A 144,179-nucleotide genomic window follows, 5' to 3' on the forward strand; every position below is an offset into this window, starting at 1 on the left:
GCTACACGTAGTTAGACTGTGTTTGTGTATGGATAGCTACACGTAGTTAGACTGTGTTTGTGTATGGATAGCTAGCGCGTGTAGTTAGACGGTGTTTGTGTATGGATAGCTACGCGTAGTTAGACGGTGTTTGTGTATGGATAGCTGGAGTTAGCGGTGTTTGTGTATGGATACACGTAGTTAGACGGTGTTTGTGTATGGATAGCTACGCGTAGTTAGACGGTGTTTGTGTATGGATAGCTACGCGTAGTTAGACGGTGTTTGTGTATGGATAGCTACGCGTAGTTAGACGGTGTTTGTGTATGGATAGCTACGCGTGTAGTTAGCGGTGTTTGTGTATGGATAGCTACGCGTAGTTAGACTGTGTTTGTGTATGGATAGCTACGCGTAGTTAGACTGTGTTTGTGTATGGATAGCTACGCGTAGTTGTGTTTGTGTATGGATAGCTACGCGTAGTTAGACGGTGTTTGTGTATGGATAGCTACACGTAGTTAGGCGGTGTTTGTGTATGGATAGCTACGTAGTTAGACGGTGTTTGTGTATGGATAGCTACACGTAGTTAGACTGTGTTTGTGTATGGATAGCTACGCGTAGTTAGCTGTGTTTGTGTATGGATAGCTACGCGGTGTTTGTGTATGGATAGTTAGACGGTGTTTGTGTATGGATAGCTACGCGTAGTTAGACGGTGTTTGTGTATGGATAGCTACGCGTAGTTAGACTGTGTTTGTGTATGGATAGCTACGCGTAGTTAGACTGTGTTTGTGTATGGATAGCTACGCGTAGTTAGACGGTGTTTGTGTATGGATAGCTACGCGTAGTTAGACGGTGTTTGTGTATGGATAGCTACGCGTAGTTAGACTGTGTTTGTGGTTCCATAGTATATCTTTGAAACAACATTAATTCAACAATTAATGCTTCCAACATACAGATTTTTTTCAGCACCAACGTGTTGACTGTATGACAAAGGTTGTTTGTTTGGGGGGGGGGGCTTTCTTGCACGTCACTACTGTATCTTTAAACAATCTGAATTGTGTGTTTTTTAAGACTTATTACTTACTATGCATACGAAATGTCACTCTGTGGTGCAGCGCTCCACCCTGTCATTGGTCTGTCATGTATATACTGTGTTGTTGGATGGTACAGTATCTAAATGAGGTCTCTGTATACAGTAGCTGACCGCTTGGTATGGCAGTACCTGTTTGGGCATCTCACTGTTCAGGAATAATATGATGGAATATTAAAATGAAGGAGAAGATACGAACTATGACCTCAGTCCAGATCAGAAGCGGCGGTTAGAGCGCTTGGGCCTGTAACCGAAAAGGTTGCTAGTTTGAATCCCTGAGCCAACGAGGGAAGAAAATGAAATGACAACTTATTTTATCACTCCACATGAAAGTGCTCCCCTCCCCTTCATTATATCATAGAAGAGGTTGGGTTTGACTACAGGGCTGAATTAAATGCAACCCACGAAATTCTGTATTATATTTGTATTTATACATATATTTCGTCTTCGTTTTTTGTTTCAGTCTTTGCCCAATCTTATTGAAAGGGCAAAGGATTACCTTCACTGTCCATAGCACACAATGTACTGTAGCATGATGCCATCCATTGTCGTGAGAGCTTTGGTGCCTCTACCCAAATGCATGCCAACATACTATAAAAATACCATTGAATTGTCATAGCATAACAGAGCTTCTCACAAAACAAGAGCTCATAATGATTGAATCTGTTGTATCCAGTTCATTATTTGAGTAAATTACAGTTAACTTTCTGAAATGTCACCCGTCTCTGTCACATTATTTCTGGTTGCTTTGCTGTCGGGTATTGTTGAAGCACTTGGTCACACGTTTTCAGGCCATCATAGCTCATGGCCATACTGTATGAACATCAATTTATGTTACACAAGATGACCACCAGAGGGCGTCCTATGCCATTTCATGATACAATATGGACTCTGCATATTCACCGCCTCGGGTCAAAAATAAATGTCTCTAGCTGAATAATGCGTCTAGGCCTAATAGGTGAATATATTATAAGAGTTGTATAAATAAACTCGTTGAATGTCTTATGGGGAATTAGTTTAGCATGTGGAATAGGGATGTTATTCAATCAATCAAGAATGGTTCAGTTATTGCCGGGAGGTCATCTAGACTTGCTTTGCAGAACACAGAAGTGAAAAGGTTATGAAAACAAACGGTTCTTTGGAATACGAAAGTTTCCCATTGCGGCAGCTGTCTGTGGGGTGGGGGATGGGGGTCATTGGTCTCACTTTTTACCGAGTGACCGGTTGGTTGAAGGGCAGTGTGTCATGTAATTGCAGGGAGGCAACAGATAAGGCATACATGTAATCTGATTTCATCAACCTGCGTGGGTTCAGTTTCTGCACAACAACCGAACCCGACGGTGACTGATTGGGATTGAGGCATTGTTTCCTCTGTTTGCGAGACACTCGCACGAACGCGCTAAAGGTGTTGCGGAGCTGGCGCAACCTCTATGGGGAAATATTTATTTTCATCTACGACGCAGCCAGGGAAGTTCATTGAAGAAAACGCTCAACTATACAACAGTTTGCCGCAGTAAGTAGTAGTAAGGTGTCTACACCTTCGAATGATAGGTGAAGTTTAGAATGAAATCATATCCCAATCAAATTAGAAATGTTACGTAATATATCAGCTGTTTATTGCATCATTGACACATTTATTAAGCCTACCATCCTAAAATACTAGACATTTTTATGGCAGGTAATGCGTAGTTTCCTCGTCTGTAACGTAAAGATACCCGTAACGTGATCATGCACGAATAAGCGCTGAAACATGCAACAGGTGCTCTCTTATAGGTCCCTATGTCATCCAGATTACACAAGCAGCCTACTGAAAGTGCAATAATAGTTTTATCACCAATAGTGGAATGTTTCATGTGTATCTTGTGGTGTGACAGTGACACTTGTTTGCATGTTTAATCACCTTTAGTTGTGTTGTCTCCTGTCTGTGGCTTTGTGTTCATAATGTTTGTGGTCTGGTCTCTCTCAGCTGCTGGACAAAGGCACTAACTTCTGCTGGTCTTGCTTGTGTTTACACACACTGTGGGACTGACTGTGCATCCCTCCTATCACAAGATGCATATGAATAGCTTACTGAATCGATGGAGTAAGTAGTACACTCTTTTAGTCCATCCATATGCTTGCAACAGTTTACTAACTTACTTTCTTTTCTTCCGTTGCCCTCAATTCCTCCAGATTCCTGCCCTTGAAAGAAAAGAATTGGAGAAAAGCTCTTGTTGAAAGTGATTGCGTTGCTTAAATCCTGTATCTGTGCACCCCAGAGTAGAACAATGTTATGTTATCCATCAGCACGGCAGGTGCTGCACATTTTTCAAGGGCTTAGAGGACTGAAGTAGGGCCTAGTGATGTCAACTAAACTTAGATTGTGCCAAGCCAGTCACAGTGATAAAGTAGATCGAAACTCGTGTTCTAATCAGTTAATTTTCTTGAGCTGAAAGAAATAGGTTGTACAGTAATAAATATCCTGTATTTACGGTAATAACTGGATAATAACATGATTGGTCAATTATTCCACCTTGACTGACTGCTGAAAGAAATAGGTTGTACAGTAATACATATCATGTATTTACGGTAATAACTGGATAATAACATGATTGGTCAATTATTCCACCTTGACTGACTGCTGATTTTGCAATTCCAACTTGAATCACCTTGGAGTTCTGCAGTTACAATGCAGTAATCTCCCTCAATTTTTCTTTGTTTTGTTATTTATTGTTGGGGGAGATACAGGTACATTATCCATTTCAAATGATACATTTATAAAACCTGTAAGCTTCCCCTCAAAAAAAGGAAAAATAATCTCTAAATTCTCATCTCTAATTGATTGAGAGATTCAATAAACTATACTCAGTAAGTAACATACTGTGAATGAATTTTGTAACTTTTCCCCAGAAGCATTTAACTGCAGGTACTCACTCCCACATCATATGGAGGAATGTGCTTACCTGATTTAGGGGACACAGTGAACAGGTGGGAGTCAAACGTTTCCTTGGTGTTAAATACAGTCTGTGAACAAACTTAAGTTAATATTTCGGATTACGGGATGCCAAGGTCATATATTTCCATATTCTGTTCCAGTTAACAGGGTTGTTCAGATTCTATTACATCTGTGGACCATACTTTTTTAACGGCTAGCTCAGAATAAGAGCTTTCCAAAAGTAGTCTTACTGTGCCTTTGGGAAGTATTCAGATCCTTCATAGAAATGGTGCCAGGTTTCCTCCAGACATGACGCTTGGCATTCAGGCCAAAGAGTTTCATCAGACCAGAGAATCTTGTTTCTCATGGTCTGAGAATCTTTAGGTGCTTTTTGGCAAACTCCAAGCGGGCTGTCATGTGCTTTTTACTGAGGAGTGGTTTCCGTCTGGTCACTTTACCATAAAGGCCTGATTGGTAGAGTGCTGCAGAGATGGTTGTCCTTCATGATGGTTGTCCCATCTCCACAGAGGAACTCTAGAGCTCTGTCAAAGCGATTGTCAGGTTCTTAGTCACCTCCTTGACCAAGAACCTTCTCCCCCGATTACTCAGATTGGCAGGGTGGCCAGCTCTAGGAAGAGTTTTAGTGGTTCCAAACTTCTTCCATTTAAGAATGATTGAGGCCACTGTGTTTTTGGGGACCTTCAATGCTGCAGAATGTTTTTGGTATCCTTCCCCAGATCTGTGCCGTGACACAATCCTGTCTCTGAGCTCTACGGATAATTCCTTCGACCTCATAGCTTGATTTTTGCTCTGACATGCACTGTCAACTGTGGGACATAATATAGACATCTGTGTGCCTTTCCAAATCATGTCCCATCAATTGAATTTAACATGGGTGGACTCCAATGAAGTTGTAGAAACATCTCAATGGAAACAGGATGCACCTGAGCTCAATTTCGAGTCTCATTGCAAAGGGTCTGAATACTTATGTAAATAAGGTATTTCTGGGTTTTAATACATTTTCAAACATTTCAAAAATCCTGTTTTCACTTTGTCATTATGAGGTATTGTGTGTAGATTAGGGTTGCTATCCCCAATTCAATGGAATTGCAACCCTCTGCATGCACAGTGTATTCTTCCATCCCATGGACAGCTGATTCTCAAGATCTTGCACACTAATGAGATGCTATTGAGCCCACACTACTAGACTGTCTGAGCCAAGGACAACATGCTTTCTGGTAAGTTTTGATTACAATACTGGGTGGGGTGAATATATTTTATATGACATACATGATTTTTGTTAACTAGTAAATAGTAGCCTAGGGCAAAGTGTGTTTAAATCATTTCTAACTTGTTAACTGTCCCTGCTAGTTAGTTTTTGCTACCATGTGGGTTTTAGCTTGCTTGAGCCTGCTAACTGAGGAGTGTTAATTCACCTGTTTCCATGTTTCATTTTAAAACATTTATCTTACAAAGGACTTGTTTAATCTAACTGCTTAACTATTTATCTGTACATGGAATTGTATTGGGTTTTTTAAACTCATTTTCCACCTAATCTTTACAGGAAAATGCCACGGGCACTATCTGATGTGTGGAGACATTTCACTGCAGCTAATGTAGAAGGAAAATCTGTGGAGAATGCGAAGAATTCTCCACATATGTGAAGAATGCAACAAAGATGCAGAATCATCTGGCCAAGTGCATAAAGTTCCCTCAGCGCTCACAACAAGCAACCTCTGACAAAAGTACTTCTACTTCTATTCAAGGTGAAAATGGTGAATCAGACACCATATCGATAGCAACAGCTCATGGTCCTCCTGGAATCAGAAGTTTTTTTGACTCAATGGAGGAACGTAGTCAGAGAAATGCTGATGAATGTCTTGCTCGAGCTGTGTATACAACTGGTTCACCTGTGATGCTCACAGGTAATGTGTATTTGGAGAGATTTCTGAATGTTCTTCACCCAGCATACACCCCTCCAACCAGACATGCTTTATCTACTAATTTGCTGGATGCAGAGTTCAAGTGAAGGTCAAGAAAATCATAGCGAAAGCAGACTGTATTGCAATCATCTCTGATGGGTGGTCGAATGTTCGTGGGCCAGGAATAATTAACTACATCATCTCCACCCCTCAACCAGCATTCTACAAGAGCACAGACACAAGGAACAACAGACACACCGGTCTCTACATTGCAGATGAGCTGAAGGCAGTCTATAAAGGACATTGGACCACAGAAGGTATTTGCACTGGTGACAGAAAATGCTGCGAACATGAAGGCTGCTTGGTCTAAAGTGGAGGAGTCCTGCCCTCACATCACACCCACTGGCTGTGCTGTTCATGCATTGAATCTTCTCCTCAAGGACATCATGGCACTGAAAACGATGGATACACTCTACAAGAGAGCCAAGGAAGTTGTTAGGTATGTGAAGGGTCATCAAGTTATAACAGCAATCTACCTCACCAAGCAAAGTGAGAAGAATAAGAGCACCACATTGAAGCTGCCCAGCAACACCTGTTGGGGTGGTGTTGTCATCATGTTTGACAGTGTCCTGGAGGTGAATGAGTCTCTCCAAGAAATGGCCATATCACAGTCTGCCGATATGGACAGCCCCATCAAGAGGATCCTCCTAGGTTATGTATTTTGGGAGAGAGTGGTAAGCAGCCAGAAACTCCTGAAACCTATAGCAGCAGCCATTGTACGGATTGAGGGAGACAATACCATCCTGTCTGATGTTCAGACTCTGCTTGCAGATATAAGAGAAGAAATCCGTACTGCCCTGCCCACTTCACTGTTGCTCCAAGCAAAGGGAACTGCAGTTATGAAATACATCAAAAAGCGTGAAGACTTCTGCCTGAAGCCAGTACACGCCACAGCTTACATGTTGGACCACAAGTACGCTGGCAAGAGCATCCTGTCTGGTGCAGAGATCAACAAGGCCCATGGTGTCATCACTACCGTGTCTCTCCACATTGGCCTGGATGAGGGCAAGGTTCTTGGCAGTCTGGCGAAGTACACTTCCCAGCAAGGGCTTTGGGATGGAGATGCAATATGGCAGTCGTGCCAACATATCTAATCAGCCACCTGATGGAAGGGACTATGTGGATCTGAGGCCCTTTCCCCTGTTGCCTCCATCATCCTCCAAATCCCACCAACATCAGCCGCCTCAGAGAGCAACTGGTCCTTGTTTGGGAACACACACACCAAAGCACGCAACAGACTGACCAATATAAGGGTTGAAATATTGATGGCCGTCCGGACAAATTTAAGCCTTTTTGAGCCTGATGACGAGCCATCCTCAACAATGTTGGAAAGTGACAGTGAAGATGAGGCCTCAGAGTCTGATGTTCAAGAGGTGGACATTGACGAGGTCCAGGGAGAAGACATGGAAGCTTGAGAGGAAGACAACCAAAGCTTTCGTTTCTGGACTATCATTTTACACATGTTGAAACTGTTTTTGGGAGATGCGATGGATCATTGGGGATCATTCAATATTCTCTTTCTTTTGTTCAGTGAAATGGTCCCATGTGAAGAGTCAACTCATTTAATTAAAAAATATATATATTGGAAGGATTTAGTAATTTGAAATTATGTCTACTTGTGATGAGGTAAAATGTTTGTTTCTGTCTGCATATGATATGGTAAATATATCCAAAGAAAAATATCTACATTTAAATGGTATTCATATTAATTAGCATATATTTCTGTTTATTCCCATATATTCCCGTTAATTCCCACGGAAAGTGTCCACCTATGCTGTGCACAGAACAGAGCAAACTGGCCCTAACCAGAATATAAAGAGTGGGAGGCCCCGGTGCACAACTGTGCAAGAGGACAAGTACATTAGAATGTCTAGTTTGAGAAACAGACGCCTCACAAGTACTCAACTGGCAGATTCATTAAATAGTACCCGCATAACACCAGTCTCAACGTCAGCAGTGAAGAGGAGACTCCAGGAGACTGGCCTTCTAGGCAGAGGTGCAATGAAAAATCCATATCTCAGACTGGCCAATAAAAAGAAAAGATTAAGATGGGCAAAAGAACAGACACTAGACAGAGGAACTCTGCATAGAAGGCCAGCATCCTGGAGTCACCTCTTCATTGTTGATGTTGAGACTGGACAGTGGAACTCTGCCTAGAAGGCCAGCATCCTGGAGTCACCTCTTCATTGTTGATGTTGAGACTGGACAGTGGAACTCTGCATAGAAGGCCAGCATCCTGGAGTCACCTCTTCATTGTTGATGTTGAGACTGGACAGTGGAACTCTGCATAGAAGGCCAGCATCCTGGAGTCACCTCTTCATTGTTGATGTTGAGACTGGACAGTGGAACTCTGCATAGAAGGCCAGCATCCTGGAGTCACCTCTTCATTGTTGATGTTGAGACTGGACAGTGGAACTCTGCCTAGAAGGCCAGCATCCTGGAGTCACCTCTTCATTGTTGATGTTGAGACTGGACAGTGGAACTCTGCCTAGAAGGCCAGCATCCTGGAGTCACCTCTTCATTGTTGATGTTGAGACTGGACAGTGGAACTCTGCCTAGAAGGCCAGCATCCTGGAGTCACCTCTTCATTGTTGATGTTGAGACTGGACAGTGGAACTCTGCCTAGAAGGCCAGCATCCTGGAGTCACCTCTTCATTGTTGATGTTGAGACTGGACAGTGGAACTCTGCCTAGAAGGCCAGCATCCTGGAGTCACCTCTTCATTGTTGATGTTGAGACTGGACAGTGGAACTCTGCCTAGAAGGCCAGCATCCTGGAGTCACCTCTTCATTGTTGATGTTGAGACTGGACAGTGGAACTCTGCCTAGAAGGCCAGCATCCTGGAGTCACCTCTTCATTGTTGATGTTGAGACTGGACAGTGGAACTCTGCCTAGAAGGCCAGCATCCTGGAGTCACCTCTTCATTGTTGATGTTGAGACTGGACAGTGGAACTCTGCCTAGAAGGCCAGCATCCTGGAGTCACCTCTTCATTGTTGATGTTGAGACTGGACAGTGGAACTCTGCCTAGAAGGCCAGCATCCTGGAGTCACCTCTTCATTGTTGATGTTGAGACTGGACAGTGGAACTCTGCCTAGAAGGCCAGCATCCTGGAGTCACCTCTTCATTGTTGATGTTGAGACTGGACAGTGGAACTCTGCCTAGAAGGCCAGCATCCTGGAGTCACCTCTTCATTGTTGATGTTGAGACTGGACAGTGGAACTCTGCCTAGAAGGCCAGCATCCTGGAGTCACCTCTTCATTGTTGATGTTGAGACTGGACAGAGGAACTCTGCATAGAAGGCCAGCATCCTGGAGTCACCTCTTCATTGTTGATGAGTCACTTCATTGTTGATGTTGAGACTGGACAGTGGAACTCTGCCTAGAAGGCCAGCATCCTGGAGTCACCTCTTCATTGTTGATGTTGAGACTGGACAGAGGAACTCTGCATAGAAGGCCAGCATCCTGGAGTCACCTCTTCATTGTTGATGTTGAGACTGGACAGTGGAACTCTGCCTAGAAGGCCAGCATCCTGGAGTCACCTCTTCATTGTTGATGTTGAGACTGGACAGAGGAACTCTGCCTAGAAGGCCAGCATCCTGGAGTCACCTCTTCATTGTTGATGTTGAGACTGGACAGTGGAACTCTGCCTAGAAGGCCAGCATCCTGGAGTCACCTCTTCATTGTTGATGTTGAGACTGGACAGTGGAACTCTGCCTAGAAGGCCAGCATCCTGGAGTCACCTCTTCATTGTTGATGTTGAGACTGGACAGTGGAACTCTGCCTAGAAGGCCAGCATCCTGGAGTCACCTCTTCATTGTTGATGTTGAGACTGGACAGTGGAACTCTGCCTAGAAGGCCAGCATCCTGGAGTCACCTCTTCATTGTTGATGTTGAGACTGGACAGTGGAACTCTGCCTAGAAGGCCAGCATCCTGGAGTCACCTCTTCATTGTTGATGTTGAGACTGGACAGTGGAACTCTGCCTAGAAGGCCAGCATCCTGGAGTCACCTCTTCATTGTTGATGTTGAGACTGGACAGTGGAACTCTGCCTAGAAGGCCAGCATCCTGGAGTCACCGCTTCATTGTTGATGTTGAGACTGGACAGTGGAACTCTGCCTAGAAGGCCAGCATCCTGGAGTCACCTCTTCATTGTTGATGTTGAGACTGGACAGTGGAACTCTGCCTAGAAGGCCAGCATCCTGGAGTCACCTCTTCATTGTTGATGTTGAGACTGGACAGAGGAACTCTGCCTAGAAGGCCAGCATCCTGGAGTCACCTCTTCATTGTTGATGTTGAGACTGGACAGTGGAACTCTGCCTAGAAGGCCAGCATCCTGGAGTCACCTCTTCATTGTTGATGTTGAGACTGGACAGAGGAACTCTGCCTAGAAGGCCAGCATCCTGGAGTCACCTCTTCATTGTTGATGTTGAGACTGGACAGTGGAACTCTGCCTAGAAGGCCAGCATCCTGGAGTCACCTCTTCATTGTTGATGTTGAGACTGGACAGTGGAACTCTGCCTAGAAGGCCAGCATCCTGGAGTCACCTCTTCATTGTTGATGTTGAGACTGGACAGTGGAACTCTGCCTAGAAGGCCAGCATCCTGGAGTCACCTCTTCATTGTTGATGTTGAGACTGGACAGTGGAACTCTGCCTAGAAGGCCAGCATCCTGGAGTCACCTCTTCATTGTTGATGTTGAGACTGGACAGTGGAACTCTGCCTAGAAGGCCAGCATCCTGGAGTCACCTCTTCATTGTTGATGTTGAGACTGGACAGAGGAACTCTGCATAGAAGGCCAGCATCCTGGAGTCACCTCTTCATTGTTGATGTTGAGACTGGACAGTGGAACTCTGCCTAGAAGGCCAGCATCCTGGAGTCACCTCTTCATTGTTGATGTTGAGACTGGACAGAGGAACTCTGCCTAGAAGGCCAGCATCCTGGAGTCACCTCTTCATTGTTGATGTTGAGACTGGACAGTGGAACTCTGCCTAGAAGGCCAGCATCCTGGAGTCACCTCTTCATTGTTGATGTTGAGACTGGACAGTGGAACTCTGCCTAGAAGGCCAGCATCCTGGAGTCACCTCTTCATTGTTGATGTTGAGACTGGACAGTGGAACTCTGCCTAGAAGGCCAGCATCCTGGAGTCACCTCTTCATTGTTGATGTTGAGACTGGACAGTGGAACTCTGCCTAGAAGGCCAGCATCCTGGAGTCACCTCTTCATTGTTGATGTTGAGACTGGACAGTGGAACTCTGCCTAGAAGGCCAGCATCCTGGAGTCACCTCTTCATTGTTGATGTTGAGACTGGACAGTGGAACTCTGCCTAGAAGGCCAGCATCCTGGAGTCACCGCTTCATTGTTGATGTTGAGACTGGACAGTGGAACTCTGCCTAGAAGGCCAGCATCCTGGAGTCACCTCTTCATTGTTGATGTTGAGACTGGACAGAGGAACTCTGCATAGAAGGCCAGCATCCTGGAGTCACCTCTTCATTGTTGATGTTGAGACTGGACAGTGGAACTCTGCCTAGAAGGCCAGCATCCTGGAGTCACCTCTTCATTGTTGATGTTGAGACTGGACAGAGGAACTCTGCCTAGAAGGCCAGCATCCTGGAGTCACCTCTTCATTGTTGATGTTGAGACTGGACAGTGGAACTCTGCCTAGAAGGCCAGCATCCTGGAGTCACCTCTTCATTGTTGATGTTGAGACTGGACAGTGGAACTCTGCCTAGAAGGCCAGCATCCTGGAGTCACCTCTTCATTGTTGATGTTGAGACTGGACAGTGGAACTCTGCCTAGAAGGCCAGCATCCTGGAGTCACCTCTTCATTGTTGATGTTGAGACTGGACAGTGGAACTCTGCCTAGAAGGCCAGCATCCTGGAGTCACCTCTTCATTGTTGATGTTGAGACTGGACAGTGGAACTCTGCCTAGAAGGCCAGCATCCTGGAGTCACCTCTTCATTGTTGATGTTGAGACTGGACAGTGGAACTCTGCCTAGAAGGCCAGCATCCTGGAGTCACCTCTTCATTGTTGATGTTGAGACTGGACAGTGGAACTCTGCCTAGAAGGCCAGCATCCTGGAGTCACCTCTTCATTGTTGATGTTGAGACTGGACAGTGGAACTCTGCCTAGAAGGCCAGCATCCTGGAGTCACCTCTTCATTGTTGATGTTGAGACTGGACAGTGGAACTCTGCCTAGAAGGCCAGCATCCTGGAGTCACCTCTTCATTGTTGATGTTGAGACTGGACAGTGGAACTCTGCCTAGAAGGCCAGCATCCTGGAGTCACCTCTTCATTGTTGATGTTGAGACTGGACAGTGGAACTCTGCCTAGAAGGCCAGCATCCTGGAGTCACCTCTTCATTGTTGATGTTGAGACTGGACAGTGGAACTCTGCCTAGAAGGCCAGCATCCTGGAGTCACCTCTTCATTGTTGATGTTGAGACTGGACAGTGGAACTCTGCCTAGAAGGCCAGCATCCTGGAGTCACCCCTTCATTGTTGATGTTGAGACTGGACAGTGGAACTCTGCATAGAAGGCCAGCATCCTGGAGTCACCTCTTCATTGTTGATGTTGAGACTGGACAGAGGAACTCTGCCTAGAAGGCCAGCATCCTGGAGTCACCTCTTCATTGTTGATGTTGAGACTGGACAGTGGAACTCTGCCTAGAAGGCCAGCATCCTGGAGTCACCTCTTCATTGTTGATGTTGAGACTGGACAGAGGAACTCTGCCTAGAAGGCCAGCATCCTGGAGTCACCTCTTCATTGTTGATGTTGAGGTGTTTTGCGGGTAGTGTTTAAATCACGCTGTGGATTTTATCCCAAAAGCCAGAACAGGGAGATAAAGGGAAGCAATGAAGTACAGAAATTCAGCCGTGGCAATATATTCATTTTGACAAAAGATATTTGTCTGGTTAGAGCAACTGAGATATTAGTGAATCAAATGAGGCCAAATTGAATTGAGTGTTTCTGGCAATGGTTTTATCTAAGGAAGGAAATATCTATTCCCTAATATTTAAAATGGGCATCTATTGGGATTCCATAAGTAGAGATTCCATAGGGCAGATTTGGTTAGATTTTTTTATAACTTGAGCAAAAGTGAGATGGGATCACCTTGCTTGATACTTATAGTTATTCTGAATGGAACAAAGCATGTATTGCCTTCTTATTGCTATGGCTGAGGGGTTGGTATATAGTATTTTAATCATATGAATACAATTGGAGCCAAGTCCCATATGTTCCAAAACCGACCAAAGATACGACCATTCTAGTCTATCAAAAGCTTTTTCTGCGTCGAGAGAGAGGACTGCCCAAAGGAGCTTTGATTTCTGATGAAGCATGTAAGATATGTAATACATGATGGAGGATATCTGAGGATAATAGTATTTTTTTAACACATCTTCTTTAGTCCAGATGTACCAATCTGTGTTTGTCAAAGATAGGGGGCATCCGTACCTTCTTATTGTTTTTTATAACAGCCAAATTAGTGCTCTATTTACGTCCCAAATGAACCGTTGGGAACGGCTGAGTTAATGATTTCAACCTAATTGTTTCCAAAATGTTAAATAGACCTCAGGAGGAATACCATCACAAGCAGGTCATTTGCCTTTATTCATGCTATCCAATATGCCCTTTTGATTTCACGGAGACGTGGGCTTCCAGCAAGCCGGCTTCCTCAGTTGAGAGAAGAGGAGTTCTTATATCTTTTTTTTTGTAAACTGCTTTGTTGGATTACTTGTTAGATATTACTGCACGGTCGGAACTAGAAGCACAAGCATTTCGCTACACTCGCATTAACATCTGCTAACCATGTGTATGTGACAAATAAAATTTAATTTAATTTGATCTGGCTTGGTGTGGATTTACAATCAGAGGTGTACAATTCTTTATTAAAATTGGGGAGAATCTTTGGTTAATACATTTTGGTTCTGATAGTAATTCACCTGATTTCAAATTCAATAGTTGCAATATTGACTAATTGATCAATACTGCGTAGCTTGTTGGTCAGTAGACGACTGGGTCGATTACCATGGAAGTAATGGTTGAGTCTAACTCGATGGATGGCAGATTCTGCTCTCTGTCTTATCAATAGATTTAGTTCTCTCGTGACTTTGAAAAGAGTAGTAGCTACCTGGAAGTAATGGTTGAGTCTAACTCGATGGATGGCAGATTCTGCTCTCTGTCTTATCAATAGATTTAGTTCTCTCGTGACTTTGAAAAGAGTAGTAGCTACCTGGAAGTAATGGTTGAGTCTAACTCGATGGATGGCAGATTCTGTTCTCTGTCTTATCAATAGATTTAGTTCTCTCGTGACTTTGAAAAGAGTAGTAGCTACCTGGAAGTAATGGTTGAGTCTAACTCGATGGATGGCAGATTCTGCTCTCTGTCTTATCAATAGATTTAGTTCTCTCGTGACTTTGAAAAGAGTAGTAGCTACCTGGAAGTAATGGTTGAGTCTAACTCGATGGATGGCAGATTCTGCTCTCTGTCTTATCAATAGATTTAGTTCTCTCGTGACTTTGAAAAGAGTAGTAGCTACCTGGAAGTAATGGTTGAGTCTAACTCGATGGATGGCAGATTCTGCTCTCTGTCTTATCAATAGATTTAGTTCTCTCGTGACTTTGAAAAGAATAGTAGCTACCTGGAAGTAATGGTTGAGTCTAACTCGATGGATGGCAGATTCTGCTCTCTGTCTTATCAATAGATTTAGTTCTCTCGTGACTTTGAAAAGAGTAGTAGCTACCTGGAAGTAATGGTTGAGTCTAACTCGATGGATGGCAGATTCTGCTCTCTGTCTTATCAATAGATTTAGTTCTCTCGTGACTTTGAAAAGAGTAGTAGCTACCTGGAAGTAATGGTTGAGTCTAACTCGATGGATGGCAGATTCTGCCAAGTGTTTGTTGAGAGAACACTCTTTTCCGATTATGATTATGATTATGATTATTATTATTATTATTATTATTATTATTATTATTATTATTATTATTATTGTTATTATTATTATTATTATTATCATTATTATTATTATTATTATTATTATTATTATTGTTATTATTATTGTTATTATTATTATTATTATTATTATTATTATTATTGTTATTATTATTTGTATTATTATTATTATTATTATTATTGTTATTATTGTTATTATTATTATTATTATTATTATTATTAATATTATTATTATTATTATTATTATTATTATCATTATTATTATTATTATTATTATTATTATTATTGTTATTATTATTATTATTGTTATTATTATTATTATTATTATTATTATTATTATCATTATTATCTTCTTTTAATTGTGATTTTATTCATGGCTTCCCAAAAAAATCTGAGGATCAACGACAGAATTTTTGTTAATAATTTTGAATTCATTCAATTCAGTTCAAATTGTCCACAGAGAGTAGGATCTCTTGTTGTAAGGAAAAGCATCATCTTGTGGCTCTTTTAGGAGATTCTGAAATGTGTATCTGGCAGTAATAATCATTATGATCAGATAGGCTCGTACTGTATGTCAAATGTCTATTTTCTTGATTAAAGGAAATAGAAGAGTAGATAATAGCACGACATCGATTTGCTTTGCGGTTATGAGCTCGCTAGGCATCAATGGAATCAGAGAATTGGAGAGTCTTGGTTGCCTGTGGCGTGTGGTTGGTCTTATTAGAGAGAGCAGGGTAAGAACAGGAACTGTGGCGTGTGGTTGGTCTTATTAGAGAGAGCAGGGCAAGAACAGGAACTGTGGCGTGTGGTTGGTCTTATTAGAGAGAGCAGGGCAAGAACAGGAACTGTGGCGTGTGGTTGGTCTTATTAGAGAGAGCAGGGCAAGAACAGGAACTGTGGCGTGTGGTTGGTCTTATTAGAGAGAGCAGGGCAAGAACAGGAACTGTGGCGTGTGGTTGGTCTTATTAGAGAGAGCAGGGCAAGAACAGGAACTGTGCTACTGCCCCCCTGAACGAGGACAGAGGACAAGTCATAAATCGGTTATTAATATCAGACAACAGAACAAGCATTGTGGGCCTTCAGTACAGGAGGTTCTGTAAAAGGGGGGTACAGTTGATTCAGTGCTTGATATGCAGGTAAGACAGAAAATTAACTTTACATTATTATAATTCACATACTGTATTTTTGTATTGATATTTACACTAACTGGATGCACATCTAATATACCTGAAGATTTAGTTAAATATCAGCACTAACTGGATGCACATCCAGTATACCAGAAGATTTTGTTAAATATCAGCACTAACTGGATGCACATCCAGTATACCTGAAGATTTAGTTAAATATCAGCACACTTGGTAGAAATATTGTATGGATAAATGATTTGCATCAGCCTTTGTAAGAGGAATGCAAGGAAGCCCACGGTGCATTAGACAAAGACAATATGACTGTCATGCTAGTCCGTGGTAATTTGTCTCTGAGCCTGAGGAACAGCCCAGTCTCTTATGGCGTTTTAATGACAAGATCAGATCTCTTACCCAGTATCCTTTCTGCAGGTACAAAGCATTCATCAGATCTAGAAGTCATTCTCGCTCACTTAGAGAAGGAATGAGAAATGCTCTTAAGACTGTTCTCTCCCTCTAGGAGCGATGTCCGTTTTGTCTGTGCTTTCTGTTTGTACCGTCCTTGATCAGATCTCTTACCCAGTATCCTTTCTGCAGGTACAAAGCATTCATCAGATCTAGAAGTCATTCTCGCTCACTTAGAGAAGGAATGAGAAATGCTCTTAAGACTGTTCTCTCCCGCTAGGAGCGATGTCCGTTTTGTCTTTCTGTTTCTACCGTCCTTGATCAGATCTCTTACCCAGTATCCTTTCTGCAGGTACAAAGCATTCATCAGATCTAGAAGTCATTCTCGCTCACTTAGAGAAGGAATGAGAAATGCTCTTAAGACTGTTCTCTCCCTCTAGGAGCGATGTCCGTTTTGTCTTTCTGTTTGTCCTTGGTTATATTGATATTATTGCTCTGTGGTGTTTCACTCCTGGGACATTTTTTTTTGCGGTTGCAGTCGATTGTTCAGTTGGAGCAAAGTAGCTGAATGAATATGCGTAGGTCATCTGTGGGGGTTTGTCCATGGACAAGGGAGTCGAATCATTAGGGGCTTAGCCACACTAGTTAGCCTTTCCCTGTGTGCCACAACGCTGGCACGCAATAGCTGGCTGAACCACGTGGTGACCAGCTTTGGAAAAAATATATATTACTTTTTACCCCTTTTTTTTCTCCCCAATTTCGTGATATCCAATTGGTAGTTAGTCTTGTCTCATAGCTGCAACTCCCGTAGGGACTCGGGAGAGGCCAAAGTTGAGAGCCATGCATCCTCCGAAACACGACCCGGCCAAGCCGCACTGCTCGCTTAACCTGGGAGCCATCCGCACCAATGTGTCGGAGGAAACACCGTACAGCTGGCGACCGTAGTCAGCTTGCAGGCGCCCGGCCTGCCACAAGGAGTCGCTAGAGAGATGGGTCAAGGACATCCCGGGCAGGCCAAACCCTCCCCCAACGACGCTGGGCCAATTGTGCCCCGCCTGGGTCTCCCAGTCGCGGCCGGCTAAGACCAAGCCTGGGATTGAACCAGAGTCTGTGTAAGTCGCTCTGGATAAGAGCGTCTGCTAAATGACTTAAATGTAAATGTAAATGTAGTGACGCCTCTAGCACTGCGATGCTGTGCCTTCTCACAGCCTGGATTGTTTTAGATGACAGACAGGTAGATCCCTCCCCCGTCCTAAGTGAGATCCCTCCTACAGCCTGACACACAGGTAGATCCCTCCCCCGTCCTAAGTGAGATCCCTCCTACAGCCTGACACACAGGTAGATCCCTCCCCCGTCCTAAGTGAGATCCCTCCTACAGCCTGACAGACAGGTAGATCCCTCCCCTGTCCTAAGTGAGATCCCTCCTACAGCCTGACACACAGGTAGATCCCTCCCCCGTCCTAAGTGAGATCCCTCCTACATCCTGACAGACAGGTAGATCCCTCCCCCGTCCTAAGTGAGATCCCTCCTACATCCTGACAGACAGGTAGATCCCTCCCCCGTCCTAAGTAAGATCCCTCCTACATCCTGACAGACAGGTAGACCCCTCCCCCGTCCTAAGTAAGATCCCTCCTACATCCTGACAGACAGGTAGATCCCTCCCCCGTCCTAAGTAAGATCCCTCCTACATCCTGACAGACAGGTAGACCCCTCCCCCGTCCTAAGTGAGATCCCTCCTACAGCCTGACAGGCAGGTAGACCCCTCCCCCGTCCTAAGTGAGATCCCTCCTACAGCCTGACACACAGGTAGATCCCTCCTACAGCCTGACAGGCAGGTAGACCCCTCCCCCGTCCTAAGTGAGATCCCTCCTACAGCCTGACAGACAGGTAGACCCCTCCCCCGTCCTAAGTGAGACCCCTCCTACAGCCCCGTTTTCTCTCCTGGTTAATCCTTCATAAAAAGTAACATGACTAGGCGCACTTTTACTTGAAACGTATCTACTTAAAAAGCCTGCCTACACAATTGAACTGAAAACAACCTGAATCCCACACGAAGCTGCTGCGTTATACACAGTTCTGGTCAGGGAAAAAGTTCATCCTCAATAAACTGTTTTCATGGGTATTGTTTGTTTAGTTGGTGTAGAACCCAGTAATATCCTATCCATTGCATTGTATAGTAGGTGCCCTCCGCTGCTTCTAGCCAGTCTCCGGTAGCTGTCCTGGGCAGGGTTGTGGAGCCAGTCTCCGGTAGCTGTCCTGGGCAGGGTTGTGGAGCCAGTCTCCGGTAGCTGTCCTGGGCAGGGTTGTGGAGCCAGTCTCCGGTAGCTGTCCTGGGCAGGGTTGTCGAGCCAGTCTCCTGTAGCTGTCCTGGGCAGGGTTGTGGAGCCAGTCTCCGGTAGCTGTCCTGGGCAGGGTTGTGGAGCCAGTCTCCGGTAGCTGGTCTGGGCAGGGTTGTGGAGCCAGTCTCCGGTAGCTGTCCTGGGCAGGGTTGTGGAGCCAGTCTCCGGTAGCTGTCCTGGGCAGGGTTGTGGAGCCAGTCTCCGGTAGCTGTCCTGGGCAGGGTTGTGGAGCCAGTCTCCGGTAGCTGTCCTGGGCAGGGTTGTGGAGCCAGTCTCCGGTAGCTGTCCTGGGCAGGGTTGTGGAGCCAGTCTCCGGTAGCTGTCCTGGGCAGGGTTGTGGAGCCAGTCTCCGGTAGCTGTCCTGGGCAGGGTTGTGGAATGTGGCAGAGCTGTGAGGATTAGCTGAGCCTTTGAACATCAGGTGGTTCTGTACTCAGGCACCTGGCCTGGTAGCCTGGTACTGAACCATTCTCACCCATTCCATCTATTCATTCCCTTCAAGAAATGCTGGGCCTAGATTGTAATTTGTCTTTGGTTGGTCAAGTGTTTGTCAGAAAACGGATCCAGTAATAGTGCTATCAGGCTTCAGTTACTGACGTCTGATTGATACTCCCTAAGTCTGACTCTTCCCACCACCGGCACTTGACGAGATAATGTGACCTGGAGAATGACAATGGAGCAAAATGTGTACAGTACATGGGATTAAAGGAATACAATCTGTGGATATACAGTTGAAGTCGGAAGTTTACATACACCTTAGCCAAATGCATTTAAACTCAGTTTTTCACAATTCCTGACATTTAATCCTAGTAAGAAAATCCCTGTTTTAGGTCAGTTAGGATAACCACTTTATTTTAAGAATGTGAAATGTCAGAATAATAGTAGAGAGAATGATTTATTTCAGCTTTTATTTTTATATCACATTCCCAGTGGATCAGAAGATTATATACACTCAATTCGTATTTGGTAGCATTGCTTTAAATTGTTTAACTTGGATCAAACGTTTTGGGTAGCCTTCCACAAGCATCCCACAATAAGTTGGGTGAATTTTGGCCCATTCCTCCTGAGCTGGTGTAACCGAGTCAGGTTTGTAGGCCTCCTTGCTCGCACAAGCTTTTTCAGTTCTGCCCACACATTTTATAGGATTGAGGTAAGGGCTTTGTGATGGCCACTCCTGTCACGACTTCCACCGAAGTTGGCTCCCCTGCCTGTTCGGGCGGTGCTCGGCGGTCGTCGTCACTGGCCTACTAGCCGCCACCCATCCCTTTTTCGTTGTCTGTTTGTTTTGTCTTATAAGGGTCTATTTATTGTCTATTTGTGTGGGCTTCCTTATTTAAAGTAGGTTTACCCGCCCTTGTTTTGTGCGGGATTAATTTTGTGTTACGTGTGTGCGTTAGTTAGGTGTGTTTGTGTTCTGGTACCCTGTGTTTTTGGGTGGTCCATATATTTCTGCACCCTGTGTTGTGGGCTTGTTTGTTTGTGCATTATTAAAGTGCACCTTTCCCTGTGGAACTCTCTGCGCCTGATTCCATTCCTCACACACCTAGTTCCCTGTGACAACTCCAACACCTTGACTTTGTTGTCCTTAAGCCATTTTGACACAATTTTGGAAGTATGCTTGAGGTCATTGTCCATTTAGAAGACCCATTTGCGACCAAGCTTTAACTTCTGATGTCTTGAGATGTTGCTTCAATATATCCACATCATTTCCCCACCTCATGATGCCATCTATTTTGTGAAGTGCACCAGTCCCTCCTGCAGCAAAGCACCCCCACAACATGATGCTGCCACCCCCGTGCTTCACGGTGGGGATGGTGTTCTTCGGCTCGCAAGCCTCCCCCTTTTTCCTCCAAACATAACAATGGTAAATTATGGCAAAACAGTTCTATTTTTGTTTCATCAGACCAGAGGACAGTTTTCCAAAAAGTACAATCTTGGTCCCCATGTGCAGTTGCAAACCGTAGTCTGGCTTTCTTACGGCGGTTTTGGAGCAGTGGCTTCTTCCTTGCTGAGCGGCCTTTCAGGTTATGTCAATATAGGACTCGTTTTACTGTGGATATAGATACTTTTGTACCTGTTTACTCCAGCATCTTCACAAGGTCCTTTGCTGTTGTTCTGGGAATGATTTGCACTTTTCGCACCAAAGTACGTTCATCTCTAGGAAACAGAACGCGTCTCCTTCCTGAGCGGTAGGACGGCTGCGTGGTCCCATGGTGTTTATACTTGCGAAACTATTGTTTGTACAGATGAACGTGGTACCTTCAGGCATTTGGAAATTGCTCCCAAGGATGAACAAGACTTGTGGATGTCTAAAATTTTTTGGTTTAGGCTGATTTATTTTGATTTTTCCCATGATGTCAAGCACTGAGTTTGAAGGTAGGCCTTCAAATTCATCCACAGGTACACCTCCAATTGACTCAAATGATGTCTATCAGAAGCTTTTAAAGCCATTTCCCAAGCTGTTTAAAGGCACGTCATTTAGCCTATCAGAAGCTTCTAAAGCCATGACATCATTTTCTGGAATTTTCCAAGCTGTTTAAAGGCACGGTCAACTCAGTGCATGTAAACTTCTGACCCACTGGAATTGTGATACAGTGAATTATAAGTGAAATAATCTGTAAACAATTGTTGGAAAAATGACTTGTGTCATGTATAAAGTAGATGTCCTAACCGACTTGCCAAAACTATAGTTTGTTAACAAGTAATGTGTGGTTGAAAAACCTAAGTGTATTTAAACTTCTGACTTCCACTGTAGGAATGTCTCATGACGAATATAATGATCACGACATTAGGAGCATAGAGCACCCTGCCCAATACGCTTAGCCATTCAGCATGAAGATATCTACAGTCCCCTGAATAACTTCCTGATGGAGTCCGTGTTTTGTATGTTTGACATGATGAACCTTCAACTCTGCCTGGGTGACCTTACATAGTCTTTGTTTATCACACACGTACACACACACACACTCCCCAAACATGCTCACAGGCTGACCTTATGGAAGCAGCAGGTTGTGACCCCAGGAGCTAAACCCTCTAGGGTGACAGGAAGTAACCTGAGAGAGTTGTGTCACAGGGGCCAGAGAGGGAGGGAGCAGAGAGTCGTGTCACAGGGGCCGGGGCCAGAAAGTGAGGGAGCAGAGAGCCAGCAGCAGCTCTAGAGTTCCACTAGACTGAATTATTTACCCAGCACAGCAAAGCCCAACCCGATGCTTCTTTCCATCAACACAATTCCAAACCCTGCCAGCTCTCCATGCAGCCTCATGACACAGGAGCATAAATGAATTATTATCCGCGCGTGGGAGTCCTATTTGGAAAAGCTCTATTCCTTCAATTTTCAACCTGATCTCATTTGTTGCATCGCATATAAGGATCTTAGACTAACTGTATTGCATACGAGAGTGATATCAACTTGCAAATTGCGTATTAAATAACTAATTGAGTCTGAGCCTGTGCTGCTGGCCAGTGTAAGGTTGTTGTTGTTGATCAGGTTTATTTGTATATATTGTTATGCTCATCACATCACCCACACAAGGCCTTGTTCTTTTTGACTCCCCCGTCTCTGGCCCTCTCTGGCCCTCTCATGAAATCAGGGCTGAGTGGCTCTGTGATTGTTTAGTGGTGGGTGGCCATCCACATGTCCAACAACGCTTAACCCAGCATGCATCTGTGGTTGCCTCTCCCATCTATCACTCACTGTCTTTCCATACTTATACAGGGTACATACCGTACTCCCATTAGCGCAACCACATTCTCTTTTTTCAGTAGCTCGTATACTCAGACATGTCGTACTCACACATTCATTTCTCCTGGGGAATTACACAGGCAAGTAAATGCTCCAGAGGACCACTCAGTGCAAACCCCTGCAAGAGTCCGAATAAACCCTCACACAGGGGTGCAACTTTGGTTTTAGAAGTGTGGGGGACATATATAAATAGTGTGCAAAGCTGTCATCAAGGCAAATGGTGGCTACTTTAAAGAATCTCAAATCTCAAATATATTTTGTTTACTACATGATACATGTGTTATTTCATAGTTTTGATGTCTTCACTATTATTCTACAATGTAGAAAATAGTTTAAAAAATGAAGAAAAACCTTTGAATGAGTGGGTGTGTCCAAACCTTTGAATGAGTGGGTGTGTCCAAACCTTTGAATGAGTGGGTGTGTCCAAACCTTTGAATGAGTGGGTGTGTCCAAACCTTTGAATGAGTGGGTGTCTCCAAACCTTTGAATGAGTGGGTGTGTCCAAACCTTTGAATGAGTGGGTGTCTCCAAACCTTTGAATGAGTGGGTGTGTCCAAACCTTTGAATGAGTAGGTGTGTCCAAACCTTTGAATGAGTGGGTGTGTCCAAACCTTTGAATGAGTGGGTGTGTCCAAACCTTTGAATGAGTGGGTGTGTCCAAACCTTTGAATGAGTGGGTGTGTCCAAACCTTTGACCGGTACTGTATATTTATCTTTATCCAGTGGGATAAACACTCCAAACAGCCCGACCGCTCGGAGACGTCCGCATGGTCTTAAAGCTGCCTCTTTTTGTATCACATTCCAAAGATAAAACTGGAGGGGGAATCAGAATTACATGCCCCCCCCCCCTGTTCGGGCAGACAGTTTAGCCCATACAAACGCAGCTAGTTCTCATGAATCTACACATGCACTCACACGTACATGAGCACACAGACATGCGCATACACACACACACACACACACACACACACACACACGAGGAAGGCCTTTCTGCCCACTCTCCTGCACGCTTTGAGAGTTTTAGTGGGAGAGAATGTGAGGAGGACAGTTTCAGTCCTATAAGAGAATAAATGTGCTACGGTAAGGGACCAGCCAAGCAGGTTTCTCTGTGTCATGTACAATAGGTCACAGGTCATGGAAGCAGAAAGTTCATATTTCACCAGATAACTGCCTGTTTGTGTTGATATGATACTGTACTACACTGTACTGTACACCATTGGTTGTTAGAAAGCAGTATATTACAAAGCGAAAGATGGTTGCGGAAAGGAAACATTAGCCTATCAATATTAGCCTAGATATTGACTGTGTGCAGTGAAATATGCACGATGCCATAGTGCTGAAAGGCTGATGCTGGAATGAAGGAAATAAACGGGGCAGATATGAGCAGAAGCTCATCGTTTCACAAATCTGACAAGAGATAACAGGAGGGGGGGGGGGGGGGGGGCTGGTAAGCAGATTGTGCGAGAGGATGTATCAGAATGCCCGGGGTTGCAGAGAGAGCGAGGGGGTGGACTGATGGACTCATTGGACTGATGGCTGTGCAGAGTGGAGTGTGGCTGCTAGGACTGAGTCGGGATTGAGCCTGTAAAAGGATGGTTAAAAAGAAAGAAAGCCATTACTGGCAGGCCCCCGTAGATGGCTAAGGATTGAGCCGTGATGGCTTTTTAATGTTGGGGTGACGAGCTCTCATCCACACTGACGTGTTCATTTGTTGTTGATTAAATAATATCCGTCTTGTACACAATGGGCCTGCGGCACACACACACACACACACACACACACACACACACACACACACACACACACACACACACACACACACACACACACACACACACACACACACACACACGTGCACAGACTCTTTGTGCTCTCGCTTTCCCAATCTCTCTCTCTCATCCATTCAACAAGTCATGACTAGTTTCTCAAGACAAATATTTTCTTGTTTTTAAGGTCCTTCATCGAAAGTCAACAAAGAACAATCAACAAGGACAGTCAACAAGTGATTGGTTTGCTAGGAACCACAGATATGTTACTTTTAATAATCCACTTTATTTGCATGTTAGAGGTTCGTGATGCAGGTTGTGTAAGGTGTTTTGACCCGGTTTGGGAAAGACCTCTCCAAACCCCTATCCATCCCAACACATATAGCAACCTTCAGAAAGCATTCACACCCTCTCACTGTTTCCACATTTCGTTGTGTTACAGCCTGACTTTAACATACATTACATTTAGAATGTGTCACTGGCCTACACATAATACCCCATAATGTCAAAATGGAATTATGTTTTTAGAAACTTTTACAAATGAATTAAAAGCGGAAATGTCTTGAGTCAATAAGTATTCAACCCCTTTGTTATGGGAAGCCTAAATAAGTTCAGGAGTAAACATTTGCTTAAAACACATCACATAATAAGTTTCATGGACTCACTCTGTGTGCACTAAGTGTTTATCAGGCTTTTTGAATGACTACCTCATCTCTGTACCCCACACATACAATTATCTGTAAGGTCCCTCAGTCAAGCAGTGGATTTCACACACAGATTCAACCACAAAGACCAGGTCGGTTATCCAATGCCTCGCAAAGAAGGGCACCTATTGGTAGATGGGTAAATACACTGAGGAGCCAGGCCCAACCAATCAGAATGAGTTTATCCCCACAAAAGGGCTTTATTACAAACATAAATACTATTCAGTTTATGGTAGAGCAATTAACATTCAATTCTCTAGCAATACCTCTAGTGGACATTCCTGCAGTCAGCATGCCAATTGCACGCTCCCTCAATGGCATTGGCATTGTGTTGGTGACAAAACTGCACATTTTAGAGTGGCCTTTTATTGCCCCCCCCCCAGCACAAGGTGCACCTGTGTAGTGATCATGCTGTTTAATCAGCTTCTTGATACGCCACACCTGTCAGGCGGATGGATTATCTTGATAAAGAATAAAATGCTCATTAACAGGGATGTCAACAAATTTCTGAACAAAATCTGACGAGAGAGATAATATGTTTGTGCGTAAGGAACATTTTTTGGGGTCTTTTATTTAGACTCATGAAACATGGGACCAGCACTTTACATGTTGCGTTTATATTTGTGCTTGTTAGATCAAGGTCATTTCATAGTAATCATCAGAAGTATGTATACGTTGAAACTTCTACTTAGAAATTCTACTTTTTCACCCTGAACTGCATTCAATATGCAGTATATTGGGTGGCTGAAATTATGTTGAACGTTATATTTGATTAGACAATACATTGATAATGTTGAAACGACATTGATTGAACCAGAGTGTGCCCAGAGGGCCATGACTGTGTGATTGTGGATTATGACATTCCTTGGAGTACTGAACTCTTGGCCTGACTTTGTTTGCAAGACTCTCTGATCTTTCAGTTGAAGTCCCTGTCTCAGAGGCCTTGTCTTGCCAGTGGCCTGTGTTTACACATAGCAGGAAGGTGTAATACAGGGGCCTGTATGTGACCTGCACCTTAATTGGAGAGGACGGGCTCGTGGTAATGGCTGGTGCGCTTTTAGTGGAAGGGTATCAGACGCATGGTTTCTATGTGTTTGATGCCGTTCCATTTACTCCGCTCCGGCCATTATTAAGAGCCGTCCTCCCCTCAGCAGCCTCAACTGGTGACCTGTGTGTAGCCTGGTAGTTGGTCAGAGTTCACTGGCTTTCTCAGGGCACACGGCCAAGGTTGCCTAACTGGAAATTTGCCGTAGCGTCTTTCCCGCAAAGATACCATCGTCATTCCACTTTCTTACCCAACCGTGACATTCCAACTGGGGCTCGACAGATATCTGTCTTTTTTTAAGTTGTCAGATATGTTGGAAAAGAGTGGGAATGGAGCAAAAATAAGCCCTCTCAAGGCCCTCGGGAAGAAAATAGAAAGCGTGTTCTGTTTTTGCTGCGGATAAAGAGGGACCTTTGGATGAAGGGAGAAATCTGTCACTTCACTTTAGGGAACTTGGCAGTCTGGGAAGTCATGTTTAACTCGGTCTGTCACATCAAGGCTGAACTATCTCCCTCAAGGCTGATTTCCCCACCCAATCCACTCCATGTAAAAGTGACAACATCAGATGTTGCCAGAAACCGAAAAGAGATAACTGCAGCCATATTGTGGCCACTTGTCACTTGTGATTGAAGACTTTTCATTAAAGACGTTCCTGCAAATGGGAAACGTTTAGAACACTTTTTACAAGCTAAACTGACCCTAGAGGATTTGTAAACACTTAAGAATCTAGTTTCTCATGGCTTCTTCCTGGTTCATGGTTGCCTTGGCCTGCCTTGGCCTAGATGGTGACATTGCCATAACAAACAATGTTCTACCCATAAAACTAATTTGATTACATCTATGTCACCATGTGTACTTTCCCACTACAGTATTGTCACGCCTACCTTATCTGATCATCGAGATGAAAATATTTAGCATAACCATTTTCAACACTGCACCATTGCAGAAGCTATGAGAAAGCTTGTCTGATTGTATCTGTGTGAACAAGCCTCTCTCAGTGAGGAGACAACAAGCAGGAGGTTGTTTGGCCTTGAGCAGGTGTCACATACAGTAACCCAAGGTTTTAACCTTGTGTTTTCTGTCTTGGAGCTGAATGCACCAATGACATATGCTGTTGTGATGGTGTCATAGACCTCTACTGACGTATCTGTTTGTAGTTTTAGGTTACACACCGCAAAAGCAAAGAATAATCAATCTAAACCGCGAGTGTGCATCTCCAACTGGGTGTGAAACCTGACACAGTTAGGTCAGCCAATAGCAGATTACCTTGACAAATGACCTCTGAAACTAGATTTCTCACAGAAGTACCATATTGGCTTATACTCGACAGTTAGACTACAAGTTGTATCAGTCTTGAAGATACAAGTCAAATCACTGGTGTTCTTAGATGGAAATTGCAAAGTTATTTGGAATTAATTCTAATGCATTCAAAATATATTTTCTGTGCAAATGATGTTCTCGTCTCAGAATGTGTTTCAGCTCACCAAACAGTTCTCCTCTGAATCTGCTTAATTTGCATTTTACTGAGTATATTTATCTTTCAAAGCGCTCCCACTTAAAGATGAAATCTATTTTCTTAATCAGAAGCTTTTTTCTCTCATGTTTACTAGTTTCGAGTGTTTGCCTCCAAGATGTCTAAATTGGGTTGATGGAGAGCGCAGAGACATTTCTAGTGCCTCTGATGGCTTTAACACTGGGCTATGGATAGTGAGTGAGACTAAGTGTCTGACCCTGTGGCCCCGTGCCTCACCAGACGAGCTGCCTAGGATGAGGTGTGAGGTGGAGGTGACCCCTGAACCCAGCAGCCCCGGAGAGGCAGCAGACACCTACTGCCAGGTGGACCGATGGCAAAAGCTACGCACCGCCGTCCGCAAGCTGGAATTCTGGGAAGACTTCAGTGCCGAGCTGATTGGGAGTGGCTTCTTCTCCAAGGTGTACAAGGTACGAACCTGTTCATTTTGGAAATGGCTGGGGGGAAAAAATGTATGTGTGTGCGCGGAAGATAGAGCAAAACAGAATTGAACTTCCACACACCCTCTAATTAAAGTCTATGATTTAATTACCATGTTTGTTTCAGTTACAATTACCTCATTAAATCAGCATATTTCAAAAGTGGCATCAAGCTTTATATGGCACACATCCAGATAAGTGTACTACAACATATTTAACAGAGTACATACTGTACATACAATACAGTCCCACACAAAGAGCAACCTACATTTAGTCTACTCCCAACTCCAGTGTCAAAACTGACAACATTATGCCTTGGCTGATCCCTTAAACACCCCCTCAGAGCATCAGACACAATAATCAGCCCAAGTAATTACACTGCAAACATGTTCTTCTCTGCATTCATATTCCCACGAGACAAAGGAACACAGTTTAAGTTCCCTTAATACCTGTCTCGGTGTAAGGTACGGTCTGTAGAGTCAAGTGAACAACGTTTACATGATCATGACTGAACACTGGCAGGGTCTTCAACAGTCCTAGTCCTTTTCCTTGGAGGCCATGTCAGGTCACAATTGTAGCAGGGCCACCGTGGCTTTCCTGCTATTGTTAGCGTGTTTGTCTTGAGCTGGAACTCCCAGATGCTCAGATAAGGATCAGAGATAATGGCGCCGGAGGAGATGGTTGAGCGTGTTTTCTTTATCGTGTCGTTTGTAACTTATTTTGTACATAATGTTTCTGGTCTCTTATGACCGAAAATAGGCTTTTGGATATCAGAACAGTGAGTACTCACCTCATACTGGACATAGATTTTTGTCTTTAACGAGTCGGACACAAGGGATTTACTTCAGACACAGGACAAGGCCCAGATCCCCATCATTCTCATGAAGAAGAGACGGAGAAATTGGGGTCGTAGGTCGGGGTGCCTTGTAAGAATCAGACAGCGAGTGGGTAACCCGTCTCTACCATCAGTCCCATTAGCCAACATGCAATCATTGCATAATAATCTGGATGAGCTCCGATCAAGACTATCCAACGGGACATTAAAAACTGTACTACTACTGTATCTTACATTTCATGAGTCGTGGCTGAATGACGACATGGATAACATACAGCTGGCTGGGTGCATCGGCATGATAGAACAGTGGGGTGGTGGTCTGTGTCTATTTGTCAATAACAGCTGTAGCACAAAATGTCATTTAGTCTCTAGGTTTTGCTCGCCTGAGGTAGAGTTTCTCATGATAAACTGTAGACCACACTGTATACCAAGAGAGTTCATCTATATTTTGTCATAGCTGTCTAGTTACCACGACAAACTGTTTCTGGCACGAAGACCGCACTCAACAAGCTGTATAAGGCCATAAGAAGGGAAAAATGCTCATCCAGAGGCGGCACTCCTAGTGGCCGGGGACTTTAATGCAGGGAAACTTACATTTTTACCAGCATGTTAAATGTGCAAACCAAGGGACAAAAAACTCTCGACCACCTTTACTCCACACACAGAGATGCGGACAAAGCTCTCCCTCACCCTCCATTTGGTAAATCTGACCATAACTCTATCCTCCCGATTCCTGCTTACAAGCTAAAACTGAAGCAGGAAGTACCAGTGACTCTCTCAATACGGAAGTGGTCAGATGATGCAGATGCTAAGCTACAGGACTGTTTTGCTAGGACAGACTGGAATATGTTCAGGGATTCTTTCAATGGCATTAAGGAGTACACCACATCAGTCACTGGCTTCATCAATAAGTCCATTGATGATGGACTGTATGTCGTCCATACAGTACCCCAACCAGAAGTCATGGATTACAGGCAACATCCTCACTGAGCTAAAGGGTAGAGTTGATGCTTTCAAGGAGCAGGACTCTAACCCGGACGCGTATAATAAATCCCGCTATGCCCTCCGACGAACCATCAAACAAGCAAAGCGTCAATACAGGACTAAGATTGAATCCTTCTACACCAGCTCCGACACTCGTCGGATGTGGCAGGGCAAACTATTACGGACTACAAAGGGAAGCACAGCCATGAATTTCCCAGTGACACGAGCCTACCAGACGAGCTAAATGACTTCTATGTGCGCTTCAAGGCAATCAACACTGAAGCATGCATGAGAACACCAGCTGTTCGGGACGACTGTGTGATCACGCTCTCCGTAGCCAATGTGAGAAGACCTGTAAACAGGTCAACATTCAGACTGATTACCAGGATGTGTACTCTGAGCATGCGCTGACCAACTGGCAAGTGGCATCACTGACATTTTCAACCTGTCCTTGACCGAGTCTGTAATACCAACATGTTTCAAGCAGACCACCATAGGCCCTGTGCCCAAGAACACCAAGGTAACATGCCTAAATGACTACCGACCCGTAGCACTCACGTCTATAGACATGAAGTGCTTTCAAAGACTGGTCATTGCTCACATCAACACCATTATCCCAGAAACCCTAGACCCACTCCAATTTGCATACCGCCCAAACAGATCCACAGATGATGTAATCTCTGTTGCACTCCACACTGCCCTTTCCCATCTGGACAAAAGGAACACCTATGTGGGAATGCTATTCATTGACTACAGCTCAGCATTCAACACCATAGTGCCCTCAAAGCTCATCACTAAGCTAAGGATCCTGGGACTAAACACCTCCCTCGGCAACTGGATCCTGGACTTCCTGATGGGCCGCCCCATGTGGTAAGGTTAGGTAACAACACATCTGCCACGCCGATCCCCAACACAGGGGCCCCTCAGGGGTGTGTGCTCAGTCCACTCCTGTCCACACCTCTATACCAGACGGTGTCAGAGGAACTCCCTAAAAATTGCCAAAGACTCCAGCCACCCTAGTCATCGACTATTCTCTCTGCTATCGCACAGCAACCGGTACCGGAGCGCCATGTCTAGGTCCAAAAGGCTTCTTAATCTAAGGATCTGCTCCTTTTTTTTCAATTTTACCTAAAATGACATAGCCAAATCTAACTGCCTGTAGCTCAGGCCCTGAAGCCAGGGTTTTCATGTTCTTGGCACCAAATGAATGTAGTAGAATATAACACAATAGATCTGGTAAAAGATCATACGAAGAAAAAAACAACCGTTCTTTTGTATTTTTTTTGCAGTCTTTGAAATGCAAGAGAAAGGCCATAATGTATTATTCCAGCCCAGGTGCAAATTAGATTTAGGCCACTAGATGGCAGCAGTGTATGTGCAAAGTTTTTGACTGATCCAATGAACCATTGCAAGACTGCCCAAATTGCCTAATTTGTTTATTAATAACTTTTCATGTTCAAAATTGTGCACTCTCCTCAAACAATAGCATGGTATTATTTCACTGTAATAGCTACTGTAAATTGGACAGTACAGTTAGATTAACAAGAATTTAAGCTTTCTGCCCATATCAGATACTCGAAGAAGTTAACAGCTTCTACCCCCAAGCCATAAGGCTCATGAACAGCTAACCAAATGGCTTCCTGGACCACCCCCCTTCAATGTTTACTATGCTGCTACTCTCTGTTATCTATGCATAGTCACTTTATCTCTACTTACATGTACATATTACCTCAATTACCTCAACTAACCTGTGCCCCCGCACATTGACTCTGTACCGGTGCCCCCGCACATTGACTCTGTACCGGTGCCCCCGCACATTGACTCTGTACCGGTGCCCCCGCACATTGACTCTGTACCGGTGCCCCCGCACATTGACTCTGTACCGGTACCCCCGCACATTGACTCTGTACCGGTGCCCCCGCACATTGACTCTGTACCGGTACCCCCGCACATTGACTCTGTACCGGTACCCCCGCACATTGACTCTGTACCGGTGCCCCCGCACATTGACTCTGTACCGGTGTCCCCGCACATTGACTCTGTACCGGTACCCCCGCACATTGACTCTGTACCGGTACCCCGCACATTGACTCTGTACCGGTGCCCCGCACATTGACTCTGTACCGGTGCCCCGCACATTGACTCTGTACCGGTGCCCCCGCACATTGACTCTGTACCGGTGCCCCCGCACATTGACTCTGTACCGGTGCCCCGCACATTGACTCTGTACCGGTGCCCCGCACATTGACTCTGTACCGGTACCCCCGCACATTGACTCTGTACCGGTACCCCGCACATTGACTCTGTACCGGTACCCCGCACATTGACTCTGTACCGGTGCCCCCGCACATTGACTCTGTACCGGTGCCCCGCACATTGACTCTGTACCGGTACCCCCGCACATTGACTCTGTACCGGTGCCCCCGCACATTGACTCTGTACCGGTGCCCCGCACATTGACTCTGTACCGGTGCCCCCGCACATTGACTCTGTACCGGTGCCCCGCACATTGACTCTGTACCGGTGCCCCCGCACATTGACTCTGTACCGGTGCCCCGCACATTGACTCTGTACGGTGCCCCGCACATTGACTCTGTACCGGTACCCCGCACATTGACTCTGTACCGGTGCCCCGCACATTGACTCTGTACCGGTGCCCCGCACATTGACTCTGTACCGGTGCCCCGCACATTGACTCTGTACCGGTGCCCCGCACATTGACTCTGTACCGGTGCCCCGCACATTGACTCTGTACCGGTGCCCCGCACATTGACTCTGTACCGGTGCCCCCGCACATTGACTCTGTACCGTTACCCCGCACATTGACTCTGTACCGGTGCCCCGCACATTGACTCTGTACCGGTGCCCCGCACATTGACTCTGTACCGGTGCCCCGCACATTGACTCTGTACCGGTGCCCCGCACATTGACTCTGTACCGGTGCCCCGCACATTGACTCTGTACCGGTGCCCCCGCACATTGACTCTGTACCGGTACCCCGCACATTGACTCTGTACCGGTGCCCCGCACATTGACTCTGTACCGGTGCCCCGCACATTGACTCTGTACGGTACCCCGCACATTGACTCTGTACCGGTGCCCCCGCACATTGACTCTGTACCGGTGCCCCCACATTGACTCTGTACCGGTGCCCCCACATTGACTCTGTACCGGTGCCCCCGCACATTGACTCTGTACCGGTGCCCCGCACATTGACTCTGTACCGGTGCCCCCGCACATTGACTCTGTACCGGTATTTCAAGACATTGACTCTGTACCGGTGCCCCCGCACATTGACTCTGTACCGGTGCCCCCGCACATTGACTCTGTACCGGTGCCCCCGCACATTGACTCTGTACCGGTACCCCGTTTTCTATTTTCTTATATTTTTATTTTTTATTTTTTTAAATGTATTGTTTACTTCAGTTTAGTTAGTAAATACTTTCTTAACACTTATTATTTTCTTAAAACTGCATTGTTTGTTTAGGGCTTGTAAGTAAGCATTTCACTGTAAGGTCTACCTGTTGTATTTGGCACGTGACAAATAAAATGCTATTTGATTTGATATGGCGATATAAAGCCCAGTCCTGATAAGAGCGTAATTAGTTTGCAGTCAGTCAGCCATGGAGGGTTCCTAGAACCTGTGCCAAACAGTCAAAGGCTGAATCACAAATGTCACCCTATTCCCTATGTAGTGCACCGGTCTAAAGTAGTGCACTACATAGGGAATAGAGTGCCTTTTGGGATGCAGACGGAGGATGCTACTGTGGAGGCAACATGGTGTACCACTGAACCAGTATTGCCTTACAGGGAGCCAATAGGATGCAGTAAACTTTAATCACCTCAGGAAGTTAAGGCGTTCTATTTTTAGCTTTTGTGTTGAAGCGAATTCACTGTTTGTTTTTCTCGTTCGCTCCAGTTCATAGAGCTCCAGCCTCGTTTACAACTTGTACAAAGGATGCAGAACAGTGAGATCAATCAACCCTGAGCGAGGACGGCACTGTAGAAACACACTATATCGCCCTCTGTTGTCAATCAACCCTGAGCGAGGACGGAACTGTAGAAACACACTATATCGCCCTCTGTTGTCAATCAACCCTGAGCGAGGACGGCACTGTAGAAACACACTATATCGCCCTCTGTTGTCAATCAACCCTGAGCGAGGACGGCACTGTAGAAACACACTATATCGCCCTCTGTTGTCAATCAACCCTGAGCGAGGACGGCACTGTAGAAACACACTTTATCGCCCTCTGTTGTCAATCAACCCTGAGCGAGGACAGAACTGTAGAAACACACTATATCGCCCTCTGTTGTCAATCAGCCCTGAGCGAGGACAGAACTGTAGAAACACACTATATCGCCCTCTGTTGTCAATCAGCCCTGAGCGAGGACGGCACTGTAGAAACACACTATATCGCCCTCTGTTGTCAATCAACCCTGAGCGAGGACAGAACTGTAGAAACACACTATATCGCCCTCTGTTGTCTAGGTGTCACACTGTACCACAAGAAAAGTGATGGTGGTCAAGATCTATAAGAACGACGTGGACCAGGACATCATCGTACGAGAGATCAGTCTACTGCGGAAGCTCTCGCACCCCAACATTGTCCGGTCGGTCCAACATATTTGACAAATGCCTGTTTTTAGAGGAAGATGTGTAGTTGTTGCAAAAACAGCTTGACATTGTGATACTAATGCTAACCATTATTATCATCTGTTTTCTGATTCTTCCTAGGTATCTTGGAATCTGCGTGCGGGAGGATAAGCTGTATCCAATCTTGGAGGTAAGATTGTCAGTATGTTTGTGATCGTGTTGATGATCACAGATAGCAGATGTGTTTTCCTCTCAGTACATGTGTGCATCTCACCATAGTAGCAGTGTTGGAAGGGAAGAGACTGGTATGCCTGTGTAAAACTCCTAGAAACACGACCTATATGGTATATCACATAGAAACACGTAAGGGATCTCAGCGGCACATTCCCTCTGTATTTTGTGCACCTGGCAGTAGTCACGGTGGTTTTGAGGGATTGTATATGTATAACCCTTGGATATAGGATATCTATGGTTCTTACGCAGCCTCTCTCTGTGCTGCCAGTATGTGAGTGGGGGCTGTCTGGAGGACCTCTTGGCCCAGGAGGACGTGTCTCTGTGTTGGAGGGAGAAGGTGGATCTGGCATGTGACATCAGCAGAGGCATGACCTACCTGCACTACAAGAACATCTACCACAGAGACCTCAACTCCAAGGTACACACACACACACACACACACACACACACACACACAGAAACACCACGGTCGGGCTCGGGTCACGTCTGGACAGATAACCACAGTGGTGCCAGAGCCAAGTACCTTACTAATGCAATCTGGGCTCCAAAATAATTTAAAAAGCATGTCACTTTCATTTGACGTCATTTTTTCCCCATGTCTCAGACGTGACGTTGGAAGTTGACTGAAGGTATCAAGGACAAGTAAAGGAAATGTTTCTGATTATTTCTTGATCTGTCAATCAGATAACTGGGGTCCGCCGACTATTTCCTCAAGCACGTAGCCGTGGAGCCGCCTTAGACATCCATTCTATCTGCCCCCCTACACAAACCCTCCTGATAGGGACCTGACCTAACCAATCAGATAACTGGGTTCCTCAAGCACGTAGCCGTGGAGCCGCCTTAGACATCCATTCTATCTGCCCCCCCTACACAAACCCTCCTGATAGGGACCTGACCTAACCAATCAGATAACTGGGTTCCTCAAGCACGTAGCCGTGGAGCCGCCTTAGACATCCATTCTATCTGCCCCCCCTACACAAACCCTCCTGATAGGGACCTGACCTAACCAATCAGATAACTGGGTTCCTCAAGCACGTAGCCGTGGAGCCGCCTTAGACATCCATTCTATCTGCCCCCCCTACACAAACCCTCCTGATAGGGACCTGACCTAACCAATCAGATAACTGGGTTCCTCAAGCACGTAGCCGTGGAGCCGCCTTAGACATCCATTCTATCTGCCCCCCCTACACAAACCCTCCTGATAGGGACCTGACCTAATGCCGATTTGACCTCCAGCAGCTTTCGCAGAACTGAGCCTTTCACTGTTTCACTGTATACAACTATGTGAAAGGATAAGAATAAGCCTTTTCGGTAGGTCTACATACGGATACAGTCTAAATCACTGACCCATAGGTCTACATACGGATACAGTCTAAATCACTGACCCATAGGTCTACATACGGATACAGTCTAAATCACTGACCCATAGGTCTACATACGGATACAGTCTAAATCACTGACCCATAGGTCTACATACGAATACAGTCTAAATCACTGACCCATAGGTCTACATACGGATACAGTCTAAATCACTGACCCATTGGTCTACATACGGATACAGTCTAAATCACTGACCCATAGGTCTACATACGGATACAGTCTAAATCACTGACCCATAGGTCTACATACGGATACAGTCTAAATCACTGACCCATGGGTCTACATACGGATACAGTCTAAATCACTGTCACAGACGTCATCTCTGTCTAGCCACTGACCCATAGGTCTACATACGGATACAGTCTAAATCACTGACCCATAGGTCTACATACGGATGCAGTCTAAATCACTGACCCATAGGTCTACATACGGATACAGTCTAAATCACTGACCCATAGGTCTACATACGGATACAGTCTAAATCACTGACCCATGGGTCTACATACGGATACAGTCTAAATCACTGTCACAGACGTCATCTCTGTCAGCCACTGACCCATAGGTCTACATACGGATACAGTCTAAATCACTGACCCATAGGTCTACATACGGATACAGTCTAAATCACTGACCCATAGGTCTACATACGGATACAGTCTAAATCACTGACCCATAGGTCTACATACGGATACAGTCTAAATCACTGTCACAGACGTCATCTCTGTCTAGCCACTGACCCATAGGTCTACATACGGATACAGTCTAAATCACGGACCCATAGGTCTACATACGGATACAGTCTAAATCACTGACCCATAGGTCTACATACGGATACATTCTAAATCACTGACCCATAGGTCTACATACAGATACAGTCTAAATCACTGACCCATAGGTCTACATACGGACACAGTCTAAATCACTGACCCATAGGTCTACATACGGATACAGTCTAAATCACTGACCCATAGGTCTACATACGGATACAGTCTAAATCACTGACCCATAGGTCTACATACGGATACAGTCTAAATCACTGACCCATAGGTCTACATACGGATACAGTCTAAATCACTGACCCATAGGTCTACATACGGATACAGTCTAAATCACTGACCCATAGGTCTACATACGGATACAGTCTAAATCACTGACCCATAGGTCTACATACGGATACAGTCTAAATCACTGACCCATAGGTCTACATACGGATACAGTCTAAATCACTGTCACAGACGTCATCTCTGTCTAGCCACTGACCCATAGGTCTACATACGGATACAGTCTAAATCACTGTCACAGATGTCATCTCTGTCTAGCCACTGACCCATAGGTCTACATACGGATACAGACCCATAGGTCTACATACGGATACAGACCCATAGGTCTACATACGGATACAGACCCATAGGTCTACATACGGATACAGACCCATAGGTCTACATACGGATACAGACCCATAGGTCTACATACGGATACAGTCTAAATCACTGACCCATAGGTCTACATACGGATACAGTCTAAATCACTGACCCATAGGTCTACATACGGATACAGTCTAAATCACTGTCACAGACGTCATCTCTGTCTAGCCACTGACCCATAGGTCTACATACGGATACAGTCTAAATCACTGACCCATAGGTCTACATACGGATACAGTCTAAATCACTGACCCATAGGTCTACATACGGATACAGTCTAAATCACTGACCCATAGGTCTACATACGGATACAGTCTAAATCACTGACCCATAGGTCTACATACGGATACAGTCTAAATCACTGTCACAGACGTCATCTCTGTCTAGCGACTGACCCATAGGTCTACATACGGATACAGACCCATTGGTCTACATATGGATACAGACCCATAGGTCTACATACGGATACAGACCCATAGGTCTACATACGGATACAGACCCATAGGTCTACATACGGATACAGTCTAAATCACTGACCCATAGGTCTACATACGGATACAGTCTAAATCACTGACCCATAGGTCTACATACGGATACAGTCTAAATCACTGACCCATAGGTCTACATACGGATACAGTCTAAATCACTGACCCATAGGTCTACATACGGATACAGTCTAAATCACTGACCCATAGGTCTACATACGGATACAGTCTAAATCACTGACCCATAGGTCTACATACGGATACAGTCTAAATCACTGTCACAGACGTCATCTCTGTCTAGCCACTGACCCATAGGTCTACATACGGATACAGTCTAAATCACTGTCACAGATGTCATCTCTGTCTAGCCACTGACCCATAGGTCTACATACGGATACAGACCCATAGGTCTACATACGGATACAGACCCATAGGTCTACATACGGATACAGACCCATAGGTCTACATACGGATACAGACCCATAGGTCTACATACGGATACAGTCTAAATCACTGACCCATAGGTCTACATACGGATACAGTCTAAATCACTGACCCATAGGTCTACATACGGATACAGTCTAAATCACTGTCACAGACGTCATCTCTGTCTAGCCACTGACCCATAGGTCTACATACGGATACAGTCTAAATCACTGACCCATAGGTCTACATACGTATACAGTCTAAATCACTGACCCATAGGTCTACATACGGATACAGTCTAAATCACTGACCCATAGGTCTACATACGGATACAGTCTAAATCACTGACCCATAGGTCTACATACGGATACAGTCTAAATCACTGACCCATAGGTCTACATACGGATACAGTCTAAATCACTGACCCATAGGTCTACATACGGATACAGTCTAAATCACTGACCCATAGGTCTACATACGGATACAGTCTAAATCACTGTCACAGACGTCATCTCTGTCTAGCCACTGACCCATAGGTCTACATACGGATACAGACCCATAGGTCTACATACGGATACAGACCCATAGGTCTACATACGGATACAGACCCATAGGTCTACATACGGATACAGTCTAAATCACTGACCCATAGGTCTACATACGGATACAGTCTAAATCACTGACCCATAGGTCTACATACGGATACAGTCTAAATCACTGACCCATAGGTCTACATACGGATACAGTCTAAATCACTGTCACAGATGTCATCTCTGTCTAGCCACTGACCCATAGGTCTACATACGGATACAGACCCATAGGTCTACATACGGATACAGACCCATAGGTCTACATACGGATACAGACCCATAGGTCTACATACGGATACAGTCTAAATCACTGACCCATAGGTCTACATACGGATACAGTCTAAATCACTGACCCATAGGTCTACATACGGATACAGTCTAAATCACTGTCACAGACGTCATCTCTGTCTAGCCACTGACCCATAGGTCTACATACGGATACAGTCTAAATCACTGACCCATAGGTCTACATACGGATACAGTCTAAATCACTGACCCATAGGTCTACATACGGATACAGTCTAAATCACTGACCCATAGGTCTACATACGGATACAGTCTAAATCACTGACCCATAGGTCTACATACGGATACAGTCTAAATCACTGTCACAGACGTCATCTCTGTCTAGCCACTGACCCATAGGTCTACATATGGATACAGTCTAAATCACTGTCACAGACGTCATCTCTGTCTAGCCACTGACCCATAGGTCTACATACGGATACAGACCCATAGGTCTACATACGGATACAGACCCATAGGTCTACATACTGATACAGACCCATAGGTCTACATACGGATACAGACCCATAGGTCTACATACGGATACAGTCTAAATCACTGACCCATAGGTCTACATACGGATACAGTCTAAATCACTGACCCATAGGTCTACATACGGATACAGTCTAAATCACTGTCACAGACGTCATCTCTGTCTAGCCACTGACCCATAGGTCTACATACGGATACAGTCTAAATCACTGACCCATAGGTCTACATACGGATACAGACTAAATCACTGACCCATAGGTCTACATACGGATACAGTCTAAATCACTGACCCATAGGTCTACATACGGATACAGTCTAAATCACTGACCCATAGGTCTACATATGGATACAGTCTAAATCACTGTCACAGACGTCATCTCTGTCTAGCCACTGACCCATAGGTCTACATACGGATACAGACCCATAGGTCTACATACGGATACAGACCCATAGGTCTACATACGGATACAGACCCATAGGTCTACATACGGATACAGACCCATAGGTCTACATACGGATACAGACCCATAGGTCTACATACGGATACAGTCTAAATCACTGACCCATAGGTCTACATACGGATACAGTCTAAATCACTGACCCATAGGTCTACATATGGATACAGTCTAAATCACTGACCCATAGGTCTACATACGGATACAGTCTAAATCACTGACCCATAGGTCTACATATGGATACAGTCTAAATCACTGTCACAGACGTCATCTCTGTCTAGCCACTGACCCATAGGTCTACATACGGATACAGACCCATAGGTCTACATACGGATACAGACCCATAGGTCTACATACGGATACAGACCCATAGGTCTACATACGGATACAGTCTAAATCACTGACCCATAGGTCTACATACGGATACAGTCTAAATCACTGACCCATAGGTCTACATACGGATACAGTCTAAATCACTGACCCATAGGTCTACATACGGATACAGTCTAAATCACTGACCCATAGGTCTACATACGGATACAGTCTAAATCACTGACCCATAGGTCTACATACGGATACAGTCTAAATCACTGACCCATAGGTCTACATACGGATACAGTCTAAATCACTGACCCATAGGTCTACATACGGATACAGTCTAAATCACTGACCCATAGGTCTACATACGGATACAGTCTAAATCACTGACCCATAGGTCTACATACGGATACAGTCTAAATCACTGACCCATAGGTCTACATACGGATACAGACTAAATCACTGACCCATAGGTCTACATACGGATACAGTCTAAATCACTGACCCATAGGTCTACATACGGATACAGTCTAAATCACTGACCCATAGGTCTACATACGGATACAGTCTAAATCACTGACCCATAGGTCTACATACGGATACAGTCTAAATCACTGACCCATAGGTCTACATACGGATACAGTCTAAATCACTGACCCATAGGTCTACATACGGATACAGTCTAAATCACTGTCACAGACGTCATCTCTGTCTAGCCACTGACCCATAGGTCTACATACGGATACAGACCCATAGGTCTACATACGGATACAGACCCATAGGTCTACATACGGATACAGACCCATAGGTCTACATACGGATACAGTCTAAATCACTGACCCATAGGTCTACATACGGATACAGTCTAAATCACTGACCCATAGGTCTACATACGGATACAGTCTAAATCACTGACCCATAGGTCTACATACGGATACAGTCTAAATCACTGTCACAGATGTCATCTCTGTCTAGCCACTGACCCATAGGTCTACATACGGATACAGACCCATAAACATACGGATACAGACCCATAGGTCTACATACGGATACAGACCCATAGGTCTACATACGGATACAGTCTAAATCACTGACCCATAGGTCTACATACGGATACAGTCTAAATCACTGACCCATAGGTCTACATACGGATACAGTCTAAATCACTGTCACAGACGTCATCTCTGTCTAGCCACTGACCCATAGGTCTACATACGGATACAGTCTAAATCACTGACCCATAGGTCTACATACGGATACAGTCTAAATCACTGACCCATAGGTCTACATACGGATACAGTCTAAATCACTGACCCATAGGTCTACATACGGATACAGTCTAAATCACTGACCCATAGGTCTACATACGGATACAGTCTAAATCACTGTCACAGACGTCATCTCTGTCTAGCCACTGACCCATAGGTCTACATATGGATACAGTCTAAATCACTGTCACAGACGTCATCTCTGTCTAGCCACTGACCCATAGGTCTACATACGGATACAGACCCATAGGTCTACATACGGATACAGACCCATAGGTCTACATACTGATACAGACCCATAGGTCTACATACGGATACAGACCCATAGGTCTACATACGGATACAGTCTAAATCACTGACCCATAGGTCTACATACGGATACAGTCTAAATCACTGACCCATAGGTCTACATACGGATACAGTCTAAATCACTGTCACAGGACGTCATCTCTGTCTAGCCACTGACCCATAGGTCTACATACGGATACAGTCTAAATCACTGACCCATAGGTCTACATACGGATACAGACTAAATCACTGACCCATAGGTCTACATACGGATACAGTCTAAATCACTGACCCATAGGTCTACATACGGATACAGTCTAAATCACTGACCCATAGGTCTACATATGGATACAGTCTAAATCACTGTCACAGACGTCATCTCTGTCTAGCCACTGACCCATAGGTCTACATACGGATACAGACCCATAGGTCTACATACGGATACAGACCCATAGGTCTACATACGGATACAGACCCATAGGTCTACATACGGATACAGACCCATAGGTCTACATACGGATACAGACCCATAGGTCTACATACGGATACAGTCTAAATCACTGACCCATAGGTCTACATACGGATACAGTCTAAATCACTGACCCATAGGTCTACATATGGATACAGTCTAAATCACTGACCCATAGGTCTACATACGGATACAGTCTAAATCACTGACCCATAGGTCTACATATGGATACAGTCTAAATCACTGTCACAGACGTCATCTCTGTCTAGCCACTGACCCATAGGTCTACATACGGATACAGACCCATAGGTCTACATACGGATACAGACCCATAGGTCTACATACGGATACAGACCCATAGGTCTACATACGGATACAGTCTAAATCACTGACCCATAGGTCTACATACGGATACAGTCTAAATCACTGACCCATAGGTCTACATACGGATACAGTCTAAATCACTGACCCATAGGTCTACATACGGATACAGTCTAAATCACTGACCCATAGGTCTACATACGGATACAGTCTAAATCACTGACCCATAGGTCTACATACGGATACAGTCTAAATCACTGTCACAGACGTCATCTCTGTCTAGCCACTGACCCATAGGTCTACATACGGATACAGTCTAAATCACTGACCCATAGGTCTACATATGGATACAGACTAAATCACTGACCCATAGGTCTACATACGGATACAGTCTAAATCACTGACCCATAGGTCTACATACGGATACAGTCTAAATCACTGACCCATAGGTCTACATATGGATACAGTCTAAATCACTGTCACAGACGTCATCTCTGTCTAGCCACTGACCCATAGGTCTACATACGGATACAGACCCATAGGTCTACATACGGATACAGACCCATAGGTCTACATACGGATACAGACCCATAGGTCTACATACGGATACAGACCCATAGGTCTACATACGGATACAGTCTAAATCACTGACCCATAGGTCTACATACGGATACAGTCTAAATCACTGACCCATAGGTCTACATACGGATACAGTCTAAATCACTGACCCATAGGTCTACATACGGATACAGTCTAAATCACTGACCCATAGGTCTACATACGGATACAGTCTAAATCACTGACCCATAGGTCTACATATGGATACAGTCTAAATCACTGTCACAGACGTCATCTCTGTCTAGCCACTGACCCATAGGTCTACATACGGATACAGACCCATAGGTCTACATACGGATACAGACCCATAGGTCTACATACGGATACAGACCCATAGGTCTACATACGGATACAGACCCATAGGTCTACATACGGATACAGACCCATAGGTCTACATACGGATACAGTCTAAATCACTGACCCATAGGTCTACATACGGATACAGTCTAAATCACTGACCCATAGGTCTACATATGGATACAGTCTAAATCACTGACCCATAGGTCTACATACGGATACAGTCTAAATCACTGACCCATAGGTCTACATATGGATACAGTCTAAATCACTGTCACAGACGTCATCTCTGTCTAGCCACTGACCCATAGGTCTACATACGGATACAGACCCATAGGTCTACATACGGATACAGACCCATAGGTCTACATACGGATACAGACCCATAGGTCTACATACGGATACAGTCTAAATCACTGACCCATAGGTCTACATACGGATACAGTCTAAATCACTGACCCATAGGTCTACATACGGATACAGTCTAAATCACTGACCCATAGGTCTACATACGGATACAGTCTAAATCACTGACCCATAGGTCTACATACGGATACAGTCTAAATCACTGACCCATAGGTCTACATACGGATACAGTCTAAATCACTGTCACCCATCTGTCTAGCCACTGACCCATAGGTCTACATACGGATACAGTCTAAATCACTGACCCATAGGTCTACATATGGATACAGACTAAATCACTGACCCATAGGTCTACATACGGATACAGTCTAAATCACTGACCCATAGGTCTACATACGGATACAGTCTAAATCACTGACCCATAGGTCTACATATGGATACAGTCTAAATCACTGTCACAGACGTCATCTCTGTCTAGCCACTGACCCATAGGTCTACATACGGATACAGACCCATAGGTCTACATACGGATACAGACCCATAGGTCTACATACGGATACAGACCCATAGGTCTACATACGGATACAGACCCATAGGTCTACATACGGATACAGTCTAAATCACTGACCCATAGGTCTACATACGGATACAGTCTAAATCACTGACCCATAGGTCTACATACGGATACAGTCTAAATCACTGACCCATAGGTCTACATACGGATACAGTCTAAATCACTGACCCATAGGTCTACATACGGATACAGTCTAAATCATTGTCACAGACGTCATCTCTGTCTAGCCACTGACCCATAGGTCTACATACGGATACAGTCTAAATCACTGACCCATAGGTCTACATACGGATACAGTCTAAATCACTGACCCATAGGTCTACATACGGATACAGTCTAAATCACTGACCCATAGGTCTACATACGGATACAGTCTAAATCACTGACCCATAGGTCTACATACGGATACAGTCTAAATCACTATCACAGACGTCATCTCTGTCTAGCCACTGACCCATAGGTCTACATACGGATACAGTCTAAATCACTGACCCATAGGTCTACATACGGATACAGTCTAAATCACTGACCCATAGGTCTACATACAGATACAGTCTAAATCACTGACCCATAGGTCTACATACGGATACAGTCTAAATCACTGACCCATAGGTCTACATACGGATACAGTCTAAATCACTGACCCATAGGTCTACATACGGATACAGTCTAAATCACTGACCCATAGGTCTACATACGGATACAGTCTAAATCACTGACCCATAGGTCTACATACGGATACAGTCTAAATCACTGTCACAGACGTCATCTCTGTCTAGCCACTGACCCATAGGTCTACATACGGATACAGTCTAAATCACTGACCCATAGGTCTACATACGGATACAGTCTAAATCACTGACCCATAGGTCTACATACGGATACAGTCTAAATCACTGACCCATAGGTCTACATACGGATACAGTCTAAATCACTGACCCATAGGTCTACATACGGATACAGTCTAAATCACTGACCCATAGGTCTACATACGGATACAGTCTAAATCACTGACCCATAGGTCTACATACGGATACAGTCTAAATCACTGACCCATAGGTCTACATACGGATACAGTCTAAATCACTGACCCATAGGTCTACATACGGATACAGTCTAAATCACTGACCCATAGGTCTACATACGGATACAGTCTAAATCACTGACCCATAGGTCTACATACGGATACAGTCTAAATCACTGACCCATAGGTCTACATACGGATACAGTCTAAATCACTGACCCATAGGTCTACATACGGATACAGTCTAAATCACTGACCCATAGGTCTACATACGGATACAGTCTAAATCACTGACCCATAGGTCTACATACGGATACAGTCTAAATCACTGACCCATAGGTCTACATACGGATACAGTCTAAATCACTGTCACAGACGTCATCTCTGTCTAGCCACTGACCCATAGGTCTACATACGGATACAGTCTAAATCACTGACCCATAGGTCTACATACGGATACAGTCTAAATCACTGACCCATAGGTCTACATACGGATACAGTCTAAATCACTGACCCATAGGTCTACATACGGATACAGTCTAAATCACTGACCCATAGGTCTACATACGGATACAGTCTAAATCACTGTCACAGACGTCATCTCTGTCTAGCCACTGACCCATAGGTCTACATATGGATACAGTCTAAATCACTGTCACAGACGTCATCTCTGTCTAGCCACTGACCCATAGGTCTACATACGGATACAGACCCATAGGTCTAAATGGATACAGACCCATAGGTCTACATACGGATACAGACCCATAGGTCTAAATCGGATACAGACCCATAGGTCTACATACGGATACAGTCTAAATCACTGACCCATAGGTCTACATACGGATACAGTCTAAATCACTGACCCATAGGTCTACATACGGATACAGTCTAAATCACTGACCCATAGGTCTACATACGGATACAGTCTAAATCACTGTCACAGACGTCATAAATCAGCCACTGACCCATAGGTCTACATACGGATACAGTCTAAATCACTGACCCATAGGTCTACATACGGATACAGTCTAAATCACTGACCCATAGGTCTACATACGGATACAGTCTAAATCACTGACCCATAGGTCTACATACGGATACAGTCTAAATCACTGACCCATAGGTCTACATACGGATACAGTCTAAATCACTGTCACAGAATCTAGCCACTGACCCATAGGTCTACATATGGATACAGTCTAAATCACTGTCACAGACGTCATCTCTGTCTAGCCACTGACCCATAGGTCTACATACGGATACAGTAGGTCTAAATCGGATACAGACCCATAGGTCTACATACGGATACAGACCCGGATACAGACCCAGGTCTACATCGGATACAGACCCATAGGTCTACATACGGATACAGTCTAAATCACTGACCCATAGGTCTACATACGGATACAGTCTAAATCACTGACCCATAGGTCTACATACGGATACAGTCTAAATCACTGTCCCAGGTCTCATCTCAGTCTAAAGCCACTGACCCATAGGTCTACATACGGATACAGTCTAAATCACTGACCCATAGGTCTACATACGGATACAGATCTAAATCACTGACCCATAGGTCTACATACGGATACAGTCTAAATCACTGACCCATAGGTCTACATACGGATACAGTCTAAATCACTGTCAACGTCATCTCTGTCTAGCCACTGACCCATAGGTCTACATATGGATACAGTCTAAATCACTGTCACAGACGTCATCTCTGTCTAGCCACTGACCCATAGGTCTACATACGGATACAGACCCATAGGTCTACATACGGATACAGACCCATAGGTCTACATACGGATACAGACCCATAGGTCTACATACGGATACAGACCCATAGGTCTACATACGGATACAGACCAATAGGTCTACATACGGATACAGTCTAAATCACTGACCCATAGGTCTACATACGGATACAGTCTAAATCACTGACCCATAGGTCTACATATGGATACAGTCTAAATCACTGTCACAGAATCTCTGTCTAGCCACTGACCCATAGGTCTACATACGGATACAGACCCATAGGTCTACAACGGATACAGACCCTCTACATACGGATACAGACCCATAGGTCTACATACGGATACAGACCCATAGGTCTACATACGGATACAGACCCAGGTCTACATACGGATACAGTCTAAATCACTGACCCATAGGTCTACATACGGATACAGTCTAAATCACTGACCCATAGGTCTACATACGGATACAGTCTAAATCACTGACCCATAGGTCTACATACGGATACAGTCTAAATCACTGACCCATAGGTCTACATACGGATACAGTCTAAATCATTGTCACAGACGTCATAGCCACTGACCCATAGGTCTACATACGGATACAGTCTAAATCACTGACCCATAGGTCTACATACGGATACAGTCTAAATCACTGACCCATAGGTCTACATACGGATACAGTCTAAATCACTGACCCATAGGTCTACATACGGATACAGTCTAAATCACTGACCCATAGGTCTACATACGGATACAGTCTAAATCACTGTCACAGACGTCATCTCTGTCTAGCCACTGACCCATAGGTCTACATACGGATACAGTCTAAATCACTGACCCATAGGTCTACATACGGATACAGTCTAAATCACTGACCCATAGGTCTACATACGGATACAGTCTAAATCACTGACCCATAGGTCTACATACGGATACAGTCTAAATCACTGACCCATAGGTCTACATACGGATACAGTCTAAATCACTGACCCATAGGTCTACATACGGATACAGTCTAAATCACTGACCCATAGGTCTACATACGGATACAGTCTAAATCACTGACCCATAGGTCTACATACGGATACAGTCTAAATCTCACAGAATAGCCACTGACCCATAGGTCTACATACGGATACAGTCTAAATCACTGACCCATAGGTCTACATACGGATACAGTCTAAATCACTGACCCATAGGTCTACATACGGATACAGTCTAAATCACTGACCCATAGGTCTACATACGGATACAGTCTAAATCACTGACCCATAGGTCTACATACGGATACAGTCTAAATCACTGACCCATAGGTCTACATACGGATACAGTCTAAATCACTGACCCATAGGTCTACATACGGATACAGTCTAAATCACTGACCCGTAGGTCTACATACGGATACAGTCTAAATCACTGACCCATAGGTCTACACGGATACAGTCTAAATCACTGACCCATAGGTCTACATACGGATACAGTCTAAATCACTGACCCGTAGGTCTACATACGGATACAGTCTAAATCACTGACCCATAGGTCTACATACGGATACAGTCTAAATCACTGACCCATAGGTCTACATACGGATACAGTCTAAATCACTGACCCATAGGTCTACATACGGATACAGTCTAAATCACTGACCCATAGGTCTACATACGGATACAGTCTAAATCACTGACCCATAGGTCTACATACGGATACAGTCTAAATCACTGTCTCATCTCTGTCTAGCCACTGACCCATAGGTCTACATACGGATACAGTCTAAATCACTGACCCATAGGTCTACATACGGATACAGTCTAAATCACTGACCCATAGGTCTACATACGGATACAGTCTAAATCACTGACCCATAGGTCTACATACGGATACAGTCTAAATCACTGACCCATAGGTCTACATACGGATACAGTCTAAATCACTGTCACAGACGTCATCTCTGTCTAGCCACTGACCCATAGGTCTACATATGGATACAGTCTAAATCACTGTCACAGACGTCATCTCTGTCTAGCCACTGACCCATAGGTCTACATACGGATACAGACCCATAGGTCTACATATGGATACAGACCCATAGGTCTACATACGGATACAGACCCATAGGTCTACATACGGATACAGACCCATAGGTCTACATACGGATACAGTCTAAATCACTGACCCATAGGTCTACATACGGATACAGTCTAAATCACTGACCCATAGGTCTACATACGGATACAGTCTAAATCACTGACCCATAGGTCTACATACGGATACAGTCTAAATCACTGTCACAGACGTCATCTCTGTCTAGCCACTGACCCATAGGTCTACATACGGATACAGTCTAAATCACTGACCCATAGGTCTACATACGGATACAGTCTAAATCACTGACCCATAGGTCTACATACGGATACAGTCTAAATCACTGACCCATAGGTCTACATACGGATACAGTCTAAATCACTGACCCATAGGTCTACATACGGATACAGTCTAAATCACTGTCACCCATCTCTGTCTAGCCACTGACCCATAGGTCTACATATGGATACAGTCTAAATCACTGTCACAGACGTCATCTCTAGCCACTGACCCATAGGTCTACACGGATACAGACCCATAGGTCTCATACGGATACAGACCCATAGGTCTACATACGGATACAGACCCATAAATCTGATACAGACCCATAGGTCTACATACGGATACAGACCCATAGGTCTACAGATACAGTCTAAATCACTGACCCATAGGTCTACATACGGATACAGTCTAAATCACTGACCCATAGGTCTACATACGGATACAGTCTAAATCACTGTCACAGACGTCATCTCTGTCTAGCCACTGACCCATAGGTCTACATACGGATACAGTCTAAATCACTGACCCATAGGTCTACATACGGATACAGACTAAATCACTGACCCATAGGTCTACATACGGATACAGTCTAAATCACTGACCCATAGGTCTACATACGGATACAGTCTAAATCACTGACCCATAGGTCTACATACGGATACAGTCTAAATCACTGTCACAGACCATCTCTGTCTAGCCACTGACCCATAGGTCTACATACGGATACAGACCCATAGGTCTACATACGGATACAGACCCATAGGTCTACAACGGATACAGACCCATAGGTCTACATACGGATACAGACCCATAGGTCTACATACGGATACAGACTGACCCATAGGTCTACATACGGATACAGTCTAAATCACTGACCCATAGGTCTACATACGGATACAGTCTAAATCACTGACCCATAGGTCTACATATGGATACAGTCTAAATCACTGACCCATAGGTCTACATACGGATACAGTCTAAATCACTGACCCATAGGTCTACATATGGATACAGTCTAAATCACTGTCACAGACGTCATCTCTGTCTAGCCACTGACCCATAGGTCTACATACGGATACAGACCCATAGGTCTCGGATACAGAAATCACTACAGACCCATAGGTCTACATACGGATACAGTCTAAATCACTGACCCATAGGTCTACATACGGATACAGTCTAAATCACTGACCCATAGGTCTACATACGGATACAGTCTAAATCACTGACCCATAGGTCTACATACGGATACAGTCTAAATCACTGACCCATAGGTCTACATACGGATACAGTCTAAATCACTGACCCATAGGTCTACATATGGATACAGTCTAAATCACTGTCACAGACGTCATCTCTGTCTAGCCACTGACCCATAGGTCTACATACGGATACAGACCCATAGGTCTACAATCGGATACAGAGGTCCATACGGATACAGACCCATAGGTCTACATCGGATACAGACCCATAGGTCTACATACGGATACAGACCCATAGGTCTACATAATCACTGACCCATAGGTCTACATACGGATACAGTCTAAATCACTGACCCATAGGTCTACATACGGATACAGTCTAAATCACTGACCCATAGGTCTACATACGGATACAGTCTAAATCACTGACCCATAGGTCTACATACGGATACAGTCTAAATCACTGACCCATAGGTCTACATACGGATACAGTCTAAATCACTGACCCATAGGTCTACATACGGATACAGTCTAAATCACTGACCCATAGGTCTACATACGGATACAGTCTAAATCACTGACCCATAGGTCTACATACGGATACAGTCTAAATCACTGACCCATAGGTCTACATACGGATACAGTCTAAATCACTGTCACAGACGTCATCTCTGTCTCTAGCCACTGACCCATAGGTCTACATATGGATACAGTCTAAATCACTGTCACAGACGTCATCTCTGTCTAGCCACTGACCCATAGGTCTACATACGGATACAGACCCATAGGTCTACATACGGATACAGACCCCTAGGTCTACATACGGACCCATAGGTCTACATACGGATACAGACCCATAGGTCTAATCGGATACAGACCCATAGGTCTACATACGGATACAGTCTAAATCACTGACCCATAGGTCTACATACGGATACAGTCTAAATCACTGACCCAGGTCTAGGTCTAAATCACTGACCCATAGGTCTACATACGGATACAGTCTAAATCACTGACCCATAGGTCTACATACGGATACAGTCTAAATCTAAATCACTGACCCATAGGTCTACATACGGATACAGTCTAAATCACTGACCCATAGGTCTACATATGGATACAGTCTAAATCACTGACCCATAGGTCTACATACGGATACAGTCTAAATCACTGACCCATAGGTCTACATACGGATACAGTCTAAATCACTGACCCATAGGTCTACATATGGATACAGTCTAAATCACTGTCACAGACGTCATCTCTGTCTAGCCACTGACCCATAGGTCTACATACGGATACAGACCCATAGGTCTACATACGGATACAGACCCATAGGTCTACATACGGATACAGACCCATAGGTCTACATACGGATACAGACCCATAGGTCTACATACGGATACAGACCCATAGGTCTACATACGGATACAGTCTAAATCACTGACCCATAGGTCTACATACGGATACAGTCTAAATCACTGACCCATAGGTCTACATACGGATACAGTCTAAATCACTGACCCATAGGTCTACATACGGATACAGTCTAAATCACTGACCCATAGGTCTACATACGGATACAGTCTAAATCACTGTCACAGACGTCATCTCTGTCTAGCCACTGACCCATAGGTCTACATACGGATACAGTCTAAATCACTGACCCATAGGTCTACATACGGATACAGTCTAAATCACTGACCCATAGGTCTACATACGGATACAGTCTAAATCACTGACCCATAGGTCTACATACGGATACAGTCTAAATCACTGACCCATAGGTCTACATACGGATACAGTCTAAATCACTGACCCATAGGTCTACATACGGATACAGTCTAAATCACTGACCCACATACGGATACAGACCCATAGGTCTACATACGGATACAGTCTAAATCACTGACCCATAGGTCTACATACGGATACAGTCTAAATCACTGACCCATAGGTCTACACATACAGACCCATAGGATACAGTCTAAATCACTGACCCATAGGTCTACATACGGATACAGTCTAAATCACTGACCCATAGGTCTACATACGGATACAGTCTAAATCACTGACCCATAGGTCTACATACGGATACAGTCTAAATCACTGACCCATAGGTCTACATACGGATACAGTCTAAATCACTGACCCATAGGTCTACATACGGATACAGTCTAAATCAGTCTAAATCACTGACCCATAGGTCTACATACGGATACAGTCTAAATCACTGACCCGTAGGTCTACATACGGATACAGTCTAAATCACTGACCCATAGGTCTACATACGGATACAGTCTAAATCACTGACCCATAGGTCTACATACGGATACAGTCTAAATCACTGACCCATAGGTCTACATACGGATACAGTCTAAATCACTGACCCATAGGTCTACATACGGATACAGTCTAAATCACTGACCCATAGGTCTACATACGGATACAGTCTAAATCACTGACCCATAGGTCTACATACGGATACAGTCTAAATCACTGACCCATAGGTCTACATACGGATACAGTCTAAATCACTGACCCATAGGTCTACATACGGATACAGTCTAAATCACTGACCCATAGGTCTACATACGGATACAGTCTAAATCACTGACCCATAGGTCTACATACGGATACAGTCTAAATCACTGACCCATAGGTCTACATACGGATACAGTCTAAATCACTGTCACAGACGTCATCTCTGTCTAGCCACTGACCCATAGGTCTACATATGGATACAGTCTAAATCACTGTCACAGACGTCATCTCTGTCTAAGCCACTGACCCATAGGTCTACATACGGATACAGACCCAGGTCTACAATGGATACAGACCCATAGGTCTACATACGGATACAGACCCATAGGTCTACAACGGATACAGACCCATAGGTCTACATACGGATACAGACCCATAGGTCTACATACGGATACAGTCTAAATCACTGACCCATAGGTCTACATACGGATACAGTCTAAATCACTGACCCATAGGTCTACATACGGATACAGTCTAAATCACTGACCCATAGGTCTACATACGGATACAGTCTAAATCACTGACCCATAGGTCTACATACGGATACAGTCTAAATCACTGACCCATAGGTCTACATACGGATACAGTCTAAATCACTGACCCATAGGTCTACATACGGATACAGTCTAAATCACTGACCCATAGGTCTACATACGGATACAGTCTAAATCACTGACCCATAGGTCTACATACGGATACAGTCTAAATCACTGACCCATAGGTCTACATACGGATACAGTCTAAATCACTGTCACAGACGTCATCTCTGTCTAGCCACTGACCCATAGGTCTACATACGGATACAGTCTAAATCACTGACCCATAGGTCTACATACGGATACAGTCTAAATCACTGACCCATAGGTCTACATACGGATACAGTCTAAATCACTGACCCATAGGTCTACATACGGATACAGTCTAAATCACTGACCCATAGGTCTACATACGGATACAGTCTAAATCACTGTCACAGACGTCATCTCTGTCTAGCCACTGACCCATAGGTCTACATATGGATACAGTCTAAATCACTGTCACAGACGTCATCTCTGTCTAGCCACTGACCCATAGGTCTACATACGGATACAGACCCATAGGTCTACATATGGATACAGACCCATAGGGTCGGATACAGACCCATAGGTCTACATACGGATACAGACCCATAGGTCTACATACGGATACAGACCCATAGGTCTACATACGGATACAGTCTAAATCACTGACCCATAGGTCTACATACGGATACAGTCTAAATCACTGACCCATAGGTCTACATACGGATACAGTCTAAATCACTGACCCATAGGTCTACATACGGATACAGTCTAAATCACTGTCACCCACTGACCCATAGGTCTACATACGGATACAGTCTAAATCACTGACCCATAGGTCTACATACGGATACAGTCTAAATCACTGACCCATAGGTCTACATACGGATACAGTCTAAATCACTGACCCATAGGTCTACATACGGATACAGTCTAAATCACTGACCCATAGGTCTACATACGGATACAGTCTAAATCATCACAGACGTCATCTCTGTCTAGCCACTGACCCATAGGTCTACATACGGATACAGTCTAAATCACAGACCCATAGGTCTACATACGGATACAGTCTAAATCAGACCCATAGGTCTACATACGGATACAGTCTACACTGACCCATAGGTCTACATACGGATACAGTCTAAATCACTGACCCATAGGTCTACATACGGATACAGTCTAAATCACTGACCCATAGGTCTACATACGGATACAGTCTAAATCACTGACCCATAGGTCTACATACGGATACAGTCTAAATCACTGTCACATAGGTCTATCTCTGTCTAAGCCACTGACCCATAGGTCTACATACGGATACAGTCTAAATCACTGACCCATAGGTCTACATACGGATACAGTCTAAATCAGACCCATAGGTCTACATACGGATACAGTCTAAATCACTGACCCATAGGTCTACATACGGATACAGTCTAAATCACTGACCCATAGGTCTACATACGGATACAGTCTAAATCACTGTCACACTCATCTCTGTCTAGCCACTGACCCATAGGTCTACATACGGATACAGTCTAAATCACTGACCCATATCATACGGATAGTCTAAATCACTGACCCATAGGTCTACATACGGATACAGTCTAAATCACTGACCCATAGGTCTACATACGGATACAGTCTAAATCACTGACCCATAGGTCTACATACGGATACAGTCTAAATCACTGACCCATAGGTCTACATACGGATACAGTCTAAATCACTGACCCATAGGTCTACATACGGATACAGTCTAAATCACTGACCCATAGGTCTACATACGGATACAGTCTAAATCACTGACCCATAGGTCTACATACGGATACAGTCTAAATCACTGACCCATAGGTCTACATCGGATACAGTCTAAATCACTGACCCATAGGTCTACATATGGATACAGTCTAAATCACTGTCACAGACGTCATCTCTGTCTAGCCACTGACCCATAGGTCTACATACGGATACAGACCCATAGGTCTACATATGGATACAGACCCATAGGTCTACATACGGATACAGACCCATAGGTCTACATACGGATACAGGTCTAAATCACTGACCCATAGGTCTACATACGGATACAGTCTAAATCACTGACCCATAGGTCTACATACGGATACAGTCTAAATCATGACCCATAGGTCTACATACGGATACAGTCTAAATCACTGACCCATAGGTCTACATACGGATACAGTCTAAATCACTGACCCATAGGTCTACATACGGATACAGTCTAAATCACTGACCCATAGGTCTACATACGGATACAGACTAAATCACTGACCCATAGGTCTACATACGGATACAGTCTAAATCACTGACCCATAGGTCTACATACGGATACAGTCTAAATCACTGACCCATAGGTCTACATATGGATACAGTCTAAATCACTGTCACAGACGTCATCTCTGTCTAGCCACTGACCCATAGGTCTACATACAGTCTAAAATACAGACCCATAGGTCTACATACGGATACAGACCCATAGGTCTAAATCACTGACAGACCCATAGGTCTACATACGGATACAGACCCTAAATCGGATACAGACCCATAGGTCTACATACGGATACAGTCTAAATCACTGACCCATAGGTCTACATACGGATACAGTCTAAATCACTGACCCATAGGTCTACATACGGATACAGTCTAAATCACTGACCCATAGGTCTACATACGGATACAGTCTAAATCACTGACCCATAGGTCTACATACGGATACAGTCTAAATCACTGTCACAGAGGTCATCTCTGTCTAAATCACTGACCCATAGGTCTACATACGGGTCTGACCCATAGGTCTACATACGGATACAGTCTAAATCACTGACCCATAGGTCTACATACGGATACTGACCCATAGGTCTACATACGGATACATAAATCACTGACCCATAGGTCTACATACGGATACAGTCTAAATCCTGACCCATAGGTCTACATACGGATACAGTCTAAATCACCTGACCCATAGGTCTACATACGGATACAGTCTAAATCACTGACCCATAGGTCTACATACGGATACAGTCTAAATCACTGACCCATAGGTCTACATACGGATACAGTCTAAATCACTGACCCATAGGTCTACATACGGATACAGTCTAAATCACTGAAAGGTCTACATGATACCTAAATCACTGACCCATAGGTCTACATACGGATACAGTCTAAATCACTGACCCATAGGTCTACATACGGATACAGTCTAAATCACTGACCCATAGGTCTACATACGGATACAGTCTAAATCACTGACCCGTAGGTCTACATACGGATACAGTCTAAATCACTGACCCATAGGTCTACATACGGATACAGTCTAAATCACTGACCCATAGGTCTACATACGGATACAGTCTAAATCACTGACCCATAGGTCTACATACGGATACAGTCTAAATCACTGACCCATAGGTCTACATACGGATACAGTCTAAATCACTGACCCATAGGTCTACATACGGATACAGTCTAAATCACTGACCCATAGGTCTACATACGGATACAGTCTAAATCACTGACCCATAGGTCTACATACGGATACAGTCTAAATCACTGACCCATAGGTCTACATACGGATACAGTCTAAATCACTGTCACAGACGTCATCTCTGTCTAGCCACTGACCCATAGGTCTACATATGGATACAGTCTAAATCACTGTCACAGACGTCATCTCTGTCTAGCCACTGACCCATAGGTCTACATACGGATACAGACCCATAGGTCTACATATGGATACAGACCCATAGGTCTACATACGGATACAGACCCATAGGTCTACATACGGATACAGACCCATAGGTCTACATACGGATACAGACCCATAGGTCTACATACGGATACAGTCTAAATCACTGACCCATAGGTCTACATACGGATACAGTCTAAATCACTGACCCATAGGTCTACATACGGATACAGTCTAAATCACTGACCCATAGGTCTACATACGGATACAGTCTAAATCACTGACCCATAGGTCTACATACGGATACAGTCTAAATCACTGACCCATAGGTCTACATACGGATCTGTCTAAATCACTGACCCATAGGTCTACATACGGATACAGTCTAAATCACTGACCCATAGGTCTACATACGGATACAGTCTACAGTCTAAATCACTGACCCATAGGTCTACATACGGATACAGTCTAAATCACTGACCCATAGGTCTACATACGGATACAGTCTAAATCACTGACCCATAGGTCTACATACGGATACAGTCTAAATCACTGACCCATAGGTCTACATACGGATACAGTCTAAATCACTGACCCATAGGTCTACATAGTCTAAATCACTGACCCATAGGTCTACATACGGATACAGTCTAAATCACTGACCCATAGGTCTACATACGGATACAGTCTAAATCACTGACCCATAGGTCTACATACGGATACAGATCACTGTCACAGGTCTACATCTGGATCACTGACCCATAGGTCTACATACGGATACAGTCTAAATCATACAGACCATAGGTCTACATACGGATACAGTCTAAATCACTGACCCATAGGTCTACATACGGATACAGATAGGTCTACATACGGATACAATCACCCATAGGTCTACATACGGATACAGTCTAAATCACTGACCCATAGGTCTACATACGGATACAGTCTAAATCACTGACCCATAGGTCTACATACGGATACAGTCTAAATCACTGACCCATAGGTCTACATACGGATACAGTCTAAATCACTGACCCATAGGTCTACATACGGATACAGTCTAAATCACTGACCCATAGGTCTACATACGGATACAGTCTAAATCACTGACCCATAGGTCTACATACGGATACAGTCTAAATCACTGACCCATAGGTCTACATACGGATACAGTCTAAATCACTGACCCATAGGTCTACATACGGATACAGTCTAAATCACTGACCCATAGGTCTACATACGGATACAGTCTAAATCACTGACCCATAGGTCTACATACGGATACAGTCTAAATCACTGACCCATAGGTCTACATACGGATACAGTCTAAATCACTGACCCATAGGATACAGACCGGATAGGTCTAAATCACTGACCCATAGGTCTACATACGGATACAGACCCATAGGTCTACATACGGATAAATCACTGACCCATAGGTCTACATACGGATACAGTCTAAATCACTGACCCATAGGTCTACATACGGATACAGTCTAAATCACTGACCCATAGGTCTACATACGGATACAGTCTAAATCACTGACCCATAGGTCTACATACGGATACAGTCTAAATCACTGACCCATAGGTCTACATATGGATACAGTCTAAATCACTGTCACAGACGTCATCTCTGTCTAGCCACTGACCCATAGGTCTACATACGGATACAGACCCAAGGTCACTACGGATACAGACCCATAGGTCTACATACGGATACAGACCCATAGGTCTAAATCACTGACCCATAGGTCTACATACGGATACAGTCTAAATCACTGACCCATAGGTCTACATACGGATACAGTCTAAATCACTGACCCATAGGTCTACATACGGATACTAAATCACTGACCCATAGGTCTACAACAGTCTAAATCACTGACCCATAGGTCTACATACGGATACAGTCTAAATCACTGACCCATAGGTCTACATACGGATACAGTCTAAATCACTGACCCATAGGTCTACATACGGATACAGTCTAAATCACTGACCCATAGGTCTACATACGGATACAGTCTAAATCACTGACCCATAGGTCTACATACGGATACAGTCTAAATCACTGTCACAGACGTCATCTCTGTCTAGCCACTGACCCATAGGTCTACATACGGATACAGTCTAAATCACTGACCCATAGGTCTACATACGGATACACTGACCCATAGGTCTACATACGGATACAGTCTAAATCACTGACCCATAGGTCTACATACGGATACAGTCTAAATCACTGACCCATAGGTCTACATACGGATACAGTCTAAATCACTGACCCATAGGGATACAGACCCATAGGTCTACACGGATACAGACCCATAGGTCTAAATCACTGACCCATAGGTCTACATACGGATACAGTCTAAATCACTGACCCATAGGTCTACATACGGATACAGTCTAAATCACTGACCCATAGGTCTACATACGGATACAGTCTAAATCACTGACCCATAGGTCTACATACGGATACAGTCTAAATCACTGACCCATAGGTCTACATACGGATACAGTCTAAATCACTGACCCATAGGTCTACATACGGATACAGTCTAAATCACTGACCCATAGGTCTACATACGGATACAGTCTAAATCACTGACCCATAGGTCTACATACGGATACAGTCTAAATCACTGACCCATAGGTCTACATACGGATACAGTCTAAATCACTGACCCATAGGTCTACATACGGATACAGTCTAAATCACTGACCCATAGGTCTACATACGGATACAGTCTAAATCACTGTCACAGACGTCATCTCTGTCTAGCCACTGACCCATAGGTCTACATATGGATACAGTCTAAATCACTGTCACAGACGTCATCTCTGTCTAGCCACTGACCCATAGGTCTACATACGGATACAGACCCATAGGTCTACATATGGATACAGACCCATAGGTCTACATACGGATACAGACCCATAGGTCTACATACGGATACAGACCCATAGGTCTACATACGGATACAGACCCATAGGTCTACATACGGATACAGTCTAAATCACTGACCCATAGGTCTACATACGGATACAGTCTAAATCACTGACCCATAGGTCTACATACGGATACAGTCTAAATCACTGACCCATAGGTCTACATACGGATACAGTCTAAATCACTGACCCATAGGTCTACATACGGATACAGTCTAAATCACTGTCACAGACGTCATCTCTGTCTAGCCACTGACCCATAGGTCTACATACGGATACAGTCTAAATCACTGACCCATAGGTCTACATACGGATACAGTCTACAGTCTAAATCACTGACCCATAGGTCTACATACGGATACAGTCTAAATCACTGACCCATAGGTCTACATACGGATACAGTCTAAATCACTGTCACAGACGTCATCTCTGTCTAGCCACTGACCCATAGGTCTACATACGGATACAGTCTAAATCACTGACCCATAGGTCTACATACGGATACAGTCTAAAGGTCACTGATACCCACTGACCCATAGGTCTACATACGGATACAGTCTAAATCACTGACCCATAGGTCTACATATGGATACAGTCTAAATCACTGACCCAGACGTCATCTAGGTACAGTCTAAATCACTGACCCATAGGTCTACATACGGATACAGTCACTGACCCATAGGTCTACATACGGATACAGTCTAAATCACCCATAGGTCTACATCTCTGTCTAATCACTGACCCATAGGTCTACATACGGATACAGACCCATAGGTCTACATACGGATACAGACCCAGGTCTACATACGGATACAGACCCATAGGTCTACATACGGATACAGTCTAAATCACTGACCATAGGTCTACATAGGTACAGTCTAAATCACTGACCCATAGGTCTACATACGGATACAGTCTAAATCACTGACCCATAGGTCTACATACGGATACAGTCTAAATCACTGACCCATAGGTCTACATACGGATACAGTCTAAATCACTGACCCATAGGTCTACATACGGATACAGTCTAAATCACTGACCCATAGGTCTACATACGGATACAGTCTAAATCACTGACCCATAGGTCTACATACGGATACAGTCTAAATCACTGACCCATAGGTCTACATACGGATACAGTCTAAATCACTGACCCATAGGTCTACATACGGATACAGTCTAAATCACTGACCCATAGGTCTACATACGGATACAGTCTAAATCACTGACCCATAGGTCTACATACGGATACAGTCTAAATCACTGACCCATAGGTCTACATACGGATACAGTCTAAATCACTGACCCAGTAGGTCTACATACGGATACAGTCTAAATCACTGACCCATAGGTCTACATACGGATACAGTCTAAATCACTGACCCATAGGTCTACATACGGATACAGTCTAAATCACTGACCCATAGGTCTACATACGGATACAGTCTAAATCACTGACCCATAGGTCTACATACGGATACAGTCTAAATCACTGACCCATAGGTCTACATACGGATACAGTCTAAATCACTGACCCATAGGTCTACATACGGATACAGTCTAAATCACTGACCCATAGGTCTACATACGGATACAGTCTAAATCACTGACCCATAGGTCTACATACGGATACAGTCTAAATCACTGACCCATAGGTCTACATACGGATACAGTCTAAATCACTGACCCAGAGGTCTACATCGGATAAAGCCACTGACCCATAGGTCTACATATGGATACAGTCTAAATCACTGACCCAGACGTCTCATCTCTGTCAGCCACTGACCCATAGGTCTACATACGGATACAGACCCATAAATCATACAGACCCATAGGTCTACATACGGATACAGACCCATAGGTCTACATACGGATACAGACCCATAGGTCTACATCGGATACAGACCCATAGGTCTACATACGGATACAGTCTAAATCACTGACCCATAGGTCTACATACGGATACACTGACCCATAGGTCTACATACGGATACAGTCTAAATCACTGACCCATAGGTCTACATACGGATACAGTCTAAATCACTGACCCATAGGTCTACATACGGATACAGTCTAAATCACTGACCCATAGGTCTACATACGGATACAGTCTAAATCACTGACCCATAGGTCTACATACGGATACAGTCTAAATCACTGACCCATAGGTCTACATACGGATACAGTCTAAATCACTGTCACAAATCACTGACCCATAGGTCTACATACGGATACAGTCTAAATCACTGACCCATAGGTCTACATACGGATACAGTCTAAATCACTGACCCATAGGTCTACATACGGATACAGTCTAAATCACTGACCCATAGGTCTACATACGGATACAGTCTAAATCACTGACCCATAGGTCTACATACGGATACAGTCTAAATCACTGTCCCAGAGGTCATCTCTGTCTAGCCACTGACCCATAGGTCTACATACGGATACAGTCTAAATCACTGACCCATAGGTCTACATACGGATACCCAGGTCTACAAATCAGTCAAATCACTGACCCACTGACCCATAGGTCTACATACGGATACCCATAGGTCTAACGGATACAGTCTAAATCACTGACCCATAGGTCTACATACGGATACAGTCTAAATCACTGACCCATAGGTCTACATACGGATACAGTCTAAATCACTGACCCATAGGTCTACATACGGATACAGTCTAAATCACTGACCCATAGGTCTACATACGGATACAGTCTAAATCACTGACCCATAGGTCTACATACGGATACAGTCTAAATCACTGACCCATAGGTCTACATACGGATACAGTCTAAATCACTGACCCATAGGTCTACATACGGATACAGTCTAAATCACTGACCCATAGGTCTACATACGGATACAGTCTAAATCACTGACCCATAGGTCTACATACGGATACAGTCTAAATCACTGACCCATAGGTCTACATACGGATACAGTCTAAATCACTGACCCATAGGTCTACATACGGATACAGTCTAAATCACTGACCCATAGGTCTACATACGGATACAGTCTAAATCACTGACCCATAGGTCTACATACGGATACAGTCTAAATCACTGACCCATAGGTCTCTCGGATACAGTCTAAATCACTGACCCATAGGTCTACATACGGATACAGTCTAAATCACTGTCACAGACGTCATCTCTGTCTAGCCACTGACCCATAGGTCTACATGGATACAGTCTAAATCACAGTCCCAGAGGTCACATCTGATAGCCAGACCCATAGGTCTACATACGGATACAGACCCATAGGTCTACATACGGATACAGACCCATAGGTCTACATACGGATACAGACCCATAGGTCTACATACGGATACAGACCCATAGGTCTACATACGGATACAGACCCATAGGTCTACATACGGATACAGTCTAAATCACTGACCCATAGGTCTACATACGGATACAGTCTAAATCACTGACCCATAGGTCTACATACGGATACAGTCTAAATCACTGACCCATAGGTCTACATACGGATACAGTCTAAATCACTGACCCATAGGTCTACATACGGATACAGTCTAAATCACTGTCACAGACCATCTCTGTCTAGCCACTGACCCATAGGTCTACATACGGATACAGTCTAAATCACTGACCCATAGGTCTACATACGGATACAGTCTAAATCACTGACCCATAGGTCTACATACGGATACAGTCTAAATCATCACAGACGTCATCTCTGTCTAGCCACTGACCCATAGGTCTACATACGGATACAGTCTAAATCACTGACCCATAGGTCTACATACGGATACAGTCTACAGTCTAAATCACTGACCCATAGGTCTACATACGGATACAGTCTAAATCACTGACCCATAGGTCTACATATGGATACAGTCTAAATCACTGTCACAGACGTCATCTCTGTCTAGCCACTGACCCATAGGTCTACATACGGATACAGACCCATAGGTCTACATACGGATACAGACCCATAGGTCTACATACGGATACAGACCCATAGGTCTACATACGGATACAGACCCATAGGTCTACATACGGATACAGGATAGGTCTACATACGGATACAGACCCATAGGTCTACATACGGATACAGTCTAAATCACTGACCCATAGGTCTACATACGGATACAGTCTAAATCACTGACCCATAGGTCTACATACGGATACAGTCTAAATCACTGACCCATAGGTCTACATACGGATACAGTCTAAATCACTGACCCATAGGTCTACATACGGATACAGTCTAAATCACTGACCCATAGGTCTACATACGGATACAGTCTAAATCACTGACCCATAGGTCTACATACGGATACAGTCTAAATCACTGACCCATAGGTCTACATACGGATACAGTCTAAATCACTGACCCATAGGTCTACATACGGATACAGTCTAAATCACTGACCCATAGGTCTACATACGGATACAGTCTAAATCACTGTCACAGACGTCATCTCTGTCTAGCCACTGACCCATAGGTCTACATACGGATACAGACCCAAGGTCTACATATGGATACAGACCCATAGGTCTACATACGGATACAGACCCATAGGTCTACATACGGATACAGACCCATAGGTCTACATCAGACCCATAGGTCTACATATGGATACAGTCTAAATCACTGACCCATAGGTCTACACGGATACAGACCCATAGGATACAGTACAGATCACAGACCCATAGGTCTACATACGGATACAGTCTAAATCAGACCCATAGGTCTACATACGGATAGTCTAAATCACTGACCCATAGGTCTACATACGGATACAGTCTAAATCACTGACCCATAGGTCTACATACGGATACAGTCTAAATCACTGACCCATAGGTCTACATCGGATACAGTCTAAATCACTGACCCATAGGTCTACATACGGATACAGTCTAAATCACTGACCCATAGGTCTACATATGGATACAGTCTAAATCACTGTCACAGACGTCATCTCTGTCTAGCCACTGACCCATAGGTCTACATACGGATACAGACCCATAGGTCTAACGGATACAGACCCATAGGTCTACATACGGATACAGAGGTCTGATACAGACCCATCGGATACAGACCCATAGGTCTACATACGGATACAGACCCATAGGTCTACATACGGATACAGGTCTAAATCACAGACCCATAGGTCTACATACGGATACAGTCTAAATCACTGACCCATAGGTCTACATACGGATACCCATAGGTCTAAATCACTGACCCATAGGTCTACATACGGATACAGTCTGACCCATAAATCACTGACCCATAGGTCTACATATGGATACAGTCTAAATCACTGACCCATAGGTCTACATACGGATACAGTCTAAATCACTGACCCATAGGTCTACATACGGATACAGTCTAAATCACTGACCCATAGGTCTACAGACGGATCAGTCTAAATCACTGACCCATAGGTCTACATACGGATACAGTCTAAATCACTGACCCAGTCTACATAGGATACAGTCTAAATCACTGACCCATAGGTCTACATACGGATACAGTCTAAACGGATACAGACCCATAGGTCTACATACGGATACAGTCTAAATCACTGACCCATAGGTCTACAGACGGATAGGTCTAAATCACTGACCCATAGGTCTACATACGGATACAGTCTAAATCACTGACCCATAGGTCTACATACGGATACAGTCTAAATCACTGACCCATAGGTCTACATACGGATACAGTCTAAATCACTGACCCATAGGTCTACATATGGATACAGTCTAAATCACTGTCACAGACGTCAAATCTAGCCACTGACCCATAGGTCTACATACGGATACAGTCTAAATCACTGACCCATAGGTCTACATACGGATACAGTCTAAATCACTGACCCATAGGTCTACATACGGATACAGTCTAAATCACTGACCCATAGGTCTACATACGGATACAGTCTAAATCACTGACCCATAGGTCTACATACGGATACAGACCCATAGGTCTACAAATCACTGACCCATAGGTCTACATACGGATACAGTCCAGTCTAAATCACTGGTCTACATCGGATACACTAAATCACTGACCCATAGGTCTACATATGGATACAGTCTAAATCACTGTCACAGGTCGCCATCTCAGTCTAAGCCACTGACCCATAGGTCTACATACGGATACAGACCCATAGGTCTACAATGGATACAGACCCATAGGTCTACATACGGATACAGACCCATAGGTCTACAAATCATAGGTCTACATACGGATACAGACCCATAGGTCTACATACGGATACAGTCTAAATCACTGACCCATAGGTCTACATACGGATACAGTCTAAATCACTGACCCATAGGTCTACATACGGATACAGTCTAAATCACTGACCCATAGGTCTACATACGGATACAGTCTAAATCACTGACCCATAGGTCTACATACGGATACAGTCTAAATCACTGACCCATAGGTCTACATACGGATACAGTCTAAATCACTGACCCATAGGTCGGATACAGTCTAAATCACTGACCCATAGGTCTACATACGGATACAGTCTAAATCACTGACCCATAGGTCTACATATGGATACAGTCTAAATCACTGTCACAGACGTCATCTCTGTCTAGCCACTGACCCATAGGTCTACATACGGATACACAGGTCTAAATCACAGACCCATAGGTCTACATACGGATACAGACCCATAGGTCTAAATACGGATACAGACCCATAGGTCTACATACGGATACAGACCCATAGGTCTACATATGGATACAGTCTAAATCACTGTCACAGACCCATCTCTGTCTAGCCACTGACCCATAGGTCTACATACGGATACAGACCCATAGGTCTACATACGGATACAGACCCATAGGTCTAAATCGGATACAGACCCATAGGTCTACATACGGATACAGTCTAAATCACTGACCCATAGGTCTACATACGGATACAGTCTAAATCACTGACCCATAGGTCTACATACGGATACAGTCTAAATCACTGACCCATAGGTCTACATACGGATACAGTCTAAATCACTGACCCATAGGTCTACATACGGGTCTAAATCACTGACCCATAGGTCTACATCGGATACAGTCTAAATCACTGACCCATAGGTCTACATACGGATACAGTCTAAATCACTGACCCATAGGTCTACATACGGATACAGTCTAAATCACTGACCCATAGGTCTACATACGGATACAGTCTAAATCACTGACCCATAGGTCTACATACGGATACAGTCTAAATCACTGACCCATAGGTCTACATACGGATACAGTCTAAATCACTGACCCATAGGTCTACATACGGATACAGTCTAAATCACTGACCCATAGGTCTACATATGGATACAGTCTAAATCACTGTCACAGACGTCATCTCTGTCTAGCCACTGACCCATAGGTCTACATACGGATACAGACCCATAGGTCTACATGTCGGATACAGACCCATAGGTCTACTACGGATACAGACCCATAGGTCTACATACGGATACAGACCCATAGGTCTACATATGGATACAGACCTAAATAGGTCACAGACGGATCTCTGTCTAAATCACAGACCCATAGGTCTACATACGGATACAGTACAGAAATCACTGACCCATAGGTCTACATACGGATACAGTCTAAATCACTGACCCATAGGTCTACATACGGATACAGTCTAAATCACTGACCCATAGGTCTACATACGGATACAGTCTAAATCACTGACCCATAGGTCTACATACGGATACAGTCTAAATCACTGACCCATAGGTCTAGTCTAAATCATACCCGGATACAGTCTAAATCACTGACCCATAGGTCTACATATGGATACAGTCTAAATCACTGTCACAGAATCACTAGCCACTGACCCATAGGTCTACATACGGATACAGTCTAGGTCACTGACCCATAGGTCTACATACGGATACAGTCTAAATCACTGACCCATAGGTCTACATACGGATACAGACCCAGTCTAAATCACTGACCCATAGGTCTACATACGGATACAGTCTAAATCACTACGGATACAGACCCATAGGTCTACATACGGATACAGTCTAAATCACTGACCCATAGGTCTACATACGGATACAGTCTAAATCACTGACCCATAGGTCTACATACGGATACAGTCTAAATCACTGACCCATAGGTCTACATACGGATACAGTCTAAATCACTGACCCATAGGTCTACATACGGATACAGTCTAAATCACTGTCACAGACGTCATCTCTGTCTAGCCACTGACCCATAGGTCTACATACGGATACAGTCTAAATCACTGACCCATAGGTCTACATACGGATACAGTCTAAATCACTGACCCATAGGTCTACATACGGATACAGTCTAAATCACTGACCCATAGGTCTACATACGGATACAGTCTAAATCACTGACCCATAGGTCTACATACGGATACAGTCTAAATCACTGACCCATAGGTCTACATACGGATACAGTCTAAATCACTGACCCATAGGTCTACATACAGTCTAAATCGGATACAGTCTAAATCACTGACCCATAGGTCTACATACGGATACAGTCTAAATCACTGACCCATAGGTCTACATACGGATACAGTCTAAATCACTGACCCATAGGTCTACATACGGATACATAAATCAGTAGGTCTACATACGGATACAGACCTAAATCACTGACCCATACATACGGATACAGTCTAAATCACTGACCCATAGGTCTACATACGGATACAGTCTAAATCACTGACCCATAGGTCTACATACGGATACAGTCTAAATCACTGACCCATAGGTCTACATACGGATACAGTCTAAGTCTAAATCACTGACCCATAGGTCTACATACGGATACAGTCTAAATCACTGACCCATAGGTCTACATACGGATACAGTCTAAATCACTGACCCATAGGTCTACATACGGATACAGTCTAAATCACTGTCACAGACGTCATCTCTGTCAAGCCACTGACCCATAGGTCTACATATGGATACAGTCTAAATCACTGTCACAGACGTCATCTCTGTCTAGCCACTGACCCATAGGTCTACATACGGATACAGACCCATAGGTCTACATATGGATACAGACCCATAGGTCTACATACGGATACAGACCCATAGGTCTACATACGGATACAGACCCATAGGTCTACATACGGATACAGACCCATAGGTCTACATACGGATACAGTCTAAATCACTGACCCATAGGTCTACATACGGATACAGTCTAAATCACTGACCCATAGGTCTACATACGGATACAGTCTAAATCACTGACCCATAGGTCTACATACGGATACAGTCTAAATCACTGACCCATAGGTCTACATACGGATACAGTCTAAATCACTGTCACAGACGTCATCTCTGTCTAGCCACTGACCCATAGGTCTACATACGGATACAGTCTAAATCACTGACCCATAGGTCTACATACGGATACAGTCTACAGTCTAAATCACTGACCCATAGGTCTACATACGGATACAGTCTAAATCACTGACCCATAGGTCTACATACGGATACAGTCTAAATCACTGACCCATAGCCACTGACCCATAGGTCTACATACGGATACAGTCTAAATCACTGACCCATAGGTCTACATACGGATACAGTCTACAGTCTAAATCACTGACCCATAGGTCTACATACGGATACAGTCTAAATCACTGACCCATAGGTCTACATATGGATACAGTCTAAATCACTGTCACAGACGTCATCTCTGTCTAGCCACTGACCCATAGGTCTACATACGGATACAGACCCATAGGTCTACATACGGATACAGACCCATAGGTCTACATACGGATACAGACCCATAGGTCTACATACGGATACAGACCCATAGGTCTACATACGGATACAGACCCATAGGTCTACATACGGATACAGTCTAAATCACTGACCCATAGGTCTACATACGGATACAGTCTAAATCACTGACCCATAGGTCTACATACGGATACAGTCTAAATCACTGACCCATAGGTCTACATACGGATACAGTCTAAATCACTGACCCATAGGTCTACATACGGATACAGTCTAAATCACTGACCCATAGGTCTACATACGGATACAGTCTAAATCACTGACCCATAGGTCTACATACGGATACAGTCTAAATCACTGACCCATAGGTCTACATACGGATACAGTCTAAATCACTGACCCATAGGTCTACATACGGATACAGTCTAAATCACTGACCCATAGGTCTACATACGGATACAGTCTAAATCACTGTCACAGACGTCATCTCTGTCTAGCCACTGACCCATAGGTCTACATACGGATACAGACCCATAGGTCTACATATGGATACAGACCCATAGGTCTACATACGGATACAGACCCATAGGTCTACATACGGATACAGACCCATAGGTCTACATACGGATACAGACCCATAGGTCTACATATGGATACAGTCTAAATCACTGTCACAGACGTCATCTCTGTCTAGCCACTGACCCATAGGTCTACATACGGATACAGACCCATAGGTCTACATACGGATACAGACCCATAGGTCTACATACGGATACAGTCTAAATCACTGACCCATAGGTCTACATACGGATACAGTCTAAATCACTGACCCATAGGTCTACATACGGATACAGTCTAAATCACTGACCCATAGGTCTACATACGGATACAGTCTAAATCACTGACCCATAGGTCTACATACGGATACAGTCTAAATCACTGACCCATAGGTCTACATACGGATACAGTCTAAATCACTGACCCATAGGTCTACATACGGATACAGTCTAAATCACTGACCCATAGGTCTACATACGGATACAGTCTAAATCACTGAGCCCCATAGGTCTACATATGGATACAGTCTAAATCACTGTCACAGACGTCATCTCTGTCTAAGCCACTGACCCATAGGTCTACATATGGATACAGTCTAAATCATCACAGACGTCATCTCTGACCCATAGGTCTACATACGGATACAGACCCATAGGTCTACAATCGGATACAGACCCATAGGTCTACATACGGATACAGACCCAGGTCTAAATCGGATACAGACCCATAGGTCTACATACGGATACAGTCTAAATCACTGACCCATAGGTCTACATACGGATACAGTCTAAATCAGACCCATAGGTCTACATACGGATACAGCTAAATCACTGACCCATAGGTCTACATACGGATACAGTCTAAATCACTGACCCATAGGTCTACATACGGATACAGTCTAAATCACTGACCCATAGGTCTACATACGGATACAGTCTAAATCACTGACCGTCTACTGGCCCGGATACAGACCCAGGTCTAAATCACAGACCCATAGGTCTACACATACAGGATACAGTCTAAATCACTGACCCATAGGTCTACATACGGATACAGTCTAAATCACTGACCCATAGGTCTACATACGGATACAGTCTAAATCCTGACCCATAGGTCTACATACGGATACAGTCTAAATCACTGACCCATAGGTCTACATACGGATACAGTCTAAATCACTGACCCATAGGTCTACATACGGATACAGTCTAAATCACTGACCCATAGGTCTACATACGGATACAGCTAAATCACTGACCCATAGGTCTACATACGGATACAGTCTAAATCACTGACCCATAGGTCTACATACGGATACAGACTAAATCACTGACCCATAGGTCTACATACGGATACAGTCTAAATCACTGACCCATAGGTCTATCACGGATACAGGTCGGATAATCTAAACTGACCCATAGGTCTACATATGGATACAGTCTAAATCACTGTCACAGACGTCATCAAATAGCCACTGACCCATAGGTCTACATACGGATACAGACCCATAGGTCTACATACGGATACAGACCCATAGGTCTACATACGGATACAGACCCATAGGTCTACATACGGACCCATAGGTCTACATACGGATACAGACCCATAGGTCTACATACGGATACAGTCTAAATCACTGACCCATAGGTCTACATACGGATACAGTCTAAATCACTGACCCATAGGTCTACATACGGATACAGTCTAAATCACTGACCCATAGGTCTACATACGGATACAGTCTAAATCACTGACCCATAGGTCTACATACGGATACAGTCTAAATCACTGTCACAGACGTCATCTCTGTCTAGCCACTGACCCATAGGTCTACATACGGATACAGACCCATAGGTCTACATATGGATACAGACCCATAGGTCTAAATACGGATACAGACCCATAGGTCTACATCACGGATACCCAGTCTAAATCACTGACCCATAGGTCTACATACGGATACAGTCTAAATCACTGACCCATAGGTCCCATACGGATACAGTCTAAATCACTGACCCATAGGTCTACATACGGATACAGTCTAAATCACTGACCCATAGGTCTACATACGGATACAGTCTAAATCACTGACCCATAGGTCTACATACGGATACAGTCTAAATCACTGACCCATAGGTCTACATATGGATACAGTCTAAATCACTGTCACAGACGTCATCTCTGTCTAGCCACTGACCCATAGGTCTACATACGGATACAGACCCATAGGTCTACATACGGATACAGACCCATAGGTCTACATACGGATACAGACCCATAGGTCTACATACGGATACAGACCCATAGGTCTACATACGGATACAGACCCATAGGTCTACATACGGATACAGACCCATAGGTCTACATACGGATACAGTCTAAATCACTGACCCATAGGTCTACATACGGATACAGTCTAAATCACTGACCCATAGGTCTACATACGGATACAGTCTAAATCACTGACCCATAGGTCTACATACGGATACAGTCTAAATCACTGACCCATAGGTCTACATACGGATACAGTCTAAATCACTGACCCATAGGTCTACATACGGATACAGTCTAAATCACTGACCCATAGGTCTACATACGGATACAGTCTAAATCACTGACCCATAGGTCTACATACGGATACAGTCTAAATCACTGTCACAGACGTCATCTCTGTCTAGCCACTGACCCATAGGTCTACATACGGATACAGTCTAAATCACTGACCCATAGGTCTACATACGGATACAGTCTAAATCACTGACCCATAGGTCTACATACGGATACAGTCTAAATCACTGACCCATAGGTCTACATACGGATACAGTCTAAATCACTGACCCATAGGTCTCATATGGATACAGTCTAAATCACTGTCACAGACGTCATCTCTGTCTAGCCACTGACCCATAGGTCTACATACGGATACAGACCCAGGTCTACATCGGATACAAAGGTCATACGGATACAGACCCATAGGTCTACATACGGATACAGTCTAAATCACTGACCCATAGGTCTACATACGGATACAGTCTAAATCACTGACCCATAGGTCTACATACGGATACAGTCTAAATCACTGACCCATAGGTCTACATACGGATACAGTCTAAATCACTGACCCATAGGTCTACATACGGATACAGTCTAAATCACTGACCCATAGGTCTACATACGGATACAGTCTAAATCACTGACCCATAGGTCTACATACGGATACAGTCTAAATCACTGTCCCAGGTCTACATCGGATACAGTCTAAATCACTGACCCATAGGTCTACATACGGATACAGTCTAAATCACTGACCCATAGGTCTACATACGGATACAGTCGGAACAGACCCATAGGTCTACATCGGATACAGACCCATAGGTCTACATACAGGATAAATCAGACCCATAGGTCCATACGGATACAGTCTAAATCACTGACCCATAGGTCTACATACGGATACAGTCTAAATCACTGACCCATAGGTCTACATACGGATACAGTCTAAATCACTGACCCATAGGTCTACATACGGATACAGTCTAAATCACTGACCCATAGGTCTACATACGGATACAGTCTAAATCACTGACCCATAGGTCTACATACGGATACAGTCTAAATCACTGACCCATAGGTCTACATACGGATACAGTCTAAATCACTGTCACAGACGTCATCTCATCTAGCCACTGACCCATAGGTCTACATACGGATACAGACCCATAAATCACTGACCCATAGGTCTACATACGGATACAGTCTAAATCACTGACCCATAGGTCTACATACGGATACAGTCTAAATCACTGACCCATAGGTCTACATACGGATACAGTCTAAATCACTGACAGACGTCATCTCTGTCTAAATCACTGACCCATAGGTCTACATACGGATACAGTCTAAATCACTGTCACAGACGTCATCTCTGTCTAGCCACTGACCCATAGGTCTACATACGGATACATAAATCAGACCCATAGGTCTACATACGGATACAGTCTAAATCATACATACGGATACAGACCCATAGGTCTACATACGGATACAGTCTAAATCACTGACCCATAGGTCTACATACGGATACAGTCTAAATCACTGACCCATAGGTCTACATACGGATACAGTCTAAATCACTGACCCATAGGTCTACATACGGATACAGTCTAAATCACTGACCCATAGGTCTACATACGGATACAGTCTAAATCACTGACCCATAGGTCTACATACGGATACAGTCTAAATCACTGACCCATAGGTCTACATACGGATACAGTCTAAATCACTGTCACAGACGTCATCTCTGTCTAGCCACTGACCCATAGGTCTACATACGGATACAGTCTAAATCACTGACCCATAGGTCTACATACGGATACAGACTAAATCACTGACCCATAGGTCTACATACGGATACAGTCTAAATCACTGACCCATAGGTCTACATACGGATACAGTCTAAATCACTGACCCATAGGTCTACATATGGATACAGTCTAAATCACTGTCACAGACGTCATCTCTGTCTAGCCACTGACCCATAGGTCTACATACGGATACAGACCCATAGGTCTACATACGGATACAGACCCATAGGTCTACATACGGATACAGACCCATAGGTCTACATACGGATACAGACCCATAGGTCTACATACGGATACAGTCTAAATCACTGACCCATAGGTCTACATACGGATACAGTCTAAATCACTGACCCATAGGTCTACATACGGATACAGTCTAAATCACTGACCCATAGGTCTACATACGGATACAGTCTAAATCACTGACCCATAGGTCTACATACGGATACAGTCTAAATCACTGACCCATAGGTCTACATACGGATACAGTCTAAATCACTGTCACAGACGCCATCTCTGTCTAGCCACTGACCCATAGGTCTACATACGGATACAGTCTAAATCACTGACCCATAGGTCTACATACGGATACAGTCTAAATCACTGACCCATAGGTCTACATACGGATACAGTCTAAATCACTGACCCATAGGTCTACATACGGATACAGTCTAAATCACTGACCCATAGGTCTACATACGGATACAGTCTAAATCACTGTCACAGACGTCATCTCTGTCTAGCCACTGACCCATAGGTCTACATATGGATACAGTCTAAATCACTGTCACAGACGTCATCTCTGTCTAGCCACTGACCCATAGGTCTACATACGGATACAGACCCATAGGTCTACATACGGATACAGACCCTAGGTCTACATGCGGATACAGACCCATAGGTCTACATACGGATACAGACCCATAGGTCTACATACGGATACAGACCCATAGGTCTACATACGGATACAGTCTAAATCACTGACCCATAGGTCTACATACGGATACAGTCTAAATCACTGACCCATAGGTCTACATACGGATACAGTCTAAATCACTGACCCATAGGTCTACATACGGATACAGTCTAAATCACTGACCCATAGGTCTACATACGGATACAGTCTAAAATCACAGACGTCATCTCTGTCTAGCCACTGACCCATAGGTCTACATACGGATACAGTCTAAATCACTGACCCATAGGTCTACATACGGATACAGACTAAATCACTGACCCATAGGTCTACATACGGATACAGTCTAAATCACTGACCCATAGGTCTACATACGGATACAGTCTAAATCACTGACCCATAGGTCTACATATGGATACAGTCTAAATCACTGTCACAGACGTCATCTCTGTCTAGCCACTGACCCATAGGTCTACATACGGATACAGACCCAGGTCTACATCGGATACAGACCCATAGGTCTACATACGGATACAGACCCATAGGTCTACATACGGATACAGACCCATAGGTCTACATACGGATACAGACCCATAGGTCTACATACGGATACAGTCTAAATCACTGACCCATAGGTCTACATACGGATACAGTCTAAATCACTGACCCATAGGTCTACATACGGATACAGTCTAAATCGCTGACCCATAGGTCTACATACGGATACAGTCTAATTCACTGACCCATAGGTCTACATATGGATACAGTCTAAATCACTGACCCATAGGTCTACATACGGATACAGTCTAAAAGCCACTGACCCATAGGTCTACATACGGATACAGTCTAAATCACTGACCCATAGGTCTACATACGGATACAGTCTAAATCACTGACCCATAGGTCTACATACGGATACAGTCTAAATCACTGACCCATAGGTCTACATACGGATACAGTCTAAATCACTGACCCATAGGTCTACATACGGATACAGTCTAAATCACTGTCACAGACGTCATCTCTGTCTAAGCCACTGACCCATAGGTCTACATATGGATACAGTCTAAATCACTGTCACAGACGTCATCTCTGTCTAGCCACTGACCCATAGGTCTACATACGGATACAGACCCATAGGTCTACATACGGATACAGAGGTCCCATACAGACCCATAGGTCTACATACGGATACAGACCCATAGGTCTAATACGGATACAGACCCATAGGTCTACATACGGATACAGTCTAAATCACTGACCCATAGGTCTACATACGGATACAGTCTAAATCACTGACCCATAGGTCTACATACGGATACAGTCTAAATCACTGACCCATAGGTCTACATACGGATACAGTCTAAATCACTGACCCATAGGTCTACATACGGATACAGTCTAAATCACTGTCACAGACGTCATCTCTGTCTAGCCACTGACCCATAGGTCTACATACGGATACAGTCTAAATCACTGACCCATAGGTCTACATATGGATACAGACTAAATCACTGACCCATAGGTCTACATACGGATACAGTCTAAATCACTGACCCATAGGTCTACATACGGATACAGTCTAAATCACTGACCCATAGGTCTACATATGGATACAGTCTAAATCACTGTCACAGACGTCATCTCTGTCTAGCCACTGACCCATAGGTCTACATACGGATACAGACCCATAGGTCTACATACGGATACAGACCCATAGGTCTACATACGGATACAGACCCATAGGTCTACATACGGATACAGACCCATAGGTCTACATACGGATACAGACCCATAGGTCTACATACGGATACAGACCCAGGTCTACATACGGATACAGTCTAAATCACTGACCCATAGGTCTACATACGGATACAGTCTAAATCACTGACCCATAGGTCTACATACGGATACAGTCTAAATCACTGACCCATAGGTCTACATACGGATACAGTCTAAATCACTGACCCATAGGTCTACATACGGATACAGTCTAAATCACTGACCCATAGGTCTACATACCCGGATACAGTCTAAATCACTGTCACAGGTCTACATCTCTGTCTAGCCACTGACCCATAGGTCTACATACGGATACAGTCTAAATCACTGACCCATAGGTCTACATACGGATACAGTCTAAATCACTGACCCATAGGTCTACATACGGATACAGTCTAAATCACTGACCCATAGGTCTACATACGGATACAGTCTAAATCACTGACCCATAGGTCTACATACGGATACAGTCTAAATCACTGTCACAGACCATCTCTGTCTAGCCACTGACCCATAGGTCTACATACGGATACAGTCTAAACCCACAGGTCTACATCTGGATACAGACCCATAGGTCTACATACGGATACAGACCCATAGGTCTAGGTCATACGGATAGGTCTACAACGGATCACAGACCCATAGGTCTACATACGGATACAGACCCATAGGTCTAAATACGGATACAGACCCATAGGTCTACATACGGATACAGTCTAAATCACTGACCCATAGGTCTACATACGGATACAGTCTAAATCACTGTCTAAATCACTGACCCATAGGTCTACATACGGATACAGTCTAAATCACTGACCCATAGGTCTACATACGGATACAGTCTAAATCACTGACCCATAGGTCTACATACGGATACAGTCTAAATCACTGACCCATAGGTCTACATACGGATACAGTCTAAATCACTGACCCATAGGTCTACATACGGATACAGTCTAAATCACTGACCCATAGGTCTACATACGGATACAGTCTAAATCACTGTCACAGACGTCATCTCTGTCTAAGCCACTGACCCATAGGTCTACATACGGATACAGTCTAAATCACTGACCCATAGGTCTACATACGGATACAGACTAAATCACTGACCCATAGGTCTACATACGGATACAGTCTAAATCACTGACCCATAGGTCTACATACGGATACAGTCTAAATCACTGACCCATAGGTCTACATATGGATACAGTCTAAATCACTGTCACAGACGTCATCTCTGTCTAGCCACTGACCCATAGGTCTACATACGGATACAGACCCATAGGTCTACATACGGATACAGACCCATAGGTCTACATACGGATACAGACCCATAGGTCTACATACGGATACAGACCCATAGGTCTACATACGGATACAGTCTAAATCCTGACCCATAGGTCTACATACGGATACAGTCTAAATCACTGACCCATAGGTCTACATACGGATACAGTCTAAATCACTGACCCATAGGTCTACATACGGATACAGTCTAAATCACTGACCCATAGGTCTACATACGGATACAGTCTAAATCACTGACCCATAGGTCTACATACGGATACAGTCTAAATCACTGTCACAGACGTCATCTCTGTCTAGCCACTGACCCATAGGTCTACATACGGATACAGTCTAAATCACTGACCCATAGGTCTACATACGGATACAGTCTAAATCACTGACCCATAGGTCTACATACGGATACAGTCTAAATCACTGACCCATAGGTCTACATACGGATACAGTCTAAATCACTGACCCATAGGTCTACATACGGATACAGTCTAAATCACTGTCACAGACGTCATCTCTGTCTAGCCACTGACCCATAGGTCTACATATGGATACAGTCTAAATCACTGTCACAGACGTCATCTCTGTCTAGCCACTGACCCATAGGTCTACATACGGATACAGACCCATAGGTCTACATACGGATACAGACCCCTAGGTCTACATACGGATACAGACCCATAGGTCTACATACAGACCCATAGGATACGGATACAGACCCATAGGTCTACATACGGATACAGTCTAAATCACTGACCCATAGGTCTACATACGGATACAGTCTAAATCACTGACCCATAGGTCTACATACGGATACAGTCTAAATCACTGACCCATAGGTCTACATACGGATACAGTCTAAATCACTGACCCATAGGTCTACATACGGATACAGTCTAAATCACTGTCACAGACGTCATCTCTGTCTAGCCACTGACCCATAGGTCTACATACGGATACAGTCTAAATCACTGACCCATAGGTCTACATACGGATACAGACTAAATCACTGACCCATAGGTCTACATACGGATACAGTCTAAATCACTGACCCATAGGTCTACATACGGATACAGTCTAAATCACTGACCCATAGGTCTACATATGGATACAGTCTAAATCACTGTCACAGACGTCATCTAGCCACTGACCCATAGGTCTACATACGGATACAGACCCATAGGTCTACATCTACAGACCCATAGGTCTACATACGGATACAGACCCATAGGTCTAAATACAGACCCATAGGTCTACATACGGATACAGACCCATAGGTCTACAAGTCTAAATCACTGACCCATAGGTCTACATACGGATACAGTCTAAATCACTGACCCATAGGTCTACATACGGATACAGTCTAAATCACTGACCCATAGGTCTACATACGGATACAGTCTAAATCACTGACCCATAGGTCTACATACGGATACAGTCTAAATCACTGACCCATAGGTCTACATACGGATACAGTCTAAATCACTGTCACAGACGTCATCTCTGTCTAGCCACTGACCCATAGGTCTACATACGGATACAGTCTAAATCACTGACCCATAGGTCTACATACGGATACAGTCTAAATCACTGACCCATAGGTCTACATACGGATACAGTCTAAATCACTGACCCATAGGTCTACATACGGATACAGTCTAAATCACTGACCCATAGGTCTACATACGGATACAGTCTAAATCACTGTCACAGACGTCATCTCTGTCTAGCCACTGACCCATAGGTCTACATATGGATACAGTCTAAATCACTGTCACAGACGTCAGCTCTGTCTAGCCACTGACCCATAGGTCTACATACGGATACAGACCCATAGGTCTACATACGGATACAGACCCTAGGTCTACAAATCGGATACAGACCCATAGGTCTACATACGGATACAGACCCATAGGTCACGGATACAGACCCATAGGTCTACATACGGATACAGTCTAAATCACTGACCCATAGGTCTACATACGGATACAGTCTAAATCACTGACCCATAGGTCTACATACGGATACAGTCTAAATCACTGACCCATAGGTCTACATACGGATACAGTCTAAATCACTGACCCATAGGTCTACATACGGATACAGTCTAAATCACTGTCACAGACGTCATCTCTGTCTAGCCACTGACCCATAGGTCTACATACGGATACAGTCTAAATCACTGACCCATAGGTCTACATATGGATACAGACTAAATCACTGACCCATAGGTCTACATACGGATACAGTCTAAATCACTGACCCATAGGTCTACATACGGATACAGTCTAAATCACTGACCCATAGGTCTACATACGGATACAGTCTAAATCACTGTCACAGACGTCATCTCTGTCTAGCCACTGACCCATAGGTCTACATATGGATACAGTCTAAATCACTGTCACAGACGTCATCTCTGTCTAGCCACTGACCCATAGGTCTACATACGGATACAGACCCATAGGTCTACATACGGATACAGACCCCTAGGTCTACATACGGATACAGACCCATAGGGCTACATACGGATACAGACCCATAGGTCTACATACGGATACAGACCCAGGTCTACATACGGATACAGTCTAAATCACTGACCCATAGGTCTACATACGGATACAGTCTAAATCACTGACCCATAGGTCTACATACGGATACAGTCTAAATCACTGACCCATAGGTCTACATACGGATACAGTCTAAATCACTGACCCATAGGTCTACATACGGATACAGTCTAAATCACTGTCACAGACGTCATCTCTGTCTAGCCACTGACCCATAGGTCTACATACGGATACAGTCTAAATCACTGACCCATAGGTCTACATACGGATACAGACTAAATCACTGACCCATAGGTCTACATACGGATACAGTCTAAATCACTGACCCATAGGTCTACATACGGATACAGTCTAAATCACTGACCCATAGGTCTACATATGGATACAGTCTAAATCACTGTCACAGACGTCATCTCTGTGACCCATAGGTCTACATACGGATACAGACCCATAGGTCTACATACGGATACAGACCCATAGGTCTACATACGGATACAGACCCATAGGTCTACATACGGATACAGACCCATAGGTCTACATACGGATACAGACCCATAGGTCTACATACGGATATAAATCACTGACCCATAGGTCTACATACGGATACAGTCTAAATCACTGACCCATAGGTCTACATACGGATACAGTCTAAATCACTGACCCATAGGTCTACATACGGATACAGTCTAAATCACTGACCCATAGGTCTACATACGGATACAGTCTAAATCACTGACCCATAGGTCTACATACGGATACAGTCTAAATCACTAGGTCACAGACGTCATCTCTGTCTAGCCACTGACCCATAGGTCTACATACGGATACAGTCTAAATCACTGACCCATAGGTCTACATACGGATACAGTCTAAATCACTGACCCATAGGTCTACATACGGATACAGTCTAAATCACTGACCCATAGGTCTACATACGGATACAGTCTAAATCACTGACCCATAGGTCTACATACGGATACAGTCTAAATCACTGTCACAGACGTCATCTCTGTCTAGCCACTGACCCATAGGTCTACATATGGATACAGTCTAAATCACTGTCACAGACGTCATCTCTGTCTAGCCACTGACCCATAGGTCTACATACGGATACAGACCCATAGGTCTACATCGGATACAGACCCATAGGTCTACATCACGGATACAGACCCATAGGTCTACATCGGATACAGACCCATAGGTCTACATACGGATACAGACCCATAGGTCTACATACGGATACAGTCTAAATCACTGACCCATAGGTCTACATACGGATACAGTCTAAATCACTGACCCATAGGTCTACATACGGATACAGTCTAAATCACTGACCCATAGGTCTACATACGGATACAGTCTAAATCACTGACCCATAGGTCTACATACGGATACAGTCTAAATCACTGTCACAGACGTCATCTCTGTCTAGCCACTGACCCATAGGTCTACATACGGATACAGTCTAAATCACTGACCCATAGGTCTACATACGGATACAGACTAAATCACTGACCCATAGGTCTACATACGGATACAGTCTAAATCACTGACCCATAGGTCTACATACGGATACAGTCTAAATCACTGACCCATAGGTCTACATACGGATACAGTCTAAATCACTGTCACAGACGTCATCTCTGTCTAGCCACTGACCCATAGGTCTACATATGGATACAGTCTAAATCACTGTCACAGACGTCATCTCTGTCTAGCCACTGACCCATAGGTCTACATACGGATACAGACCCATAGGTCTACATACGGATACAGACCCCTAGGTCTACATACGGATACAGACCCATAGGTCTACATACGGATACAGACCCATAGGTCTACATACGGATACAGACCCATAGGTCTACATACGGATACAGTCTAAATCACTGACCCATAGGTCTACATACGGATACAGTCTAAATCACTGACCCATAGGTCTACATACGGATACAGTCTAAATCACTGACCCATAGGTCTACATACGGATACAGTCTAAATCACTGACCCATAGGTCTACATACGGATACAGTCTAAATCACTGTCACAGACGTCATCTCTGTCTAGCCACTGACCCATAGGTCTACATACGGATACAGTCTAAATCACTGACCCATAGGTCTACATACGGATACAGACTAAATCACTGACCCATAGGTCTACATACGGATACAGTCTAAATCACTGACCCATAGGTCTACATACGGATACAGTCTAAATCACTGACCCATAGGTCTACATATGGATACAGTCTAAATCACTGTCACAGACGTCATCTCTGTCTAGCCACTGACCCATAGGTCTACATACGGATACAGACCCAGTCTACAACGGATACAGACCCATAGGTCTACATACGGATACAGACCCATAGGTCTACATACGGATACAGACCCATAGGTCTACATACGGATACAGACCCATAGGTCTACATACGGATACAGTCTAAATCACTGACCCATAGGTCTACATACGGATACAGTCTAAATCACTGACCCACATACGGATACAGTCTAAATCACTGACCCATAGGTCTACATACGGATACAGTCTAAATCACTGACCCATAGGTCTACACGGATACAGTCTAAATCACTGACCCATAGGTCTACATACGGATACAGTCTAAATCACTGTCACAGACGTCATCTCTGTCTAGCCACTGACCCATAGGTCTACATACGGATACAGTCTAAATCACTGACCCATAGGTCTACATACGGATACAGTCTAAATCACTGACCCATAGGTCTACATACGGATACAGTCTAAATCACTGACCCATAGGTCTACATACGGATACAGTCTAAATCACTGACCCATAGGTCTACATACGGATACAGTCTAAATCACTGTCACAGACGTCATCTCTGTCTAGCCACTGACCCATAGGTCTACATATGGATACAGTCTAAATCACTGTCACAGACGTCATCTCTGTCTAGCCACTGACCCATAGGTCTACATACGGATACAGACCCATAGGTCTACATACGGATACAGACCCCTAGGTCTACATACGGATACAGACCCATAGGTCTACATACGGATACAGACCCATAGGTCTACATACGGATACAGACCCATAGGTCTACATACGGATACAGTCTAAATCACTGACCCATAGGTCTACATACGGATACAGTCTAAATCACTGACCCATAGGTCTACATACGGATACAGTCTAAATCACTGACCCATAGGTCTACATACGGATACAGTCTAAATCACTGACCCATAGGTCTACATACGGATACAGTCTAAATCACTGTCACAGACGTCATCTCTGTCTAGCCACTGACCCATAGGTCTACATACGGATACAGTCTAAATCACTGACCCATAGGTCTACATACGGATACAGACTAAATCACTGACCCATAGGTCTACATACGGATACAGTCTAAATCACTGACCCATAGGTCTACATACGGATACAGTCTAAATCACTGACCCATAGGTCTACATATGGATACAGTCTAAATCACTGTCACAGACGTCATCTCTGTCTAGCCACTGACCCATAGGTCTACATACGGATACAGACCCATAGGTCTACATACGGATACAGACCCATAGGTCTACATACGGATACAGACCCATAGGTCTACATACGGATACAGACCCATAGGTCTACATACGGATACAGACCCATAGGTCTACATACGGATACAGTCTAAATCACTGACCCATAGGTCTACATACGGATACAGTCTAAATCACTGACCCATAGGTCTACATACGGATACAGTCTAAATCACTGACCCATAGGTCTACATACGGATACAGTCTAAATCACTGACCCATAGGTCTACATACGGATACAGTCTAAATCACTGACCCATAGGTCTACATACGGATACAGTCTAAATCACTGTCACAGACGTCATCTCTGTCTAGCCACTGACCCATAGGTCTACATACGGATACAGTCTAAATCACTGACCCATAGGTCTACAACGGATACAGTCTAAATCACTGACCCATAGGTCTACATACGGATACAGTCTAAATCACTGACCCATAGGTCTACATACGGATACAGTCTAAATCACTGACCCATAGGTCTACATACGGATACAGTCTAAATCACTGTCACAGACGTCATCTCTGTCTAAGCCACTGACCCATAGGTCTACATATGGATACAGTCTAAATCACTGTCACAGACGTCATCTCTGTCTAGCCACTGACCCATAGGTCTACATACGGATACAGACCCATAGGTCTACATACGGATACAGACCCCTAGGTCTACATACGGATACAGACCCATAGGTCTACATACGGATACAGACCCATAGGTCTACATACGGATACAGACCCATAGGTCTACATACGGATACAGTCTAAATCACTGACCCATAGGTCTACATACGGATACAGTCTAAATCACTGACCCATAGGTCTACATACGGATACAGTCTAAATCACTGACCCATAGGTCTACATACGGATACAGTCTAAATCACTGACCCATAGGTCTACATACGGATACAGTCTAAATCACTGTCACAACGTCATCTCTGTCTAGCCACTGACCCATAGGTCTACATACGGATACAGTCTAAATCACTGACCCATAGGTCTACATATGGATACAGTCTAAATCACTGACCCATAGGTCTACATACGGATACAGTCTAAATCACTGACCCATAGGTCTACATACGGATACAGTCTAAATCACTGACCCATAGGTCTACATATGGATACAGTCTAAATCACTGTCACAGACGTCATCTCTGTCTAGCCACTGACCCATAGGTCTACATACGGATACAGTCTAAAAACTGTCACATACGGATACAGACCCATAGGTCTACATACGGATACAGACCCATAGGTCTACATACGGATACAGACCCATAGGTCTACATACGGATACAGACCCATAGGTCTACATACGGATACAGACCCAAGGTCACATACGGATACAGACCCATAGGTCTACATACGGATACAGTCTAAATCACTGACCCATAGGTCTACATACGGATACAGTCTAAATCACTGACCCATAGGTCTACATCGGAAAGTCTAAATCACTGACCCATAGGTCTACATACGGATACAGTCTAAATCACTGACCCATAGGTCTACATACGGATACAGTCTAAATCACTGACCCATAGGTCTACATACGGATACAGTCCAAATCATGACCCATAGGTCTCTGATACAGCTAAATCACTGACCCATAGGTCTACATATGGATACAGTCTAAATCACTGACCCATAGGTCTACATATGGATACAGTCTAAATCACTGTCACAGACGTCATCTCTGTCTCAGCCACTGACCCATAGGTCTACATACGGATACAGACCCATAGGTCTACATACGGATACAGACCCATAGGTCTACATACGGATACAGACCCATAGGTCTACATACGGATACAGACCCATAGGTCTACATACGGATACAGACCCATAGGTCTACATACGGATACAGTCTAAATCACTGACCCATAGGTCTACATACGGATACAGTCTAAATCACTGACCCATACGGGTCTACATACGGATACAGTCTAAATCACTGACCCATAGGTCTACATACGGATACAGTCTAAATCACTGACCCATAGGTCTACATACGGATACAGTCTAAATCACTGTCACAGACGTCATCTCTGTCTAGCCACTGACCCATAGGTCTACATACGGATACAGTCTAAATCACTGACCCATAGGTCTACATACATAGGGATACAGTCTAAATCACTGACCCATAGGTCTGACCCATACGGATACAGTCTAAATCACTGACCCATAGGTCTACATACGGATACAGTCTAAATCACTGACCCATAGGTCTACATACGGATACAGTCTAAATCACTGTCACAGACGTCATCTCTGTCTAGCCACTGACCCATAGGTCTACATATGGATACAGTCTAAATCACTGTCACAGACGTCATCTCTGTCTAGCCACTGACCCATAGGTCTACATACGGATACAGACCCATAGGTCTACATACGGATACAGACCCCTAGGTCTACATACGGATACAGACCCATAGGTCTACATACGGATACAGACCCATAGGTCTACATACGGATACAGACCCATAGGTCTACAACGGATACAGTCTAAATCACTGACCCATAGGTCTACATACGGATACAGTCTAAATCACTGACCCATAGGTCTACATACGGATACAGTCTAAATCACTGACCCATAGGTCTACATACGGATACAGTCTAAATCACTGACCCATAGGTCTACATACGGATACAGTCTAAATCACTGTCACAGACGTCATCTCTGTCTAGCCACTGACCCATAGGTCTACATACGGATACAGTCTAAATCACTGACCCATAGGTCTACATACGGATACAGACTAAATCACTGACCCATAGGTCTACATACGGATACAGTCTAAATCACTGACCCATAGGTCTACATACGGATACAGTCTAAATCACTGACCCATAGGTCTACATATGGATACAGTCTAAATCACTGTCACAGACGTCATCTCTGTCTAGCCACTGACCCATAGGTCTACATACGGATACAGACCCATAGGTCTACATACGGATACAGACCCATAGGTCTACCCATAATCACGGATACAGACCCATAGGTCTACATACAGGATACAGACCCATAGGTCTACATACGGATACAGTCTAAATCACTGACCCATAGGTCTACATACGGATACAGTCTAAATCACTGACCCATAGGTCTACATACGGATACAGTCTAAATCACTGAATCACTGACCCATAGGTCTACATACGGATACAGGATACAGTCTAAATCACTGACCCATAGGTCTACATACGGATACAGTCTAAATCACTGACCCATAGGTCTACATATGGATACAGTCTAAATCACTGTCACAGACCCATAGGTCATCTCTGTCTAGCCACTGACCCATACAGTCTAAATCTGACCCATAGGTCTACGGATACAGTCTAAATCACTGACCCATAGGTCTACATACGGATACAGTCTAAATCACTGACCCATAGGTCTACATACGGATACAGTCTAAATCACTGACCCATAGGTCTACATACGGATACAGTCTAAATCACTGACCCATAGGTCTACATACGGATACAGTCTAAATCACTGTCAGGTCACACGGATACAGTCATCTCTGTCTAGCCACTGACCCATAGGTCTACATATGGATACAGTCTAAATCACTGTCACAGACGTCAGCTCTGTCTAGCAACTGACCCATAGGTCTACATACGGATACAGACCCATAGGTCTACATACGGATACAGACCCCTAGGTCTACATACGGATACAGACCCATAGGTCTACATACGGATACAGACCCATAGGTCTACATACGGATACAGACCCATAGGTCTACATACGGATACAGTCTAAATCACTGACCCATAGGTCTACATACGGATACAGTCTAAATCACTGACCCATAGGTCTACATACGGATACAGTCTAAATCACTGACCCATAGGTCTACATACGGATACAGTCTAAATCACTGACCCATAGGTCTACATACGGATACAGTCTAAATCACTGTTGTCACAGACGTCATCTCTGTCTAGCCACTGACCCATAGGTCTACATACGGATACAGTCTAAATCACTGACCCATAGGTCTACATATGGATACAGACTAAATCACTGACCCATAGGTCTACATACGGATACAGTCTAAATCACTGACCCATAGGTCTACATACGGATACAGTCTAAATCACTGACCCATAGGTCTACATATGGATACAGTCTAAATCACTGTCACAGACGTCATCTCTGTCTAGCCACTGACCCATAGGTCTCATACGGATACAGACCCATAGGTCTACATACGGATACAGACCCATAGGTCTACATCGGATACAGACCCATAGGTCTACATACGGATACAGACCCATAGGTCTACATACGGATACAGACCCATAGGTCTACATACGGATACAGACCCATAGGTCTACATACGGATACAGTCTAAATCACTGACCCATAGGTCTACATACGGATACAGTCTAAATCACTGACCCATGGGTCTACATACGGATACAGTCTAAATCACTGACCCATAGGTCTACATACGGATACAGTCTAAATCACTGACCCATAGGTCTACATACGGATACAGTCTAAATCACTGACCCATAGGTCTACATACGGATACAGTCTAAATCACTGACCCATAGGTCTACATACGGATACAGTCTAAATCACTGACCCATAGGTCTACATACGGATACAGTCTAAATCACTGACCCATAGGTCTACATACGGATACAGTCTAAATCACTGACCCATAGGTCTACATACGGATACAGTCTAAATCACTGACCCATAGGTCTACATACGGATACAGTCTAAATCACTGTCACAGACGTCATCTCTGTCTAGCCACTGACCCATAGGTCTACATATGGATACAGTCTAAATCACTGTCACAGACGTCATCTCTGTCTAGCCACTGACCCATAGGTCTACATACGGATACAGACCCATAGGTCTACATACGGATACAGACCCCTAGGTCTACATACGGATACAGACCCATAGGTCTACATACGGATACAGACCCATAGGTCTACATACGGATACAGACCCATAGGTCTACATACGGATACAGTCTAAATCACTGACCCATAGGTCTACATACGGATACAGTCTAAATCACTGACCCATAGGTCTATATACGGATACAGTCTAAATCACTGACCCATAGGTCTACATACGGATACAGTCTAAATCACTGACCCATAGGTCTACATACGGATACAGTCTAAATCACTGTCACAGACGTCATCTCTGTCTAGCCACTGACCCATAGGTCTACATACGGATACAGTCTAAATCACTGACCCATAGGTCTACATATGGATACAGACTAAATCACTGACCCATAGGTCTACATACGGATACAGTCTAAATCACTGACCCATAGGTCTACATACGGATACAGTCTAAATCACTGACCCATAGGTCTACATATGGATACAGTCTAAATCACTGTCACAGACGTCATCTCTGTCTAGCCACTGACCCATAGGTCTACATACGGATACAGACCCATAGGTCTACATACGGATACAGACCCATAGGTCTACATACGGATACAGACCCATAGGTCTACATACGGATACAGACCCATAGGTCTACATCGGATACAGACCCATAGGTCTACATACGGATACAGTCTAAATCACTGACCCATAGGTCTACATACGGATACAGTCTAAATCACTGACCCATGGGTCTACATACGGATACAGTCTAAATCACTGACCCATAGGTCTACATACGGATACAGTCTAAATCACTGACCCATAGGTCTACATACGGATACAGTCTAAATCACTGACCCATAGGTCTACATACGGATACAGTCTAAATCACTGACCCATAGGTCTACATACGGATACAGTCTAAATCACTGACCCATAGGTCTACATACGGATACAGTCTAAATCACTGACCCATAGGTCTACATACGGATACAGTCTAAATCACTGACCCATAGGTCTACATACGGATACAGACTAAATCACTGACCCATAGGTCTACATACGGATACAGTCTAAATCACTGACCCATAGGCCTACATACGGATACAGTCTAAATCACTGACCCATAGGTCTACATACGGATACAGTCTAAATCACTGACCCATAGGTCTACATATGGATACAGTCTAAATCACTGTCACAGACGTCATCTCTGTCTAGCCACTGACCCATAGGTCTACATACGGATACAGACCCATAGGTCTACATACGGATACAGACCCATAGGTCTACATACGGATACAGACCCATAGGTCTACATACGGATACAGACCCATAGGTCTACATACGGATACAGACCCATAGGTCTACATACGGATACAGACCCATAGGTCTACATACGGATACAGTCTAAATCACTGACCCATAGGTCTACATACGGATACAGTCTAAATCACTGACCCATGGGTCTACATACGGATACAGTCTAAATCACTGACCCATAGGTCTACATACGGATACAGTCTAAATCACTGACCCATAGGTCTACATACGGATACAGTCTAAATCACTGACCCATAGGTCTACATACGGATACAGTCTAAATCACTGACCCATAGGTCTACATACGGATACAGTCTAAATCACTGACCCATAGGTCTACATACGGATACAGTCTAAATCACTGACCCATAGGTCTACATACGGATACAGTCTAAATCACTGACCCATAGGTCTACATACGGATACAGTCTAAATCACTGACCCATAGGTCTACATACGGATACAGTCTAAATCACTGACCCATAGGTCTACATACGGATACAGTCTAAATCACTGTCACAGACGTCAAACGTTACTGTTCCGCTCTGTCATCACTAGTATCGGGACAACAAAATGGCCACCTTGGCCCCCAGGTCACATCTCAATAATTCACTGTTCAGAGAGGATGGCCGGTGAAGGGACATTTCAGACCGGATTATGAGGCAGCCTGCGAAACCAGCTGGTTTCATATTTTTTATTTTTTTATTTTTTTATTTCACCTTTATTTAACCAGGTAAGCAAGTTGAGAACAAGTTCTCATTTACAATTGCGACCTGGCCAAGATAAAGCAAAGCAGTTCGACATATACAACGACACAGAGTTACACATGGAGTAAAACAAACATACAGTCAATAATACAGTAAAAAAAAACAAGTCTATATACAATGTGAGCAAATTAGGTGAGAAGGGAGGTAAAGGCAAAAAAGGCCATGGTGGCAAAGTAAATACAATATAGCAAGTAAAACACTGGAATGGTAGTTTTGCAATGGAAGAATGTGCAAAGTAGAAATAAAAATAATGGGGTGCAAAGGAGCAAAATAAATAAATTAATTAAATACAGTTGGGAAAGAGGTAGTTGTTTGGGCTAAATTATAGGTGGGCTATGTACAGGTGCAGTAATCTGTAAGATGCTCTGACAGTTGGTGCTTAAAGCTAGTGAGGGAGATAAGTGTTTCCAATTTAAGAGATTTTTGTAGTTGTTCCAGTCATTGGCAGCAGAGAACTGGAAGGAGAGGCGGCCAAAGAAAGAATTGGTTTTGGGGGTGACTAGAGAGATATACCTGCTGGAGCGTGTGCTACAGGTGGGAGATGCTATGGTGACCAGCGAGCTGAGATAAGGGGGGACTTTACCTAGCAGGGTCTTGTAGATGACCTGGAGCCAGTGGGTTTGGCGACGAGTATGAAGCGAGGGCCAGCCAACGAGAGCGTACAGGTCGCAATGGTGGGTAGTATATGGGGCTTTGGTGACAAAACGGATTGCACTGTGATAGACTGCATCCAATTTGTTGAGTAGGGTATTGGAGGCTATTTTGTAAATGACATCGCCAAAGTCGAGGATTGGTAGGATGGTCAATTTTACAAGGGTATATTTGGAAGCATGAGTGAAGGATGCTTTGTTGCGAAATAGGAAGCCAATTCTAGATTTAACTTTGGATTGGAGATGTTTGATATGGGTCTGGAAGGAGAGTTTACAGTCTAACCAGACACCTAAGTATTTGTAGTTGTCCACGTATTCTAAGTCAGAGCCGTCCAGAGTAGTGATGTTGGACAGGCGGGTAGGTGCAGGTAGCGATCGGTTGAAGAGCATGCATTTAGTTTTACTTGTATTTAAGAGCAATTGGAGGCCAAGGAAGGATAGTTGTATGGCATTGAAGCTTGCCTGGAGGGTTGTTAACACAGTGTCCAAAGAAGGGCCGGAAGTATACAGAATGGTGTCGTCTGCGTAGAGGTGGATCAGAGACTCACCAGCAGCAAGAGCGACCTCATTGATGTATACAGAGAAGAGAGTCGGTCCAAGAATTGAACCCTGTGGCACCCCCATAGAGACTGCCAGAGGTCCGGACAGCAGACCCTCCGATTTGACACACTGAACTCTATCAGAGAAGTAGTTGGTGAACCAGGCGAGGCAATCATTTGAGAAACCAAGGCTGTCGAGTCTGCTGATGAGGATGTGGTGATTGACAGAGTCGAAAGCCTTGGCCAGATCAATGAATACGGCTGCACAGTAATGTTTCTTATCGATGGCGGTTAAGATATCGTTTAGGACCTTGAGCGTGGCTGAGGTGCACCCATGACCAGCTCTGAAACCAGATTGCATAGCAGAGAAGGTATGGTGAGATTTGAAATGGTCGGTAATCTGTTTGTTGACTTGGCTTTCAAAGACCTTAGAAAGGCATGGTAGGATAGATATAGGTCTGTAGCAGTTTGGGTCAAGAGTGTCCCCCCCTTTGAAGAGGGGGATGACCGCAGCTGCTTTCCAATCTTTGGGAATCTCAGATGACACGAAAGAGAGGTTGAACAGGCTAGTAATAGGGGTGGCAACAATTTCGGCAGATAATTTTAGAAAGAAAGGGTCCAGATTGTCTAGCCCGGCTGATTTGTAGGGGTCCAGATTTTTCAGCTCTTTCAGAACTTCAGCTGAATGGATTTGGGAGAAGGAGAAATGGGGAAGGCTTGGGCGAGTTGCTGTTGGGGGTGCAGTGCTGTTGACCGGGGTAGGAGTTGCCAGGTGGAAAGCATGGCCAGCCGTAGAAAAATGCTTATTGAAATTCTCAATTATGGTGGATTTATCAGTGGTGACAGTGTTTCCTATCTTCAGTGCAGTGGGCAGCTGGGAGGAGGTGTTCTTATTCCCCATGGACTTTACAGTGTCCCAGAACTTTTTAGAGTTAGTGTTGCAGGAAGCAAATCTCTGCTTGAAAAAGCTAGCCTTGGCTTTTCTAACTGCCTGTGTATAACGGTTTCTAGCTTCCCTGAACAGCTGCATATCACGGGGGCTGTTCGATGCTAATGCAGAACGCCATAGGATGTTTTTGTGTTGGTTAAGGGCAGTCAGGTCTGGGGAGAACCAAGGGCTATATCTGTTCCTGGTTCTAATTTTCTTGAATGGGGCATGTTTATTTAAGATTGTTAGGAAGGCATTTAAAAAAAATATCCAGGCATCCTCTACTGACGGGATGAGATCAATATCCTTCCAGGACACCCCGGCCAGGTCGATTAGAAAGGCCTGCTCGCTGAAGTGTTTCAGGGAGCGTTTTACAGTGATGAGTGGAGGTCGTTTGACCGCTGACACGGATGCAGGCAATGAGGCAGTGATCGCTGAGATCTTGGTTGAAGATCTCTTGCTGTTCATGCAGATCAGTAATCTTAAGTGTGTTTTGACAGTTGTATCCAATGTTATGACTGTGTTCTATTCTCTGTCCCTGTGCCTTCTTTGTACATTTGAGAATCTTGTGGTTTGACCTCCAGTACAGTGATAATTCATACCTGTCAACACTCAACACTGAATAAAGAGATGTTTCCTATCATGTAGAAACACACACACACACACACACACACACACACACTTTCTATGGAATTAGGTTGCTACCTCCTGCAAAGAGACATTTATCGAATGGATGATGCCTTGTTGTGTGGATGTAGAAGTGTCACACTGACCTCTTGTGGTCAACATGTTGCACTGCGGTGTGACTACTGTATGACTTCAATGATTGTGTTTCTCGTGAACACCGGCTCTATGAATATCTACTGTACGTTTCAAGCTGCAACTTTTTGGGCGACCCGACAAAATGAACACAGTGTGCTCTATTTTTATGCTTCCCGTTTCTGTGTCTCTTTTTTACTTTCGGTTCTGTACACCAGCTTCTAACAGCTGAAAATACAATATTTTTGGTTACGGAAAATATATTTCTCAGCAATTTAGATGCTAGAATGATTCTCTACACTATACTTGCATATTTTGTATATATTATATATATTATATATATATATAAACTGTTGTCTGAACATTGTGTGTTCAGAACTGTCTGATCCGGGAGACGTATCGGGGCAGGGAGGCGGTGGTGACAGACTTTGGTCTGGCCAGAGAGGTGATGGTGGAACTGCCAGTCAACGACCCCGAGAGGAAGATGTCTCTGGTGGGATCTGCCTTCTGGATGGCCCCCGAGATGCTCCGAGGGGAACCCTACGACCGCAAGGTTGGTACTACACACACTCTCTGCATCCCAGTTTAGTGCTTTTTACTGTCTATTTAACCTTCATTTAACAAGGTTGGTAGCCTACACACACTCTCTGCATCCCAGTTTAGTGCTTTTTACTGTCTATTTAACCTTCATTTAACAAGGTTGGTAGCCTACACACACTCTCTGCATCCCAGTTTAGTGCTTTTTACTGTCTATTTAACCTTCATTTAACAAGGTTGGTAGCCTACACACACTCTCTGCATCCCAGTTTACTGTCTATTTAACCTTCATTTAACAAGGTTGGTAGCCTACACACACTCTCTGCATCCCAGTTTACTGTCTATTTAACCTTCATTTAACAAGGTTGGTAGCCTACACACACTCTCTGCATCCCAGTTTACTGTCTATTTAACCTTCATTTAACAAGGTTGGTAGCCTACACACACTCTCTGCATCCCAGTTTAGTGCTTTTTACTGTCTATTTAACCTTCATTTAACAAGGTTGGTAGCCTACACACACTCTCTGCATCCCAGTTTAGTGCTTTTTACTGTCTATTTAACCTTCATTTAACACATGTAGTAATTCATAACAATGTAATAATGGAAGTTGAGTAAACAAGATAACTGCTTTTTCTCCAGGTGGACGTCTTCTCTTTTGGGATCATGCTGTGTGAGATTCTGGGCCGGATCCCAGCAGATCCTGAGATCCTTCCCAGAACGCGGGTGAACACAACCACACACACTTCCTTAACCCTTAAACACAACCTGTACCCTAACATTAACACAAAAGCCTAACCTTAACCCTAGTTCGAGAACCCTAAAACGAACCTTAAGCCTAATTCTAACATTCATTGGAACCTTAAACCCCCCAGAAGTAGCATTTGACATTGTGGGGACCAACAAAATGTCCCCAGTTGGTCAAATGTTGGTTTGTTTACTCTTCCTGTGGTCCCCACAAATATAGTTGAACACATACACACACACACACACACACACACACACACACACACACACACACACACACACACACACACACACACACACACACACACACACACACACACACACACACACACACACACACACACACACACACACACACACACACACACACACACACATCCACAAGTCTAGTGACTTGATAGCACCATTAGTGACAGTGACATTGTCTGTCGAAACCGGGAGTAGAGACTTTAATGTGCTCGTTGAGGTTTCACTTAAATGTGTTATGTTTTGTGACATTTGTCATTGGAAGTGGGAGGACCGCAGGATGTTAGTCACCCTGTTATCCTATCCATACAGTACTTGTTCTGCAAATTCGTCAGTAGGCCCCGGATATAAAAAGTAGCCTACAGCAATAGTTGTGGTCTCATAACTTACCTTGTTTGCCATGACATTGGTTACCTGATCTAGCTCTCTAACCTGTAACTACTTAGTGATAATCTATGGCCCCATACACACACATGTTGTACAAAAGGTGTACAATGCATTTGACGTCGTGTTTGTTCTCTCTGCAGGACTATGGTCTAGACATGGAGGCCTTCAGTAAGATGGTGCAGGGCTGTCCACGACACATCCTGGAGCTGTCAGCCAACTGCTGTCTGGTCAGTGTGGACTGGAGGGGAGGGGACCGACCAATTATTTAGGTGTCCCCTTTAAAGTGATTTAAGTTTGAGCCAATATCCGCAGCTTTTATCATGAATGCGATCTCCGTGATCGTCTGGAAAATTCAATTTAAAAAGGCGCACCGTCTGTGTTTCTGTGCGTAGCGCTAGAATGCACTTTGACAGCATCTGAACATGGTAATAGAATCAATGACAAGAGTGTGAGAAAGACTGCAGAAGCTAACGCTTGTTGTCCTCTTGTCCTGTGGTTCAGATGGATGCGTTTCGGAGACCCTCCTTCTCAGAGCTGCTGGACGAGTTGGAGGACATCGCTGAGAGCCTGGAATCCCCCGACTCAGACCTGACCACGGGGTGAGGGTGTGGGGTCACCGTGTACCCCCAAACCCCTCCAGGATCATGTGGACTGCAGCAGGCAGCCACTCCAAAGTCTCATACAACAGAGGCACTTTATACTTCAGGACCTTTACAGTAACACATGCAGGGCTCCCATTGCAGCTCTCCCTGCTGACACTGTGTGACTCTCTGAAACAGAACCGGATGACCCCCCCCGGCTCTTAAATTGTATGATATTATTGTATTTTCCACTTGAAGTTAAGGAAGAAGCATTTGATTGTAAATAGTGCATAAGGATTTGTCCACTCTCTCTTCTCTTTCAAAGCTGCCTCCTATCATCATTGAACAGGGACTGCTCCTCCTCTCTTTCATCAGCCACGTGGCGACGCACGCAAAATGAAATTCCTCTCTCTGTCCAACATCTGAATGATGTCATTTGGCAGTGAGGTAATGGCCGCTGATGGACTGCAGCAGGGGAGCTGATGGGACAGGAGACGAGTTACGATTACATTGAGTCAGGATTACAGGAGTCAGGATGACTTTGCACTAGAACTGACTGTTACAGTATGTGGCTGAAGTCAATAGGATGGCTGAATTGTGCCATTGTGTGGGTGAGGACCAAACTACACTCTTTCTTTCGCTCATTCTTTCTCGTTTGTAATGTCATATATTTTCTGTTGTTGATGAACAGAGTTGGCAGGTGTTAGGTAAGGGTTAGTGTACAGTGGTGTTCAGTACTGGCGTTAAGTAGGCAGAGGAAAGAGCACTATCCCTCCCTCTCAGGATGTGAATGCAATAATACTAAACTCAATGAAACACTAACTTCAGCAAGACTTTAACTGCAGTTGTGTATCAGTTTATATGAAATGCCTTTATGTCTTGTCATGCTTGTACAATAACGATTTTGCTTCACCCTTTTTGTGGGGATACATTTTGTTTTCAAATCCATACAATACTCTGTTTATATTTTGTGATTTTAGTTGCTATGGGAAACTAGGATCTTGCTTACTTGTCACAAATTTGAAGCATTGTAATAAAATGCATGAATTGACTTGTGTGTATTTAATTGAACTGGACTTTCCATGGATGAAAAAAAGATTTACACAATTTTGCTCATTAGCCTCATTAGCTTAAGGTCTTTAGTTGGTGCCTGGCTAAAACCAATCTGTTGAATAATTCAAAACAATATGTGGTTATTCACTCAGAAAATGGGCTTGGAGATCATTCTGCAATTCTCATATTTCCTTTTTTACTGCAACAGGGGAATCTAAAGGTGATTCCCCTGTTGCTTACTCCAGACGATTGAGACAGTGCCTTCGGAAAGTATTCAGACCCCTTGACTTTTTCCACATTTTGTGACATTACAGCCGTATTCTAAAATGAATTAAATAAATATTTCCGCATCAATCTACACACAATACCCCATAATGACATCACAATACCCCATAATGACATCACAATACCCCATAATGACATCACAATACCCCATAATGACAAAGCGGAAACAGGTTTTTAGAAAGGTTATTGCCTTATTTACATCTCTGCAGCACTCCACCAATCAGGCCTTTATGGTAGAGTGGCCAGACATAAACCACTCCTCAGTAAAAGGCACATGACAGCCCACTTGGAGTTTGCCAAATTGCACCTAAAGACTCTCAGACCATGAGAAAAAAGATTCTCTGGACTGATGAAGCCAAGATTGAACTCTTTGGCCTGAATGCCAAGCATCACATCTGGAGGAAACCTGGCATCATGCTGTGGGGATTTCTTTCAGTGGCAGGGACTAGGAGACTAGTCAGGCAAAGATGAACGGAGCAATGGTTCACCTTCCAACAGGACAACGACCCTAAGCACGCAGCCAAGAAAACGCAGGAGTGGCTTCGGAACAAGTCTGAATGTCATTGAGTGGCCCAGCCAGAGCCTGGACTTGAACCTGATCAAACATCTCTGGAGAGACCTGAATATAATTGTGCAGCAACGCTCCCCATCCAACCTGACAGAGCTTGAGAGGATCTGCAGAGAATGCGAGAAACTCCCCAAATACAGGTGTGCAAAGCTTGTAGCTTCATACCCTAGAAGACTCGAGGCTGTAATCACTGCCAAAGGTGCTTCAACAAAGTACCGAAGTAAAGGATATGAATACTTATGTAAATGTGATATTTCAGTTTTTTACTTGCTTTGTCATTATGGGGTATTGTGCGTGGATTGATGAGGGGAAAAAACAATTGAATACATTTTAGAATAAGACTGTAATGTAACAAAATGTGGGAAAAGTCAAGGGGTCTGAATACTTTCCGAAGGCACTGTATGTCATGCCATGGCTGCCTGATTCCCTTGTTGTTGTGGACGCAAAGAAAATGGAAAAAAACTCTTTAAAATTAAGGCTATTTCATATAGAAGTCCAGAGAGGACAAATTAATTAAAACAATTAATTGGTTCGTGATCGCCACATAACAAACGTTGTTTTATCAAGAGATAACCTCTATGGGGCGGCAGGGTAGCCTAGTGGTTAGAGTGTAGAGGCGGCAGGGTAGCCTAGTGGTTAGAGTGTAGAGGCGGCAGGGTAGCCTAGTGGTTAGAGTGTAGTGGCGGCAGGGTAGCCTAGTGGTTAGAGTGTAGAGGCGGCAGGGTAGCCTAGTGGTTAGAGTGTAGAGGCGGCAGGGTAGCCTAGTGGTTAGAGTGTAGAGGCGGCAGGGTAGCCTAGTGGTTAGAGTGTAGAGGCGGCAGGGTAGCCTAGTGGTTAGAGTGTAGAGGCGGCAGGGTAGCATAGTGGTTAGAGTGTAGAGGCGGCAGGGTAGCCTAGTGGTTAGAGTGTAGAGGCGGCAGGGTAGCCTAGTGGTTAGAGTGTAGAGGCGGCAGGGTAGCCTAGTGGTTAGAGTGTAGAGGCGGCAGGGTAGCCTAGTGGTTAGAGTGTAGAGGCGGCAGGGTAGCCTAGTGGTTAGAGTGTAGAGGCGGCAGGGTAGCCTAGTGGTTAGAGTGTAGAGGCGGCAGGGTAGCCTAGTGGTTAGAGCGTTGGACTAATAACCGGAAGGTTTCAAGTTCAAACCCCCGAGCTGACAAGGTACAAATCTCTCATTCTGCCCCTGAACAAGGCAGTTAACCCTCTGTTCCTAGGCTGTCATTGAAAATAAGAATTTGTTCTTAACTGACTTGCCTAGTTAAATAAAGGTAAAATAAAAAATAAATGAAGAGGAGTGGACATATTGAAGATAGATTGACGGTATGGCTGAAGCAGCAGAGCCAATGGTGGATCAATGCCTCCATTTTTATTTTGATCAGGCATTAACTCAGGCAAAAAAAATGCATTATGTCTGTCAGACTACCAATCACTTGAATCTCTTTAATAGTTTTAACAGGGAAGTTGGCCTGTCAATAGCAGCAAAAACACAGTCACATACAGCAATTAACAAGTAGCAGATAGAAATAGAAGAACAGGTGAAGGGAATCACTTGTGGTTTCTAAATACTCCTACACTTCATGTAGGCTACAGTCTATTTGTCATTTCAGCCAAAAACGTTGGGCAAAATGTGGTGCTGAAGGACAGCATACTGTAACGCATGCAGTTTGTTTGGCATTTGTAATTCCTCAGTTTGCCATTGCTTGCCTGTAATTGCTGAAGCTTTGATAAGGAGACCCCGGCCTGAAATGGAGTAGCACATGGCTACTTACAACAGAATTGCTCTAATAGATATTTGTAGAGTCATACGGCAACTGGTTAACTATGACACCGCTGTTTAATTATTATTAATATGCCTAGAGTTTCTCTCGTGATCTTGACATAACGAGCTAATTTGTTATATGTCCTCTCTGGACTGCCGTCATTTCCTGAGGGTTAACAGCATAATGGTTTAAAAACGTTTTCGTCCAACAGAAGGGTTTTCTTTTTGACCGTGAATTGTGCCAATAGGACATCGGACAAAGGCAAGAAAGACGGCAAGAAAATCACTTGCATTTGAAAGACCTATTTTCCCCACCTTTAAATGAACTTGACAGCACTCGGCTCTCCTGCTCTGAGAGAGAATAATCCCCTGCAATTCTATGGCTACTGATCGAGTGCTTGAAGAACGCGAGCGGACACCATGGACGGGCTGGGTACAGTTGGGGCGACAAGCCGCCATCGGATAATTGATGAACACAGATCAAAATTCTATTTGGGGCTGAGGAGCACAGCGGGAGGAGGGTGATAATTCACTCGAGGTTAATCATTTACAATGTGTGTGTAATACTGGGAAAAGGACGTGGAGTCGGAGCCTCGCTGCATTGGGGTGCTAGAGAGCAGGGGTGAAACAGGAGATTAGGATGATGAAGGAAGAGGAGGTTGGGTGAAACTCAAACTGTAGAAAACAGCATTAGTTAGCATTCCGAGCAAGTAAACACTCCCCCTATGTGAAAGAGGAAAATGATGTGAAGTGCAAATGAGAAAAAGCCAGGGAAGCAAAACAACTCTATGATGTACATATCCACTCTTCAGAGATGTCTCATTATGAATGGTAAGCAGAGCAGCAAAACAAAACAAAGAACTGGAACCAGGGGCAGACTGGGACCAGAAATCAGCCCTGGCATTTCTAACACACCGGCCCATTTTCTTCCTTGAGGCCCCCATTATTAGCCTAATCATTATAATTCAGTGCAACAACCCCAATACAGACAGACCCACTGGGTTAAAGATGGATCTCTGTTTTTGCTGCTCTGCTTACCATTCATAATGAGACATCTCTGAAGAGTGGATTTGTACATCATACTGCCCAAACTGTCCCTTTGACCAGTCCGTTTCCAGCAGAAACACATGTGGAATTGATATTCACAACCATAACCCACCAAACATTAGTAGGAACTGATGAAAAAGGGGAAGGGGCATACCTAGTCAGTTGTACAAGCATTCAACTGAACTGTGACTTCCACATTTAACCCAACTCCTCTGAATCACAGCGGCGCAGAGGGCTGCCTTAATCCACATCCACATCTTCGGTGCCCTGGGAACTGTGGGTTATCTGCTTTGCTCATGGGCAGAACGACAGATTTTTACCTAAACCAAAGCATATTAAAGTGAGCCATTCCAGTTCTGTTATAAACAATGACCAAGATGGCCGATCAAATCCCAAGGGGCATATATATCAAAGCGTATAAAGTCTTTGATCAACTTGGACCGGATTTACACTACAGCACTCATTTCATCACAAAGCTTTGTATACCAGGCAGCAATGCACACAGTCAATTCAGATCAAAGGCTGTTTTAGGTGTTGCGGTATAGCTAAGCCAACGGGGGGCACCTGGGGGAACGGGGTGGGGGGGGCCAAACCCCCACGTCAGCAGACGGGAAGGGCTTCACTCCTGATCCACATTTAATTGTTTACCGGAGAGAATAAAGAAAAGTGAGAGAAAAACACAAACAAAGGATAAAGGTCAGCAGTTTTAGAATTGCACAGGTTCCTGTCTTGCTCCTCCGCTTCTCTTGTTTCTCCCTGCCCTTCCCTGGTCTCCTCATTTGGAGAAATGGCCTCTAAAGAGAAGGAGGGAGCTGACTAAGCAGGTGAGGGAGGGAGGAAAAGAGAGAGGGATGTAAGGAAAATATTATTTTGGGATCTGTTGTAGTGCAAGAAGCCAGGTAACCGCAGTCTGTATAAAATATTAAGAGAAAGTAAATAAATTATTGGGTCGTAAATGTAAGAGAAACTCTGGTGGTACTTTAGCATTACTGTCGGATGAAGATATATCCATTTCCTGAAAATGTTTTGTGTAAGTAGTCTAGGGACGTCGGAGATGCTGCAGGGAATTTAGGCCATGTAATATTGATTCTATTCTCCCAAAGTACTTCACAATGAAAATAACCCTCAGTTAGACCTGGTTTGAAAAATGAATAGTGTAGTTCTATGAAATTCACACACACGTACACACACACACACGCACACACACACACACACACACACACACACACACACACACACACACACACACACACACACACACACACACACACACACACACACACACACACACACACACACACACACACACACACACACACACACACACACACACACACACACACACACACACACACACACACACACACACACACACACACACACCTTTTAATCTCTATGCAGAATCTTCAAATCACACTGCACTGCACCTCGCAGCATCAGACATTCACAACGTGTGGTCCGAGAAAAGTTCATTCTGTAAATTCAGAGTTCCACACTCCTGAGATGCTAATATAAACACAGAAACCCCTTTTCAGCACTTTCATCAGCTGAGCAAAGAGGAGAGAGAAAAGAGAAGCGAGAGAGAGAGAGACTGTACTGTAATCAGCTCTTCTGAGACAGGCGTCTCGTCTCGTGTGTTGGGCCATGAGCCCAACAAGCTCACTGCTTCTCTCACTAACTACCTGTTATCCCACTTACTAGCCCTCCCTCTCCCTCCTGCACATCACTGCTCTGGGTAAACACTGAGTGTACAAAACATTAGGAACACCTTCGTAATATTGAGTTGCACCCCCTTTCACCCTCAGAACAGCTTCAATATACTCAGTCAGTTAGGAAAGCTAACGCTAGCTTTTTCAAACAGAAATGTGCGTCCTGTAGCACTAATTACAAAACATTTTGGGACACTGTAAGGTCCATGGAGAATAAGGAGCACCTCCTCCCAGCTGCCCACTGCAATGAAGCTATGAAACACTGTCACCACCGATAAATCTATGACAATCGATCATTTCAATAAGCATTTTTCTACAGCTGGCCATGCTTTCCACCTGGCTACCCCTACCCCCGCCAATATCTCAGCACCCCCTGCAGAAACTTGCCCAACCCCCCCCCCAGCTTCTCCTTCACCCAAATCCAGACAGCTGATGTTCTGAAAGAGCTGCAAAATCTGGATGCCTACAAATGAGCTGGGCTAGACAATCTGGACCCTCTCTTTCTAAAATTATCAGCTGAAATTGTTGCGAGCCCCATTACTAGCCGATTCAACCTCTCTTTCTTATCGTCTGAGATCCCCAAAGATTGGAAAGCTGCCGCGGTCAGGTACCCCAGGTAATCTTATGTTTTTATTACATACAGTTGGGAGGAACTACTGGATATAAGAACAACGTCAACTCACCATCATTACGACCAGGAATACGACGTTCTCGAAGTGGATCCTATGTTTTGCCCACCACCCGGGACAATGGATCGCGCCCTGCTCCTGAGCATACTACTCGCCAATGTCCAGTCTCTTGACAACAAGGTTGATGAAATCCGAGCAAGGGTAGCATTCCAGAGAGACATCAGAGACTGTAACGTTCTTTGCTTCACGGAAACATGGCTCACTCGAGACACGCTATTGGAGTCGGTACAGCCAGCAGGTTTCTTGACGCATCGCGCCGACAGAAACAAACATCTTTCTGGTAAGAAGAGGGGCGGGGGGGTATGCCTTATGATTAAGGCGACGTGGTGTGATCATAACAACATACAGGAACTCAAGTCCTTCTGTTCACCTGACTTAGAAGTCCTCACAAATGTCGACCACATTATCTACCAAGAGAATTCTCTTCGATTATAATCACAGCCGCATGTATTCCCCCCCCAAGCAAACACAACAATGGCCCTGAACAAACTTTATTTGACTCTATGTAAACTGGAAACCACATATCCTGAGCCTGCATTCATTGTAGCTGGGGATTTTAACAAGACTCCCTAAATTCTATCAGCATATCGATTGTGCTACCATCATTGTTATTGTAATGGTTTTTGTTGTCTGAAGAAGAGGAATCATCGGACCAAAGCGCAGCGTGGTAAGTGTTCATGCTTGTTTTATTAAAACTGAACACTATAACAAAAATAAACAAGAGAATAACCGAAACAGTCCTGTAAGGTGAAAACACTAAACAGAAATTAACTACCCACAAAAGCACGTGGGGAAAAGCTACCTAAGTATAGACAGCTACAACGATAGACAGCTGTCCCTGATTGAGAACCATACCCAGCCAAAAACAAAGAAATACAAAAACATAGAAAAAGGAACATAGAATGCCCACCCAAATCATACCCTGACCATACCAAAATAGAGACATAAAAAGCTCCAAGGTCAGGGCGTGACAGTACCCCCCCCAAAGGTGCAGACTCCGGCCGCAAATCCTGAACCTATAGGGGTGGGCCTGGGTGGGCATTTCTCCGCGGTGGCGGCTCTGGTGAGGGACGTAGACCCTGCTCCACCTCTGGCTTGGCCCACTTAGGTGGCGCCTCTAGAGCAGGGACCCTCGCCGCCGACCCTCGTAGCGGGAGCCCCGGACTGAAGGGCGCCTCTGGAAGCTCCGGACTGAAGGGCGCCTCTGGAAGCTCCGGACTGAAGGGCGCCTCTGGAAGCTCCGGACTGAAGGGCGCCTCTGGAAGCTCCGGACTGAAGGGCGCCTCTGGAAGCTCCGGACTGAAGGGCGCCTCTGGAGGGCGACACTGGAGGCTTCGGACTGGAGTGTGTTGCTGGAAGCTCCTGACTGGAGGGCAACACTGGAGGCTCCGGACTGGAGGGCGTCGCTGGAGGGTCCGGACTGGAGGGCGACTCTGGAGGGACGAGACGCAGAGACAGCATGGTGCGTGGGGCTGCCACAGGGCCGACCAGGCTGGGGAGACCTACAGGAGGCATAGTGCGTAGAGGAGGCACCAGATGAACCGGGCTGTGGGGGAGCACTGGAGCTCTGGTGCACAGCCTTGGCACCACTCCTCCAGGCTGAATGCCCACTTTAGCCCGGCCCCTCCAGAGTGCAGGCACAGGTCGAACCGGGCTGTGGGGGAGCACTGGAGATCTGGTGCCTAACACTCGCACCTCTCCATTAGGCTCAATGCCCACTTTCGCCCGGCACGGGCGGAGTGCAGACATAGGACGAACTGAACCCTCCCAGCGGCCCGAAGACACAGTACGCAGAGCCAGCGCAGGATACCCTGGGCCGAAACGGCGCACCGAAGACCAAATGCGCTGAGCTGACACAATCCACCCTGGCTGGATGCCCACTCTCGCATGGCACTTGCGGGGGGCTGGCATATAGCACTCCGGGCTATAAGCGCGCACTGGAGACACTGTGCGCTTCACCGCATAACACGGTGCCTGACCAGTACCATGCTGCTTCCGGTAAGCACGGGGAGTTGGCTCAGGTCTATCGTCTGACTCCGCCATTCACCCCGTGTGCCTCCCCCCCAAAAAATTGGGGGCTGCCTCTCATGCCTACTGCGCTGCCTTGCCTCATATTGCCGCCTCTCAGCTTTAGCTGCCTCTAGTTCTTCCTTCGGGCGGCGATATTCCCCAGCCTGTCTCCAGGGTCCCTGTCCATCCAATATCTCATCAGTCCTGAAAGGTGCAAAACACTAAACAGAATAAAAAATTTTTTTTTAAAAACCATGTGGGGAAAAACTACCTAAGTATGCTTCCCAATCAGAGACAACGATAGACAGCTGTCCCTGATTGAGAACCATACCCGGCCAAGAATAAAGTAATACAAAAACATAGAAAAAGGAACATAGAATGCCCACCCAAATCACACTCTGACCAAACCAAAATAGAGACATAAAAAGCTCTAAGGTCAGGGCATGACAGTTATTCTAACTTCTGTGGCGCATATAAGGCCCTCCCCTGCCCTCCTTTCAGAAAAGCTGACCACGACTCCATTTTGTTACTTCCAGCTTATAGACAGAAACTAAAACAGGAAGCTCCCGCTCTCAGGTCTGTTCAACGCTGGTCCGACCAATCCGATTCCACGCTTCAAGATTGCTTTGATCACGTGGATTGGGATATGTTCAGCATTGCGTCAAACAACAACATTGACGAATACGCTGATTCTGTGAGCGAGTTCATTAGCAAGTACAAAAAAAAGCATTGGCGATGTCGTACCCACAGCAACTATTAAAACATTCCCAAACCAGAAACCGTGTATTGATGGCAGCATTCGTGTGAAACTGAAAGCGCGAACCACTGCTTTTAACCAGGGCAAGGTGACCGGAAACATGACCGAATACAAACAGTGTAGCTATTCCCTCCGCATGGCAATCAAACAAGCTAAGCCTCAGTATAGAGACAAAGTAGAGTTTTAATTCAACGGCTCAGACACAAGAGGTATGTGGAATGTCTACAGTCAATCACGGACTACAAGAAGAAACCCAGCCCAGTCACGGACCAGGATGTCTTGCTCCCAGGCAGACTAAACAACTTCTTTGCTCGCTTTGAGGACCACTCTGCCACTGACACGGCCCGCTACCAAAACCTGCGGACTCTCCTTCACTGCAGGCGACGTAAGTAAAACATTTAAACGTGTTAACCCTCGCAAGGCTGCAGGCCCAAACGGCATCCCCAGCTGCGTCCTCAGAGCATGCGCAGACCAGCTGGCTGGTGTGTTTACGGACATATTCAATCAATCCTTATCCCAGTCTGCTGTTCCCACATGTTTCAAGAGGGCCACCATTGTTCCTGTTCCCATGAAAGCTAAGGTAACTGAGCTAAACGACTACCGCCCCATAGCACTCACTTCCGTCATCATGAAGTGCTTTGAGAGACTAGTCAAGGACCATATCACCTCCACCCTACCTGACACCCTAGACCCACTTCAATTTGCTTACCGCCCCAATAGGTCCACAGACGACGCAATCCCAACCACACTGCACACTGCCCTAACCCATCTGGACAAGAGGAATACCTACGTGAGAATGCTGTTCATCGACTACAGCTCAGCATTTAAGACCATAGTACCCTCCAAACTCGTCATCAAGCTCGAGACCCTGGGTATCGACCCCGCCCTGTGCAACTGGGTACTGGACTTCCTGAAGGGCCGCCCCCAGGTGGTGAGGGTAGGTAACAACATCTCCACTCCGCTGATCCTCAACACTGGGGCTCCACAAGGGTGCGTTCTGAGCTCTCTCCTGTACTCCCTGTTCATCTTTCTCAAGGCCATCAGACTGTTAAACAGCTAACACCACTAACATTGAGTGGCTGCTGCCATACATGTTAAAAATGTATCACTAGCCACTTTAAACAATGCCACTTCATCTAATGTTTACATACCCTACATTACTCATCTCATATGTATATACTGTACACGATACCATCTACTGCATCTTGCCTATGCCGTTCTGTACCATCACTCATTCATATATATTTTTGTACATATTATTCATCCCTTTACACTTGTGTGTATAAGGTAGCTGTTGTGAAATTGTTAGGTTAGGTTACTCGTTGGTTATTACTGCATTGTCGGACCTAGAAGCACAAGCATTTCGCTACACTCGCATTAACATCTGCTAACCATGTGTATGTGACAAATAACATTTGATTTGAACAAACAGATCACCGACCATTTTGAATCCCACCGTACCTTCTCCACTATGCAATATGGTTTCCGAGCTGGTCATGGGTGCACCTCAGCCACGCTCAAGGTCCTAAACGATATCATCGATAAAAGACAGTACTGTGCAGCCGTCTTTATCGACCTGGCCAAGGCTTTCGACTCTGTCAATCACCGCATTCTTATTGGCAGACTCAATAGCCTTGGCTTCTCAAATGACTGCCTCGTCTGGTTCACCAACTACTTCTCAGAGGTCAGTGTGTCAAATCGGAGGGCCTGTTGTCCGGACCTCTGACAGTCTCAATGGGGGTGCCACAGGGTTTAATTCTCGGGCCGACTCTTTTCTCTGTATACATCAATGATGTTGCTCTTGATGCTGGTGATTCTCTGATCCACCTCTACACAGACAACACCATTCTGTATACATCTGGCCCTTCTTTGGACACTGTGTTAACAAACCTCCAAACGAGCTTCTGAGTTCTCCAACTGCATTTAAATGCTAGTAAAATTAAGTTCATGCTTTTCAACTGATTGCTGCCCGCACCTGCCCACCCGACTAGCATCACTACTCTGGACGGTTCTGACTTAGAGTATGTGGACAACTACAAATACCTAGTATTTTGGACTGTAAACTCTCCTTCCAGACTCATATTAAGCATCTCCAATCCAAAATTAAATCTAGAATCGGCTTCCTATTTCGTAACAAAGCCTCCTTCACCCATGCTGCCAAACATACCCTTGTAAAACTGACTATCCTACCGATCCTTGACATAGGCGATGTCATTTACGAAATAGCCCTCAATACTCTACTCAGCAAACTGGATGCAGTCTATCACAGTGCCATCCGTTTTATCACCAAAGCCCCATATACTACCCACCACTGCGACCTGTATGCTCTCGTTGGCTGGCCCTCACTACATATCCGTTGCCAAAACCACTGACTCCAGGTCATCTATAAGTCTTTCCTAGGTAAAGTCCTGCCTTAGCTCACTGGTCACGATAATAACACCCACCCGTAGCACGCGCTCCAGCAGGTATATTGCACTGGTCATCCCCAAAGCCAACACTTTGGCCGCCTTTCCTTCCAATTCTCTGCTGTCAATGACTGGAATGAATTGCAAAAATCACTTATATCTCCCTCTCTAACTTTAAGCATCAGCTGTCAAAGCAGCTTACCGATCACTGTACCTGTCCACAGCCAATCTGTAAATAGCACACCCAACTACCTCATCCCCATATTGTTATTTATCTTTGCTCTTTTGCTCCCCAGTATCTCTACCTGCACATCATCATCTGCACATCTATCACTCCAGTATTAATGCTAAATTGTAATTATTTTGCCTTTCTTTATTGCCTACCTCCCTACTCTTCTACATTTGCACATAGCTTTTTCTATTTTTCTTTTCTATTGATTCTACATTTGTTTATGTGTAACTCTGTGTTGTTGTTTTTGTCGCACTACTTTTCTTTATCTTGGCCAGGTCTTGTAAATGAGAACTTGTTCTCAACTGGCCTACCTGGTTAAATAAAAGTGAAATAAAATAAAAATACAAATAAAATTTGTCAGGGCATGGACTCTACAAGGTGTTTAATCCTGACCTAAAGGGTCAAAGGGGCCGTTTGTTACAACTCACCCCCTCCCTCACCCTGCAACCCCATGTGCCCCTCTGGAGTGGTATCAGGACAGTGGAATCTAGGGAGACGGGGGCAAAGGGTCGTAATAGGGGTGCTGGTCCGGGAAAGAATTCCTTGAGAGTAAGTTAGTGGGCAGACAGAGAGGCAGATCACGGGAGCTGATAAATGGAAGCTGGCATTTCCACAACCTGGTCTTTTAAACTACAATGACACATCATACCATGGTCTCTTCCTTCTGAAGTGTACTGAGGGCAATTCGTGGGGTTTGAAGGCAAAGTGCATGTCCTATAGACACTGAGTGTACAAAACATTAGGAACACCTTCCTAATATTGAGTTGCACCCCCTTTTGCCCTCAGAACAGCCTCAATTCAGCAACTCTACAAGGTGTTGAAACCATTCCACAAGGATGTTGGCCCATGTTGACTCCAATGCTTCCCACAGTTGTGTGAAGTTGGCTGGATATCATTTGGGTGGAGGACCATTCTTGATACACACGGGAAACTGTTGAGTGTGAAAACCCCAGCAGCTTTGCAGTTCTTGACACACTCAAACCGGTGCACCTAGCACCTGCTACCATACCCCGTTCAAAGGCACTTAAATCTTTTGTCTTGCCCATTCGAATGGCACATATACACATGTACACAATCAATGTCTCAAGGCTTGAAAATCCTTCTTTAACCTGCCTCCTCCCCTTCATCTACACTGACTGAAGTGAAGTTACATCAATAAGGGTTCATACCCTAGCTTAAACCTGGATTCACCTGGTCATTCTGGAAAGGTGTTCCTACCGTTTTGTACCTTCTGTATATATACACAAAAGTCTCTGTTTCACAACTTACGAAACTGAAGTATTTTCTACTGAAACGATTTATTTTCTCCGTAGAGGCCTAACTTTCCATCTCCAGTGTACACTCAATAGTTCATCACCAGTAGGCAGCTGTAGCTCCTCCATCCACAGTGACTGAGACCCTGTGTTGTACACACCACAAGGTAACGGAAGCATTTGGTACATTATTTTGAGCTGATTCATCTGTTACAGCTAGCATTTGGCATTGAAAACCGACCTAAAAGAGACAGACAGCTTGCCACTGCAGATGGCTCATTCCAAATGACTCTTTCTGTGTGTTCTGGTTGGTTCATCGCTCTGCGTTAACATTACGCTCAGTCATCTCAATAACACCTGTGAACAGTAGGTGTTACATCCACACACGCAGACGCACACACTCACCGGAACACACTCCCCTGTTTCCAAATGCTCCAAATGGTGATGGATGACATGTTCAGAGCATTAGGCTATGCTCTAGACGATTCTCTATTTCTGAGTTCAACCCAGTGAAAAGTCAGGGGGAGGGAGGGAGGGAGGGAGGGAGGGAGAGGGAAACAGAGTTTGTAAGAGAAGGAGAGAGGATATTAAAAAGCTAAATTCCTCCTTATCTTCACCCAGCAGACACCCTGTCAATAATGGCCTAATGTGACATAATCATTAGGCCTACTGATGAGAATCACAGGTAGCCAACAACAGGTCATTATCAATAAAACGTCACACTAAGGTGCAGAGCATTCGATTGGAGACCCCCAGCTCCGCTAAAATCATTGACAACTGCGTTCCATTTTCAAGGGATTGTTAAATAAATGTTAACTATTTGGTTGTAATATCTTGAAAAGCATAAATCAGAAATACACAGTTCGGGCCTCCCGGGTGGCGCAGTGGTTAAGGGCGCTGTACTGCAGCGCCAGCTGTGCCATCAGAGTCCCTGGGTTCGCGCCCAGGCTCTGTCGTAACCGGCCGCGACCGGGAGGTCCGTGGGGCGACGCACAATTGGCTTAGCGTCGTCCAGGTTAGGGAGGGCTTGGTCGGTAGGGATGTCCTTGGATGTGCGCTGTGTTAAGAAGCAGTACGGCTGGTTGGGTTGTGTATCGGAGGACGCATGACTTTCAACCTTGGTCTCTCCTGAGCCCGTACGGGAGTTGTAGCGATGAGACAAGATAGTAGCTACTACAACAATTGGATACCACGAAATTGGGGAGAAAAAGGGGTAAAAATTCAAAAAAAAGAAAAGAAAAAAAGAAATACACACAAAACAATCGCGCACATTTACAGTCGCGATATTTGAGTGATCAAATGAACTATACCTGACAACTATGGTTTAGGTTATTTCCCATCCTTTGTGGGCTCTGCCTGTCAAGCAGCAGAAGGGTGCGTTTGAGGATGTACTGTTTGTTAGCTGGTAATGTTTACATTGCAAGCTACTGGTAGAAACGTTGTGTAGTTGAATAAAGATTACACTCAGCGGCTAGTTTATTAGGTACACCCTCCCGTTCACGAAAATTGATCGCTCCTATAGACAGTGAGTCACGTGGCCGTGGCTTATTATATGAAGCAGGCAGACAGGCATCGAGGCATTCAGTTACTGTTCGATAGAATGTTAGAATGGACCTAGGCACCGTTGAGCGTGGTATGATCGTTGGTGACAAGTGCGCTGGATCCAGTATCTCAGAAACGGCCAGCCTCCTCGGCTTTTCCCGCACGACAATGTCTAGAGTTTACCAAGAATGGCGCGACAAACCAAAAACATCCAGTCAGCTGCGGTCCTGTGGGCAAAAAAAGCTCATTGATGAGAGGTTGAAGGAAATTGGCAAGAATTGTGCAAGCTAACAGGCGGGCCAAAACAGACAACTAACGGAATGCACAACTCGTCTGTCCTTGTCGCGGATGGGAGCAGGCGACCAGCAGACGACCACACCGGGTTCCACTCCTATCAGCTAAAAACAAGAAGAAGCTGCTCCAGTGGGCACGCGATGACCAAAATTGGAAAAACATCGCCTGGAACATGACAGTGAATTTAGTTAACTTGAGTATCCTGCTCAATCCCCAGACTTCAACCCAATAGATTATCTTTGGGATGAGATGGAAGGGGCTGTTCGCAGCATGCATGTACTGCCGTCCAATCTGCAGCAACGGCTAGATACCATCGCGTCAGCATGGCCCAACATCCCTGTGGGACGTTTCCGATCCCTTGTAGAATGCCCCAAAGAATTCAGGCTGTTCTGGAGGCAAAGGGGTGGGTCTGACCCGGTACTAGATGGGTGTACCTAATAAACTGGCACGTGAGTGTATAGTGGTACCTAGTTAGCTAACATCCCCTTGTCAACATTGTTTTTAAGTGTCCAATCACGATTGCTGCTGACAGACATAAAGGCTACATTGATTGACATCAAATTGGCTAGCTAGCTAATAACAGATCACGTCAATATGCCCCCGAGCAGTCAAACCGAACGCTCTGCTCCCTATTGGGATGTTTTATAGATAATGACCTATTGCCGGAGAAAACACCCCTGATTGTTTCCGTTACTGTCCCATTTAGGTCATTCTTCCTTTTAACCTGTGATATACTTACTTGGTAGTTGGTACGTGTACCTATCTGGCATCAACCTGGACGTTTAACAACTGGAATGCGGATCATTCTTGGATTGTGATTGGTAAATGCTGTCCTTTTGGCGCCATGCAAAAAAACGTTCGAATGACAAAATCGTGGCACACATTTTCAGTTTCATTGAACTGCTATTGAATAACACGTTAGGCCTTTATATGTATGTATTCGTATACTTTGTATAAACTGCTGCTGAGGGCTCGCAAATTGGGTTGTCCCATTGGTGTTGTGTAGTGACATGTTTTTGGGGATTCAGAGATATTTATCTGTTATTTTTAATGCTAGACAGTGAACATTTGATTTTCCCATGATGTCAAGCAAAGAGGCACTGAGTTTGAAGGTAGGCCTTGAAATGCATCCACAGGTACATCTCCAATTGACTCAAATGATGTCAATTAGCCTATCAGAAGCTTCTAAAGCCATGACATAATTTTTTGGAATTTTCCAAGCTGTTTAAAGGCACAGTCAACTTAGTGTATGTAAACTTCTGACCTACTGGAATTGTGATACAGTGAATTATAAGTGAAATAATCTGTCTGTAAACATTTGTTGGAAACATTATTTGTGTCATGCACAAAGTAGATGTCCTAACCAAATTGCCAAAACTACAGTTTGTTAACAAGAAATTTAGCTAGGGTTATATTGTTGTGGTTAAGGCTAGGGTTAAGGTTAAACTGGGATGTGGACATAAAGCTAGGGTTATATTGTTGTGGTTAAGGCTAGGGTTAAGGTTAAACTGGGATGTGGACATAAAGCTAGGGTTATATTGTTGTGGTTAAGGCTAGGGTTAAGGTTGTGGGATTAGAATTAGGGTTGGAGCTATAGTTGAGGTTATAGAGGGTTGTGGTTGAAGCTAGGGTTATATTGTTGTGGGATGCGACGACTAACGAGGAACTTTGTTCTCGTCCAAAGATTTGGACAAATCATGATTTTGCATCTTTTGAATTTGATAGACTTGCCCATAAATTGCAAAGAAAGGGGGTGGAGCTCCCGTCCTACTTACGCTACCAGTTCTAGTAATGTTTCTTTCAGAATTTAGCATTTCAATCCGTATCGCGAAGATACTTATTACAGCTCAGTTTAAAGGCAATGTTCCTGCATTCGCTGAGCCTTCAATCATGGTAAGCGCTGCTCAATGTTCCTGCATTCGCTGAGCCTTCAATCATGGTAAGCGCTGCTCAATGTTCCTGCATTCGCTGAGCCTTCAATCATGGTAAGCGCTGCTCAATGTTCCTGCATTCGCTGAGCCTTCAATCATGGTAAGCGCTGCTCAATGTTCCTGCATTCGCTGAGCCTTCAATCATGGTAAGCGCTGCTCAATGTTCCTGCATTCGCTGAGCCTTCAACATGGTAAGCGCTGCTCAACTGGAAATTACATTTACTTTTTTTTACCCCCCTTTTCATGGTATCCAATTGTTTAGTAGCTACTATCTTGTTTCATCGCTACAACTCCCGTACGGACTCGGGAGAGACGAAGGTCGAAAGTCATGCGTCCTCCGAAACACAACCCAACCAAGCCGCACTGTTTCTTAACACAGCGTGCATCCAACCCGGAAGCCAGCCACACCAAAGTGTCGGAGGAAACACTGTGCACCTGGCGACCTGGTTAGCGTACATTGCGCCCGGCCTGCCACAGGAGTCGCTAGTGCGCGATGAGACAAGGATATCCCTACCGGCCAAACCCTTCCTAACCCGGACAACGCTAGGCCAATTGTGCTTCGCCCCATGGACCTCCCGGTCGCGGCCAGCTGCAACAGAGCCCGAAGTCTCTGGTGGCACAGCTAGCACTACGATGCAGTACCTTAGACCACTGCGCCACCCGGGAGGCAACATTTACTTTTTAACAAGGATCTTCCGCAATACTTCTACGACACGGATTGTATCCAGTCCTTAATCGAACATCTGATGGAATTACGCAATATATTTGTTCTGCGTTTTTCGAGAGTACCCTTACCCCAGATGGTAGATGACCAGTGAGGATTCAGTCTAATTTAGGGACTGTAGATGGGGGATCAAATAGCATCTGAGACAGTATCATTCCCTGCAGAAAACCTTTTCAGCAAAACATCATCAGACAAGCCCAGAAAATGTTATCTGACCCATCTGCTGTTCTTCAGAATTACAATTTCTCCCCCCCAGGCAGGTAAGCATTCTATAGATTTTTGTTTTTGTCTTTGCACTGCAACAGACATGAATCCTTTGGCTGTGATTATATGACAGACAGAGAGAGAGAGAGAAAGAGAGGGGGAGAGAGAAAGAGAGGGCGAGGGAGAGAGAGAAAGATGGGGGTACAAAGATTTGATCACTCAGGTGGAGAGGTGGAGATAAGGGACCTGAAATGAGCCGAAAACCTGAATAAATACTCAATCACTGCATCCATCCCCTTATCTTCTGTCTGTAAGCTCCTGAAAAGATACTCCTCTAAAGTAGGCTTCCTACTAGAGCTTGTTTTCATCTAACGTCAGTCTATCCCTTTTGTTCTGTAGCCTAGTTCAGAGGGGGCAAACAGAGTGTAACGCCATAACGCCAACGTTAGACATAGGAATACACATCATCAGCCCAACAGATGAAATGATACTGCAAGGCATGGTCAGTTTTCTCTGAGAATATCCAACATAAAAGTAACTTTGTTGAAGCAACCCCTTACTCTCCTTTCCCCCTTCATTTGAAAAGTTATAGCCCCCTCATCTAAATCAATGCTAGTCTCTGTAGACTCCCATTGCTTTGTGGAGTGTGCAGTCTGCGTAGTGCGTCATCACCGCAGACTTCATTTCCAAGCAAATCACTCAATTATGTTAAATTGACCTGTTCACCGACCCTGCTATGGACACAGGGTCACTGAATATGCTCTCCTGCAACCCGCCTCACCCAATGTGGTACGGATCTGCTATTTTTATACTTAAGAACTCATCAACTCATCAAAAGCTAACTGGCTACTAGTTAGCCACGGCCCGCTAGCTGTCTAAAGTACATCGGACTGTTAGCTTAAGAGGCCCATCGGACAAATTCTTTGGCCACTATACCCACCATAAGAAGCCCTGCTGATCCGTCATCTGAACCGTTGCCTGAACCGGAACCCCAACAGATGCTAGCCAGCTAACTAGCTACTAGTTAGTTGTCAGCTAGCGGTCCTCAGCCACCTCTAGTACGGACAACACTCGCCAGTCTGCACAGCGTGACTCAAACCAGAGCAATTCTGACTTATTTTTCTCCATATCTCCGGATTCCTACCGCAAGCTCTGAACCATTTTTTCCCCCACCTGGCTCACCGCAACTAGCTAGCTGCTATTCGAGTGGCCAGTCCTGGCTAATGTCACTGTCCCGAAGCAATAACCAATTAGCCTGGAGCTAGCCTTGCTAGGCCCAGATATGTGAAGGATTGATTCTAAACAACGTTTGCCATGTTTCTGTCGATATTATGGAGTTCATTTGGAAAAAAGTTTGCGTTGTAATGACTGAATTTTCATTTTTTTTCTTAGCCAAACATGATGAACAAAACGGAGCGATTTCTCCTACACAAATAATCTTTTTGGAAAAACTGAACATTTTCTATCTAACTGAGAGTCTCCTCATTGAAAACATCCGAAGTTCTTCAAAGGTAAATGATTTTATTTGAATGCTTTTCTTGTTTTTGTGAAAATGTTGCCTGCTGAATGCTAGGCTTAATTCTATGCTAGCTATCAATACTCTTACACAAATGCTTGTGTAGCTATGGTTGAAAAGCATTTTTTGAAAATCTGAGATGACAGTGTTGTTAACAAAAGGCTAAGCTTGTGAGCCAATATATTTATTTCATTTCATTTGCGATTTTCATGAATAGTTAACATTGCGTTATGGTAATGAGCTTGAGGCTATAATTACGCTCCCGGATACGGGATTGCTCATCGCAACAGGTTAATGAAATGACAAGACACGATTGAAAGAAAAAAAAACCAGGCACACCGTTTTCAATTTCAACAGAACATTTTTACTGGAAAATATGCTTTAAAACCCATTATGTACAAGTCAATGTCAGTTGTGTACATCGTTTCTCTCAGTAGACTTAACAGCCAACTTTACTCAAAAAGGCATTTTCTCCTTCCCAATACCATGAGGGTAAAGTACAATGAAAGGCTTCAATACACACATTTCAAATCATTTATCACCAGTAGAGATATATATTTTATTGTTGATATTGATATCTACATTGATCTACCTCATAAAATGCATTGAGAGTCAATGCTCCAAAATAAACAAATTGTCACATTATCTTAAATGACTCATAGATTATATAATTCAGGTTAGACTACTTGCTATATAATAAAACAAAAGGCTGTGAATTTCTTAATGCAACTAAACGTCAATCATGGGGTTGTCCTCCCCCTCCCCAAAACATAATTGTCACGTTCCAGGCCGACTACATTGCAGTCATTGCGTTGCATCAACCAATGGTTGTGTGCCAGGCCATCGACCGTACAGTCGGGCATCAGATTGCTGCTGTATCATATGATGTTGTTTTGCTGATTTGTTCAACACCTATCCAGGTGTTGTGAGATTTGACATGGGTGTGTCTGCAATGTGGTCAGCCAGTAACGTGGCCATGATCCACCAGTTGGGAGGGCTGTATGCCTCCTCAGTGTGTCATCAAGCTATCCTCCTCTAGTGAATCATCTTCCAGCTGAGCCGGCCACCGGCCATCTCTGAGTGGGGGCAGGGGAGGGAGGAGGGAAGACGTGGCTGAAGAGCACACCTACTGGGCTTCATCCCAAATGTCACACTCTTTCCTATATAGTGCATTCCTTTTGACCAAAGCCCATGTCTACAAGGCAGGTATAAGAAATAGCATCTTCCTCTGTCTGAGTTCCTATGAGACGTGAAAGAAAACAAGCATTTTTTGTTTCGTTTTCCCTCAGTGCCTAGAACTCTGAAGCGTACAGTACAGTACAATGAGTCGCTGCACATTAAGTTTCAAAAAGGGTGAGACATCAATCATTTTAGGGCATTCTCAACTTTCTTACCCTCCCATCTCTTCCACGTTGCTGCTACAAAACACAGATGGAGGAGAAATACATGTTTGTGGAGTCTTACTCTGTGCTCTATTCCATGCCACATACAGTAACATTGATAGAGGCAAGAAGCAAATAGCTTAAATGATTAGCTAAAACAAATCCTCTTTTTTTTTTAATATATATTTATTTTTAATCCGTTCTTATGTTTTCCCTCACACTTTCTATTTCCCTCACACTTTCTATTTCCCTCACACTTTCTATTTCCCTCACACTTTCTATTTCCCTCACACTTTCTATTTCCCTCACACTTTCTATTTCCCTCACACTTTCTATTTCCCTCACACTTTATATTGAAAAGGTAACAGTACAGTCATAGAAATTGAAGTCACATGAAGGAGAAGTTACGGGTGGAGTGAGAGACAGTATGGCTGTTTGCATCTTCAATTAGACGCAGCAACGAAGGCTAATATGAACTACAGAGAACAGAACAGAAGACTACCTATAGAACATCTGCTGACTGCTGAGTCAGAGTCTGGGTGACATGACTCCGACTCCAACAGGGAGAGCGCTCTCCGTCGCGGACCATACGTTGGCATCTTTTGCTCTATCTGAGGGATGACATCGATATCCACCACTCAACTCTTCACCCTCGAGAACATGAAAAGGGACAACAGAACAGCCACACAAAAGAAGAGAAACGTGTTATGCTGCGTTATCTTGGCGCCGACAGAGAAGGGCTGTGCAGGGAATAATGCTGTGTGTGTGAGCAAGGTGGCTTTGTGTGGAGTTATTCTCTTTTAGATGTTCACTGGCCGTCCTCTGGCAATCTGACTGTCTGCCCCCAGTGTTCTTGATACAGTAGTTTTATGGTGTGATGCTGATGGGCACACACACACACACACACACACACACACACACACACACACACACACACACACACACACACAACTCTCTCTCCCCTCGGTGCATATACATTACAGCACATAACTCTGCTGAGCCCCAGATGGCTCCTTAATGGCTTGGAATGATGAAGATCAGACCAATTCATTAAGTGCCTATTTTCTGACTGGTCCCAAGGCCTGGTGGAGGAAGGGGTCCTGAGGGGGAGCCAGGACTGTCTAGCTGATGGTGAGAGCAACCAACTGGCTTGAGGCTAGATGGAGTACAGCTACTGACGTAAGGTATTGACATGGGCCATTTAAATTAGATGGAGACAGTAGAAAGAGATCCACCGGGTACCACTAATAGGGGTTTTGCTTGAGCTATTGGCCATGATACCAGGTCTGACATCACAACTCATCTGCTGGAAGTGTGTGTCAGTGACTTCACTCTGTGGTGTGAAATGGAATGGTTCAGCATGGCTATATCAGAGAGGGAAAACGCACACGCACGCAGCCACACACAAACGAACACGGACCTATGAACGCACATGCACAGACACATATGTATTTGTGACATCAGCCCCTCCACTTTTGGCTCTGGAGCTGAATCAGTTGAAATAGATAGAAGAGAAATGATATAGACATTCATCCCAAGCAATGGCAATGAGGATTACAATATCTGGTGCGTCAGTGGATCAAAATAAACAGAGATGATTTCATGGCTAAAACCTGAGTTATAGAGGAGAGTTCAGAAGAAACAGCAAGCATAACCAACGTCTCATATTCTTACAGAGTGAGAATGACTAGAGCGAGACTATATTCACGTGATGTATACATACACACCTACATATGGAGTGGATTTTGCTTTTCCAATCCGGATTTCTCTGAGAGGTCCAACCGGAACAGAACCTTTAAAGTGCTATGAGCATTGATGATAATACATTGGTTTTTGTTCCTCGTTTCATAAAGGGAGAGAGCAAGAGCACAGAAGATCTCTCTCCCGTTCTACTCGTTCACTCTTTCTCTCCATCTTCAGGTCCTTCTAGCATCCCTTCTGCTTGGGTGTCTCTCTTTTTGACCCTCGACCCTTAGTGGTTGCGAAGGCGGTGAAGAGGCGGGTTGAAATAAATAACGGGTGACACACACACAGCCCTGTCACCCCTCGCCTCCTCCTCGACCTCTCTATCACTCCTGTCCCTCTTCTCTTCGTCCTCCTCCTCATCCACCCCCCTCTCCCAGTCCTCCCCTGGATGAAAGCAGGTGTGATAGATGTTACAGTGGTGCTGAGCAGTAGGGTTGAGTTGAGCAGTAGTGTTCAGTAGGTCCTCCTGTCCCAGTATAGACTGCATGTATGCTACAGGACGGACTTGACTTGGAGCCCCGTCATAAAAGATCCTCGTAGTCCAGGAGTTTAGAGTGCTGGCGAGTTTTCCACAGGCGGAAGAGACGGAAGTCAAAGTACATCTCAATCATCTCTTTTCCTGGATAAAAGAAGGTACAGTGGAGGCGTTTCACTTCAGGGTACCGTACCTTGTTAATAACACAAAGAATTTGCTCATTTATATGATGCCCTCAGGCGATTCCACCTTAAAGCGGCAATCAGCAGCTGAAACAATTACAAAGCGGCCTCTCCTGTTTCGGTAAAAAAGCTGAGGGCTGGAGAAACGCAACCACTCTCGGATTAATAGAGGGAGCTATGGATGCAAAGACTGACCATGCATGATATCAAAATGATGTTTTAACCATGTCTGTGGCTACATAGTGTCTGTTTACAGTTGCTTTATTTACAAACACTGGAGTAAAACAAGTTTATATGTTGGGTTCTGATGGGGTATGACAGTTGAACTAAGCTCATGGGGCATTTTATAAGTTATATTCTTCAAGAATCAATGGGTTCATATCATTCATTAATAAGTCCAAAAATGGATGTAGCAACTGCTGATTGCCCCGTTCAATAAACTGTATGTGTTACACACAGATATCAAATGTGATAATAATCTCTTTAACATTTGACTTGTTCTTCTCAATAACAATATAATTTACAATGAATGGTTCAACTTCTTACCATCTATCATTGTGTGTCGACACTGTGTCATTCACTGTTCAGGGAGCACCCAGCTAGCACATAACGCTCTGAGAACAATATGTTCCCTAAGGCCATGATACACTGACAATTTGGAGAGGCAATGTTTGCTGCAACTACTTTACATTGAAAATGAGCAACTTTTTACTTTCTGGGGAATCTTGATCAGCAGCGCCACCTAGTGGGCAATTTGTTGGAATCCTCCAATCAGAGCACAAATATTGGTCATGTGATCAGTCTGCTGTTCCAAAATATTTTGGAAAACATGGCAACCATTTTTCAGCTGAAGCGAGAAAAAATCTACTCCCATGTTGGAGTGAGATGTTGGCCGTCTCTTATGTTTCTCACTACAACATTATATCATGATACGTTAATACAAACATAGTGTGTTCAGTTTGTCATGTTTAACTGACAAAAATATCCACGGTGGTGTGCATGTTAATCGATTAGCATGCTAACGGCAACCCATAATAAGTCAATGGGACAAACAGGCTAGTTCGTTAGCTAGCTAGCCATGCAGATTTCATTTTTAAATAGTTTGTTTAACTAGCTAGTTAGCTTACCATTTACACTTCCGTGCTTACAATTGTCAAGTAATATGTTTTCTAAATCTAGTTATCCTTATGTCTGCATTGGCAGTAGGTTTGAGTGGATAACCAGGACACAGGCAACACCTCTTTGTTTTCTAAATCTAGTTATCCTTATGTCTGCATTGGCAGTAGGTTTGAGTGGATAACCAGGACACAGGCAACACCTCTTTGTTTTCTAAATCTAGTTATCCTTATGTCTCTTTGTTGAATGTTTGCTAGATGATACATTCCAGTTCAGATGTGGGCGTTAACAGCCAACAACAAGTTATAGGAGATGAGTAAATTAATGGGGAAATTGATATATGCTGCTTCATATGAAATCTATTATTCATGTCCATTTGCTCACTGCTCATCATTGCTCCAGTGTCTCATACCCCACTCTGTTGCCAGCAACATTGCTCTGCAATATTGCCTCAAAGAAATTGCCAGTGTATCAGTGGCCTTTAGAGCTTGGTGAGAGTGGTTCTCATATGGTTATTTGCATAGAACCTTCTAGAACGTTTTGGGAATGGTACAGTATAGTTGCTTGGATTTGGAACATTCTCAGCACATTTACGGAACTTGACAAAAAAAAGTTGTTTCTTGGTATTTCATTACTTTAACAGAACGCTTCTTAAAGGTTGAAACATGGGCACATTTCATTTAAATGTTGGTCATGTTCTAGGAATGTTCTCCAACTGGTTTGACACTGGGAATCATCTCAAATATTTCAGAGAACATTAATGAACAACGTTCTTCTGTGGGAATTTCAGTACTTCAGCATAACGTTTCCTACAGGTTTCCTCATGGTTCTATTTAAAGTCATGTTTTCGCATTGTTCTGAGAATGTTAAGAAGCAACATTATTTTGTTGGAATTTCAGTACTTCAGCATACGGTTTCCTACAGGTTTCCTCGTGGTTATTTTTAAAGTCATGTTTTCAAATTGCTCTGAGAACATTAAGAAAAACTTTAGTAACGTTCAGAGAACGTCTTAAGAACGTTTAAAAACATATACATTCCGTTATCAACATCAACAAAAGTAATTGGCCACACCTAATCTTAATGAGTGCTTGTTTTCTTTGTATTGGGGTCTGTTTTAATAGGCAAAATTAACACCTTGCGTAAAACAATGTAATGCTAGCTCCATCCTGGTGGGGCAATGGACTAATTCATTTACATTTACATTTAAGTCATTTAGCAGACGCTCTTATCCAGAGCGACTTACAAATTGGTGCTTTCACCTTATGACATCCAGTGGAACAGCCACTTTACAATAGTGCATCTAAATCTTTTAAGGGGGGTGAGAAGGATTACTTTATCCTATCCTAGGTATTCCTTAAAGAGGTGGGGTTTCAGTGTCTCCATAGATAGAGAACAGAAGATTAGTTTCCATGTGTCCTACCTGTGCTTGGAGTAATAAAACAAAGTTAACCCAAAATAAAGTAGCAGTATTATTAAAGGTCTTATTGAAACATTCAGCGAACGTTTTAAAGAAGTTCATCAAAAACCTCCAAATTACCTATAATTTCCATTCTCAAGAGAGTTAATAAAACCTCCCAGGAAAATGTTCAGAGAACCTAAAAATAAATGTTCCCATAACAGGCTAAATGTTCCCTTATGTTCTCAGAATGTTGAAAAAAAGTTCAATTTTACCGGTCACGAAACGCATGGCTTCGTTCCCACAACCAATGTGAAACCAAATACATACGCTCCCACTACCGCCAAGGAACCAAATGTGCTAGCTGGGCAGGTTTGTTTGACCCTCTCCACAGTGCCATTTACCTTGCAGACCTTATCTAACTCACACCAAAATATAGTGGGAAAGGTAGAGAGGGAGGGAAGGAGAGAGGGAGGGAAGGAGAGGAGAGTGTATGTCGCTGACAGTCCTCACCCTGCGCAGACAGCTCCAGTGGCGACTCGAATTCGATGGAGTAAGGCCTCATCAGGTTCTTCAACTTCTGGAACAGCTGTTGGCCAAAGATAAGAACAGACACCAATTAATCCTCCTCCTCCTCGAAAGGACCCAGCTCCAAGCTTTTAGGCTATGGCAAACTCCTCATTCATCCAAGATGAGAGAGAGAGAGAGAGAGAGAGAGAGAGAGAGAGAGAGAGAGAGAGAGAGAGTGTGTGTGTAGAAGAAAACATTTTAAAGGCACCCAGTGATTGCCGGTCGCTGTGCTTTGCTTCTTCTGTATAAACAACATGATGCTGTACTCTGTGATGACACTCTGAGGAACACACTTCTTTCATACTCACCACTGGAGACGTGCGCATGTGGAGAATCAAATAATTAACTCATCTGTAATTTAATGGGCTCTAGAAGCTCTGGCTGACAACTCTCATTCTGGGAGCCTTTGCTTTAGTGTTTTATTGAAGCTAGCTTGATTTCTCTTCGTCGAGCACAACAGTCTCCACTCAGCAGCAAGCCCATCCTAGCTGTTTTTCTGATCTGCCAATCTGTCTCCCAGTAAATACACCCTGCCAATACACATAGAATGCTGGGAGTATTGAGTCAAGGCCAAGAGGGAGAATTCTAAGAACCAGTTCCCAAGATCCTGAATTCTGAGGATACGAGTACTTGAAGTGTAAATGATGATGTAAAGTAAAGTAATCCTTCTCACCCCCCCCCCCCCTTAAAAGATTTAGATGCACTATTGTAAAGTGGCTGCTCCACTGGATGTCATAAGGTGAATGCACCAATTTGTAAGTCGCTCTGGATAAGAGCGTCTGCTAAATGACTTAAATGTAAATGTAAATGATGTATCATCCAGTCAATATGCGATAAATGTAAGTGTGTTAACCCTCGCAGGGCTTCCGGCCAGGCGGCATCCCTAGCCGCGTCCTCAGAGTATGCACAGACCAGCTGGCTGGTGTGTTTACGGACATATTCAATCTCTCCCTATCCCAGTCTTCTGTCCCCTCTTGCTTCAAGATGTCCAACACTGTTCCTGTACCCAAGAAAGCAAAGGTAACTGAACTAAATGACATCACATCTGTCATCACAAAGTGCTTTGAGAGACTAGTCAAGGATCATATCACCTCTACCTTACCTGACACCCTAGACCCACTTAAATTTGCATACCGCCCCAATAGATCCACAGACGATGCAATCGCCATCACTCTGCACACTGCCCTATCCCATCTAGACAAGAGGAATACATATGTAAGAATGCTGTTCATTGACTACAGCTCAGCATTCATCACCATAGTACCCTCCAAACTCATCAATAAGATTGAGGCCCTGGGTCTGAACCCGCCCTGTGCAAGTGGGTCCTGGACTTCCTGATGGGCCCCCAGGTGGTGAAGGTAGGAAACAACATCTCCACTTCGCTGATCCGCAAACAATGGTGCGTGCTCAGCCCCTTCCTGTACTCCATGCTCACCCATGACAGCGTGGCCATTCACGCCTCCAACTCAATCATCAAGTTTTCAGATGACACAACAGTAGCAGGCCTCATTACCAACACTGACGAGACAGAGGAAGGAGATAAGTGGAGAGAGAGGAGGGAGAGAAGTAGAGAGAGAGGAGGGAGAGATGTAGATAGAGAGGAGGGAGAGAAGTAGAGAGAGAGGAGGGAGAGATGTAGAGAGAGAGGAGGGAGAGAAGTAGAGAGAGAGGAGGGAGAGAAGGAGAGAGAGAGGAGGGAGAGAAGTAGAGAGAGAGGAGGGAGAGAAGTAGAGAGAGAGGAGGGAGAGAAGTAGAGAGAGAGGAGGGAGAGATGTAGAGAGAAAGGAGGGAGAGAAGTATTGAGATGAGTAGAGAGAGAAGAGGGAGAGAAAAGAAAAAGAGGGATTCTCTACCCTCTTCATTGAGAACTGTAAGTGTACCTTCTCTCCATTGGGGTTTCCCAGGACATAGCAGCCCATAATGTGGATGAGGTTGGGTTCAGGGTTCACTTTGCTCATAAACCGACTCAGCCTCCTCCAGAACCTGTTGTAGCAGGACGACATGGTTCAGTTACAACAATACTGCTACTCTAACAGTACTAACAGAGAGACAGGTACTGTATGTATACGTCCCAAATGACACCCTATTCCCTATGTAGTACACTACTTTTGAGCAGGGCCCTTAGGGTTCTGGTAAAAAAAATAGTGCACTGTATATAGAAAAGGGTTCCACAATGTCAAAAGTTGTGCACTGTAAATGCAATACGGTGCCATTTGGGATCCATCCAGGTACTGTGTGAAGAGTATGACCGCTGTATGACCGCTGTATGACCGCTGTGTGACCGCTGTGTGAAGAGTATGACCGCTGTATGACCGCTGTATGACCGCTGTGTGACCGCTGTGTGAAGAGTATGACCGCTATGTGAAGAGTATGACCGCTGTATGAAGAGTATGACCGCTATGTGAAGAGTCTGACCGCTGTATGACCGCTGTGTGACCGCTGTGTGAAGAGTATGACCGCTGTATGACCGCTGTGTGACCGCTGTGTGACCGCTGTGTGAAGAGTATGACCGCTGTATGACCGCTGTATGACCGCTGTGTGACCGCTGTGTGAAGAGTATGACCGCTATGTGAAGAGTATGACCGCTGTATGAAGAGTATGACCGCTATGTGAAGAGTCTGACCGCTGTATGACCGCTGTGTGACCGCTGTATGAAGAGTATGACCGCTATGTGAAGAGTATGACCGCTGTATGAAGAGTATGACCTCTATGTGAAGAGTCTGACCGCTGTATGAAGAGTATGACCGCTGTGTGAAGAGTCTGACCGCTGTATGAAGAGTATGACCGCTGTGTGAAGAGTATGACCGCTGTATGAAGAGTATGACCGCTGTATGAAGAGTATGACCGCTGTGTGAAGAGTATGACCGCTGTATGAAGAGTATGACCACTGTATGAAGAGTATGACCGCTATGTGAAGAGTATGACTGCTATGTGAAGAGTATGACCGCTATGTGAAGAGTATGACCGCTGTGTGAAGAGTATGACCGCTGTATGAAGAGTATGACCGCTGTGTGAAGAGTATGACCGCTGTGTGAAGAGTATGACCGCTGTGTGAAGAGTATGACCGCTGTATGAAGAGTATGACCGCTATGTGAAGAGTATGACCGCTGTATGAAGAGTATGACCGCTGTGTGAAGAGTATGACCGCTGTATGAAGAGTATGACCGCTGTATGACGAGTCTGACCGCTGTATGAAGAGTATGACCGCTGTATGAAGAGATATGACCGCTGTATGAAGAGTCTGACCGCTGTGTGACCGCTGTGTGAAGAATATGACCGCTGTATGAAGAGTCTGACCACTGTATGAAGAGTCTGACCGCTGTGTGACCGCTGTATGAAGAGTATGACCACTATATGAAGAGTATGACCGCTGTATGAAGAGTATGACCGCTGTATGAAGAGTATGACCGCTGTATGAAGAGTCTGACCGCTGTATGAAGAGTCTGACCGCTGTGTGACCACTGTATGAAGAGTATGACCACTATATGAAGAGTATGACCGCTGTATGAAGAGTATGACCGCTGTATGAAGAGTATGACCGCTGTATGAAGAGTATGACCGCTGTGTGAAGAGTATGACCTCTATATGAAGAGTATGACCGCTGTGTGAAGAGTATGACCGCTGTGTGAAGAGTATGACCGCTGTATGAAGAGTATGACCGCTGTGTGAAGAGTATGACCTCTATATGAAGAGTATGACCGCTATGTGAAGAGTATGACCGCTGTGTGAAGAGTATGACCTCTATATGAAGAGTATGACCGCTGTATGAAGAGTATGAACGCTGTATGAAGAGTATGACCGCTGTGTGAAGAGTATGACCGCTGTATGAAGGGTATGACCGCTGTATGAAGAGTATGACCGCTATGTGAAGAGTATGACTGCTATGTGAAGAGTATGACCGCTATGTGAAGAGTATGACCGCTGTGTGAAGAGTATGACCGCTGTGTGAAGAGTATGACCGCTGTATGAAGAGTATGACCGCTGTGTGAAGAGTATGACCGCTGTGTGAAGAGTATGACCGCTGTGTGAAGAGTATGACCTCTATATGAAGAGTATGACCGCTGTATGAAGAGTATGACCTCTATATGAAGAGTATGACCGCTATGTGAAGAGTATGACTGCTGTATGAAGAGTATGACTGATGACACTAACTGGCTCATGTCCTCTTCTTTCTCCACCTTGGCGAATGTGGCCACTTTATTCTTCAACAGGTACAGATGCCCTGGACCTCCCTATAACAAACCCACTGCTTTTCAAGTTCACAGTCAAGATTCAAACCATCACCACTACCTGGCACTCACAGGAAATACAGTAGTCATACAATTAGCCCCTCCACTCCAGAGTTTCAAATCGCTAATTGAATTGTTATCTATCTTCCCGCTGGGATTTACATTCAACCTAACAAGGGTTTTCTTTTGTTCTTTCATAATCATCGTCATCTCTCTTTCTCTCCTATCTTTCTCTCGCTCTACTCTCCCCCTGTCTCACCTGACAGAAGATGAGCATCCTCCAGATTCTGCTGCCTCTCCTGTAGGCTGTTAGCTTCTTCTCAATCTCCTCTGTGGAGAGAGAGCAAGAGAGTGGGGTTAGAGAGAGAGAAAGAGAGAGGGGTTAGAGAGAGAGAAAGAGAGAGAGGTTAGAGAGAGAGAAAGAGAGAGGGGTTAGAGAGAGAGAAAGAGAGAGGGGTTGGAGAGAGGGACAGAGAGAGGGGTTTGAGAGAGGGACATAGAGAGTGGTTGGAGAGAGGGACAGAGAGAGAGGCAGAGAGCGGGACAGAGAGAGGGGTTGGAGAGAGGGACAGAGAGAGAGGGGTTGGAGAGAGGGACAGAGAGAGGGGTTGGAGAGAGGGGTTAGAGAGAGGGACAGAGAGAGTGGTTGGAGAGAGGGGTTGGAGAGAGGGACAGAGAGAGGGGTTAGAGAGAAAGACAGAGAGAGGGGTTGGAGAGAGGGACAGGGAAAGGGGTCGGAGAGAGGGACAGAGAGAGGGGTTGGAGAGAGGGACAGGGAGAGGGGTTGGAGAGAGGGACAGAGAGAGGGGTTGGAGAGAGGGACAGGGAGTACAGTTAAAACAGAATTTCTCCACACAAAAAGCCAGCAGTATGGAACACTGCATTATTCTCACAAACACGTAATGCGTCCCAAATGGAACACTAATCCCTACATAGTTCACTACCTTTGACCGGAGCCCATAACAAAATTAGCGCACTACATAGGGAATAAGGTGCCATTTGGGACTAATAAAGACAAAGTCACATAAAGGGCAGTTTACCTACCGAGGATATCATCAAACGTAGCATGTTCATGGTCCTGGAGATACAGAGACATGATATCCACTCAATATCCATTCACTGAATATTATGCATGATAATTGATTTATCATATGTGCATGCAGACATAGAGAACAAGTTGATGGTGTCAAGTGTGTGTGTTCGTGTGTGTTTGTGTGTGTGTGTGTTTGTGTGTGTGTGTGTTCGTGTGTGTGTGTGTGTGTGTGTGTGTGTGTTCGTGTGTGTGTGTGTTCGTGTTCGTGTGTGTGTGTTCGTGTGTGTGTGTGTTCGTGTGTGTGTGTGTTCGTGTGTGTCAAAGACCAAAGCATAGCAGTTGGCTAGCTACTGCTCTGTTCCAGCTGTTGTATGTGTGTGTGTGTACTTGATCATAAATGCTTCCACTCACATAGAGGATAGGGATGATTGAGGGGTCATCCCTGCGGATGATGGTGGGAACGTACTCCGCCTTGGGGACTTTGGAGGAGATCAGCTGAGAGTGAGAGACGGAGAAAGAATAGAGAAGAAGAAGATGAATGAGAAAGGAGGGGCACATTCACTTGTCTCTCTCTGTTGTGTTTTGTCTCTAAACCAATGCCTGCTGAGCCCTTAACATTCCTTATTCATACTAGTATGTCTGAGCAGCCAAGATGCATTATATCTGCGGCTCTTTACTGCCATTCAACGGGATTGGAGTCAATTCCACTTTATTTCAGTCAGTTAAGGATCTAAAAATAGCCCATTTATTTCTGTACGTAATTTTTTTAGTTTGTTCACGAGCTTAATTTCCATTCATGTGTTGAAGAATCACAACAACCGTGCTATTCCGACTCAGTAAACATGTTCACATACAGACGAGGGAAATAACAGCCCTATAAGACAGACAACCCTCCCACCCAATCACAGGCGGACAGAGGCGGACACAATGTGGTCCCAGATAACCACAACCAGTCAGCGGTGGTAAGCTTGTGATGGCAACGTCATGGCAAACTACTCACTTGTGAAATACACAAATTGAAAATATCCTCTGCGAGCTCCATCTAGCTAGCTAGCGGAAATGTTTACAGCAGGACATGAGCAGATAGTGCCCTGGACGGATATCCGGCATGCGTTCCAACTCTGCTCTTTCCTCCCTGCCAAACTGTTGAAGGCAACCGTGGTCTGTCTAGAGAGACTACACCGGAATTTTGCAAACCCTAGTCCCTCACCATGATTTTGGGTGGGATGAAGTCATCTCCCTCACAGGCAAGTCTCTCCATCTCCCTCTCCTCCTCCCAGTCTAGCTCCTCACGCTCCCCCTCATCCAGGGTCCCACACGAGGCAGGCAGGTCCCCACCTGACCCCCCGACACAAAGAGCAGGCACACCGTCAGAAAGAGAGAGAGAAAGAGAGAGGGAGAGAGGAGGGAGGAGATGGGAGAGAGATGGGACGAGGGGAGACAGGGAGTAAGAGAGTGGGGCGGGAGAGGAAGGGAAGAGCAAGAGAGACATAGAGAGGGGAGGGAGGGAGGGAGGGAGGGAGGGAGGGAGGGAGGGAGGGGAGGGAGGGAGGGAGGGAGGGAGGGAGGGAGGGAGGGGAGAGAGAGAGTGGAAGGGAGGGAGAGAGAGTGGAAGGGAGGGAGGGAGAGTGGAAGGGAGGGAGGGAGGGAGGATGGAAGGGAGGGAGAGAGTGGAAGGGAGGGAGAGAGAGTGGAAGGGAGGGAGAGAGAGTGGAAGGGAGGGAGAGAGAGTGGAAGGGAGGGAGGGAGGGAGGATGGAAGGGAGGGAGAGAGTGGAAGGGAGGGAGAGAGAGTGGAAGGGAGGGAGGGAGGGAGGATGGAAGGGAGGGAGAGAGATGCCAATAGAAAGTGACAGTGAGGCACAAAGAGAAGCAGACGTGAAGTGACAGAGAATAACAACCTAACAGATGATTGGTGCAAGAAGATGAGAAACAAAGGAACATCGTCTAGTCAAAAAGGAGAGAAGAAGATGAGAAACAAAGGAACATTGTCTAGTCAAAAAGGAGAGAAGAAGATGAGAAACAAAGGAACATCGTCTAGTCAAAAAGGAGAGAAGAAAATGAATGAGGAGGTAAAAAGGAGAATGGGAAAGGTGACAGGGTAGAGACACCGATTGTGTCAACCATTATGAGGAGAAATATTGGACTGTCAGAGAAGGAGAGAAATACATGAGACAAATAGACAATACAAATGCCATCAACACTAACCTCTATCAGCAGACTATCAGACACACCGTGGCACAAAGTAGATGGAAAAACAGAAAACAAACACACAAACATTCAAAAACTACAGAGAAAAACACATGCCGACACACACATATACAGTACACACACACACTCCCAGACCTGAGCTTCACACACTCCCAGATCTGAGCTTCACACACTCCCAGACCTGAGCTTCACACACTCCCAGACCTGAGCTTCACACACTCCCAGATCTGAGCTTCACACACTCCCAGACCTGAGCTTCACACACTCCCAGACCTGAGCTTGACACATACATATACAGTACACACACACACTCCCAGACCTGAGCTTCACACACTCCCAGATCTGAGCTTCACACACTCCCAGACCTGAGCTTGACACACTCCCAGACCTGAGCTTCACACACTCCCAGACCTGAGCTTGACACATACATATACAGTACACACACACACTCCCAGACCTGAGCTTCACACACTCCCAGACCTGAGCTTGACACACTCCCAGACCTGAGCTTCACACATACATATACAATACACACACACGCTCCCAGACCTGAGCTTGACACATACATATACAGTACACACACACACTCCCAGACCTGAGCTTCACACACTCCCAGACCTGAGCTTGACACACTCCCAGACCTGAGGTTGACACACTCCCAGACCTGAGCTTGACACACTCCCAGACCTGAGCTTGACACACTCCCAGACCTGAGCTTGACACACTCCCAGACCTGAGCTTGACACACTCCCAGACCTGAGCTTGACACACTCCCAGATCATTTGAGACAAATACTCACAGAGAAAGCAAGAGAGCATCACAAACTTGGAGACAGACCCACGGTCAGAGGAAGACAGACAGTGTCAGAATCAACAGCAGACACAGCTGATTAGCGTGTGTGTGTTGTGTGTGTGTGTGTATGTGTGTGTGTGTGTGTGTGTGTGTGTGTGTGTGTGTGTGTGTGTGTGTGTGTGTGTGTGTGTGTGTGTGTGTGTGTATTTTATCATTAATGCTTCAGCATCAGGGTTGGGGTCAATTCCACTTTAATTCCAGTCAGTTCAGGTGTTAAACCAAATTCTAATTCAAAACGTTCCTCAATGAAAAGCATGGAAGAGAACTGGAATTGACCACCACAAACTCTGTTTAGCGTACTTGTGTATGAGTGTGTTTTCCTGTGCCCAGTTTGTGAGTGTCTGAGTGAGTGTGTATAGTAACATGTGTGGCTGTATTGACTCACTGTCTCTGGGGTCATGTGGAGAGTCATTCTTGACAGGGGTGGGGTCACTCCAGGAGCGGTTGAAACTCATCGCTCTACGCTCGGCAAATGCTAGTGCAGGTGGGGAGAGAGAGTCACACACCCACGCACCGCACACACACCCTGAACACACACACCCTGAACACCCAACCCAACACGCACCGCACATGGGCCGTTGTAGTCACACACAAGCAAGCACACATACACACGCGTTGTTGGGGAATAATCGAAATTGGTTGGTAACATAGGTAAGATGTTTTATATTCATCATATGTTTGTAAGTTACTTCTCATCAGAATGGTATGTTTGTATAATACTGTGGCGGGGTTGCAGTTATCTGTTCTATGTCAAGACTAAGTTGCTTGGGCCGGAGAGAGGGGAGAGGTGAAAGCGTGTATCTCTTGGCTCCACAATGTCTGTGTGCCAGTCAGTGTGTCTCTGTGATCTTGTCAAGATAGGATGGATTTGATATATGGCTGTTGATATGGAGGATTTGTTTATGGTTCTGAGTTTGAGAAAGGAGACAGAGCTGAATGATGAATTATGCCGATGCTGTCTTATCCTGTGTGTATCTTTGCTATAAAGGATCCCATTTGCCATTATGTTGGGACTCTCAACTTTTCATTAGAGATACTGAACTGTTGAAAGTCAAAATGCAAAAGATTAATTATTATTAAAGGTGAAGATTAAGCATAACTCTGACTTGTGTGTGTGGTTTGATCTCATCATTTGGTAAATAGAGGAAATTTCCACGACATTTGGCGACGAGGAGGGGATGTGAATCTTCACTCTGTGACCGTTCCTGATGATCTAGGTAAATAAATCGTGCACGAGGGATCCCCTAAACTTGGGATCTCAGGGAGAACCACACTTCGGGAACGAAGCAGATGGACCAACCTCTGATCTGAGAGGAAGCGAGCCGAGTGGATACCACATCTCAAACTGAGGTTTTTTAAAGAAAAAGGTGAGCGAACCACACACAGATTTGAAGTCGAGTTTTTTAAATTATGCCTGTTACGTATACTCTGAGCGTGAATTCCTTTGTAAGGAAGGCACCTTGGCGGCGTAAGCAGGGCCGAGTCAGAGGAGAGGAATCTGGGGGTTTTGTGGACTCAAAAGATACTCTGCGCTGTCCAGTAACCAGTGACCAAGAGCCCTCCTGACACTGACTTGATCACAGTGGGGATTGGGGGAGGTCTGTCGGGGTGAGGGGCCAGGGGGTCTGTGTGTTCTAGGTGAAACACGGCACTTGGTGAAGCCCTATTGGAAGAAGGACCTCATTCTGTGTATCTGTGTGATTTGTCTAAGTGACCCTCAGATGTGGTGAATTCCAATTATTTTAAATGTGCTAGACAGGTATGCCCTGGGTTACTCTGTGTGAGTATTTTGTTATGGGATCACTAGGTAATAGTTGTCAGACCGTTCTGTGTGAGCGGGGTAGGGTTGACTCTGTGTGGGCAAACCTTTTTATGTTCTGATGTTCTGTGTGGACGTCTGACCAGTTCTGTGTGGGTGATCCTGAAAGTTCTGTGTGAGTACCTAAGATTTCTTAAGTTTAATATGGATTCTGTGAATTATTTGAAATTATGATAAATTGTATGTGTGTATAATCAATTACTAGAGACTTGATAAAGTAATGTTGAGAATGATTAGAAACAATTTAAACCACCCATTCGTAGACGTACGTAGGTTTTGAGTTGGTATCTTAAATGGATAATTTGATAAAGATGAAGTTTTTAAGCACTATTAAAATAATCTACAAAATCTGGGAAATTGAGCTCTAGAAACTGATTAGAAACTGATCGTTACCCTAACGATGTAATTTATAATGTCGTACAAAGCCTAAGGTTTTCCATCAAACTAATTATCATTGCGTGATTAATGTGATGTAGTAAAATAATTGAAATACATTGCATAAGTAAACATAATCTACTTTTATTAAAAGACGCAATATCTGTTTCCTAGTCATGAACTGATTTTATTCTTTGATTGCTAATATATTCATTTGGAATTTGAGAATCATAGCTGGAGTAACGTTTGTACTATTAAAATTGGGCTATTATTCTTCTGGGAATTGCCGATAGTGACGTGTCTTGATTTTACTTGTAAAGTGGGTTTATTTCCGGAGAATCTTAGTCATTTTACATAGCATTGGTGGTTCAGTGGCAGAATTCTCGCCTGCAACACGGGAGGCCCGGGTTCCATTCCAAGTCATGGCGCTGACTGATTTCTGAATTTTTGATTGTAAATAATCTATTTGTATGTTTTGCCTGGAAAGTTATGGTCGCTAGTGTTTGTATAAGATATAAACTGAACGTTTTAATAGCTTGTCTGGTTCAAATTGATAGAAGGGATAAATTGAACGTTTTCAATAGATTGTTTAGGTTAAATTGATAGACTAATTCAACTTAAAATAATAACGAAGTGAATTCTGATTCGATGTCTGGTCACTAAATTATCTGCTGGAATAATGTATTGAGAATTGAGTCATATTTAAATTATGTATCAATAGAGAAGACAGTTACCTAAGTTAAAGAAATTCTGAATGATAGCGGGGAGAGAATGGCGATAGAAAGTGATTACCGAAATGTTTTTCATTCTTATAGATTGACTGACGCATGTTATAATGTTGGTGCTGCGTGTGTTATGTTTAAAGAAATAGGATACATTTCATAAGTGTGAAGAGCAAAGAGAAGGAAGTTATAAAGTTGGGTTTTAATCTTACGATAGAGGTAAGGAAAAACGTTGAAATGAGAGGGGTTATATTTTTGCCCACACGTGCGCACACACACAGACACACACACACACACACACACACACACACACACACAGACACAGACACACACACACACACACACACACACACACACACACACACACACACACACACACACACACACACACACACACACACACACACACACACACACACACTCCTCTCCAGAGGACACACTGGGTGGGTGAGTTTTGGCTCGGTGCAACATGACCAGCCTCACAAATGAGAGACTGGGGAGATCTCCCATTCGTTAGCTTAACGTCTCACATACCCAGACCACCTACGCCTCAACACCAGCATAAACACACACACACGTAGGTTTATCAAACGTGTGCCAACACACACACACACACACACTCACCGGTGCACAACGGCATGCCACACACCGATACACACATCACACACAAGGCCATGCATAATCCCCGGCATGCATGAACACAAAGTCAACAAAACACAAAACCACTGACGGAGGGCGGACATGTTGGGAGAAGACACAGCACACAGTAACACTGTGACTCACTCTGTGCCTTCATCCTCCTGCTGCCCACCATTCTGAGATGCTTCCGGAAGTTCCTGTGGGCAGATTGGGCATGAGGAGAAAAACAAGAGGAGACAGTCAAAATCACTTCGAGGATGAAGTGAATTAATAAGGGAAAGAGAGTGGCTGTGTCCGAAATGGCACCCTAAATAGTGCACTACTTTTGACCAGAGCTGGCACCCTATTCCCTAAATAGTGCACTACTTTAGACCAGAGCTGGCACCCTATTCCCTAAATAGTGCACTACTTTTGACACACACAGGAACACAGCACTATGGAAAGCAGTGCACTAAATAGGGAATAGGCTGCCATAATAAGATTTTTTTAAAGTGACGGAGACATGAAAATAAATGTAATTGAAGATTTTCGATTGAATTGCTTCATAATTTAGATCAGTCAGGTGAGTGCTTTGAGTAACAGAGGAAAATTCAACTGCTACTGCATACCCTCTAATATCTGTCACCTGCTGTCAGCTGCTGCTACTGCATACCCTCTAGTATCTGTCAGCTGCTGCTACTGCATACCCTCTAGTATCTGTCAGCTGCTGCTACTGCATACCCTCTAGTATCTGTCAGCTGCTGCTACTGCATACCCTCTAGTATCTGTCAGCTGCTGCTACTGCATACCCTCTAGTATCTGTCAGCTGCTGCTACTGCATACCCTCTAGTATCTGTCACCTGCTGTCAGCTGCTGCTACTGCATACCCTCTAGTATCTGTCAGCTGCTGCTACTGCATACCCTCTAGTATCTGTCAGCTGCTGTCAGCTGCTGCTACTGCATACCCTCTGGTATCTGTCAGCTGCTGCTACTGCATACCCTCTAGTATCTGTCAGCTGCTGCTACTGCATACCCTCTAGTATTTGTCAGCTGCTGCTACTGCATACCCTCTAGTATCTGTCAGCTGCTGCTACTGCATACCCTCTAGTATCTGTCAGCTGCTGCTGCTGCATACCCTCTGGTATCTGTCACCTGCTGTCAGCTGCTGCTACTGCATACCCTCTAGTATCTGTCAGCTGCTGCTACTGCATACCCTCTAGTATCTGTCAGCTGCTGCTACTGCATACCCTCTAGTATCTGTCAGCTGCTGCTACTGCATACCCTCTAGTATCTGTCAGCTGCTGCTACTGCATACCCTCTAGTATCTGTCAGCTGCTGCTACTGCATACCCTCTAGTATCTGTCAGCTGCTGCTACTGCATACCCTCTAGTATCTGTCAGCTGCTGCTACTGCATACCCTCTAGTATCTGTCACCTGCTGTCAGCTGCTACTACTACATACCCTCTAGTATCTGTCAGCTGCTGCTGCTGCATACCCTCTAGTATCTGTCAGCTGCTGCTACTGCATACCCTCTGGTATCTGTCAGCTGCTGCTACTGCATACCCTCTGGTATCTGTCAGCTACTGCTACTGCATACCCTCTAGTATCTGTCAGCTGCTGCTACTGCATACCCTCTAGTATCTGTCAGCTGCTGCTACTGCATACCCTCTAGTATCTGTCAGCTGCTGCTACTGCATACCCTCTAGTATCTGTCAGCTGCTGCTACTGCATACCCTCTAGTATCTGTCAGCTGCTGCTACTGCATACCCTCTAGTATCTGTCAGCTGCTGCTACTGCATACCCTCTAGTATCTGTCAGCTGCTGCTACTGCATACCCTCTGGTATCTGTCAGCTGCTGCTACTGCATACCCTCTAGTATCTGTCAGCTGCTGCTACTGCATACCCTCTAGTATCTGTCACCTGCTGTCAGCTGCTGCTACTGCATACCCTCTAGTATCTGTCAGCTGCTGCTACTGCATACCCTCTAGTATCTGTCAGCTGCTGCTACTGCATACCCTCTAGTATCTGTCAGCTGCTGCTACTGCATACCCTCTAGTATCTGTCAGCTGCTGCTACTGCATACCCTCTAGTAGCTGTCAGCTGCAGCTACTGCATACCCTCTAGTATCTGTCACCTGCTGTCAGCTGCTACTACTGTATATTCAACACCACTGCCCTTTTCCAGATGCTTCTGACCAGACGTAGACATGTTTCAACCTGTTTCCTTTAGTAGCCTAGATCCAAAAACAGACGATACAGAGACGCCTTCTTCATTGATAAAAGTGTTCCGACTTTAAGGCTTCCGCTTTAAGGGACATTTCACGAATGGTTCGCTTGTCGTTCCCGATTAATTCCATTCTGTATAATTGCTATTTTCGAAGAGATAAACACCTGATCTCTCTGGCCAACCCCACCCCCCCCCCCCCCTCCAACACGCCATGCGATTGCTCTCCGCGGCTACAACATGTCTGTTGGTGAAAGGGTCAAAAATAGCCACCGCGTGTGGGTGGATGCATGCGAGACATGAGGAGGCTGGAGTGAGAGAGAGAGAAAGGGAGAAAGAACAAGTCCTTGTTTTATCCCCCCAGGAACATTGTTCACCAACAATGAATGATAATCCAATCGTCACCTCATTTCACTCACAGAGTCAAACAAAACTCAGTCGGACTAGCTTTATATTGTGATTAAAACAGTCCTTTCTCAAACATTCCTTAACCCTAAAGCAGAGCAGGCCTCGTCACTATCTTCACGTGTTGGATGGCAGGAGTGTGAGCTGATAGAATGAAGTGGAACAAAGTCTAGCTATCCTCTTTTCCCCGCATGCCTACAGACTAGAGACACGCAGAAGGTCCTCCTAATGAGTGGATGAAAGAGAAGGAGAGACCCCACTCTACACACTCACTCTGTCTGTCTGTCTGTCTGTCTGTCTGTCTGTCTGTCTGTCTGTCTGTCTGTCTGTCTGTCTGTCTGTCTGTCTGTATGTCTATCTATCTATCTATGCTGCTCACGCGTTAAGGGCAGCTCTGATGCTCCTCTGGCGGTATGTCCTCTTTTTCTCCCTCCTCTTTCCCTTTGTGTACTCTGCTCCAATGCACCTCTAGTCCTCTCTTTTCCCCATCTCTTTCTCCCTCCTCTCTCCCTCTGTGTACTCTGCTCCAATGCACCTCTAGTCCTCTCTTTTCCCCATCTCTTTCTCCCTCCTCTCTCCCTTTGTGTACTCTGCTCCAATGCACCTCTAGTCCTCTCTTTTCCCCATCTCTTTCTCCCTCCTCTCTCCCTCTGTGTACTCTGCTCCAATGCACCTCTAGTCCTCTCTTTTCCCCATCTCTTTCTCCCTACCTCCTCCAGCTCTGTCTACCTCTCCTTCTCTCCCTCTCTCTTTATACCTCTCTATATCCAGACAGAGGGGAGGGTGGTCTGTTGCTCCTCCATTAACCAGTTGAGGCTTCGTGCCACAGTAAACTTCTACTGCAGCAGCCTGGCATTGTGGGAAAACATGTGTCCATTCGTCTGCCCAGCTGAATCTGCCTAACCTTACGTAGCAGGCGTAAAATGCCTGAGTGGAGTTCCCACATCCGGTTTCAGAGGAAAAGGAATTAGTTGTATCCCTGGAAATGGGATGCATCCAGGTGTTGGCCACTCCGCTAAGCCTCTGCCAGTAATGGGTTCACTCCCAAAGTCAGCTGCCCAGGAGTTAGCTTTAGCCTCGTTAGCATCGCTAACTATCTAACTAGGCCCCATATGCAGTTGCTCATGGGTTTTTAGCCTTGTTACTGCTGAGGTAGCCAGGGTAATGGGTTCACTACCAATGTCACCTGACGTGACTCTAGGAGTTAGCTTTAGCATAGCAACGTATGCCTCATATACACTCAGTGGCCAGTTTATTGGGTACTCCCATCCAGTACCGGGTCAGACCCCCCTTTGCCTCCAGAACAGCCTGAATTCTTCACGGCAAGGAACCATTGCCTAATTGGTATCAAGGGACGTAACGTGTGCCAGGAAAACATTCCCCACACAATAACACCACCACCACCAGTCTGTACCGTTGACACCAGGCAGGATGGGGCCATGGACTCATGCTGCTTACTCCAAATCCTGACTCTGCCATCAGCATGATGCAACAGAAACCGGGATTCGTAGGACCAGGGAATGTTTTTTCACTCTTCAATTGTCCAGTGTTGGTGATCACGTGCCCACTGGAGCAGCTTCTTCTTGTTTTTAGCTGATAGGGAACTGGTGTGGTCGTCTGCAGGACTGACGTGTTGTTCTGCTCACCACTGTTGTACTGCACCGTTATGTGTCTGTTTGTGACCTGCCTGTTAGCTTGTACCATTCTTGCCATTTTCCTTCGAACCTCTCATCAACCAGCTGTTTTCTCCCACAGGACTACTGCTGACTGGATGTTTTTTGTTTGTCGCACTGGTAAACAATGGACTCTATCGTGCATGAAAAGCCCAGGAGGGCAGTCCTTTCTGAGAAACTGGAACCGGAGTGTCTGACGCCGACGATCATACCACGCTCAAAGTTGCTGAGGTCACTCGTTTTGCCCATTCTCACGTTCAATCGACCAGTAACTGAATGCCTCAATGCCTGTCTGCCTGCTTTATATAGCAAGCCACGGCCAAGCGACTAATTGTCTGTCGCAGAAAAGAAAATTGTGAACGGATTAAACCTAATAAACTGGTCACCATTTTAGCGCTGCACTAGCTAGGCTCCTTACCGTTGTACAACCTTACATATGGCTGACTTACCACACGGAATCCCATTTCCACTGCAGCAGTGAGAGGATAGTGCAGATGTATGGCATTGTGTTGCACACACCATCTACCTCTGTGGCACAGCGCAACACACTCGAGTGGGCAACACACTCCGAGTGCGCAACACACTCCGCTTTTCTCTCTCACTTGGTAGTAACGTCATTTCAATCTGCTGGTGCCCCTATTTTTACCCCCCCCGGGAGTCTATATCTATCCTATGGATAATGGATGGGGGAGTCAGAGAGGTCAGGAGCACAGCAGCACACACTGACCAGCCAGGAACACTGTCGGTGCCTCTGGATGACTTCAGCCGAATCCAGCTCCCTCTCTCTCCTCTTTCTCTGCACAAATCCCCGGAAAGCCCTGCCGGGACGTGGCACAGAATGAAAAGATGATAGGGGGAATGCTGGCTTATCACGAGGAGAGTGAGAGAGCGCTGGTGGAGGGGGGAGGTTATTGCTAGGGAAGGGTTTAGCTATAGTACGGGGTTTAGTCAGCTCTGGGGGGGGGGGGTATAGCTGTAATGGCTAGATTTGCATCATCGGGATTTGGGATGCTGTCTCTTTGTTTGAGTTAGTTAAGAAGGTTAGCGTTAGAAGTTAGGGCCAGCTGGGGTTTAGCTGGAGAGTTGACCATGTGGGTTAGCCAGAGGTGAGGGAGAGAGAACAGTACTGCAGTAGGGCCAGTCTACAGTTTACAGCCGGTCTGGGTTATTAGCTGTATGTCCCATGATCCCCCAGTGGTGTAATGTACTTAATAAGTAAAAACACTTTAAAGTACTACTTAAGTCATTTTTTTTTAGGTACCTTAAATTTACTTTAATATTTATAGTTTTGAACATTTGTACTTTTACTCCACTACATTCCTAAAGAAAATGTGAACTTTTTTACTCCCATGCATTTCGAATGCTCAGGCAGGACAGCACTATGGTCCAATACCCGTACCTATCAATATAACGCTTGGTCATCCCTTCGGCCTCTGATCCCTTCGGACTCATTAAACACAAATACAGCGTTTGTAAATGATGTCTGATTGCAGGAGTGTGCCCCTGTCTGTCCAAAAAGAAAAAAGGAACAAGAAAATGGTGCAGTGTAGTTTGCTTAATATAAGGAATTTGATGCATAGAATTTACTTTTGCTTTTTGTTACTTTACTCAAGTATGACGGAGTACTTTTCCCACTGTACTTAAAGGGCAACTCCACCACTTTCAACCACATTTTCATTATCTCCAGCATAATACCGCTATCTACATACATGTAAAACGGCGCATTTGGACAAAATCTAAAGTTGAAGAGTTTTGATGATTTTCAAACACTATGAGCTCTGTGGTGATGTGGGGAGCAAGAAAATACCCTCCCTCTGGCTAGAAACCCATTGCAAGTTTTGTAAATCACAAATTTAAAACTTTTAATCCTATCCTGTGTCATGAGTTTGCCCTCTTTGGGTACAGCAAGCCCCATCCCCCTGTCTCCTACACCCAGGCTGCTGTGGTCAGAGAGAGGTCGTAAATTCCTGGAGGAGATTATCTCCTCATGGCCACAGTATAGAGAGAGAGTAGAGTTTTCATAGAAGAGAACAAAGGAATTTCTTCCACCTCACAGAACTTGAGGTCCGAACAACATTTATGTTCCGGAGAAGGTATAAAAGATCGATGAAGAATCCAGCTACGAACTGGTCCGTTTGGTACAATTTTGTGAAACTCATGGGAGACAATACGGCCACATTATCATAACACTGTTTATATAATAGCCGCAGTAATGAGGCTTGCATCTAATTGTTGTATAAAATGAATGAGTGGGGATGGAACTGTTTGTGAAATTGTGTCATGTGATTTTGGACTGTTTAATGAAGGAAATGAAGGAAACTCCAACTCCCTAAAAGTCCTTGGCACGCCCCCAGGTGTACAGACAGGACCCGGCGTCATGAGGCAGCCCTTTTCCATGTTCCGAATAAAACCCCCACCTTGAGAATTTCTCAACATATATATTGATTGCAATTGTTCCCGAATGAGTGAGCGTTCATGTGCAAAGGATTAGTATTTCAATTGTTATAATTATCAACTGTGTGTCGTCTTCTCTCAGTCAACCCCCACTTCCCTTTTGTACACCAAGCCGCGATGCCGGTTTATCCCACTAGGGAAACTCTGTTATCATTTCCTTGTAACTATCTACTGTTTGTTTATGCATTTCTGTGAATTACTTAGTTAGTAAATAAATGATTTTAAGACAATTGATGGATGACTCATAGTGAAGACTGGGTTCGTGCAGGTAACCAACAATATACAACGTTTGGAATGAGACTAACGTGAGGTAAAGAAGAATTCATTAATCAGAAGACTATTAGGAAAATTATAACTTTGTAATCTGAATATTTTCCTTGGTGCTCCGACTTCCTAGTTAATTACAGTTACATGATTAATCAGTTTAATCACGTAATAATAATTACAGAGAGTCATTTGATAAAGATTCATCTTCAGTTTAATGAGGCCAAAGACACCTGTCATTTAAAAAGGTAGTGGTGATATTGAATTAAGTAAAGAAACTTGCAAGTGGCTAAACTTACCCTGTCCCACAGCTCAACTTACCCTGTCCCTCAGCTCACAACCCTGTCCCACAGCTCAACTAACCCTGTCCCACAGCTCAACTTACCCTGTCCCACAGCTCAACTTACCCTGTCCCACAGCTCAACCT

General features: G+C 44.6%; 2 protein-coding genes across 3 annotated transcripts in view; one reads left to right on the top strand and one right to left on the bottom strand.

Annotated features, from left to right (window-relative positions):
* Positions 1–2,278: 2,278 nt before the first annotated feature.
* On the top strand, positions 2,279–99,087 carry LOC115125735 (dual specificity testis-specific protein kinase 2-like). Of its 2 annotated transcripts, XM_065004659.1 has the most exons (10): positions 2,279–2,576; positions 3,030–3,146; positions 27,786–27,973; positions 34,294–34,415; positions 34,540–34,588; positions 34,901–35,050; positions 95,917–96,093; positions 96,718–96,801; positions 97,596–97,682; positions 97,957–99,087. In XM_065004659.1, the coding sequence occupies exons 2-10, from the start codon at positions 3,116–3,118 to the stop codon at positions 98,056–98,058; spliced, it is 990 nt and encodes a 329-aa protein (XP_064860731.1). In that variant the 5' UTR covers positions 2,279–2,576; positions 3,030–3,115; the 3' UTR covers positions 98,059–99,087. The 2 variants fall into 2 exon arrangements, with proteins under 2 accessions (XP_064860731.1, XP_064860732.1); XM_065004660.1 differs by lacking the exon at positions 3,030–3,146 and having other exon boundaries at positions 2,280–2,576.
* A 21,197-nt stretch (positions 99,088–120,284) lies between these two features.
* The window catches only part of LOC115120024 (NMDA receptor synaptonuclear signaling and neuronal migration factor-like), a 45,718-nt gene continuing 21,823 nt past the window's right edge, over positions 120,285–144,179 (bottom strand). The window contains exons 7-16 of the mRNA XM_065004661.1: positions 136,899–136,951; positions 133,585–133,674; positions 131,348–131,475; positions 130,549–130,632; positions 130,149–130,182; positions 129,364–129,434; positions 129,028–129,107; positions 126,756–126,858; positions 124,819–124,894; positions 120,285–121,755 (exon numbers count right to left, since the gene is read on the bottom strand). Coding sequence (XP_064860733.1) covers positions 121,658–121,755; positions 124,819–124,894; positions 126,756–126,858; positions 129,028–129,107; positions 129,364–129,434; positions 130,149–130,182; positions 130,549–130,632; positions 131,348–131,475; positions 133,585–133,674; positions 136,899–136,951 — 817 coding nt within the window. The 3' untranslated portion in view covers positions 120,285–121,657. The remainder of the gene's footprint in view (positions 121,756–124,818; positions 124,895–126,755; positions 126,859–129,027; positions 129,108–129,363; positions 129,435–130,148; positions 130,183–130,548; positions 130,633–131,347; positions 131,476–133,584; positions 133,675–136,898; positions 136,952–144,179) is intronic.

This window comes from Oncorhynchus nerka, linkage group LG19 (genome assembly GCF_034236695.1).
Source record: "Oncorhynchus nerka isolate Pitt River linkage group LG19, Oner_Uvic_2.0, whole genome shotgun sequence".
NCBI lineage: Eukaryota > Metazoa > Chordata > Actinopteri > Salmoniformes > Salmonidae > Oncorhynchus > Oncorhynchus nerka.

Bases quoted from the DNA above. Each gene is read 5' to 3' on its own strand.
- LOC115125735 (XM_065004659.1), top strand. From the start codon at position 3,116: ATGCATATGAATAGCTTACTGAATCGATGGA. The intron at 96,094-96,717 runs GTTGGTACTACA...CTTTTTCTCCAG, and splicing joins GGGAACCCTACGACCGCAAG to GTGGACGTCTTCTCTTTTGG. The intron at 97,683-97,956 runs GTCAGTGTGGAC...CCTGTGGTTCAG, and splicing joins TGTCAGCCAACTGCTGTCTG to ATGGATGCGTTTCGGAGACC.